At 40.5% G+C, this 121,896-nt stretch overlaps 1 protein-coding gene across 1 annotated transcript; it reads left to right on the top strand.

Moving 5' to 3' along the window:
- Positions 1 to 3,713: 3,713 nt before the first annotated feature.
- TWSG1 (twisted gastrulation BMP signaling modulator 1) lies at positions 3,714 to 73,154 on the top strand (the record flags this gene model as incomplete). The annotated part of the gene is made up of 4 exons (XM_084252251.1): positions 3,714 to 4,086; positions 32,761 to 32,860; positions 69,833 to 70,099; positions 72,973 to 73,154. Exons 1-4 carry the CDS (start codon positions 3,964 to 3,966, stop codon positions 73,152 to 73,154), a joined length of 672 nt encoding a protein of 223 aa, XP_084108377.1. The 5' UTR covers positions 3,714 to 3,963.
- Positions 73,155 to 121,896: the final 48,742 nt, after the last annotated feature.

The following is a 121,896-nucleotide window of genomic DNA, read 5'->3' as shown; positions in this document are numbered from 1 at the left end:
TGCACCACGCAAGGACCAACAGCATTGTTCCCTTTCCTTTCCTCCTACTTTTCTAATTATCCATCCAGCTTACATTTTAGAGTTCCCCAAGGCAAACTCTTACTTTATTCTCTTTCTTGACCTCATCCATTTGCATGAATTTTAATGTCATTGACAAGGTAATTACTCCTAATTTTTATTTTTTTAATTATTTTTTAAAAAGATTTATTTATTTATACAAGAACTGGGATACAGTCAGAGGCGCGGGAGGGTGAGAGAATTCACCAGAGACAGAGCAGAGATCAGAACAGGCAGATGGGCCAAAGGAACTATTGAGGGGAGCAGCTGGCAAAACGGGAGAGGTCTGCTGCGCTATGTGGGATTCTCGCCGGCCCGCTGGTATTGAACCCGCGCTGCAGAGGCTGCGGACAGCTTCATAGCGTGGCGCTCAACCCGCTGCGCCACCGGGGAGGCCCTACTCCTAATTTTTAAATCACTAGCAATAACTTTGTCTCTGAGCAACAAACACCATTATCTATCAACCTGATTGACTTTTTTTTTTTTAAAGATTTATTTATTTGTTTGTTTATACATATAAGCACTGGGTACAGTCAGAAGCGCGGGAGGGTGAGAGAATTCACCAGAGCCAGAGCAGGGAGCAGAGCAGGCAGAAGGACCGAAGTACACTGCTGAGGGGAGCAGCGGGCGGCAGGAGGGGTCTGCGCACCATGTGGGACCCTCCTCTGGTGGCCGGGGAGCAGCCGGGGATGGAACCGGCGCTGCGGAGGCTGCGGGCAGCTACACAACCCAGCGCTCAACCGCTGCGCCACCGGGGAGGCCCCTGATTGACATTTTTAATTGTATGCCTAACAGACATCTCAAACTTGATGTGACCCATACTCTTGGTTTCTCTCTCCAAACCCCTTTTTCTCCAGTTCACTAAATGGCACCACCCATAGTTTGAATGAGAGACCAGAGACATCCCTGATCCATCCTCTTCCTCATTCTCACATCTTCCCGCATCTGTTGATATTTTGTCACCAAGCCTTATGGTTTCTATCCATCTCCACTGCTTAACTGGACTCCTGCTCCAGCCTTGCCTACGACAGACCTAGTGGACCCTCTTTCCTTCCATTTCCAATGTTATGCACAGTGCCAGGCAGTCCCTGAGGGTGAAGAGAATTTTAGTGAACAGCTGATGAAAGTTCAGCAGACTCTACTACTGCGGATCCTTAGTCAGTAGACCTGACATAGATCTGGAAACCTGCATTTTGCATAGATCCTGCCTCACGTCAAAGAGCAAGGGTTCAGGTGTCTGCTCAGCTGCTTAACAGGCTCGCTTGTTCAGGCGCCGCAGCCTCAGTGCTGCATCGCTGCAATGCCCTCACCGGGCTGCAGCAGCTGTCAGGCACCTCCTGCACGGCGTGTCCTCACCCTGTGACTGCACATGAGGGGTCTTGAATCACCAGTGCGCGTTGACCTGAAAGCTCTTCAGAAAGAACCCAGAGAATGGGCCTGACCGGAGGGTCTGCTGGAGCCTGTGGCAGGAGGACAAAGGGAGCGGAGCTGGGGCGGGGGGAGGCTGAGCAGAAGCGCGCGTGGGCGACGGGGTGGGTGTGCCGCTGGGGCTGGGGCGGGGGTGCGGCTGGTGGGCGTGACCGGAGGGTGACCCGGGGTGCGGCCTCCACGCCGGGCAGGCGAGGCCGCAGCTCGAGGTGGGCGGGGGCGGGCCGGGCCGGGCCGGGCGGGGGCGGTGGGCAGGCCTCGGCCGGGGAGGGCGGGGGCGGGGCCTGGTCGGGGTCGGGGCCGCCTGTGCTCCCAGCGGGCCGGGCCGAGACCTGGCGGGGGCGGGCCCTCGGCGGGGGCGGAGCCGGGCCGGGGCGGGGGCTGCTCGCGGGCGGGGGGCGTGTGCTGACGCGAGCGCCGGGGGAGTGAGAGACGCCTCCCGGCGGGAGCTGCGGCGGCCGGGACCCCAGCGAGGGCGGAGGGAGAGCGGGGAGTCGGGAGCCGGGAGGAGGCCGCGGGCGGGCCTGTGTCTTTAAGGCGCCCGGGGCTCGCGGGCGCTGCTCGGAGGGGCGGCCGGGGGCGCGGCCTGCCTCCTCGCACAGCCTCGCGGCGCGCCCGGGGCTCCGCGGACCCGCCGGGGAACGAACGGGAGGCGGCGCCGCGGCTCACGGTGAGCGGGACCAGGCGGGGGCAGCCTCGGCGGCCGGGGAGGGGCCGGGCCCGAGCTGGGGCCTCTTGAAAGCCGAGGCCGCGGCCCCCGCGGACTTCGCGGGCCGGGAGAGCCGCGCTGCCCGCGGGAGGCCAGGGCCCCGCCCACGCGGGAGCGACGTGGGGGCCGCCGCGGGTGGGTGCTGGGCGCGGGCCCCAGGCGGGGGCGGCGGGGGGCGGCGAGCGGGCGGCACCTCCGTGGGGCGAAGACCCGCCCGGTGCCGCCGGCGCCTCCGCCTCCCGGCCGGGCGGCGCGGACTCCCCGGCGCGGCACAAAGGCTGCTGCTGGCGCTGCCCTCCCGGCGCCCGCGGGGGCCCGGCCCGGAGAGCCGCGCGGCGGGACGCAGGGGTCTGTCAGGCTCCTCAGTCAGGAGGGACGCGCTTTCGGTCGTTTTGTTACCTGAGTTGTGCTTGCCCGTCTTAACTCAAGTGCTTTTTCCAGTTAGATTTCGGGAGCGGGATGGTTTATTAAATATGTCAGGAAACAGCCGTAAGACTTGAAGAAAATCCCCCCTTTTAGTTGTGGTAGGATGAAAACCAGTCTGGCAAATTTGGCTTTCAAGTGCCGCTTTTGGCCTCCACATACTGGTGGCTTCAGAAATCAACTGAATTGGTATTTGTTGTTCAATAAATGGGAAAACTGGGTTGCTCACAGTCTTTAGGGAATAGTTTGTGGGCCTCAGAGACAATCATCAGGGCTTTCTTTTTCAAAATTGAGTCATGCCTATTATAAAGCCTTTTATTCTCACCTGCTTTATTGTACTTCGTAATATTCATATTGTGCTTAATAAAACTTTACGGTAATCATAAAGGCCCATAAACCCAGTTTTCATCCCTCTACATCAGTAGTCGTTTATTTAAATTAATTCTCTTTTGGGGGTATTTTTTAACCCCAAGCAATTTATCTTCTCTTTTTTGAAAGTGTAATAACCATGTTGGTTGTTTAACCACTGTCAGAATTTCTGCTGGTCTTTTTTCCTTTTTCTTTTTGAACTGCCGTATTAGCAACTTTGAATTTATTGTATCAATAGACTTAGAATAATATCTCCAGATTTTAGTAAGTTACCCAAAGTTATTAATGTAATTATTTGCTGCCCCCCCCTTTTTTGGTAAAATTTTTAAAGAATGACTGTCCACTCCTTTCTTTGAGGTACTTTATTCTAGCTAATTAAGTTAAATGACAAAATAAGATAATCATAATCACTAGAATAATTTGCATTTTATATATTTGTATTAATTCTAACAATTAAAATTTTGTTAACTTCTTGAATTATAATATAATATTGCTTATTTTTATATGGGTTAAAAGTTGAATTATGGCTTAAAAGTAAAGTTGAATAGTGGCAGTGTAGTATTGAAACTAGTTACTTGTTTGATATACTCTCAGGTTACTGAGGGTTTATATACATGAATATACATATATAAAGAACATATTATGTTCTAATATGTAGTATTTATAAGTGAATTGTGTGTATTTTCACTTTAACTCGTATAGCCCCATTTTTGGGTGGTTGGAGGATTTCATTCTAGATCTTGGAAGATGACTAATGAGACAAATATATAGGATTGTAGTTTTTTAAAAAATGTTTAATCTTCCATTAGAATGATCATTAGATGATCATTCGAAAGTCTTTTAAACACAGTGAGTCTTCATTTACTTGTTCTTTATTTTTCTATTTGTTTTTATTCTAACATTTGCCTTTAAAGTTTTTTTTTTTCTTTTCCCTTTTTGTTTGTTTAGCTTCCTGGGAGTTGCATTTTTGAAGAAACATGAAGTCATACTCTGTTATTATGCTTACTCTAGCCATCCTCGTGTTCCTGACTTGGGTCCCTGTGTCACTGAGTTGTAACAAAGCACTTTGTGCTAGTGATGTGAGCAAATGCCTCATTCAGGTAGGACTAAGTGTACTTTTTATTAATATTAATATATTTAGTAGAGCAAATATAGAACACACACATATAGAGAAAGCATATATGTAATATAGTGTAAAGCTTGAATATTAGGTCTGGGCTTGAGGTACTGAACCACATGATGCACTGGTTTGGAGTTTTGCCCCCACAAATTGTTTGCATACAAGCAGGTTCTAATTCAAGAAGTTCAGTACCAAAATAATATCCTGCTTTATAAACATGCCATCACAAAGTGATGAGCACTCAGATAATTTGAAGGACTCTCTTGTATAAGCTAGTTTACATAGCAAAGAGGGTTCATTACTATATTTAGAAAAAAAGTTAGCTAAGTGGTGAATGAATTGTATCATAAGTATAATATGGTAGTTGTCTATTCTGTGTAACAAATTACTCCCAAAAGTAGCAACTTAGTGCAGTAAACATTATTTCACACAGAAAACTTTTCTATTTTTAAAAAAAGTTTTATTGCAGTAACATTGGTTTACAGCATTATGTACATTTCTCTTGTACATTATAATTCAACATATGTCTACATCATAATCACTACTAGAAGTCTAGTTTCCATCCATCACCATACAGTTGACCTTTGTGTTTCACCCACCCTCATTCCTTACTCTTCAGTTCTCCGCTAATCTGTTCTAAGGGTCCATTTTTTTATTTTGTGAGAGTTGGGAATCTGGGAGCAGTTGAGCTGGGTGCTTCTGGCTCAAATCTATATCCAGATTGCAGTCAAGTTATTGATTGGGACAAGGGAATCTGTGTTCAAGATACTTGACAATTATTTTTTTCAGTCATAAACGCCAGATCAATGATGTAGCTACTGCCCTGCCCTCATATTTCTGAGGAGGAAAGTAAAGTAACTTGACTAGATTCATATAGTTAATCAGTGGCTATGAAACGTTGTCTGTGTTTGACTGAAATGTATAAGCCTTTCTACTAAACATACAGGTTATTACGCCCTATAAAGTTGTGTTAATTAGTGGTGAACCTCATGTATTATATAGTGTTTCTCTCTTCCCATCCTGTTAGATCATTAGCAGTCTTGTGCCTTTTGTGTGTCTGTCTTTATTAAGCTCCCTTCTAGTTATTGACTGTTGGCCAAGAACTTCACAGTAACCAAACATACTAGAATTCTCTGTGAAGTATGAGTCAGCTATTTCTTGATTAATCCTGACATGAGAGTAATTATGTATATATACTGGACATGGTCATGATTTTTATAGTTCAGAGGTATTTTGTGCTTATTTGTGACATTTTGGTCCTTCATTAATCACTGAAATTCTAGGAGGTGCGACCTTTATGTTAGTGTAGTTTGCCACCATCTCTTATTTTGTATTTCAGCGCAAAAATTTGACGAGATTTGGTTGGTTGATTAGTTTTTAATTTTTTTTTCTATAGATGTTTTCAGTATAAATAGAAGAGAGCAGAGTATAATGAACTACTCATCAGCAGTTACAACAATTGTTACCTCATCATTACTCCCCTGCTGTCCACCCGAGCTCTGTTTTAATTTCAAGAAAATTCCTGCTGGGCCTCCTTGGTGGCTGGGGTTAAGTCTCAGCGCTATCACCTCCACAGTCTGAGTCAATCCCTGTCCAGGGATCTAACCCCCATACCGGGTAGCAGTCCTCTCCTATCTTGCTCACTGCTCTCCCCTTAGCAGTATATTTCAGTAGATCTGCCTGTTTTGCTCCTCACTCTATCTCTGGTGAATCCTTTTCCCCCACCACACCTTGCCTATACCTGAGTTCTTCTATGTATAAATAAATAATTCTAAAAAGAAAAAAAATTCCTGCTACTGCTTAATCAAAGTTTGATTATCTGTGCCCTAGGTTAAAGATAAGAACTCTTTAAAACATAGTTATTAGCAATTTTAAAATTAACTAATTTTTTAATATTGTCTAATTTTATATATGGGAGTTTTGGTGTGGCACATCTGCTTAGCCTTGAGCTTCCTGAAAGTTTGATGATTTTCATATGAAGTCCATCTTTGGGCTATGATCATATGGGAAGCTGTGCTACTTCCCAGATTGTTTTAGTGTAGCTTCATTATTCATTATTACAAATAAAGTCTTTTACCAGATGCTATATTCATGTTTATGTGGAAATTCACTTAAATTCCAAATGGTTTTTGATTCTCTAAATCTATAATTTCCATTAGTTCAAATAATTAAAAATTGGATTTATTTAAAGTATCTTACTGTCTAAGGGAGAATTTAAAAGAGAAAACTTTGGTTAATAATTGTTCTTTGTTTCACTTTTTAGTTAAAAATATTTTAAAGACTGACAAAACACTTGGAGAAAAAAGTATAAAAATTGTAACGTCAAGTGAATCACCTGTTAAATGATTATTCTAGTAAACTCATTGAAAAGAAGCTGGGACTTCTTTTTAGCCATTAATTCTCTGATGCTAATATTTTTCACATTCCTGTTATTCTTTCAATAGGAATCATCAAATCTTTTCCTAGAGTAGTAGAGACAACTCTTTTGGTACAAAGTAGCATAGTATTTGAGGATAAAAATATCAATGGCTCAAGTATTGAGGATTTTCCTGTTTGCTTATTCACAAATGCTTATCGGACGTGGAAGTAAAGTGTGATTAGTTCCACCATTTGACTAGTTTTATGGACTCCAGAACCCCAACCGATTACTGCACATTCTTAGCTGTACTTTCCTTGTGTTTCTTTTGCTATGGTTAGGTAGCAAACCATCCCAAAAATCAGTGACTGAAAATAACATTTATTTTGCTCATGAATTTTCATTCTATTTGGGGCTCAGTGGGATAGCTTGTCTCTTCACCACACATTGACTGCATTGGGGCTGGTCTGGGTTGGGGAGGGCGGGGAGTTTGAAGGCTGGGATAGAATTAGCTAAAGCAATGTTATTCACTAGAACTTTCTCTGATGATAAAAATGGTCTCTATTTTCTCTGTCCAGTATAGTAGAAATTGTACGCAGGGCTATGGTGCACTTGAAATACTACTGATGTGATCAAGAAACAGCTTTCTAAATCTTATTAAATTTTAATTACTTTAAGTTTAAACAATTACATGTCACTCATGGCTACCATATTGGACATCACAAATCCGAAGACTCACCAATAGGTCTACCACCTGAACTTGGAAGTTTCTTCAGTTCGTTCATATTCTCTTTCTATATTCTCTTTCTCTATCCTCTGCTCCCCCTCTCTCCTTTTTCTCTCCCTCTCCTCTCTTCTCCTCTCTTGTCCTCTCCCCCCCTCCTTCTTTCTTTCTGTGGTCTCTTCATATTGACCTTTCCTGCATGCTACCTTAAGACTAGATGGGTTTCGGGCCTCCCCGGTGGCGCAGAGGTTGAGCGCTGGGTTGTGAAGCTGCCCGCAGACTCTGCGGTGCTGGTTCGATCCCCGGCTGCTCCCCGGCCACCGGAGGAGGGTCCCACATGGCGCACAGACCTCTCCTGCCGCCCACTGCTCCCCTCAGCAGTGTACTTTGGTCCTTCTGCCTGCTCTGCACCCCGCTCTGGCTCTGGTGAATTCTCTCACCCTCCCACGCTTCTGACTGTACCCAGTGCATGTATAAACAAAACAAACAAATAAACAAACAAACAAATAAATAAATAACATGCCTCTATAAAAAAAAATAAATCTTTAAAAAAAAAAAAAGACTAGATGGGTTTCTTGTATGTTGGCTCAGGGCTTCCTTCTTATTCTGTATTCTGGGAAATTTCCTTGACTTTACCTTTGAACCCTTTCTATTAAATTTTAAAATTTTGGTGATAAATGTCAGGACCTCTTGTTTTAAGCTTATTAATTTTTCATATTAACACTTGTTTTGGATGCCCATTTTCTTTCTTTCTTTTTTTAAGATTTATGCATGCATGCAAGAACTGGGGTGTAGGCCAGAGGTGTGGGCATGGGGGGGAGGGTGAGAGGATTCACCAGAGAGAGTGGGGAGCAGAACAGGCAGATGTACTGAAATACACTGCTGAGGGAAGCAGCGGGCAAGATAGGAGAGGTCTGCTGCACGATGTGAGTTAGCTCCCTGGCTCGACTGGGGTCGAAGTCATGCAGTAGTGGCTGGTAGTAGTTTGATAGCACTGTCTTTAACCCCTGTGCCACCAGGGGGGCCCCTGGATGCCCATTTTCTTAGATATTTCTGCGAATACTTATTGGAAGTTTTATAGGTAGAGGCACAGATGTGTTTTCCCCCTGTTCCATTACCTAGATTCTTTCTTTCTTCCAAGACTTTTTTTTTAATTTATGTTTCTTTCATGTGACAGCCTTTCCTCAAATGTATAACATTCCTTAAGAGATGTTATCATTAACAATGAGGCAATAATAACCTGGTTACAGATGTATGCATGTGAGCAGGGAAACCCTTGATAGAGTGTATCTAACCTCTGCTCTAAGGCTGATCTTTTTCCTGAAGAGAAGATTGTGGTTTGCTTGTTTTGACTGGTTGATTTTCTTGTTGTGGTGGTGGTGGGTGGTGGTGGGTGGTGGATACATGGCTGGTTTTTGTCTTTTTGTTGTAGTGTTGTTACAGGACAGGGAGAGGGGAAGCCCAAACCCCGCAAACCTGCCTATTCTAAATGGGTTCTGCCATCCGCCACATCAACACAAAACATATGAGACTTTAATGGGAAGGAACTTTAATAAAACTAGGAAACAATACAGGAAAGGCAAAGAATCTAGTTTCTAAATGAAGCACCCAAAGTTACCCATCCCCTCATGGGTCCCATCCATAGGGGATCGGCCCAGAGCAAGGCCCCAAAGCCTGCCACAAGTCTAAAGCATCTTCCAGTGGGGGCCCACAGAAAAGGGTCAGAAACAACCAGACAAGCCCGGAAGGAAAAGATCAAAATCAAGATAAAAGCTGCCATTGTCACCTCCCCACAGGTCTCACCCACATCTGTGTCACCCAGTCCGCGACCAAAAGACAAGCACAGTTTCTTCATGTGTCTCTAGGCTCCATGTGCCTCCTCCAGGTCTCCTTCTGGCTCCATCCTGCTTCCTTTCTCAGTCTCCTGCAGCTTCTTCTCTCTCTGCTCAGCTCCACCCTCCCTTGGGTGGGGCAGGAAACCTGGAACCTCCCCCTTTCCTGGGGACCACCCTGTTACAGTGTGGTAGGCGACCAGATTGATTCAGATGGAAACTTGAACTTGAAAGTCCTTTTTTTAGTCTCATTCTCTTCAGTTGGCTAAGGACTTCGGGAGATTCCCCAGAATTACATTAAAAAAATATATATGTGGGCCTCCCCGGTGGCGCAGCGGTTGAGCGATGGGTTACGAAGCTGCCCGCAGCCTCTGCAGCGCCGGTTCGATCCCCGGCTGCTCCCCGGCCACCTGAGGAGGGTCCCACATGGTGCGCAGACCTCTCCTGCCGCCCGCTGCTCCCCTCAGCAGTGTACTTCGGTCCTTCTGCCTGCTCTGCTCCCCGCTCTGGCTCTGGTGAATTCTCTCACCCTCTCGCGCTTCTGACTGTACCCAGTGCACGTGTAAACAGAACAAAAAAACAAAACAAATAAATAAAGAAATAAAACATGCCTCTATAAAAAAAAAAAAAATATATATGTACTGTTTTCTGGAGGAAAAGTCCTAAGTTTTTAAGAGGTTCTCCAAGTGGTTGATAATCCGGAAGACATTAAGACTTGGTGGGCTTTGCTTTCCATTACACATACTAATTTGTCATTAAAACTCTGCTTTTACATTCAACAAAACAGAAGAGTCATTCACATTTTATTTATTTTTTTAAAGAATTATTTCTTTATTGTAAGATTTTTATTTATTTTTGCATAGAAGAATTGGGGTATAGGCCAGGGGTGTAGGGAGTGAGAGGATTCACCAGAGACAGAGTGGGGAGCCAAACAGGCAGATCCACTGAAATACACTGCTAAAGGGAGCGGTGGGCCAAACTGGAGAGGTACACGGCACTATGTGGGTTAGCTCCCTGGTTGGGATTGAACTCAGGGTGCTTTGCCGCTGGAGGGCTAAGAGGGTAGTAGCCCTGAGACTTATTCACTAGGCTACCAGGGAGGCCACTATTGACATTTTATATAACAATAATATCCTTTCTTTTTATACTTATAAAAGAACATGTATAGAAATGAAGGGGGGACATACTTTTTAAAAGGCAATCCTATAGAAGTTTCAAGAAAACTGCTACTCTCTCTTTGGGGGAATTTAGATTTCTTTTGTTATTTGGTTTGAACATCTATAGTATTGAAATGATGTACTAAGAGGACAAGTTGGAACATTTGTTTATATTGAGCCATCTCTGTACTTGTGAAATAACTAAGTATTAGAAAAGTGTTCTCTGGAAGCTCATAGTTATGTAAATATTTTTTACCAGCATGGTCTCAAGGCAGCACAGTCATTCCTACCACTACTACAAGCTGCTATGAGTAAGGGTGGTCCCTATATAAATGTTTATTTTGTGTTTCTGACAGGAAAAAAAGTCTAACTTCAAACATAAAGTAAAATTGCTGCCTTGGTGTACTCCTTGCTCATATAATAAGTGATTTAGATGTCCAATTTCAGGAAGCAAAAATCAGTAACAAAGGAGTTTGCTTTTAACAAGATTGTTACTTGTTTTTTTCCTGCATTTGTGAAAAGAACTTTTAAAATTTGGATCAGTACTCATCTCTCCGAGAAATCTCAAGATCCACTTTGTACTAAGAATTGAAAAACCAGGGTCTCCCTGGTGGCGCAAGGGGTTAAGTCTCAGCAATCCACAGCTACTGCAGCAGGAGTTCAGTCCCCCCCAGCCAGGGAGCTAACCCACATGGCACAGTAGACCTCTCCTGTCTTGCCGGCTGCTCCCCTCAGCAGTGTATTTCAGTAGATCTGCCTGTTCTGCTCCCCACTCTGTCTCTGGAGAATCTTCTTACCCTCCGGCACCTCTGGCCTACACTCCAGCTCTTGTATGCACAAATAAATGAATCCTTAAAAAAAAAAAAAATAGAAAAACCTTTTATTTGTGGGTACTTTTGGCTAATTTTATGGTCATATTTAGGATGAGGTAGGCTTTCTATTTCATGAAAATATTTGAACCTAGGTTTCTGGATCATTAATCTCTGAATCATTAATGTATCATTTTAGCACTTACCTGGGTATCTGAATGTTTATTTAGCATTTTATGTGCTAAATATATAGTCTTTCTCTAAAAAATCAATTTAACTATTAAATCTTAGATGATCTGAAATTAGTATTTCAAAATAGGTTATTTCTTACAATTATAGTTTAAAAGTGTATTTTGTCTTAAGTTAGAAATAGAATTAACTCAGGGCCTCCCCAGTGGCGCAGTGGTTGAGCGCTGGGTTGCGAAGCTGCCCATAGCCTCTGCAGCGCCAGTTGGATCCCCGGCCACCAGAGGAGGGTCCCACATGGCGCGCAGACCTCTCCTGCCGCCCGCTGCTCCCCTCAGCAGTGTACTTCGGTCCTTCTGCCTGTTCTGCTCCCTGCTCTGGCTCTGGTGAATTCTCTCACCCTCCCGCGCTTCTGACTGTACCCAATGCTTGTATAAATAAATAAATAAATCTTAAAAAAAAATAGAATTAACTCAGCTAACTTCAGGGCTTTATTAATCATGGTAATCTAAAAATAAACTTCTCTTCCTTTTTTCCTTAATGGTGCTAACTAAATTTTACATAAGTCTCTTTCTACAGTTACCTTGATTGTAACTGTACTGGTGATATTTTGATTTATGGTGTACAGTGTTTCCTCTTCCCTTTTATGACATTGTTTTCTTGTAGTGTTTTTTCATCTTCATTCTGCTTCCCGGCTCTTAAAAGTTGTGGCTCTACTCAGGTCCTGTTTTACTTCAGTTAATTCTCATGAAAATCTTTGAAATTAATGTCCGAAAGTAATGAGATAGGCTTGATGTAATTTTTAAGTAAGTAGGATTTAACTTTTGTTGTTAGATTTTTGTAAGAAATGGGTGACATTTGATATACTTTGGTAGTTGGTGTATTGGTTGATTTGCTTAACCATGGATAAATTCTGTTTTCATTACTGTTTCACTTAAGTATGTTATTTTCAGGACAAACGTTTATGAATCAGCTAGAATATAAAGAACAACATGAGTTTGGTTGGTATTTCTGAGTTTGAAAGTGTGTCTGATTTCTTCCTTAAAGAGTATTAATATGTCAAGATAGATGTGTTATAACCTAATTATAATTATGTTTATCCTTTGAAATAAAGCCTAATTGTTCGAAGATGTTTCATTTTATTTATTTGTTTTAAAATACCTATGATACCAAAGTAGTATCAGTATAGGTACAATTTTTTTGTTGATTACTGATGTTTACACAATATGCATTAAAACTTATATAGCTTTGTTCTTATAGTACCAACAAAATAGGTTTATTGAGAAACAGCAACAAAAAGGCAATTTGCAAAGTACAGTCGCATGTTCTGCACCCCTCACTTCTTAGAATAAAAACCAGAACAAACTTACATGGATTTCATAGGGGTTGTAATCACAGGGTTAATTGGAGGAAACTGGGAGTTTGATGTTTGCTGCCTTCTCATTCATTTGTTTATGGCATTCTCCCATTGGCTGAACTGTTGGTGGGCAAAGAAAAACCTCTTTTCCCTGGGGATAAAAACAACCTCATTGCCCACTGGAAATGCAGGGCATGTTGGGCCCTGTAGTTTACTGGTTGCATTTGAGTGAGATCTCATTTAAATAGGGATTTTCTGTATTAATTTGCACACTCACTGGTTTTATAAGTAAGAATTTACTTTAATATTGAAGAACCTCAGTTTGTGCTTTTTAAAACTTTCTTTAATTGCGCAAACATTAAACTGGATCTTAAGAAATTATACTACCCAAATAAATTAAAAACATTTGCCACTATAGAACTATTTTATACTCAAAATTCATAACATACAGAAAAGTAAAAAAAAGGAAAGTAAATCATTCATACTCCTATTATTGATACACAGATTACTCTTAATGTTTTGATACAGTCCTTTTTTTATCTATTTTACCCAGTCTTTTTATTCTGGTTAGATGATTTCTAGCAATTTTCTATTATATAATCACTTTGGTATTCTGCATTTTTCATTTACATTGCTTTATGAGGCAGCTTTGTTAAAATGTGTATATTAGTTTAGAGTTTAGTTTTAGCTGGAAAGTAAAATAGTAAGATATGTTTTAAGTTGAAAGAAGTATCTTCTTCACTGCTTTCATTAGTACCAGACTGAACTTATATAATGTCTTATATTTTTCAGTTCAGGTTTATTAAAATAATTTATGGAGATAACATAGTTTACTGGTCTTTCAAAGATGAAATAAGGTATTACCTGATCTTCTGCAGCATTTTGTGATTCAGATTTATTGAGATGTAATTCACATATAATACATCTCAATCAAGGTGTATAGTTCTGTATTTTTTTTTATGAAGATGCATTCATGTAATTATCTCCAAAGTCAAAATAGGAAATACTTTCATCACTCTAAAAAGTTCCCTCATGCCCTTTTATAGTCAAAACTAACCTCCTCCCTAATTTTGGTGCCCAGTAAGCAACCACTGCTTTAGTTTTTGTCCTCATAGTTTGCCTTTCCAGACTGTCTTAACGTTATATAATGCATTTGCGATTCATCTGTGCTGTTGTGTGTATCAGGTACTTCTCTCCCTAATATTGCAGAATAGTATTCTGTTGTATGGATATATGCATTCACTTGTGAATGGATATTGGGTTGTTTCTAGTTTCTGATGATTATGAATAAAATTGATATTTACTTCCACATATATGTTTTTGTGTGAACATATTTTCATTTCTTTTGTGTAAACAAGTACTAGGAGTGGAATGGTTGATCACGAAAGCATTTTGATAGTCATTATTTCATTTGGATGCCAAAGTCTGTAAGGGCAATTCCATCCCTGTTAATGACCAAGAAACTGAGACTTGATGTTATTTGCTGCAGCTTATGGGATAGAACTTGAAACCAGATTTTCTAAGTCCAAGTCATTTGCTTTCTGCGAGACTGTAATGTTTTCAGTGTTTCCTTGTTTTAACAACAGTGCTAACAGATCTTTCAGATCTTGGCAACAGTTAGGGAATGGAAATATTTATCAGTAAGTGAGCCTTAAAATATAAATAAGGTTCTTTCTCAAGTTACTAGTTTCCAACTGGCCTGGAAAATTGGAAGTTCCTAAAATAAATTTTAATTCTCAAAGTCTAGCCTTAGTTTTAGATGAATAATTAACAGAACCTCCTGTTTATTCTGAATAGAGGATTGACACTTCACCAAAACTTTAGTTGGAAAATGCTGGAAGATGTTGAGACACATAAAGAACTATATTATGACATACTGATAAGGGAAAATAATGTGACAGAGGCTTGAGGAACCATTCCAACTCTTTCTAGTCCTGTGGTCCAGGTGCACAGCCTGGACACAGATGTTCTTATTCTTCCTGGCTCTAGAACAGAGAGATGAAATGACAAGCTCCTCCCCAAGCAGTGACCCTGCCAGGCAAAACCATGTCCTGGAACACAACTCTAAATGGTTATTTCCAGAATCTTCATGAGGCAGGTTAAATTGCCTTGGGGAGAACATCATCTGCTGTAGTCAATAGTAATTGCCTTCTGTGGATGCCTGCCCTGCTGGGGACTGCTCTGCTCCCTTCACCAGACCTCACTGGCTTCTCTCTGGAGGGGAAAAAGTAGAAGGCCTCTCTTTGGGCTTTGCAAACTTTCTGTTTCACTAATTGAGGTGAACAAGTATACATTCTATGAAATTTTTTTATGGTAATTGCATATTTAAGTATTTCTTTTAGGGAACAAAATTTTTTTTTAACTCCAAAAATGTAGAGTAGTTCAAGGTCTAGTCAACATTATTTTATTATTTAAAAGTTTTTTTTCCATAAAACATAAAGTGGTATAAAATTTTTAACACCACAAGGTTCCATTTCATTTTTTTCAATCTTTAAAGATTTTTTCTACTATGAAACAGATCAGACATATACCACAAAAGTTTAGAAGTATAATACCTTGTACCATTAGCTAGAATTTCCAAATTTACACTGGATTTATCCATCTGTATTGTTGCTGCTCTCTCCAAAGTGTTGTAAAACAATTTCCAGACTTCTTATCATAACCTTATCTATGTCCAAATACATCTATGAAAAATATGATCTCTTATATAGCCACAATTACCATATTTACATCTAACAAAATTAACAATTTCAGTTGCTTGGTATCATCTGGCATTGTCATTATCATTCATCATATCAGTATGAAATTGTTTTGAATAGTCTAGTGTTTTTTTTTTAATCATCTTGTCACTTTCCCTTCTCCCTCCCTCTTAACCTCAGAATCCTTATGATGTTTATTGATATCTACTGGTTTTTTAAAAAAAGATTTATTTTTGCACAGAAGAACTGAGGTATAGGCAGAGGTACAGGGGCAGGAGGTAAGAAGATTGACCAGAGACAGAGTGGGGAGCAGAACAGGCAGATTTACTGAAATCCACTGCCGGGAGAGCAGTGGGCAAGACAGGAGAGGTCTGCTGAGCCATACATAGGTTAGCTCCTTGGCCTGGGACCTTGATAGCGCTGAGACTTAACCCCTAGGCTACTAGGGAGGCCCCTGATGTCTACTGGTTATTGAAAGTGTTTTATATTATTTTATGAAGTGTCTTATGTTAAGCAAAATTTTTATCATTCTGATCTGCTTTGCTACACATGATTCTCTCAAGTTCCCACCGTTTTGTTGAATATGGCTGCATTTCATCCTTTCTTATGGTTATATAGTACTTGATGGTGGCGTTATACCACATTTTCTTGATTTAGTTGTCCATTCATAGATATTTAGGCTGCTTCCATGTCCTAACTGTTGCAGATAATGCTGCTATAAACGTTGTAGAACATGTGGTTTTTTTGTATTGATGGTTTCATATTTTTTGGCTATATGCTCAAGAGTGAGATTTCTGGGTCATATGGTGTTTCCATTTTATTTTTTAAGATAAATCCTGATTACTTTCTATAATGGTTGCACCAGTTTGCATTTCTGTCAACGGTGTAATAGGGCTCCTCTTTCTTGTCATCCTCTCTAGTACTTGTTGGAGGTCTTTTTAGTATGTGCTATTCTCCTAGGCATGAAATGGTATATTGTTGTGGTTTTAACCTACACATCTCTAATTAGAAGTGACAATGAACATTTTTTATGTCTTTTGGCCATCTGGATAGTGAGTTATCTGTTCATATATGCTGCCCATTTATTAGTTTGTTAATTTTTTTATTGTTGAATTGTATGAATTTTTTATATGACTTTGATATTAATTTCTTATCAGTCACATATTGTGTAAATACTTTCTCCCATTCTTTTTTTTTTCTTTTTTTAAAGATTTATTTATTTGTGCATATAAGAACTGGGGTACAGGCCAGAGGGGGTGTGTGTGTGAGAGGATTCACCAGAGACATAGTGGGGAACAGAACAGGCAGACTGACTGAAATACACTGCTGAGGGGAGCAGCAGGCGAGACAGGAGAGGTCTGCTGCGCCATGTGGGTCATCTCCCTGCCCGGGGATTGAACTTGTGCTGTGGTGGCTGCGCATAGCTCCATAGTTTGTGTCTTCATCCCTTGTGCCACCAGGGAGGCCCCTCAGTAGGGTTTCTTATTAATCATCTGGTGTTTTCTTTTGTGTACAGAAAGTTTTTAATTTGAGATAATCGCTATTTGTGTTTTAGTTCCCTTGCCATGGGGTTTGAGTCACCAAAATACCTTTTAACTTTGAGCTCATGGAATGTATTGCCAATGTTTTCTTCTTTGTATTTTATTGTTGCCGGTCATATATCTAAATATTTAATACATTTGGAATTTATTTTGTGTAAGTGGTTAGCAGATTTAGTACTGTTGATTTTGGGGTTTTTTTTGTTTTTTTGTTTTTTTTTTAAAGATTGATTTATTTATTTATACAAGCACTGGGTACAGTCAGAAGCGCGGGAGGGTGAGAGAATTCACCAGAGCCAGAGCGGGGAACAGAACAGGCAGACTGATGAAATACACTGCTGACGGGAGAAGCAAGCACGGCAGGAGAGGTCTGCGCCCCATGTGGGATGGGACCCTCACCTGCAGCCGAGGATCAAACCGGCGCTGCAGAGCCTAAGGGCAGCTTCGCAGCCCAGTGCTCAACTCCTGTGCCACCGGGGAGGCCCTAGTTCTGTTGTTTTATAGTGAAGTTTGAAGTCAGGTAATGTGATAACTCCATTTCTCCCCTTTTTTTCTCAGTGTTCCTTTTGTAATTCCAGACCTTTTGTGTTTCTGTATAAATTTCAGTATTTTTCAATTTCTTACATTTTGGTTGGGATTTTGTTGATTTATATGTCATTTTGGAGAGGACCATCATTTTGACTATATTGATTCTTCCCATCCATGAACATGGGGTAGCCTTCTATCTTCATGTCGCTAAGTCCTTTAAATAACGTCTTATAAATTTCGTTGTATTGTTCTTTTACCTCCTTAGTTAGATTGATTCCAAGGAATTTAATTTTTTGAAACAAATATAAATGGACTATTTTCTTAATTTTTTCCTTTTGTTTGTTTGTATATAAAAAGGTGTGGATTTTTGTATATTGATTTTGTAACCTGCTACTTTGCTGTACTCTTCTGTTTTTCCTAATAACTTCTTGATGGAGTCTTTAAGATTTTCTGTATAAATATTATATCATCTGCAAATAGTGATATTTTCACCTTTTCTTTTCCTGTTTGGATTCCCTTTATTTCCTGTGTCTGATAATTCTGGTCAAAACCTCTAATACTAAGTTAAATAGAAGTGACAGGGGCATCTTTGTCTTATGCTGGATCTTATGGGAAAAGATTAGTTTTCATCATTGAGTATTATAGAGGTTGTTGATTTGTGCTACATGACTTTTACTATATTGAAGTAGGTCCTTCTATTCCCGTTTTGTGTAGGATTTTTATCATAAATGGATGCTAAGTCTTATGAAATGCTTTCTCTGCATCTATTAATAAAAGCAGTGATTTTTACCTTTCCTTTTGTTGATATAATGCATTACATTGATTTGTATATATGGAACTATTGTTGCATCCCTGGGATGCCTCCCACTTGATCATGGTATATCATCCTTGTGACAATATATGTTGAATTTGATTTGCTTGCATTTTGTTCAAGATTTTTATGTTGGTATTCATCAGAGATATTGGTCTATAATTTTCATGTGCTGTCCTTGTCTGGTTTTGATATTATGGTAATATTGGCATTGTAAAATGTATTAGGGAGCAGTACTTCTTATATTTTTAAAAACAATTTGGACAAGATGGGCATTGATTCTTAGGGAGTTTGATAAATTTACTTGTAAATCTTGCCCTTGGCTTTTGTTTTTTAGAAGATTTTTTTATTGCTGTTTAAATTTCTGTGCTTGTGATTGGTTTATTCAGCTAATCTGTTTCTTCCTGAAAGACTATATTGATCTAGAATTTACGTATTTCCTCAGGTTGTCAAATACATTAGCATATAGTTGTTCATAGTAAATTCTTAAGATTCTTTTTATGTCTGTTCTGTGTGGTGATTTTTTCTGTTTAATTTGCGATTCTGTTCATTAATGATTTCTCTCGTTTTTTTTTATTAGCCTAGCTAGAGTTTTATTATGTATTTTATCTTCTCAAAGAACCAGCTCTTAGTTTCATTGATTTTTTTTGTATGTTCTTTGTGATCTCTATTTCTATTTCATTGATTTTGTCTCTTATTTTTTTTTTAAATATTTTGAATTTTTTTTTCATTTATTTATTTGTTTGTTTGTTTTTGTTTATACATGCACTGGGTACAGTCAGAAGCACGGGAGGGCGAGAGAATTCACCAGAGCCAGATCGGGGAGCAGAGCAGGCAGAAGGACCTAAGTACACTGCTGAGGGGAGCAGCGGGCGGCAGGAGAGGTCTGCGCGCCATGTGGGACCCTCCTCCGGTGGCCGGGGAGGGGCCGGGGATCGAACCAGCGCCTCAGAGGCCGCGGGCAGCTTCGCAACCCAGCGCTCAACCGCTGCGCCACCGGGGAGGCCCCATGTCTCTTATTTTTATGCTATCCTTCCGGTGGCCCCATGTCTCTTATTTTTATGCTATCCTTCCTTCTACTAACTTTGAGTCTTGTTCCTCTTTTTCAGTTGCTTTAGGTGTAGTATTAGATTGTTTATTTAAGATTTTTCTTTCTTTTTAATGTGGGCCTATATTGTAATTATCTTTTCCCTTAAGACTACTTTTGTTAGGGCTCATGGATTCTGGTAGCTTGTGTCATCATTTTTGTTCATCTCAGGAATTTTTTTTTTTTTTTTAATGGAGGCATGTTTTATTTATTTATTTGTTTGTTTGTTTATACAAGCACTGGGTACAGTCAGAAGCGCGGGAGGGTGAGAGAATTCACCAGAGCCAGAGCGGGGAGCAGAGCAGGCAGAAGGACCGAAGTACACTGCTGAGGGGAGCAGCGGGCAGCAGGAGCGGTCTGCGGGCCATGCGGGACCCTCCTGTGGTGGCCGGGGAGCAGCCGGGGATCGAACCGGCGCTGCAGAGGCTGCGGGCAGCTTCGCAATCCAGCGCTCAACCGCTGCGCCACCGGGGAGGCCCCATCTCAGGAATTTTTTAAATTCTACTTTGACTTCCACTTTTATCCGATAGCTATTAAGCAGTGTGATATTTAGTCTTCGTGTATTCATGTATTTTTTTTTCTTGTTATAACCTTATTGTCAGAGATAATGCCGGGTATAGTTTTGACCTTTGTAGTTTTTTTGACATTTAATCTATGTCCCAACATGTGCTCTATTCTTGAAAATATTCCATATGTACTTGAAAAAAATGTGCAAGTAGTGTTCTTTGGAGATGTCTGTTAGACATATGTGGTCTAGCCCCTCATTTAAAGCTATTGTTTCCTTATTCTTTTTCCTCTAGGTTGTTCTCTTTTGTGTGTTTTCTACGAACAAGTTCATTAATTCTTTCTATTGCTTCTGTTTGTCTGCTCTTTTTGGCCCCTCAATTGTATTTTTTTTTTAAAGACTGTTCTTTCACTTTTGATTATTTATTTATACATACAAGAACTGGGGTGTAGACCAGAGGTGTGGGGGGAGGGTGAGAGGATTCACCAGAGACAGAGCGGGGAACCAGAACAGGTGGATCCACTGAAATACACTGCTGAGGGGAGCAGTGGGCAAAACAGGAGAGGTCTGCTGCGCCATATGGGCTGGCTCCCTGGCTAGGAATTGAACTCAGGTCACAGCAGTGATAGCATTGTGATAACGCTGAGACTTAACCCCTGTGCCACCAGGGAGTCCCCTCCCTCAATTGTATTTTTTCATTTTATTATTTTTTAAAATTTTTTAAAAAATTGTATATTTCTTACATCATTGTTCATTTTTAAACAATATTTGCTTCCCCCCACCCCTTCAGGTGTAGCCCCCATAGAATTTCCTTCACCAGTGCATCTGTGCACCATCACCACCGTCCCCTGTGCTCTTCCCTTCCTCCCTCTGATCCCTCTTCCTCCTCCTCCCCTGCAGGATATCTCTGATTTGTAATTGTCTGTTTTTGCTTTGTTGTGTTTTGAATTGTTATTATTTTTGTATACTGATGTCTTATTTGGTTTCCCTATATTCCTGCTATAAGTGAAACCATCTGATATTTTTCTTTTTCCTTCTGCCTTATTTCACTGAGCATTATTCCTTCTAGCTCCATCCACGTTGCTGCAAATGGCATGAGTTTATCTTTTTTGATTGCTGAATAATATTCCATTGTGTATATATGCCACATCTTCTTGATCGAGTCCTCTATTTTGGGGCATTTGGGTTGTTTCCAGGTTTTACCTATTGTAAATAATGCTGCAGTAAGCATAGGGGTACAGGTGTTCTTTTGAATCAATGTTTTTGTGTCCTTTGGGTAGCTCCCTAGGAGTGGAATTGCCAGGTCTTATGGTAGCTCCATTTTTTTTTTAAATAATAAATTTTATTTTTATATTCCCCATACATTTGCAACCCCCCCATTCTGACCCCAAACCCTCCCCTCCCGCCCCCCACTCCCCAAAAACTGTCTCTGGTTCATAGTTTTTTGTTGATTTTGATTTTCACTTTCTTATAGTTATTCATTTTCCTGGTCCCTTATTTAAGTTCTCTAGATTCCTGCTATGAGTGAGACCATCCGGTATTTTTCTTTTTCTTTCTGGCTTATTTCGCTGAGCATGATCCCTTCCAGCACCATCCATGTTGCTGCAAATTGCATGTGTTTATCTTTTTTGAATGCTGAGTAATATTCCATGGTATATATGTACCACATCTTCTTGATCCAGTCATCTATTTTTGGGCATTTGGGCTGTTTCCAAAGCTTAGGTAGCTCCATTTTAAGTAGACTGAGGAAACTCCAGACAACTTTCCATAGTGGTTGGACCAGTTTGCACTCCCACCAGCAATGTAGGCGAGTTCCTTTTTCTCCACATCCTCACCTACTTTTGTTGTTGCTTGTTTTTTTTTGATATGTGCCATTCTTATTGGTGTAAGGTGGTATCTCATTGTGGTTTTGATTTGCATTTCCCTGATTATAAGTGATGTTGGACATTTTTTCATATGCCGGTTGGCCATTTGCATTTCCTCTTTGGAGAAATGTCTTTTAAGTTCTTCTGCCCATTTCTTGACTGGATTGTTTACTTTGTTTTTGTTGAGTCTTGTGAGCTCTTTGTAGATCTTTATGATCAGTCCCTTATCAGTTGTATGGAGTGCAGAAAGTTTTTCCCAATCAGTAGGGTGTCTCTTTGTTTTGGTTAATGTCTCTTTTGATGTACAGAATCTTTTCAGTTTGATGTAATCGCAAGTGTTTATCTTTTCCTTGCTTTGGGTGATGAGTCTTCAAAGATGTTACTGAGATGTATGTCTTGTAGTGTGTTACCTATATTATCTCCTATATATTTTATGGTTTCAGGTCTTATGTCCAGTTTTTTTTAATCCATTTTGAGTTGATTTTTGCGCACAGTGAGAGGTAGTGGTCTAGTTTCATTCTTTTGCAGGTGGTCCAGTTTTCCCAGCACCATTTATTGAACAAACTGTCCATGTTCCATCACATATTCTTTGCTCCTTTGTCAAAGATTAGTTGTCCATATTACTTTTATTTCTGGGCTCTCTATCCATCAATTGTACTTTTTAAATCAGCTCTATTTTCTTAGTTCCTTTACCTCTTTATTCTGTTGCCTTTTTATATCCTTTGTTATTTATTTATTTTGAGTTCCGTAAGTGTTGGTACAACTTTTACTTGAACACCTCCTAAGTCACTTTCTGCATTTCTGCTGGATTGAGTTTCCTCTAAGGGGGCTTTTGTTTGTTTTTGTTGCAGCATTTGTGTTTTGTTCTTCTGTCTCCAATTTTGTATTTTTATAGGTTGTAATAGGGATAGACTTCAGACTTGTCATTGCACTTGTTGAATAAATCTGAAGACTGGTACTAGTGAAAGATAGTAGGTATAAAAGAGGGCCAGGGCAGTAGGGCACCAAAGGATTCTTCAAGTAAACTCAAGGGTTCAGTTTTCCTATTGTGCTATGGGTACCTGAATAATGTACTGAAGATTTATAGCGATCCTCTTCTGTAGGCCAACTCCTCTGGCTTACGGTCTTTTATAGTCTCATGTTGGCTTCAACTCTAGGCTAATTTTAAGCCCTAGGTGCAGCACTGGAGATGAATTGTAGTTGAGACTGGGTCACAGACAGGGTTTGTTCTGTTTTCCAGCACGGTCTTATCCTGGAATATTTGCTTGTTTTGTTAACAGAGGCTTCAGGCATTCCTTTGTTTTGGTTTTAGCTCTGGATATGGGATGACAGTTGTTTTGAATGTCCCAGTCAGAGATTAGAGTAGTAATCTTCTTTATAAGGAGATCTAGGTGTGCTTTACCTGCTTTTCCCTGCCAATTTAGGCTCTAGTTGTTCTATATTGAAAGACTCAAACTGAAGCTAGCAGTCCTCATTTTGCACCTCCACCTCCACCTCTGCATCTCTCCAACAGCATAACCTCTGTCCTGGCTGCTACGTCATACACCTCCTTATCCAGTGTAGTCCTGGGTCTCAGGAGCCCCTGATGCTGGCATGTGTCTGAGTCACAGCTGTATGGTGCCTGCACAACAGCTGCCCCTCCCTCTTGTGGGTTGTACTGTTCTGTTATCATTATAAAGAGAGTTCACTTCCAAGTTTTTCCTATTCCTTTGCACTGGACTCTTGTTTCTAGTATGTGCTGTGTTCATCTGTTTTACCCTGGGAGCAAGGGGAAGGCTGTTTTTTTACTCCATTATATTTGTGAGTATATAGAAGAGGCGTGCCCAGTGTCTTCAGTCTGCCACCATCTTACCAGACTCTCTCCTAAAACTTTCATCCTGCCAGATTTTCATTTTATATAAACTTTTAAATCAATTTGCCAGATTCTTTCTAAATACTCATCCTGGTTAATAGTGGACACCCTAAACATAAATTTCAGTTTTCTATTTAGTACAAAAAGTTTTGTGCTTTTTCCATCATTAAATTATTGAACAATGTGATCAGCAAATTTTAAAAACATCTAGCATAGCATTTCACACAGACAACAGATACCTTATTCCATAAAACCAGACTCTAGCAATGCAAAAGCAGAAATGACAGAAACAAACGACTCAGAAGTCCTGATGTTAAAGCTCCTGTCATGTGACTCAAATGAGTCACTTAATCTAGTCCCTTTCAGCCATTTGTATAAGGAATAACACCATACTTTCTCTGAGATTTTCAGAGTAGGGAAGCAGCTAATATACTCATTAACTGACTGAAACAGTGAAAGAATTACGTATTAAATTACAACTCACTGGTTTTGCAACTTTTAGCAATGATACTTACTTTACCTTTACAAACAGTGATTAAACTTGGGCAATAGCACTTCTAATTGATTTCAGGTACTGAGAGTGAAAGATATAATAAGGCCTTTGATTGGCAACCTAGAAGATAACCTAAGTTGAATTATGGGTTCATTCTCTCTAAGAAAATAATCATTATAATTATTGAAATGCTAAATTAATGAGAAATAAGCTTTTTATTTCTCACTCTAATATTTAAAAGCAGGAATATCTAACCAAAACTGGAGTCAAATCTTAATCACTTACCAATTGCATGATGTGCAAACTTCATCACTTTATTTGAAAAAATGAAGATAGTAACTACCTTGATAGGGACTTTATGAGATTGAAGGTAATGCATATAAAACATAGCATAACTAAAACTCACTTAGGAACTCTGGGGAAGTGGTCATAGTAAATAACTGGAGCATTGACTCAGTCTTTATTTTGGACTTCTGTGAACTTCATGTTTGGTTGTGCTCACATGTTCCATTCAACTGAGTAGTTCTCAAATTCAGTCACAGTTTAGTAAAATATATAAATAGCCACTCCAAACAGAAAATTCCACACCTCAACTCAACCATATTTTCTATTTAGAAGTTCAGACTTTGAAATAATGATCAGGTGAAAGATGATAATGATGTTTTTGATGGTGATGATAAAAGATGAGAAAGTGACTAAGGTCTGAAAAGAACCAAGAATTTAAGGCTTGTCCTGAATTTTGGTACATAGAATTTATTGTTGTTATGCAGCTTTTAAATTATGTAGATAGACTTTTCCAATAGGAAAAGGATAATTTTTTTTTTTAATCAAGAGAACATATAATCATTTTGTTAGAAATGCATAGGAATTTACCAAGCTTGGAGGAATTTGGCTGTTTTTTTCTTCTAGTAGATATTTTTCAATATTTAATTTTTTTTTTCAAGCCATTCATGTTATCTTGTATTCACTATTTAGCAAAGCCTTTCTGGTTATAGAAGATTTGTTTGTGTCCTTATGACTAAAACAAATAAAGGTAGATTTATTTTTTAGTGTCCTGAATTAAAGATTGTGCTTACTTTAAGTGGAATATCACTTAAATGTTTTTCTTGATTCATCTCAGAGAGTTACATTTTGGTTTTTTTCCTTTTGTATTTCCAATACTTAGGCTCAAAGTACTTTAGAAATGTTTTTCACAGAAACATTCATCTTAGCAACAGTTCGTTTGATGTCAAAAAAATTAAAGCATACATTTCAAATATGTTTATGACCAAATGTTATTCATAATACGATTTTGGAAGACATGAAAAGTGAACAAAAAAGAGTGACTTATTTGATGTGCTACACATGGCTGTTACTCCATAATTATTTACATGTAGAAATGTATTGTTTCCATTTTTTTAGTAACTTACAAACAATAGTCATAAAGCAAATATTTCCATATAGTTTTGCTCTATTGATTTGCATTGATGTTTTTGAAATCCTATATGTTGTCTATTAAATTTGCCTGTATAGTATTTTTCTCCTGAAAAGTGAAGAGTTAAGTATGTTTATGAGAATTGTATAGTCACTATGAATACCTACTAAAAAGTTGGCTTGAAGATCTCATTCTTATTTCCCAGTTTTTTTTAATAAGAAATCTACATAAGTTATCAGGAATATAGGTTATTTGATATTTTGAGACTTAGTTACTATGTAAAATTTCATAAATTATATGGCTATTTTATTAATACAAATTTTCACTCTTTTCTGTAGTAAGAGAAAAGAAGAGAAAATATTAACTATCATATTATTACTTGACATTGAGCCACTTTTCACAGTAATTTTTACTGTTAAAATCTTAACCTGAATTTTATCTTTTTAATAATAATACAGTAATAAAGCTTTTCATTAAATCATTTCCCCTGAGGAAAAAAATAATAACAAAAAAATTAACAAGCAGCTATAAATTAGAGACATTCTGCAGGGGGCGGGTAGGGAAGAACACAAAGGACTGTGGTCAGGGTGCATGGGTGAACTAGTGGTGGAATTCTATGGGGACTACACCTGAGAGGAGAAAGCAAACATTGTACAAAAATGAACAATGATGTAAAATATGTATAAATAAATAAATTATATTTTAAAAAATCATTTCCCCTGAGTCTTGGCTTCCTGAAGGTTTTCACTTTATATTCTACAGGTAAATTAAAAATCACTAAGCATATTATGCTATTCTATCACATTGAAATGTAAAAGTATAGCACAGACATTTATTAAGAGGATATGAAATCCATTTAATCTTGAGGGCTCCATAATCTAGGTAATTTCAAGCAGTTTTTTAATAGTCTCAGTTTTCACCTTCCATTACTCAACAGTAATTTTACCATTCTACCCATCCTTTCATTCCAGTTTAAATTCTTCACAAATACCTGACAGTGAAAGTCATAATGAATGCTTTAAAAACTTAGAATTTTTCTAATGGAAGCTATTTAAATTTATACTCATTTAAAAATTATTTAGCACTTAACATATAGTAATTAACAAGTTACATTTAGATGCTGCAATAGATAGGAAAAAGGTGAGGCTTATTCATTGAATAAATTAGTTAACTTTTTAAATTTATTTCTCCTGAATTAAGTAGATGGTGTAAATATAAGCAACTAAGACAGTTGAGGATTTTTTTTTTTTATAAATTTTATTGTTATATTCCCCATACAATTGCAGCCCCCCCATTCTGATCCCAATCCCTCCCCTCCCGCCCCCGCCCCCCTAAAAGTGTCTCTGGTTCATAGTTTTTTGTTGATTTTGATTTTCACTTTCTTATATTCATTTTCCTGGTCCCTTATTTAAGTTTTCTAGATTCCTGCTATGAGTGAGACCATCCGGTATTTTTCTTTTTCTTTTTGGCTTATTTCGCTGAGCATGATCCCTTCCAGCGCCATCCATGTTGCTGCAAATTGCATGTGTTTATCTTTTTTGAATGCTGAGTAATATTCCATGGTATATATGTACCACATCTTCTTGATCCAGTCATCTATTTTTGGGCATTTGGGTTGTTTCCAAAGCTTAGCTATTGTAAACAGTGCTGCTATAAACATAGGGGTGCACGTGTTCTTTGGAATTGATGTTTCAGTGTCCTTTGGGTAAATACCTAGGAGTGGAATTGCTGGATCATATGGAAGCTCTATGTTTAGTAGGTCCAGAAATCTCCACACAGCTTTCCACAGTGGTTGGACCAGTTTGCACTCCCACCAACAGTGCAGAAGAGTTCCTTGAGGATTTTTTTTTAAAAGATTTATTTTTTTATTTATGCAAGCACTGGGTACAGTCAGAAGCGCGGGAGGGTGAGAGGATTCACCAGAGCCAGAGCTGGGAACAGAGCAGGCAGACCAACGAAATACACTGCTGAGGGGAGCAGCGGGTGTGGCAGGAGAGGTCTGTCACTCTATGTGGGACCCTTGCTGGTGGCCAGGGATTGAACCGGCGCTGCAGAGGCTGCGGGCAGCTTTGCAGCCCAGCGCTCAACCGCTGTGTCACCAGGGATATTTTCTATGTATAATATAAATTAAAATTTAAAAGAACATAATTTTTATGACTAAATGGCAACTTTTACAAAGCTAAAAAGACCAAAAAAAAAAAAAATCAATATCCTTAACTCTTACAGTGGTTTTAAAAATGTAAACTATTCTCTCACTTTAAATGCACACAGAAATTAAAGATAAGCTTTATCACCATACTGTTATCTAAGACAGGACAGATAGGCCTTTTTAATGAAGAAACAATTAAAAAAATACAGCTTTGACAACCTTGTTTTTCTAGATTTCCAAATAAGTTTGAGCTTCTTTGAATCAGGCGTAAGGTAAGGAGGAATATATCCCTTGTCCTCTTAAGGTCTTCTTGGTATGGTCAAGCAAAATAATTAACATTAAACAAATTAGTAAGAGAAAAATAACAAATTTAATTCATACATATGACAAATTTATGCGGCTATAAATTCTAGAGTAAATGAGGCAGACTTATATTCTTGAACTAGTGAATCAATTAGAGGCCTGAGGCTGCAAAGAGAGGAGTGTCTCATCTAACAAGGAAAGGATAACATATATGACAAAAGCAGGTGTTTTAGATATTTGCCCTGCCATAAGATAGGTTTCTTAATAAAAAAAGATTGTTTCTGAAAATTACTCTTCATGTGGGTAATCTTGTTCTTCAACATAATGGTAATCAGTGGTTTCTCTTGAAGCACACAGGCCATCTATTGACCACATTTCAAGGAGACACATTTTAGAAAAAGTCCACCCTGGGCATCTTGGAAAAAGCCTATCTGAGCATTTTATAGATGGGTTATTCTTCACAAATAGCACTAATTTTACAGTGAAGCATCTCTACTTCTCAGGAAGCCTTTATCATTTTAGTCCCTCTTTTCCTTACTGGCCTAGGAAACTTACCTAAAGCCTATACAATACTACATGAATATGGCCTGACTATACAGAGTTCCACACCACCAAAACATCATAGCTTATATATATATAAGGTCACAGATAGACATTGACATAAAACTAATCAATTAGTTAGAAAATAGCACAACTGTAGTTTCTTTAAAATGTTATATAATAACTAGAGAATGTTTGGAGAAGAAAAAGGCAAGAAATTAAGTATTAGTGTTGCAAAAAGTCATGTCACTAGACTGATTAAACTGACACCAATAGTCTAGAAATATAATAATTTAATAAGGGTAAATGTTATATGCTCTGTTTAAGTTTTTTAAATATGTACAGTCTTCAAAAAGAATCAGATACCTCAGAATTGACCTAAGGAGGACATATACAAGAACTATAAGTCCTTTGACTATTGTTAAAGGACTTACTTAGATAGTGACATAAGGAGGTAGAGGGATAACCTGTGCTCATGGATGGGGTGAATCAATATAATCAAAATTATTATCCTGTCTAATACAATATAGAAACGTAACACAATACCCATACACCATCCATGTACACCAATAATATTTTTCAAAGAAATTGAACAAAAAAAATGAAATTCATATGAATAACAAAAGACCTTGAAAATTAAAAGCAGTCCTGAGAAAAAAGAAGAGAAATGGAGGTATCCTTTACCTGACTTCAAAATTTACTATAAAGCAACAGTATTAAAAACAGTAAAACAGAGGAATGGCTCAGTGGAACAGAATTGAAAGCCTAGAAGTTCTAGGTACATATCAATATCTATGTAATCTATGGTAAAGCAACCGTGACCATATAGTGGGAAAAAGAGTCTTTAATAAAAAGGTGCAGAGAGAACTGGAAAGCCACACATGGAAGAATGAAGTTGGACCTCTCTCTAACACCATACATAAATATAAATTCCAAATGGAATAGAGATTTAGGCATAATGCCTGCAACAGTAAAATAAGTAGAAGAAAATATTGGTGATCCATTCCATGGATCAACAATAAAGGTATTTGTTGAGACTTGACCTGTATAGCAAGGGAAAAAATTGGAATTACCACCAGTTAAAAAACTTTTATAAAGAGAAAAATACAAGGAAATTGAAAAGACATCCTACTGAGTAGGAGAAAATATTCACATAATATATAGTCAATAAGGGGTTAATAACCAAAATACGTTAAAAGCTTATACAATTTAACTATAGAAAAACAACCCAGTAACATATGGGCAGCAGATATGAACAGACAGTTCATCAAAGAGAATATCCAGATGGCTAATAGATATATTAAAAAAATTCATCACTTCTAGTAAGAGAGATGCAGGTTAAAACCACAGTGAGATATAATCTCACTCTAGTGAGAATGGCACATATAAAAGAAATCCTGGAGAGGATGTAAAGGAAGAGGAACCTTATTACATTGCTGGGGGGAATGTAAGCTGGTATGTCCATTATGGAAAATGATTTGGATTCATCTTAAAAATATCAAAATGGGACCTCTCCGGTGGCGCAGCGGTTGAGCGCTGGGTTGCGAAGCTGCCCGCAGCCTTTGCAGCACTGGTTCAATCCCCTGCTGCTCCCCGGCCACTGGAGGAGGGTCCCGCATGGCGTGCGTACCTCTCCTGCTGCCCGCTGCTCCCCTCAGCAGTGTACTTTGGTCCTTCTGCCTGCTCTGCTCCCTGCTCTGGCTCTGGTGAATTCTCTCACCCTTCCGCACTTCTGACTGTGCCCAGTGCTTGTATAAATAAATAAATAAAAGATTTAAAAAAAAAAAAATGGAAATACCACATGACCCAGCAATCCTACTCTTAGGCATCTACCCAACAACATGAGTCATTAATACAGAAATCTATGTGCGGCCTCCCCTTGTGGCGCAGTGGTTGATTGCTGGGCTGTGAAGCTGCCTGCAGCCTCTGCAGTGCTGGTTCCATCCCTGGCCACGGGCGAGGGTCCCACATAGCACAACAGACCTCTCCTGCCGCCCGCTGCTCCCCTCAGCAGTGTACTTCGGTCCTTCTGCCTGCTCTGCTCCCTGCTCTGGCTCTGGTGAATTCTCTCACCCTCCCGCGCTTCTGACTGTACCCAGTGCTTGTATAAATAAATAAATAAATAAATAAATAAATAAATAAATAAATAAATAAATAAATAAATAAATAAATAAATAAACAAACAAACAAACAAATCTTTTTTTAAAAAAAAAAAACATCTATGTGGTCTGCAGTATTTACCACAGCACTTTTTACAATAGCTTGGACATGGAAGGAATCTAAATGCTCATCAATAGGTAGTTGGATCAAGAATGTGAGATAGTCACACAACAAAATACTACTTAGCCATAAGGAAAGAAGAAATACAGCCATTTACAGCCAAATGAAAGGAATTTGAGGGTGTTATGTATAGTAAAGCAAGTAGGAATGACAAGTACTGAATATTTACATAACTAATGATTTGCAAAATACTTACAAAAACTAGTGGATGTTACTGTGGAGAGCTGTGTGGAGATTTGTGGACCTACTAAACATAGAGCTTCCATATGATCCAGCAATTCCACTCCTAGGTATTTACCCAAAGGACACAGAAACATCAATTCCAAAGAACACCTGCACCCCTATGTTTATAGCAGCATTGTTTACAATAGCTAAGCTTTGGAAACAACCCAAATGCCCAAAAATAGATGACTGGATCAAGAAGATGTGGTACATATATACCATGGAATATTACTCAGCATTCAAAAAAGATAAACACATGCAATTTGCAGCAACATGGATGGCGCTGGAAGGGATCATGCTCAGCGAAATAAGCCAGAAAGAAAAAGAAAAATACCGGATGGTCTCACTCATAGCAGGAATCTAGAAAACTTAAATAAGGGACCAGGAAAAAGAATAACTATAAGAAAGAAAATATCAAAATCAACAAACAACTATGAACCAGAGACACTTTTAGGGGGGCGGAGGCGGGAGGGGAGGGATTGGGGTCAGAATGGGGGGGGCTGTAATTGTATGGGGAATATAAAAATAAAATTTATTATTAAAAAAAAAACGTGGATGTTAATAAACATGGATCTCTGAAATTAAGAAGGAGGGGGAAGGAGACAAGGACAAGAGGATAAATGTGATGATGGTGGGGAACAAAAGTTAAATGAAAAGTACATATGGTATCTCATAAACCAGGGAAAGCCCAACAGACAAATGGTAACTACAGAATTTCCCCTTAAACTGGGTTTGTTAAGGAGTGACTGACTGACTGGTGGCAAGGGAAGGGGCAGAGGCGAAGGCCAAAAGAATTACCTTTAAATTTCATGTATGAAGTAAGCTCTGTTAATTAGCTTTTCAGAGTAAGAAACTGCCCCAGTGTTTAGTAGCTAAAAACATAACCATTTATTTAGCTCTTGCTTCTGTGAGTTAGTTGACAATTTGGGCCTATATCAGCTGGGTGGTTTTTCTGCACTCATTCCTGTGTCTTATCAGCTCGTGGGGAGTTGGAGCTTGTGAGCTAGAATAGCTTCAGATGGATCAACTTGTTCACGTCTTCTCCCAGGCTTCACCCTGCAGCCTGGCCAAGTTCTAAGGCTTCTTAAGGCTAGACTCAAAACTAACTTTATATCACTCCCTCTGAATTCTGTTGACAAGTCAAATCTCAAGATCACCTACATTTAATGGGTCTGGATATCGGGTCTGTCCCTATATTAGAGGAACTGCAAAGTTACATTACTAAGATGGGGAATAATTGCTTTCTTTGTAAACAGTCTGCCAAGTACATTGTTTTAATAATTGTAGGTCTAGGGCCTCCCTGGTGGTACAGGCAGTTGAGTGCTGCACTATGAAGCTATCCGCAGCCTCTGCAGCGCCCACAGGCTGGCAAGAATCCCACATGGCGAAGCAGACCTCTCTTGTCTTGCCTGCTGCTCCCCTTAGCAGTGTATTTCTTCAGTCTGCCTGTTCTGCTCCCCAATCTGTCCCCTGTGACTCCTCTCACCCTCCCGCGCATCTGGCCTGTACGCCAATTTTGTATAAAAATAAATAAAAATCTAAAAAAAAAATTTAGGTCTATAAAAGTAGCAGTTTTTAAGTGATGTTTTCATTCACAGTTTACATATTGAGAAACCTCAGCTCCCACTAAGTTGACTATTTACTTTTGTTAATTTGGACAATAATAACTACAAAGATTTTGTTCTACTGAATTATTTGTCAAGACATAGGTAAAATTATGGGTTATAATGTAAACTGTTTTCTTTGTTTCAAAATTAGACAAAAACATCTAAAATGTTCACTGTGTCCCAAAAAAAGTATAAATTTGACATAACAATGTTCTACAAATAGTTAGATGTTGAATACAAAATTTTGTTAAATAAATTACTAAAAATAAAATATTGTGGAGATTTAATTTTAAATATAGCTATTTGGAATTTTAAGCTTGAACCTTTGTCTTATTTCTAGGAGCTCTGCCAGTGCCGACCTGGAGAGGGAAATTGTTCCTGCTGCAAGGAATGTATGCTGTGTCTTGGCACCCTTTGGGATGAGTGCTGTGATTGTGTTGGTATGTTGACATGCAGTAAAAACTTCTTAGTATTTCTTACCACCTACCACAGAATCCTTGACTTTAAGAGACTTTAATGAATATAGATGTATTTTATGACTAGACTAGTATGTGTATAAGACATAGTGGATATATAGAACATTATATATGCTGTGTTTGCTTATATTTGAAGAGTATTTACATACATATTTTTTACTTTTATAGAAAAAGACATAGAAAAAAATTTAAAGGATAGGGAAGTAGGAATAGAGGAACAATGGGGGGAAAGTTTACTTTTTATTTAAAATTTTTATATATTGTTAAAATGCTTTTTTTAAGGTTTTTTTTTTAAATTTATTTATGAATACAAGAACTGGGGTATAGGCCAGAGGTGCGGAGGGTGGGAGGATTCACCAGAGATAGAGTGGGGAGCAGAAAAGGTGGCTCTACTGAAATACACTGCTGAGGGGAGCAGTGGGCCAGACAGGAAAAGTTTGCTTCCCCACGTGGGTAAACTCCCTGGTTGGGGGATTGACCTCAGCTTGCAGTGGCTGGCAATAGCTTGATCATGCTGAAACTTTAATCCCTGCACCACCAGGGAGGCCCTGTTAAAATATTTTTATAGGAAGCATATATTAAGATTATAAGTAAAAAAATAGGCACTTAGCATCTTGATAAATAAGATTATTTTCCTTCTTTATATAAGACTTCTGAAGGAATGCAGGCTATTATTTTCCCCCACCCCTCTCTTAGTTCTTCTCAGGCTCCTTGAGCAACCAAATTAACATCAGATTAGTAGGGGAAAAATAACAAATTTAATGACATACATATGGAGAATGAGTAGATAGAACAAACTGAAGGCTTTTATCCTAGGCTAATGAATGGGATAGGGGGCTGGGGCATCAAGAAAGGTGGGGGTTCTCACATGATAAGGAAAGAGTGTCAGGACAAAATGAGATTTTGTAGATGTTTGCCCTGCCATAGATAGGTTTCTCCAATAAAAGCTATTTCTGGAGATGATCCTAAATTTAAGGGTAGTGTAGGACAGGAATGACCACTGAGCAGGTTTTCTGATCTCATGAAGACTGGGTAAAGGAGGAGTCAGAGTCCTCAGTGGTTTTTTGCAGGCTTTTACTGGGATTTACCCGGTACACAGCAGGCAAGGGTGCTGGGGGGCCGGGAGGCTGGCAGTCCTCCCAGCCCCCAGCAAATTCTCACTCCATCTGGGCTCTCTGGCATTCTCTCTACTTTTCTTCTCTCAACTTCGGTTCGTTCTTGGCTTCCCCGTGACACCGCCCTTAAAAGCCCAGTCCCCGTGACACCGCCCTTAAAAGCCCAGTCTCAGCCCAGGTGAATCCCATCTTCCTATGCCCACACCCTACTCCAGGTGCCTGCCATCAGGCATGCATTCAGGACAGCAGATCCGTCATCTTTCCTAGTGGCGGGAGGGCAGAAAAGCCTGATGCATTTTACCTTACCCTACAGGTAGTCTTAATTCTTTAAGGTAAAGGAAACAGTTTCTCTTGAAACCCACAGAGCAATAATTATGGACCCATGTCACTTTTTTTTTTTAAGATTTATTCATTTACACAAGAACCAGGGTACAGGTCAGATGTGCAGGAGGATGAGAGGATTCACCAGGGGCAGAGTGGGGAACAGAACAGTCAGACTGGCGAAATACACTGCTGAGAGGAGCAGTGGGCGAGATAGGAGAGGTCTGCCGCGCCATGTGGGACCCTCACTGGCCAGCCGAATTGAACCACCACTGCAGAGGCTGCTGACGGCGTCACAGCGTGGCGCTCAACTGCCTGTGCCACCAGGGGAGGCCCCCCATGTCACAATTTTAAATTGCTGCTTATTCAGAAGTCTCTAAAGTTGTCATAAAAACAAATTTGAGGATTACATTATGAGTATATTTTTTTAAAGATTTATTTTTTTATTTATGCATACAAGAACTGGGGTGTAGGCCAGAGGTACAGGGGGTGAGAGGATTCACTTGAGACTCAGAGTGTGGAGCAGAACAGGCGGATCCACTGAAATACAGCACTGAGGGGAGCAGTGGGTAAGATAAGAGTGGTCTGTTGAGCCATGTGGGTCAGCTATGAGGGGTGGAACCCATACCACTGTGGCTGCTGATAGTTTGATAGCGCTGACTTTAACCCCTGTGGGGACTGATCTCATCAGTCAAGAAATATTTTGTGAAAACAATGGCTAAATGCTTATATAGCATCTCTTATGTTCCAAGCATTTTCCATATAAATGCATTCATCTGTTTTTATAGATGAGGAAACTGAGACCAAAAAGTTTGCATGTCCATACTCTGTGGCTCATTATATTACACAGATTCTTGAGTGTTATTCAGCATCTTGTGTAGATGAAGGTGTGGATAGTGTCATTTGAAAATCAAAGCATTGTAGATTTCATTTGTAGCCATTATAACTCTTAAGCTACTAAATGCTATTGACTTTAATAACTATTTATAACTTGATTTTTCATGATCTTCATAAAGATAATTGGTATTAGACACAAAGCTGTATTCCGTGAACACAAATTTTTCTTTGAATTTAACTAGACCCTCTTAAAATAGTGTATTTAGACTGCATTGTTGTGACTCTTCCTAAAATTGCCTCTGCCCAGCTATGCTTGGCATTATGCACCGACTCTGCATTGAAAGGCATTGTATAACAGTGACAATTCATGAGAGGACAGATGTGTTGAGATTTTATGTTTGTGAAAGTAGGGCACGGGTTTTAAAAGATTAAGGAAAGCTACTCTAGACAATGGCATGTCTCTATTTCTTAGTGGCTTTAGTTGCCTCAGCAATCTTTTTTCCTATCACTGCATCTTCTACAAATTTTTCTTTAAATTTGTAGTTTGAAAATAATAGGATCTTCAATTTCAGAAAAAGACAGTTGTTGTATTAATTTGATTTATTTTTAAAACTATATTTACCTGCTGGAAATTCTGATTTACTCCGTGTATAAATGCTGAGGTAACTAAGAGCCAGAGATGAAAACTTTCATCCACTCTGATAGCTCTTTCAAAACGAGATCTCTGATTACATGTTCTGAATCCCATTGCTTGCTTTTCCTGGGTAGCTGTAGGGCATTTTCTGCCTTAAGATCTCTACAGTGGCTTCAGTCTTTTAACCATTTGTTCTTCTAATGTAGCTGCTCTTAAATTTTTTAAAATCTAGGCCCTCTTTGTACTCTAAAATATTAAATCTTTTGATCTGATCCAGCATCACATAGCTATGAAATGGGGCAGGGGGGAAGGGGAAGAAGAGTATTTTAATAGCTTTTTCAGATAATTGTGTATGTTCTTTTTTCCTACTACATCAGTAAACAAGTGGTGATTTCTTAAAAGTTAGTTACAAAGCAGAATCTTAAACCAGATTCTGAAACCTTCTTCATACTCTGTTACATGTAAAACTCATTTGTCTATCTTGAATTTTAAATGACTTTTACCCATGCAAAATTTGGTAACATATCTTGCCTTGGTCACTTGAAAATTAAGAGTTCACTAAGTTATACCGATATTACAAACATTGACACATTCATTACACAATATTTTTTAAAAAACACTTTAGTTAATTCTACCACCATCATCAGAAAAGCATGTTAAGTGTTGGTAAACTATCAAGTCATGGTAGAAGGTATAAGTTTTAAAAATTCTAATTTTTACTTGAAAAATTGCATTTTATTGTCAACAGCAAATACCATGAGTGTATTTTTTTCTTTGACTAAATGTATAGATTTTCTGAAAAGATCTGGTAGACTCAAGGATTCTGCAGTTCACACCTTGAGAATTACTCATCTTGGTCATGTCTTTTTTGACCTAATTTACCATCAACTGACTCCCTCCACTTTCTTTCATAAGTATTTTAAAATTGCTTTTGACAAAGGTTTGTCCCATTTTTATATTTCTAACCCTTTATTATTTTCCTCACCACCATCTCATACCCATTTCACCTTTTCTCCCTCTTCCCTCCTTCTTAACCTCAGAAAACTTACTTTGTGTATTAGTGTCTGCTAGTTTTTTTTAAAGATTTATTTATTAATGCATATAAGAGCTGGGGTGCAGGCCAGAGATGTGGGGGATGAGAGGATTCACCAGAGACAGAGTGGGGAGCAGAACAGGCAGATGTACTGAAAAACACTGCTGAGGGGAGCAGTGGGAGAGTCAGGAGAAGTCTGCTGCACCATGTGGGTTGCTTCCTGGCCAGGGATCGAACTCATGCTTCAGTGGCTGCGGATAGCTTCATAGGTTGCATCTATTTTTTTTTTTTTAAGATTTATTTATTTATAAAAGAACCAGGGTACAGGCCAGATGCGCGGGAGGGCGAGAGGATTCACCAGAGACAGAGTGGGGAACAGAACAGGCAGAGCAACTGAAATGCATTGCTGGCCGGCAGGTGAGACTCCCACATAGGTTGCATCTTAATAATCCCTTGCACCACCAGGGAGGCCCAGTGTCTGCCAGTTTTTATAAATATTTTGCTTTGTTGAATCATCACTATGTAAGTGTCCAGTATTTGTGCCTGTAGTTCAGACTTCTTTGCTATGTATAATTCCCTCAAATAACTCTCCATTTTGCTATAAAATGGCAACTTTTTATTTTTCTCAGTGGCTGAATAGTACTCCATTGTGTGGATATACTACATTATCTTGATCTTATCAACTGTCAGTGGGCACTTAAGATGATATATGTCCTAGTTTTTGTAAATTGTGCTCCACTAAACATTGTAGAGTATAATTTTTTGAGTTGATGATTTCTTGATGTGAGATTACTGGGTCATATGGTTATTTCCACTTTCAGTTTTTTAAAGGTAAATCTAGGTCATTTTGCAAAATGGCCAGACAGACAAATTTACATTCTTACCAACAGACTAATAGGGTTCTTTCGCTGCATCTTCTCCAACACTTAATTGTGGTCTTTTTTAATATGTGCCATTCTCACAGGTATGGTTTTTAAGATTTATTTTTATTTATTTACGCATACAAGAACTGGGGTACAAGCCAGCGGTATAGAGGGTGAGAGGATTCACCAGAGACATAGTGGGGAGCAGAACAGGCAAACGGACTGAAATACACTGCTAGGAGAGCAGCAGGAGAGACAGGAGAGGTCTGCTGCTCCATGTCAGTTAGCTCCTGGGCTGGCCAAGGGATCAAACTCGTGCTTTAGAGGCTGCGGATACCTTAACAGAGCTGTGCTTAACTCCTTGCACCACCAGGGAGGCCCACAGATACGGTTTTGACCTGCATCTTCCTCATTAAAAGTGATGATGAATTTTTGCTACGTGTTTGTCTTCTGGATAGCCTCTTTAGATGAATTGTCTGTTCATATCTACTGCCTATTGGTTAACTAGAGCTTTTTCAATTGTTAAGTTGTATAAGTTTTTAAAAAACATATATTGGATATTAACCCCTTGTCAGTTATGTATGTGTAATTATTTTTTCCCACTCAGTGGGATGTCTTTTTAATCTATATTTTGTATTTTCTCATATCCTTATATTTTCTTCCTCTTTCTCTGTGTAAAAGCTTTTAATTTGAAGTGATCCCAATTGTTTCTTTTTGCTTTATTTTTCTTGTTTTTGGGGTCAAGTCTCTAAAAACATCTTTATTGTTGATACCATGAAACATATCGCCAATGTTTTCTTCCATATATTTATTGTTGCAGGTCTTATACATTAATCTTTAATGCATCTCGAATTTGCTTTTGTGAATGGAGTTAGAGAGTGATCCAACTACATTATTTGATATGATGTATTGCATTGATTGATGTATGTATATTAAACCATACTTGTTTCCTTGCGATAAATCCCACTTGATCATAATACATAATCCTTGTAATGTATTGTCAAATTCAATTGCTAATATTTTGTTGAAGATTTTTGGATTCTTATTCATGAGGGATATTGGGCTATAGTTTTCTTACACTACCTTTACCTGATTTCAGTATTACAGTGATACTGGCATCATAAAATGTATTCAGGAGTATTTCTTCTTGAATTTTTAGAAATAATTTGAACAAGATGGGTATAATTTCTTCTTTAAAGGTTTGATAGCACTCATTTATAAAGCCTTGTGGCCCTGGCTGTAAATAAATTTTCTACGCATTTCTCTTTCTTTTCTCCTTTTCCTATATGGTGTCTTGTCCTGGGGCTCCTGTTAATGAGATGCAGGTGCTTCAGCTTTGGTTCGTGTCTGGGTTGGTGTCTGGGTTTGGGCCCTCTTTGGGGATACAGCACACAACCTCAGGCTACCAATCATAGCCTCTTCTTTGAGGAGGCACAGCTAATTCAAACTAGCTCTCTCTGCTGGGGCTACAACTGTTCTAGACTGCAAACCTTGGACTAAAGCTAATAATCATCACCCTGTACTTTACTACTATAATTCTTTAATATTGCACCTACTCTGCTGCACACCAACTCTGCGGACCCCCTTCTCTGGTGCAGTGCTGGGTCTCCAAAGATCCTGATGTGCCCCTGAGTCAACAACAGCAGAGGGACTCTGTGCAGTAGCCACCTCTCCCACTAGTGGGTTGCACTGCCCTGGTTTCACAGCAAACACAGTTTAATTACAGTTTTTCTACACCTTTCTACTGCACTTGCCCCTGATACATATGGTAGTCACCATTTATCTTTCAGGGGTTGTTGACTGTTCTGTTGTAATTTAGTTCTGAATATGTAAAGGAGGCAAGTCTAGTATCTTTAGTCTGCTACCATCTGCTGGATTCCTGTGAGTGTATTCTTTCTTTCTTTTTTAAATATACTCTTCCAGGTACCTGACCAGTGTCTTTTTACAGATATGTAAATAAAGCACTTATTTGTTCATCATTTTCTTTTATTTATTTATTTTTCCCCACCATTATCTCTTGTATCCCCTTGTCCCTTCCTCTCCCCACTTCCCTGTTAACTCCAGAGTCCCCAGAATGTTAATTGATGTCCACTGGCTTTTGAAAGTATTTTATATCAAGTTGTCTGCTGTGTAAATATCCAGTACTTGTTTGTATCATTCTAACTTTGTTATGCCTAATTCTCTCAAATTCCCCCCATTTTGTTGAAAATGACTGCATTTCATACTTTCTTGTGGTTATGTAATATTCCATGATGTGGACTGTAGGTTAAGGAAAAAATGTCAGGCTTTTCTGCCCTCCCGCCATCAGGATAGATGATGGATCCTTGCAGTCCTGAATGCATGCCTGATGGCGGGCACCTGGTGTAGGCATAGGTAGATGAGATCCACCTGGGCTAAGACTGTGCTTTTTAAGGGTGCCGTGACGGGGACATCAGTAGAAGCCAAGAACGAAGAGAAGCCAAAAGAGAAGCCAAGAGAGGAGCAAAGAAGCAGCAGCAGAGATCACCAGAGAGCCCAGATAGAGTGAAGACTTTCTGGGGGCTGGGAGGCCTGCCAGCCTCCTGGCCAGCCCCCAGCATCCTTGCCTGCTATGTACCTGGTAATCTAAATAAAAAGCCTGCAAAAGCCACTGAGGACTCTGACTCTTCCTTTACCCGGTCTGCATGGGATCCTAGAAAACCTGCCAGTGCCCTGTTCCTGCCCTTACAATTGGCATAAGTCGGCAAGATGATCCATGCAGACAAGTATTGGAGCCCTCCGAAGACCTGGAGGGACTAAGGAGTAACAGACTGTGTTTGCCTGTAACGATGCTGGAGGCGCCATGGCGGCACAGAAGGTGGACACAGTCCGGGAGCTGTGGCACGAGACCTCAGCTGGAGGTGTAGACGCCCGAGAGGACCAGCCAACGACCCCTGAGGCAGCAAGAATCGTCGGGAAGAGGGGGCCACGATTTGGAGCTCGCCAATGCTGATAGCAGGGAGAGGCCTGATGGACTTGGACTGACAATCCCACCAGAAGGCAGAGGATCTTGGCAGGTTATGTTTTTTTGGGAATCTGGGGGTGGCCAGTGGGCCTTGATGGCCAAAAGCAGCCTGTGTATACCCAGCAGCAAGGTGGAGGAGAAAAGCCAACTGAGAAGGCAAAAGCTGGTGCTGATGCTAAGTGAGAAGCCCTGAGCAGCTGTCAAGCAGCCTGAGTATGCTGAAGACCAGTGAGTCTCTTAAAATCACCTGTGGGTGATGCTCTGCTCGTTGTTGAGTGAGAGTGAGGAGCTGAGGAACCCGTCCTTGGGGGACGGGTGTGGAACGTAGCTTGGGGTGGAGCCCAAGCCTAATGTAGAGTTGGATCCACAACCCATGTGCTTGTGCAGTGGGTTGGCCTGAGTGCAGGGGTCTGCGAGTCACATTGGTGGCTATGAAAGCAGAGTGTTGGAGTGACTGTAGACAGAAACCCTGAGGGCTGGCAATCACCCCCAACAGTATGGAATCGCCAATCCCAGAGTGAGTGCATCCTGGGGGTGGATGCTGTGTGTGGCTTGTAGCGAGACTACAGCCAGACTACAGCCAGAGAAGGCCAGGAAGCCTGACGGCTCCTGGTGTGTTACAGTAGATGCCATGAGTGGTTCCCCTCCCTTGTATGAGCACTGCCTTCGGCAGCAGATTTGGTGGCTCATCTGCTGGTACTAATAATTGTCTTTTGCCACTAGGTTGGGGCCCTGCCTGGACTTATTTGTGTTCTGCTGTATTTTGTTGTGATGTATTTGCTTTTGTGGGCCATGGCTGCATTGTTTATGTTTGTTAAGGAAAATTGTATTATGAAGACTATATGGCAGAAAACCCTGAGGGGGTGGACTGTAGGGTAAGGAAAAAATGTCAGGCTTTTCTGCCCTCCCGCCATCAGGATAGATGATGAATCCTTGCGGTCCTGAATACATGACTGATGGCAGGCACCTGGTATAGGGTGTAGGCATAGGTAGATGAGATCCACCTGGGCTAAGACTGTGCTTCTAAGGGCGGCATCACGGGGACGCCAGTAGAAGCCAAGAACGAAGAGAAGCCGAGAGAGAGAAGCAAAGAAGCAGCAGCAGAGATCACCAGAGAGCCCAGATAGTGTGAAGACTTTCTGGGGGAGGCCTGCCAGCCTCCCGGTCCCTCCCCAGCATCCCTGCCTGCTGTGTACCTGGTAATCTAAATAAAAAGCCCGCAAAAGCCACTGAGGACTCTGACTCTTCCTTTACCTGGTCTGCATGGGATCCTAGAAAACCTGCTCAATGCCTTGTTCCTGCCCTTACATGGACATACCATATTTTCTTGATCCAGTCATCTGTCTATAGATATTTAGGCTGTTTTCATGCCCTAGCTGTTGTAAATAATGCTGCTATAAACATAGGGGATTTTGTGTTAATGGTTTCATATTCTGTGGATATATACCAACAGTGTGATAGTTGGGTCATAAGGTATTTCCATTTTTAGTTTTTAAAGTAGGTCCACATTGTTTTCCTTAATGGTTGTACCAGTTTGCATTCCCATCAACTCTGTAATAGAGTTCTTTTTCTCTACATTGTCTCCAACATTTGTTGGTGGTGTTTTGAATATGTGGTATTTTCACTGGTGGCAATAAAATATATAGCAGAAAACTATGTGTGAATTATATCTCATTGTGGTTTTATTTTTTTATTTTTTTTAAGATTTATTTATTTATTTATTTATTTATACAAGCACTGGGTACAGTCAGAAGCACAGGAGGGTGAGAGAATTCACCAGAGCCAGAGGGGAGAGCAGAGCAGGAAGACTGACGAAATACACTGCTGAGGGGAGCAGCGGGCAGCAGGAGAGGTCTGCGTGCCATGTGGGACCCTCGCCGGGCGGCCGGGAATCAAACCGGTGCTGCAGAGGCTGCGGGCAGCTTCGCAACCCAGCGCTCAACCGCTGCACCACCGGGGAGGCCCTCATTGTGGTTTTAACCTGCATTTCTCTTATTAGGAGCTATGATGAACATTTTTTCATGTCTTTTGGTCTTTTGGATATCTTCTGGTGAATTGACTGTTCATAGGTGCTGCCCATTTATATATTGGATTATTTGTATTTTTATTGTTGAATTGTATTCTCATATATGTTGGGTATTAATGCTGTATCAGTTATAATTTTGTAAATATTTTTTCCAATTCAGTAGGGAGTTTTTAATTGTCTTGTGTTTTCTTGCTTTATATAGAAACTTTCAGCTTGAGGGAATCTCAATTGTTCTTTTTAATTCTCTGCCATAGGGGTCAAGTCACCAAAAATATTTATTATTGATATCCTGGAACATATTGGCAATATTTTCTTCTATATATTTTATTGCCTCAAGTCTTGTTTCTGAATTTTTAGCCCATTTGGAAATTTGTTGGTTGTATGGAGTTAGAGCAGTCTTTTATGTGTGACTTTCCAATTTTTCCAACAACATTTATTAAAGAGACTGCCCTTTCTGCATTTTTTTGATTATAGCCTTTTTATCATAGATTAGGTGCTGATATGTATGTGGATGCACTTCTGGACTTTCCCTTTTTGCTGATCTAGCCATCTATTTTGTGCCAATATCATAGTGTTTTCAGTACTGTTTCTTTATGGTAAAGTTTCAAAGCAGGTAACATGATACCTCCACATCTCTCCTTTATTCTCAAAATTTCTTTTGTAATTCGAGACCTTTTGTCATTATTTTATGTTTAAATTTCCAAGAAAAATATTGCTGTTATTTTGATGGAGGTTTCATGAAATCATTTTAAGCTGGATATTCATTTTGATTCTATTGATTCCTCCCTCCATGAGTTTGGGTTACCCTTCCACCTCTTTATTTCACTGTCGAAATCTTTTAATAACATCTTGTAATATTCTTTGTATAGGTTTTTTACTTCCTTAGGTTGACCCACGGTATTTAATTATTTTGTTTTTCATTTTTATTGAAGTAGCATTGGTTTACAACACTGTGCATGTTCCAGAAGTTTAGGATCACACCCTTCAAATGTATGTCACCCCACCATCCCCACAACCAAGGCCCTCTGTAGTCTTACACCAAACCTTTTGAGCTACCTTCACACTTTCCTCTTCACTTTCCCCCTCTAACCTTAAGTCTATAGAAAGATTTCTGGGATTTGTTATTTGGTTGGTTTTGATTGACCCTTTGTCTTGTTTCTTTATATTCCATATATTAGTGAAACTTCGTGATGTTTCTTTTTCCTTCAGTCTTATTTCACTTAGCAATATCCCCTCCATCCATGTTGTCACAGATAACGAGAGTTCATCTTTTTTTTTAATCACCTGGTAGTATTTGTTTAGGTATATAGACTACATCTTTTTAAACCACTCCTCTGTCCTTAGGCACTTAGGTTGTTTTTGTAACTCCACTATTGTAAATAGTGCTGCAGTGAATGTAGGAGTGCATATGTATGTCTCCAGGTATACACCTAAAAATGGAATTACTGAACCATATAGTAGATCTGTTTCAAAATTTTGAAAAACCTCCACACTTTTCTATAAGGATCAAACCAGCTTGCATTCCCACCAACAGTATATGTAAGTTCCTTTTTCTCCACACCTTCATCAGCACTTTTCTGGATTCATTATGATTTTCATTTGCATTTCTCTGATGATAAATGATTTGAACATTTTTTCAATGTGCCTGTTGGCCGTCTTCGGAGATGACTTCTTTTTTTAAATTTTATTTATATCTTACATCAGTCTTCCTTTTTGTACAATGTATGCTTTCTCCTCTCAGGTGTAGTCCTTGTAAAATTCCCACCACCAATTCACCCGTGCACCATCACCATAGTCCCTTGTGCTCTTCCCTCCCTTGTTTTGATCCCTCTACCTCCCCTCCCCTGCAGAAAGTCTCTGATTTATAGTTGCCTGTTAATTTTTTTTTATTTATTATAATAATTGTTTTTCTCTGATCCCTTATTTGGTTCCCCTACATTCCTCCTGTAAGTGAAACCATCTGCTATTTTTCTTCTTTTTTTTTTCCTGGCTTATTTCACTGAACATAATTCCTTCCAGCTCCATCCATGTTGCTGCCAGTGTTTATCTTTTTTTTTGATAGCTGAGTAACTTTCCATTATGTGTATGTACCATATCTTCTTGATCCAGTCTTCTACTTTTAGGCCTTTGGGTTGTTTCCATATCTTACCTATTGTAAATAGTGCTGCAGTAAACAGGAGTGCAGGTAACCTTTTGAATGAATGTCTTTGTGTCCTTTGGGTAGATTCTTAGGAGTGGAATTGCTGGGTCATATGGAAGCTCTAGTTTTAATAGTTTGAGGAACCTCCACACAGCTTTCCATAGTGGTTGGACCAGTTTGCACTCCCACTAGCAGTGTAGGAGAGTTCCTTTTTCTCCACATCCTTGCCTACATTTGTTGTTGCCTGTTTTTTAATATGTGCCATTCTCACTGGTGTTAGATGGTATCTCATTGTGGTTTTGATTTGTATTTCCCTGATTATAAGGGGTGTTGAACATATTTTCATATACCTGTTGGCTATTTACATTTCCTCTTTGGTGAAGTGTCTTTTTAGCTCTTCTGCCTTTTTTTGATTTTTTTTTAAGATTTATTTATTTATTTATAGCAGCACTGGGTACGGTCAGAAGTGCGGGAGGGTGAGAGAATTCACTAGAGCCAGAGCGGGCAGACTGACAAGCGGATGTGGCAGGAGAGGTCTGCGCACCATGTGGGACCCTCGCCCAGTGGCCGGGGATCAAACCTGCGCTGCAGAGTTCTGCAGGCAGCTTCACAGCCCAGGGCTCAACTGCTGTGTCACCAGAGAGGCCCTTCTGCCCATTTTTTCACTGGATTGTTTACTTTGTTTTTGTTGAGTTGTGTGAGCTCTTTGTAGATCTTTGTGATCAGTCCCTTAACAGTTGTATTGTGTGGAAAAATTTTCTCACAATAAGTAGGGTATCTCTGCGTCTTGGTTAATATCTCTTTTGCTGTACAGAAGCTTTTTAGTTTGATGTAATCCCAGGTGTTCATCTTTTCCTTGACTTTCTTTGCTTTGGGGGATGTGTCTTTAAAGATATTACTGAGATGTATGTCGTGTAGTGTTTTGCCTGTATTTTATGGTTTCAGGTCTTTTGTTCAGTTCTTTTATCCTTTTGAATTGGTTTTGTGCATGGTGTGAGGTAGTAATCTAGCTTCATTGTTTTTGCATGTATCAGTCCAGTTTCACAGCACCATTTATTGAACAAACTGTCCTTGTTCTGTTGCATACTGCTTTAGAGAAATATGTTTATCTTTTCTGACCAATTTTTGATTGTCTTTATTTTATTTTTGTTGAGCTGTATGAATTCTTTAGAGATCTTGGTTGCAAATGTTTTCTCCCACTCAGTAGGATGTCTTTCTGTTTTTTCTTTTGCTGTGCACAAACTTTTTAGTTTCATTTAGTCCCATTTGTTTATATTCACTTTTGTTTCTCTTGCAGCTGGAGATGAATACAGAAAGACTTCATTGAAGTCAATGTCATGGTGTGTTTGCCTGTGTTTTCCATTGTTTTGTCTTCTATCCATATCTTTAATCCATTTTGAGTTATTTTTATAGAAGGTGTGGTCTAGTTTCATTCCTTTTTTTAAGATTTATTTATTTATGTATACAAGAACTGAGGTACAGGACAGAGGTGTGGGAGGTGAGAGGATTCACCAAAGACAAGAGTGGGCAACAGAACAGGTGGATTGACTGAAATACATAGCTGAGGGGAGCAACAGGCGAGTTAGGAGGTCTGTGGGTCAGCTCCCTGGCCAGGGATCGAACTCACGTGGCTGTGGATAGCTTCATAGTGCTGTGTCTTAACCCTTTGCGCCACCAGGGAGACTCCTAGTTTCATTCTTGTGCATGCGGCTGTCCAGTTTTTTCAACACCAGTTGTTGAGGAGACATTCCTTTCTCCAGTGTATACGCTTTTCTCCTTTGTTGTAGATTAACTGACCATGTAAATGTGTGGGTTTATTTCTGGGCTCTCAAATTTGTTCCATTGGTCTATGTGTCTGTTTTTATTCTAGTTCCATACTGTTTTGGCTACTACTGCTTTGTATAGGTTGAAGTCTGGGACAGTGATACCACCACTCTTCTTTTTTTGGTCAGGATTGCTTTGGTTATTTGGGGTCTTTTGTGTTCCCATATGAATTTCAGTAATGTTTATTTTATTTCTTAGAAAAATGCTATTGGAGCCTTAATAGTGAGTGCCTCCATATTTTTATATTGCTTTGGGTAAGATAATCATTTTGACAATGCTAATTCTTCCAATCTATGAACATGGAATATCTTTCCATTTCATTGTCTTCTATATCTTTTAGTATCACCTTATAGTTTTCATTGTATAGGGCCTTCATCTCCTTGTTAAAGGAGATGCAAACTCTTGTTTGCATGGAAACACAGCTGATTTTTTAAATTGACTTTGTAACTTACCACTTTACAGTTTTGATTTATTATATTAATTATTTTTAGTGGCATCTTTAGGATTTTCTATGTATATAATCATATCATTTGCAAATAGTGATAGTTTTACTTCTTCCTTCCCAATTTAAATTCCTTTTATATCTTTTCTAATTGCTCTAGCTAGGACTTCCAATGCTATGTTGAATAGTAGAGGTGAAAGTGGGCAGCCTTCTCTTAGACTGGATCTTAGAGGAAAAGCTTTCAGTCTCTCTCCATTGAGAATGATGTTAGCTTGGAGCTTGTCATACATAGTCTCTCTTATGTTGAGGTATGTCACATTTATCTCCAGATTTTTGAGGGTTAATATAAATGTATGTTCAATTTTATCAAATGCTTTCTCTGCATCTATAAATATAATATGGATTTTATCTTTCCTTTTGTTGATGTGCTGAATTATGTTGACCAATTTTTAGCTGTTGATCCATCAGTAATAAATCCTACTTGGTTGTGATATATGATCCTGTTGATGTATTATTGAGTTTGATTTGCGAAGATTTTCTTCAGTATTTTTGCATCTGTGGTATCAGGGATATTGGTCTTTATTTTTCTTTTTCTGTGATGTTCTTGGTTGCTTTTGGTATCAGAGTAATGTTGACCTCTTGTGTATGTTTGGAGGCATTCTCCTCAATTTTTGGGAAAAGTTTGACAAGTATAGCTTTTGTTATATGTTTGAAAGTTTGGTAAAACTACTGAAACCATCTTGACTTGGGCTTTGGTTTTTTGAGAGACTTTAATTACTGTTTTAATTTACATACTTGTAGTGAGTCTGTCCAGGTTTTTTATATCTTCCTGATTCAGTCGCAGATGGTTGTAAGTTTCTAAGAATTAATCCATTTCATCTATGTTATTCAATTTACGGGCATGCAAATGTTCATAATAAACTCTCTCTGATCCCTGTATTTCTAAAATGTCTTGTCTGTTGTAATTTCTCTTTTTTCTTCTTTTTATTTTTTAAAGATAATAGCTTCTTTTCCTTTTTTTTTTTTTTTTTAACAGATTTGTTTATTTATACAAGCACTGGGTACAGTCAGAAGCACGGGAGGGTGAGAGAATTCACCAGAGCCAGAGCAGGGAGCAGAACAGACAGACTGACGAAATACACTGCTGAGGGGAGCAGCGGGCGGCAGGAGAGGTCTGTGCGCAATGTGGGACCCTAACCTGGTGGCCGAGGATCAAACCGGCACTGCAGAGGCTGCGGGCAGCTTCGTAACCCAGCATTCAACCGCTGCACCACCAGGGAGGCCCATTTTCTCTTTTTTCACTTCCAATTCTATATATTCTCCCTTTTATTCGTAGTGAGCCAAGCCTCAGGATTATCTGTTGCTTTTTTTTTCTCAAAGAATAGCTTTTGGCTTTACCAATCTTTTGGACTGTGCTGCTTGGTGTTGGTGTTAAAAATTCTTTTAGTTTCTGCTTTATAGTGAAGCTCCTTACTCTTCCATCTTGACTGTTAATCTTGCTGGTTGAAAAAGGATTCTGTACTTGAAGTCTTTTTCTATAAGTACCTTCCTGGCCTTTCTTGCTTGTAATGTTTGTCTTGAAAAATCTGCTGAGAGTCTGTTTAGCGTTCCTTTATAGGTTACCTCCTTTTCTTGCTTTTTTAATATTTTGTCCTTATTGGTTTTCAATAGCTTTATAATAATGTGTCTTGGTGTGTGTCTGTCTGGTATTATTTTGTTTGGAACTCTTTGGGCCTCTTGGATCACAACATCTATTTCATTTCCCATTAATAAATTGAGATGATTTTCAATAATTACATCTTTAAATACATTTTCTCTGCCTTTCTCTTCCTCTCTTTCTGGGTCTCTCTACAGAAATTATTTCCCTTTAAGTTGCCCCCAAAGTGCTCTTCACTATTTTCATTTTTTTAATTTTTTTCCGATATTGTTTTATTTGTGTGTTCTCCAACATTGTGTTTTAGAGTACCTCTATTGTATTTTTTAAATCAGCTATAATGTTTCTCAGGTCTGTTATTTCTAATTGTAGCTATCTAATATTTTCTTTATTCTGTTGTTTTCTACTTTTGTTTTTTTGAGATCCATTAGTGTTGTTAGAACTTCTCGAACTCCTCTTCAGTCATGTTCTGCAATTCTTATGGGCTGGAGCTCCTCTGAGGGTTTTTTTGATTTTTGCTCCAGCATTTGTGTTAGGGTCTCCTGTCTCATTTAAAAAAAAAAATAATAATAATTAAAAAAAATTTTAATATTTATTCATGCATACAAGAACAGGGTACAGGTCAAATGCACAGGAGGATACAAGGATTCACCAGAGATGGAGTGGGAAACAGAACAGGCAGCCTGACTGAAATACACTGCTGAGGGGAGCAGCGGGCGAGACAGGAGAGGTCGACCACGCCTATTTTAAAATTTTTATGGGTTGTAAAAATATTTTCAAACTTTTGTATTTGCACTTGTTGCCATAGTCTGAGGGCTGGTGGCTGGTACTAGCACTACCAGGGGTAGTAGGTATAAAAGAGGACCAGGTCAGTAGGACACCTGTAAGGAGCAGGAACGGCACAGTGTAGGATCTCTATGATCCAAGCAGACGGGTGAAGGAGAGAGAGTCCTGGAGCCCTCGGTGGCTTTTACAGGCTTTTATTGGGATTTACCAGGCACATGGCAGGCAGGGGTGCTAGGGGGCCAGGAGGCTGGCAGGCCTCCCAGCCCCCAGCAAGTCTTCACTGTCGGGGCTCTCTGGCGTTTTCTCGTGTTCTCTCTGCTCTCGTTCATTCTGCTCTATGCTTTTCTTGTGGTTCTTCTTTTCATTCTGCTGTGGCGTCCCCATGACGCTGCCCTTGGGTGTATCCCATCTACATATGCTCACATCCAGGTGGCATGCATTCAGGATCGCAAGGATCCATCATCAGTCCTAATGGGAGGACAGAAAAGCCTGATATTTTTTTATTTACCCTACAACACCACAGTAAGTTCAGAAATTTGAACTTCCTACCTTGTTGTGGGTGCCAGAGTTGTATGGTAGTGTAACAGGGTGGTCCCCAGGAAAGGGGGAGGTTCCCTGCCCCACCCAAGGGAGGGTGGAGCTGAGCAGGAAGAAGAGAAGCAGCAGAAGAGACTGAGGAAGGAAGGAGCAGGATGGAGCCAGGAGACCTGGAGGAGGCGCATGGAGCCTAGAGACACGTGAAGAAACTGCGATTGTCTTTTGGTCGTGGACTGGGTGACATAGATGTGGGTGAGACCCATGGGGAGGTGACAATGGCAGCTTTTATCTTGATTTTGATTTTGCTCTTTTCCTTCCGGGTTTGTCTGGTTGTTTCTGACCCTTTTCTGAGGGTCCCCACTGGAAGATGCCTTAGACTTGTGGCAGGCTTTGGGGCCTTGTTTTGGGCCAATCCCATTTGGATGGACTTTTACCCACAAGGGGACAGGTAACTTTGGGTGCTTCATTTAGAAACTAGACTCTTTGCCTTACCTGTATTGTTTCCTAGTTTTATTAAAGTTCCTTTCCATTAAAGTATCATATGTTTTGTGTTGATGTGGCGGATGGCAGAACCCATTTAGAGTAGGCAGGTTTGTGGGGTTTGGGCTGCCCCTCTCCCTGACCTATAACAGATTTGGCACCCAGCGTGATTTAGGACAGAGCCATCCGTGGTTAGTCAGCCCCATGGTGATATCCTCCACTAGGACAACTCCTGTTTTAATATCTGATAGTCTTGTCTCTCACCACTTCTACTCTAGGTTATTTTTAAGCAAGATGCAGTGATGAGCACAGATTGTAGTTGATATGGGTCACAAAGTGGGAGTGTTCTCTTTCTCTTCCAACACAGAGCCTTACTTATCCTGGGATATTTGCTTTTTTATGGACAGATGCTTGACATTTTGTTTGTTCAAGTGTTTCTTTGTTGTGGTCTTAACGCTGAGCAGGGGACTGGGGGTGCCAAGTGTTCTGAATATCTCAGCCTGAGTGTCTAGTCGTAGCTTAGTTTGTGAGGAGACCCATGTGTTCTGACCTGCTTCTTCCCGCTGATTGAGGCTCCATCTGTTCTTTATTAGGAGACTCAGCCTTAAACCAGTAATCCTCGCTCTGCACCCCACCCCCTGTAACTACCCTGGCTAACAGTCATGCACCTACTTGTCCAGTATAGTGCTGGGTCTCAGGAGTCCCCATATTGCTGTGTGCCTCAGTCAATATCTGTAGAGGGCTCTGCACAGCTGCTGTTCCTCCCTCTTTGAATTGTACTGCCAAATTATCACGATAAACAAAGTTGACAAAGTTTTCCTGCTCGTGGAGCCAGACCATTGGCCTAGTATATGCCTTCTTCTTCCATTTTTCCCTCAGGTTTTTTGACTTTGTTTCACTAAGTTTAGTTGTGAGTATTTGGAGGAGGTGAACAAGTATTTTCTTTGTACTTTTCAGTTCATCAGACAGAATATTAAAAAGGCATGTGTTCAAACATCTGCACTTAATGAAGCTAATAATTGTTACTGCTTGTAGCGGCAGGAATGGCCACTGAGCAGGTTTTCTGATTCAGCAGACTGGGTAAAGGAGGAATCAGAGTCCTTAGTGGCTTTTGCAGGTCTTTTATTGGGGTTCACCAGGCATATGGCAGGCAGGGGTGCTGGGGGGCCGGGAGGCTGGCAGGCCTTCCAACCCCCAGCAAGTCTTCACTCTATCCGGGCTCTCCGGCCTTCTTTGCTTCTTTCTCTGCTCCTGCTGCTTTTTTCTTGGCTTCTCTTTCGGCTTCTGCTTGCGTTTCCATGACGCCACCCTTATAGGTCCAGTCTTAGCCCATGTGAATCTCATCTACATATGCCCACACCCTATTCCAGGTGCCCGCCATCAGGCATGCATTCAGGACCGCAGGGTTTCGTCATCTATCCTGATGGCAGGAGGGCAGAAAAGCCTGATACCTTTTACCTTAACCTACACTGCTTTACTAGGCATTACTTTAATACCTGTGGCATTAAATTTTTTAAATTTTAAAGAGAACTGGGGACTCCCTGGTGGCACAAGGAGTTAAGCGTCAGCTCTATAAAGCAATCTGCAACTACTGCAGCATGAGTTCGATTCCCTGCCAGGGAGGTGACCCACATGGCGCAGCAGATCTTTCCTGTCTCGCCCTCTACTCCCCTCAGCAGTGTATTTCTGTCAGTCCACCTGTTCTGCTCCCCACTCTGTCTCTGGTGAATCCTCTCACCCCTCCCCCACCTCTGGCCTACACCCCAGTTCATGTATGCTGTAAAGGGCAGAACTGGACATGGTGCAGGTTTTCTGATCCCATGCAGACCGGGTAAAGGAGGAGTCAGAGTCCTCAGTGGCTTTTTGCAGGTCTTTTATTGGGGTTCACCAGGCATACGGCAGGCAGGGGTGCTGGCTGGGAGGCTGGCAGCCTCCCAGCCCCCAGCAAGTCTTCACTCTATCTGGGCTCTCTGGCGTTTGTTCTGCTGCTTCTCGGCTTCTCTTTCGGCTTCTGCTGCTGCTGGTGTCCCCGTGATGCTGCCCTTAAAAGCACAGTCTTAGCCCAGGTGAATCCCATCTACCTATGCCCACACCCTACTCCAGGTGCCCGCCATCAGGCATGCATTCAGGACCGCAAGGATCCATCATCTGTCCTGATTGTGGGAGTGCAGAAAAGCCTGACATTTTTCCTTACCCTACATATGCATAAATAAATCAATCTTAAAAAATTTTTAAAAAAACTACTAATGAGTTGAAATTATGTAAGAGGTGGCTGAAGCCAAAAGACTGTTAGAGGTGGTGCCCCCTGGAGGGGGGTTGCTGGTGAGGATAGATAGCCCCAAGGAAAATGCTAAAAGTGGAGTAGAGCCATGAATAAGTGATATAAGTGACTGCAGAAGAGGGTGTGAGGGGAGTCTTCATGATTCAGTCTTCGTGATTCAGGGTTTCAGGATTTAGCATGGGGCGGTCAGTGGATTTGGGCCTCTACCGCGCCTACCTTCTAGAAGGTTGTTGTGGGTCTGAAGGTAGAGGCCTCCAGCAGCCAACATCAGAGAAAAAAAGTTTAAAGGCTTTGCAAGTAGACGAGCAGCTAAAACTGCGGTTTTTCTGCTATTCGGCCTGAGGGAAAAGGCGAAGACCTGGGAGCTAGGTGTCTTACTGAGCTGTGGTCTGAGTGTGGTCGTCATTTGACCATTTTAGCTGCTGTTTTGATAGGCAAAGTTTGGAGACTTTGCAAGTAGCCAAGCCACTGTAACTGTTTTTCAGTTTTGCTGCTGTTGTGGCCTGGCGGAGAAGGAGACGACTCGGAGCCAGGCATCTTGCTGAGATGCATTGAGTGTGGCCGCCTGTCGGGTTATTCCATTGCCGCTGTTTTGAGTATCGCTGTTTGGAGCTGGGGCTTCTTGACAGCTCATAGAGCATCCCCTTTTGTATCTTCTGTTGTCTTTGTAAGTCGGAACCTGGCCTATAGCCTGGCTGCCGCGTGTCCACAGTGGCAGGAAGACGCCATCTTAGACATGTGGCCTATTGTTTGGGAGAGGAACTCTGCGTTCTCCATGACAGGAAGACACCATTTTAACTGTTTTTGTGCAGGACTGAGAAACACTGGACATGGCTTTGGGTGAGGTAAAGACCATTATTGGCCTCAGTAACTCTGTTTTTCCCTAGTTTGTTAAATAAATCCCTTTGTTGTTTTCTGAGCCTGTGTAGTCTAGCAATTGTACGCGGGGTTAAGGAACTCAGACAGTGACCAGTAAACTATTTGGGTAGTGTCTTTGGCCCATTTAGTGCCCCTTGCTGCCCTGTATCAAAAGCATCGTGTTGAATTTTAGGACAATATAGAAAAGAAGGACCTCCAGTATCTACTATTAGTAGAATGTATTTTTCTTTAAAATAAAATTTTAAAATGAAAATTACTATTGGGCCTCCCGCATGCCGCAGCAGGTTGAGTGCAGTGCTGTGAAGCTGTCCGTAGCCTCTGCAACACGGGTTCAATCCCCGGCTGGCCAGCAAGATGCCCACATGGCTCAGCAGACCTTTCCTGTCTCGCCTGCTGCTCCCCTCAGCAGTGTATTTCCGTCTGTCTGCCTGTTCTGCTCCCTGCTCTGTCTCTGATGAGTCCTTTCACCCTCTCGTGCCTCTGACCTATACCCCAGTTCTTGTATAAAAATAAATAAATCTTTAAAAAAAAAAAGAAAATTACTATTCAGACATTACAGGAAGTTATATATAAAATGAAATATCTCCCTTCCTATACCCCCATTCCTCTCCCTAAAGTTGTGTATCTCATACATATTTCCCGTAAAGTGGCACTTACTTTTCATACTATTTATTGTATAGAACATCAGATTCTTAAATATCTTTAGAATAACTTTATTTTTACTTAAATCATAAGACATCTTTTTAAAATATATATACACATATATTTCACTTAGAGAAAATTCTAATATGAATCATACATCTTATCACTTTGTATTCTCCTTTAGTCAGTACTGGAAAGTTCTCACTTTTGGCAGAGTTCACAAAAGTATCTCCAACAAACTCTAGAAATCAGTAACTTTAGTTAACAAACAACTGCATAAAAAGATTGCTGTGACCTACTTAATACAAAATGTGTTTTAAGTACAATGGCTAAAAATCCAAATTTGAAGAAAAAAAGATCGATCAGTGTTGAAACAGGGCCATAGGGGAGGCTATAGCCATCCATGTACAGTGACTGGGTAGAGGACAGATGGCTGTGAGTTCTTCACCAGTGCACACAATTGCAAGACCACTCAGGCCCAGAGAACAACCACAACGGGGTTTATTTAACAAACGGGAAACAGAGACCTGAAGGCAACATGCAGCCAGCTATCTCACCCCAGTTAGTGTTCATAGTGTCCAGAGGTCCTAAACAAAAGCTGCTCACCTAAGATGGCCTGTCCCATCAATGAAGGCCTGGAGCTTGCGGCCACAGTCCAACTCTCTGTAGCTGGAGGTGCTCACGGGCAGGGCCACCTAGATGACGCTGTAGTAGCCCACAGCAGCAGTCTGAAAGCCAGGATGGACAGCACCAGATGTTGGACCAGAGAGCAACGAAGGCAACAAACAGCACCAGGAGATGCTGCCAGACAATCAGTAGCTCTTGGAGGTGACCCAGGCATGGAGTGTCTGTCTCCTATAACAGTGTTGGACAGCACTGGCTAGTAGTGCCAGCCACTACCAGTCACTAGCGTTATAGCTCTTTGTGAGTTGTTGGCCCACACCTACAACAAATAGCACTTTGAGACACTAGGCCTAAGGCCTGGTGCTCCTTTCAGAGGATGTCAGAGGCAGGCCGGAGGTAAAGTTCTTGACCTCTGCAAAGTTCTTCAGCTTCTCTGTGAAGCTTTTTGGCTGCTCTTCTTCCTTCAGAGGTTGGTTGCTGGATGCTTCTAAGAGCAACCAGTCCAAGCAAGTAAGTCAGTGTGTCCAAGTGAGCAAGTCTCAGAGAGTATGGTATAATAGGGTGGTCCCCAGGGAAAGGGGAGGTTCCAGGTACCCTGCCTGACCCAAGGAAGGGTAGAGCTCACCAGGGGAGAAGAAACTGGAGAGGAGACTGGAGAAGAAAGAAGAAGGATGGAGCAGAAGAAGCACGTGTAGCAGAGAGACATGAAGAAGCTGCACTTGCTTTTTGGTCCTGCACTGGTTGAAACAGATGTGGGTGAGAGACCTGTGGGGAAGTTAACAATGGCAGCTTTGATTTTGATTTTGCTCTTTTCCTTCTACACGTGCTGGGTCCCTTGTGACCCTTTTCTATGGGTCCTCCGCAGGAAAAGGGGAGGTTCCAGTTTCCTACTCTACCCTTCTTTGGGACCACCCTGTTACAGTAGGAGTGCAGGAGCCCAGTCTGAACAAGTCTGAGGGTCCAGGAGTGCAGGAGCCTGAGCAAGTCTAGCCTGAGTGAGGCAGTTCCAAGAAATCCCAAGCTGGCTTCTGTCCTCCCTTATTTCCTCTTTCAGGGTCTTCCATCTCCCAGTCTGATTGAACCAGTGTCAATACTATGGCTGATTGGACCTTTTACCATTCACCTCCTAGCTCACATCTGATCAGTCCATTCCATGATCCAGGCACCAAATCCATGGGTCTCTCTACTACCTGCAGCTGGAGGTAGCCACAGCATTGGAGCTGGCCCTGTGGGGCCCCAGGGGCTGTATGCCCTGGGGTGGCATAGTAAGGGAATTGCTTCTGTCTGCTATCACTACTGGCCTTTGCCAGCAGCCTGTGCCCCAGTAGTGCCACTTGCACTTGCACCACAAGCAGTGCTTTAGGGCCAAGTGACAGAACCCCGAGGCTGAGGGTTGTGGGGAGTATCCCTGGTTTCAGTATGGCTATATGTTAATTTAAAAAGAGGAAGGGTAGAGGGCCTCCCCTGTGGCGCAGCAGTTGAGTGCTGGGCTGCAAAGCTGCCCGCAGCCTCTGCAGCGACGGTTCAATCCCTGGCCGCTGGTTGAGGGTCCCACATGGCGCGTAGACCTCTCCTGCCGCCCACTGCTCCCCTCAGCAGTGTATTTCGTCAGTCTGCCTGTTCTGCTCTCCCCGCTCTGGCCCTGGTGAATTCTCTCACCCTCCCAATCTTCTGACTGTACCCAGTGCTTGTATAAATAAATAAATGAATGAATGAATAAATGAATCTAAAAAAAAAATAAAAAAAAAAAAAAAGAGAAAGGGTAGAGATGAGTAAAGAGAGGTTGGACAGACCTTGGAGGCTGTGGAAAGGATTATATCCTAAGTGTAATGGAGATATAAAGTGATGATCTCTGATTTATATTTTTAAGTGATCATTCTGGCTAATATGTTGAAGATGGACATTAGGATACAAAAAAAAGATACAGAGGGATCAGTTAGGAGGTAGTTGAGGTAGTTCACACAAAGCCACTAGAACTAGGATTGGGCTAGGATTTTTGATAGTGGAAATGGTATAACTCAGATTCAGGAGATGTTTTGGAGGAAAATTGTCAGGGTTTGATTTAAACTGGATGTAGGGTATGAGGAAAGAGAACAATTAAGGATTGACCTATGTAAAAGGAAAAATTAAGGATTGACTGAGGATTGAATGATTTAAAAATCATGAGTAAGAAGGTGGAGAAACAAAAGGCCAGGAATCATCAATGCAAGTATTAAAATTGTCAGTGGTGGTTCTAGTGGTGGAAATGAGGTGGTGATACAGGTATTAATTTTTTTTTTAACTTTTTTTTTTTTATAGAGGCATGTTTTTATTTATTTATTATATTTGTTTGTTTGTTTTGTTTATACATGCGCTGGGTACAGTCAGAAGCGCGGGAGGGTGAGAGAATTCACCAGAGCCAGAGTGGGGAGCAGAGCAGGCAGAAGGACCGAAGTACACTGCTGAGGGGAGCAGCGGGTGGCAGGAGAGGTCTGCGCACCATGTGGGATCCTCCTCCGGTGGCCGGGGAGCAGCCGGGGATCGAACCGGCGCCGCAGAGGCCGCAGGCAGCTTCGCAACCCAGCGCTCAACCGCTGCGCCACCGGGGAGGCCCGATACAGGTATTAATTTAAGAAATGACTGAGTATTCAAAAATGATAGCCAGTAGGAAGGACATGAGATATTAAAATCAAAAGCATGCATTTTAAAGGAGCTGGCATTTCTGTAAGAGACCAGAGATAGAATTTAAAATCCATCAAATATGATGGTTCCATGTCCAGTCAAAATGTGATGGGCTTGGTCTACGGTAATAATAGCAAAGGAGATGACGAGATATGGCCTCATTGGAAAATAATTAGAAGGTTAAATTTGACCAGATGTGGTGGCAGTTTAGAAATGGATATTGAGGAGAGATGGTAGCCAAAAATAGCCTCTAAATTTCCAACTTGTCTAACTGGATAAATTGTGATAAGGAACCATGATAGCCGCTGACTTAAGGACAAACAAAGTATGTTAGGGAAGATGATTGGAACAGTAGGGTTTGAGGTATCTGTAAGGTTCTTTAGTGGAGATGTCCTGTAGAAATTTGGATACAAATATCTGGGGGTTTTGAGGGAGAGATAGAAGGAAGAAAGGAAAGAAAGTAGAAAGAGGGAAAATGAAAGATAACTAGATAATAATTCATCATATTTTCAAACTCATTAAAGTAAATGTGACTTCTGGTTTAATATAACCTAAATTCATACATTTTCTTTTCTTTCATTTAAGTCTCCAATATAAGGAATTAATTAACACAACTGAAAATAAACTCTAACAACAAAGAGAAAGGAAGGAATTATAATTGGAGAAATATCTAAAAGGAAAAATGAAGAAGCTTGCTATTTAGTGAATAGATTGGAAGAAACATCAAAATAATTTACAGACAAGGAGGTTTATGGTGGGATTAGAAATGACCTTCCCAACTAAATTCCTAAAGAGTGTCAGGCTCAGCTTTATCACTTGTAGTACATAGTGTGTAGTAGGAAATAGATCTGAAAACAGCAAGGTTATTTGAAGACCTGTATATAGAACAAATGCATGATTTGATACCCTATACTCTTCCTTCTTCAGAAAAAGTTCCAAATAATTTAGGAAAAAATGGGAGAGATTCTCTGTAGAGAAATTGATGGAATTAAGTGGAAAGAACTAAGGTCACTAGTCTGTTATTGGTATCCCAGAGGCAAAGGCTCCACATTCAGGCATTGAACAGGAGGTATCTTCAGTCTAATAACCACACATGCAAGAAAAACAAAACAAGTACCTTTAAAGAAAGTACCTGTAAAAATCACAGACCAACTGATCATGGAAGAAATCTTTAGGAGATAAATCTTTAAGAAAATTGATTTATTATCTTTTAGAGAAATTAGAGAGAATATTATATCAATATTATAAAAAGCAGTGAATGGACAAATTTAAAATTTGATTATAAAGTGGATAAATTAAGAGGGGTTGAAAACAGAATGTCATAAAATATAAATAGACAGATGGAAAGTTAAGAAATAGACACTCAGAAAAGAATGAAAAATAGGAAGAATTTATAAGAAAATATTAGAAGCAAATTTCCCAAAGCTGAGAAAACATGAATCCTTAGATTGAAAGCATCTACAAAATGCTGAGCAAGATTAATGAAAAAAGACCCACATCTAGACACCTCCTAGTTTAATTTTTTAATTGCCAAATTAAAGAATGTTCTGAAAGCTGTGAGAAAACAATAAAATTCATGTACAGGGAATGAGAATCACACTGTTGTCAGTCTTTTCTCATCAGCCACTGGGTCAGTAACTTAAGTGGTCTGTGGAGAAAATTATTTTGACCTGACAAATGATTGATCAAGAATGTGTGGATACAGAGCCTCCCCGGTGGCGCAGCGGTTGAGTGCTGGGCTGCGAAACTGCCCCCAGCCTCTGCAGTGCCGGTTCTGGTGAGGGTCCCACATGGCGCGCAGACCTCTCCTGCCGCCTGCTGCTCCCCTCAGCAGTGTACTTCGGTCCTTCTGCCTGCTCTGCTCCCCGCTCTGGCTCTGGTGAATTCTCTCACCCTCCCTCCAGTGCTTGTATAAATTAAAAAAAAAAGAAAAAAGAAAAAAAAGAATGCGTGGATACAAAATTAAAAAAAAAAAAAGTTTAGACAAGCAAGAACTCAAAGTGCACTTTTCATATCATGTTTGAATGATGTAATAGAGTATCAAACAAAATAGGAAAGAAGACCAAGTTAAAGAAAAAATTTGTCGAAGGAAGTGATAGCTTTAACTGGGAATTAAAGATGATCATAGGGTGATAACTACACTAGAAGCTGTCACCTTTTATTTCATGTGAGTCGGCCAGATAAGGCCACAGAGGAAACAAAGAAGAGATTCAGGAAACCATTCATTGTATTCACAGATTTCAAAGATGGAGTCGCTGTATTCTATGAAGAGTCATGAGGTAAACACCTATGGTCAAGAGGCAAAAGTCAGTCCAGGCCAGAGCCTTCAAATGGGTAAAGGCAAGGCAAAGAAGAACAAACAGTTTAGGTAGTGTGAATAATTCCAGTGACCTCTGGGGTATGGGTGTTGTCTCCATTTGCCTGATACCTGGCTGTGGGTTGATTAAGGCAGAGGACTCTTCGGCGATACACCATTCTGGGGCATCCTAGCAGAATAAATGTGGTAGGGCTCTGGATTACTGAGCTTGCATATCAAGTCATGCTCTTCCCTGAGCCCTTGGCTCTCATCCAGGAATACTCTCCCCAATTAGAAAGGTTTTTACAAGATCTCTAAGCATCATAATATATATGAAAAATATTAAATATAAATAGTACAGAGACCTAGGAGCTGTAGGGGCACGGGAAAAATTCTCCCAGCCCTCTGGGTCTTAAAGAGTTGGTCAGCCAAACAAATTAACATCCAACAAATTAGTAGAAGAAAAAGAGCAATTTTATTTTTTTTATTTTTTAAAATAATAAATTTTATTTTTATATTCCCCCATACAATTGCAAACGCCCCATTCTGACCCCAATCCTTCCCCTCCCGCCCCCCCACCCCCCAAAAAGTGTCTCTGGTTCATAGTTTTTTGTTGATTTTGATTTTCACTTTCTTATATTCATTTTCCTGGTCCCTTATTTAAGTTTTCTAGATTCCTGCTATGAGTGAGACCATCCGGTATTTTTCTTTTTCTTTTTGGCTTATTTCGCTGAGCATGATCCCTTCCAGCACAATCCATGTTGCTGCAAATTGCATATGTTTATCTTTTTTGAATGCTGAGTAATATTCCATGGTATATATGTACCACATCTTCTTGATCCAGTCATCTATTTTTGGGCATTTGGGTTGTTTCCAAAGCTTAGCTATTGTAAACAGTGCTGCTATAAACATAGGGGTGCAGGTGTTCTTTGGAATTGATGTTTCTGTGTCCTTTGGGTAAATACCTAGGAGTGGAATTGCTGGATCATATGGAAGCTCTATGTTTAGTAGGTCCAGAAATCTCCACACAGCTCTCCATAGTGGTTGGACCAGTTTGCACTCCCACCAACAGTGCAGAAGAGTTCCTTTTTCTCCACACCCTCGCCAACATTTGTTGTTGCTAGTTTTTTTAATATGTGCCATTCTCACTGGTGTGAGATGGTATCTCATGGTAGTTTTGATTTGCATTTCCCTGATTGCAAGTGATGTTGAACATTTTTTCATATGCCTGTTGGCCTTTCGCATTTCCTCTTCAGAGAAGTTTCTTTTTAGCTCTTCTGCCCATTTTTTGACTGGATTATTTTCTTTGTTGTTGTTGAGTCTCATCAGCTCTTTGCAGATTTTTGTGATCAGTCCTTTATCATTAGTGTTGGGTGCAAAAATGTTCTCCCAGTTGGTGGGGTTTCTCTTTGTTTTTGTTATTGTCTCTTTTGCTGTACAGAAGCTAAAAGAGCAATTTTAATTACATACATATGAAGAATTTATGTGGCTGTGAATTTTTGAGTAGTAAGATAAACAGGGTTTTTATCCTGTGCTAAGGAATGGGATGAGGCCTGGGGCATTAAGGAGAGAAAAGGAGCTTTCACACAACAAGGAGAGGGTGACTCATATGATAAACAGATGCTCTGTGTTCCATTTTAAGATAGGTTTCTCCAATAAAAAGATTATTTCTATAAAACACCCTAAATATGGGAGGTATTTTGGTAGTATATATTCATTCTCTAAGATAATTGTACCGGTTTCTCTTGAAGCCACAGGGTCTCCATTGACCTTAGCTCCACTGATTTTTTTTAAAGTTTTATTTATTTATGCATACAAGTACTGGGGTACAGGCCAGAGGTGTGGGGGGTGAGAGGATTCACCAGAGATGGAGTGGGGAACAGAACAGGCAGACTGAAGTACATTGCTGAGGGGAGCAGCAAGCGAGTCAGGAGAGGTCTGCTGTGCCATGTGGGTAGCTCCCTGGCTGGTGGGGGATCCTAACTCATTGCAGAGGCTGCGGATAGCCTCATAGGTTGCGTCTTAACCCCCTGCACCACCAGGAAAGCCCAGCTCCACTGATCTTAGACAAGGTAACACATATTGGGAAAAGCCTGCTCTGAACATTGTGGGAAAAGGCTGTCTAAACATTTAGAGGGAAGCCTGTCCTTCAGAGTTAACTAGTTCTCACTGAACTAATAAGTGAGGGCACTAGCAGCGTCTCTCTAAGAAGAAACCCTGTTTCATATATTATCGGGGCTATTATTGAGAAGCAGAATAAAATTTCACTGTATTCTGGAAGCTTATCTGTGGTTCACAAGAAAAATATATGCCTTGTGCCCCACAGCAGCTCATGTAGCTGTGCTGTGGTCTCCCTCATTGTGCAGCTCTGGCTGTGGAACCGCCTCACTGATGGCTACTGGCAGGTCCAGGAGGTGTTGCCTCACACATGGCATTTTCGAGGGCAGAAGAGCTCACTTAGATGTCCAAGGAGTGGCTATAACCCTTTGTGAAATGCACGAAAGCCTGACACCTGAAGAAAGAAACAAGAATACTCTGGATTTCAGCTGTCTCCCAGGAACACTGCCTGAATCACCCAGTGTTCACTGGCAATTCAGTTAAATGCAAGGTGGAGCTCAATGGAAAATGCTTGTGGACCTCGCCACAAACCTAAATTTTAGAAATCTTTGGCTGCTTTGGCCAAAAGGAGAGAGGAAGAATTTGCTGCTGTCTTGAGGACATGGAAGGAACCCTAGTATTTTCCAGAGTGGCACAGTACTTCTGAGGGAGGCCACACTGCTTGTCCTGTGCAGCCGTGCCTCACAAAAAAGCATTCCTCTGATGAGGCTTGCTAACATCGGTGCCAAAGTTAAAAAAGAAAAAATTCTAAGAAAATCTTAAGCATAGAAATCCTAAGAAAAAGCAAAAGCTAAGAAGAAAATATTAAACTATAAAGGAATTAAATATGGAAAATAAAGTCTACTATAAAAATGTTTACATATATCCAGAAGTGGAGTGAATAGCCTAATGAATTTCCTGTATACCCATCACCTAGTTTCAACAGTTATCAAGAATATGCCAAGTTTGCTTCATCTATACTTTTCCCTTATTCTGTCTTTGCAGAAGTATTTACAAGCAAATTATAGAAGCAAATAATTTTGCCACTGCATTCATGCATCAACATCAATCTCTTAAGTAAATATTGACATTTACTTTTTCAATCATCATGCTACATGACACCTAACAAAATTAAGAGAATTTCTTGGTACAATCTAGAATCCATTATTCAATTGTATTTGAAAAGTGTTTTTATAATTGATTTGAAAAATTTATCTAAACACCGTCCTTGTAGTGCATCTGCTGTTATATCCTTTAGTCCTCCTTTAATCCAGAATGTCTCCCCATCTTTTGTTCAAATACCATTTGATATGTTAAAGAAACAGTATCAGTTGACCTATAGAATATCCCACATAGAAAATTTGACTTTACTTCCTTGAGGTATCATTTAACTTGTTCCTCCAGCCCTCTGTATTTACAATAATTTGAGGCCAGTTGTAAAAGTTTGATTAGAGTCAGGCTTACTATCTTTGGCAAGAAGACCTCGGTAATAGTGTATGAAATGTAGCATGGTTTTCAATGTTTTATGGTGTTAAAGGAAAATTTCATTTTATCTTGAAATTAGATTGGATGAGGAAATCCAATCATACTATCTGTTCTGCTATGAATGGTATTCATAGGGTTATTTTAAAGTAACTGCTGTTTACTAGTTTTTAATTTTTGGAATCAATGTTTAGTAAGATAATATTCATTGTAGTTACAAAGTTTGTTGATGCAAAAGTAAGGAGAAGTTAGATGAAGATTTGCAATATTCGTATCTGCAAATGAGGGACGCAAGTGATATAGAATAAAATAAAATAAAAAACTTAAGATTACAAATAATAACAGTAGAAAACACAACAAAGCAAAAGCAGACAATTATAAATCAGAGACATACTGCAGGGGAGGAGGAGGGAGAGGGATCAGGGAGGAAGGAAGGAGCACAGGGGACTGTGGTGATAGTGCATGGGTGCACTGGTGAAGGAAATTCTGTGGGGACCACACCTGAGGGGATGGAGAGAAGCAAATATTGTTTAAAAGTGAACAATGATGTAAAAACTAAAAAATTTAAAATAATCATTTTTTATAACAGACAAAACCTGGAATCAAGCCCAATGGTCATCAAATGGTGGATGAATCAACACTATGCTACATCCATACAGAGGAATACTACTGAGCAACAAAGAGAAATGGATGAATTTTAAAATATCATCCTGAATGAAAGAAACCAAAAAAAATTACTATGCACTGTGTAATTTAACTTAAATTTATGAAACTAGAGGAAAGGCAAAACCAGAGAGGCAGAGAATAAGTGTTTGAACTGAGGAGGAACAAGTAATTAACATATTTTAAGTGATAAAATTATTCTAAAATTGGCTTGTGGTGTTTGTACAACTATATGAATTTCCTTAAACAACTACTTGCTCTTTTAAAATGGGTAAATTTCAAACTGCATGTGTTTATTTAATTTTTTTTGATTGCTGATTACTATTCCATGGTGTATATGTACCACATCTTCTTGATCCAGTCATCTATTTTTGGATATTTGGGTTGTTTCCATAGCTTAGCTATTGTAGATAGTGCTGCTATAAACATAGGGGTGCAGCTGCCCTTTTGTATTAATGTTTCTGTGTCATTTGGGTAAATAGGAGTGGAATTGCTGGATCATATGGAAGCTCTATGTTTAGTAGGTCAAGAAATTTCCACATAGCTCTCCATAGTGGTTGGACCAGTTTGCACTCCCACCAGCAATGCAGGAGAGTTCCTTTTTAGCTAGAAGGGATCATGCTCAGCGAAATAAGTCAGAAAGTAAAAGAAAAATACCAGATGGTCTCACTAATAGCAGGAATTTAGAAAACCTAAATAAGGGACCAAGAAAAAAACTAATTAATACAAAGTAAAAATGAAAATCAACAAGCAACTATAAACCAGAGACACACTATGTGGGGGGGTGGGGAGAGGAAGGACTAGGGTCAAAATAAGGGGGGGTGCAATTGTATGGGGAATATAACCAAAATGAAAATGCATACACTGTGCAAACATGAAAAATGATTAAGAATTATATAAAATAAAATATTAAAAAATAAAATAAAGTGGCTAATTTCATAGCATGTAAATAATCATTCAGTAAAATTGTTTAAAATTAAAAAAACTTAAAATTACAAAGGAAGGGCCTCCCCGGTGGCGCAGCGGTTGAGCGCTGGGTTGCGAAGCTGCCCTCAGCCTCTGCAGTGCCGGTTTGATCCCCAGCTGCTCCCTGGCCACTGGAGGAGGGTCCCACATGGCGCGCAGACCTCTCCTGCCGCCCGCTGCTCCCCTTAGCAGTATACTTCGTCAGTCTGCCTGTTCTGCTCCCTGCTCTGGCTCTGGTGAATTTTCTTACCCTCCCGCGCTTCTGACTGTACCCAGTGCTTGTATAAATAAATAAAGAAATAAATCTTTAAAAAAAAAAAGATTACAAAGGAAACAAATTGTATTAGAATAGTAAAATTATTAGAAATATGGGAGATACATGGAATTAATATTAGTGTACTTAATCTTCCACATAAGAAGATTAATAGGTAATATAAAAAGATGGTTTTACTGCTACTTGTAAGCTTTCTGTTTTTACTTGTATTCTTGTGGTAACTGCTAGAGAAACTTGTGAACAGGCTTTTAAGGTATCTGGGGAGTGGAATGGGGTGGAGGAATGCAAAGGAATATTGCTTTTCACTGTAAGTTCTGGAATATTTGCTATTGTTTAACCATGCATATTCATTAAGAAAGTAATAACTTTTTTCTTCTTAGTCTTAATTTCTACCTCAAAATGTGGCTGCATGGAGTAAACTCTATTTTAACATATCCTTAGTTTTCAAATATCTGACAGATACTTATATTTAGTAGTTGTAGATCAGGAGCACAACATTAGTGAATTTTGGCTTGCTGAAAGAAATAATACCAAAATTCTATACACTTAAGGGATTTGAAATGCTTGCCTTTTAATTGTTCCCATTTGTTTCGCAGTGTTTGGCCTTTTCTAATTGTCATTTGCAGAACCACTTTCTTTAACTTATTTAGTATAATTAGTATTTAAATTTTGATGTAGAATGTTGTAAAGTAACAAAGTATGTCAAGAAAATGATTATGGGAAGGGATGAGAGCTCCCAAAATAACTTCTATAATCAACTAAAGAACAATTTTCTTTTTTTTTTTTTTTTTTTTTTTTTTTTTTTTTAAAGATTTATTTATTTATTTGTTTGTTTGTCTGTTCATACATACAAGCAGTGGGTACAGTCAGAAGCGCGGGAGGGTGAGAGAATTCACCAGAGCCAGAGCGGGGAGCAGAGCAGGCAGAAGGACCGAAGTACACTGCCGAGGGGAGCAGCGGGCGGCAGGAGAGGTCCGCGCGCCATGTGGGACCCTCCCCCGGTGGCCGGGAAGCAGCCGGGGATCGAACCGGCGCCGCAGAGGCTGCGCGCAGCTTCGCAACCCAGCACTCAACCGCTGCGCCACCGGGGAGGCCCAAGAACAATTTTCTTAACAAGATAAACCTCAGGATAATGGTGAGGTACATCACAGAAAAGTTTTACAATTGAATTTAAACTCTGGGAGGTTATTAACTTTCCATAATTCCCACATATCACTGGAAGAGCAGATTCTGTAGGTCACAATGCTGAAAGTATGCAGAATTTGATGAGTGCTTAAGGCAGGAACAAAGGGTCAAATTCAGCATTGCTTAAGAAGGGTATCTTGAGATGATCTCTTTGAATATAATCCTAATTCAAAAGAGAAGATAGATGAAAACTTCATAATGATACCATGACAAAATATTCCCTAGCAAGCATTTACTTCATTTGCTGGTTTGTGACTTAAACAACGAACATTTATTTCACACAGTTCTGAAGGCTAAGTTCAACATCAAGGCACTGACATACTCTGTCTGGCGAGGACTTCTGCCTGTTTCATAGATAACAGTATTCTCACTGTGTTCTCACATGGTGGAAAAGGAAAGAAAGCTCTCTGGGGTATCTTCATTTAAGACCATGAATCCCTTTCATAAGGGCTCTACCCTAAGGACCTAATCACCTAATCATATGTACGCACACATACAAATATATGTATTTGTAGTGAAATCTTAATTGTAAGCACTGAAGTTTCTTTAAAGTCTTTGTAGATGTTGAGTTTAGCTCTTCTAACCTTTGGACTCAGGTCTTTATCTTTCCATTTCTCATTATAGAATCTGGCAGAAAAATATATTTATTTGTATAATGCAAGTGTTCTAAGTATTTTATGCTTTTCAGTGCCATAAAAGATTATTTATGAAATGAAGTTATTAGAAAGAGCAGTGGATATGAAATCAGACTCAATCATAATCTTTGATATAATCCTAGATGTAACACTGGACCAATCATTTAACTATCTGGGCCTGTTCCTTCTCTTATGAATAAAGTCTTATGAATCTCATCATTCAGTCTGTGACTGCCACACAATCTAAATCATTAAAGTTCAGACATATTAAAGGTTTTGCAGAGCATGCATAGCCTTGTTATACTCAGCACTTGCCATATTCTTTAAACTAACAAAATGTGGAAAACTCATAAGGTGGTTTTTCTTGAGATAATTATTTCCTTCTTCCTAAACTCATATTTACAAAATATAAATATATAAATTTGGTTTAACTTTTCAAATTTTTAATCTAGGGAAAAAGAAAAACTCCATATTTGATCTAATAAATGCTAAACAAAAATGAAACATAATTAGCTTTTAAAAGTATAATGTTTTACCCCCAAAGTTATGGAAATCCAAATGGTTCTATTTCAGTTATTATTGCTAGTAAACAACATACCCCAAAACATAGTGGCTTAAAGCAGTAACAATCTTATTAGTTCATGAACCTATATTTGGAACAGGGTTCTGTGAGGGTATCTTCTTTCTGTTCCATGTGGTGTCAGCTAGTACAGATCAAAAGGTGGGACTGAAACATTTTCTCCACTCTCCCCTTTGTAGCAAAATCCCTTGAAAACATTTTCTATAGACATTATCTCTGATTCTCCTCTGCCATTTTTTCCTTTTAAAAATTCTTTTAATAATTCATTTTGAAATAATTTTAAATGTAGAGAATATTTTCCAGAAGTATAAAAAGACTCTTGTGTCCCTTCACCCAGACTCCCCAGTTGGTAACATTTTGTCAAGTGTATTCCATTGCTCAGTATCCCTTCCTCTAGCCCTCTGCCTACTGTACACACACACACACACACACCCATGATTATTCATCTTTTTTTTTTGAATGTTTAGAAAACAGGCTTTACAAATAATGTCCCATCATTACATATACTCCAGTCTGTATTTTCCAGCAACAGGGATTTTTTCCTATGTAACTAGCATACAACTCTCCAAGTCAGGAACACACAGTGGCACAACACAGCCACCCATTCAACAAACCGCATTCATATTTCACCATCTGTCTCAACAGTGCATCTTGTTCCTTGTTCTTCCAAAATTCCATCTAGAAATAAATAATGTATTTTGTTGTCATTTTTCTTTAGACTCATCCAATCTGAAACAGTCCCTTAGTCTTTTCCTTGATAGTTTTAATGAGTACAGATCTTATATAGGATGACCCTCATCCTTGATCTACCTGATGTTGACTGATGACCACACATAAATCATGCATTATTGGTACCAGCATCACTGAAATGAAGCTATGCTGTATATCAGGTGATGTAGAACATCTCCCTCTTCCATCAATGACCACGCTGATTACCTGGTCACATTAGATCTGCCAGATGCCAGGTTTTCCACATTACAATCATCATTAACTCCATTGTAATTGAGTGGTATTTTTTAGAGTTTTCCAAGAGTCCATCAGTATGTTTATCATCAAACCTCTCCCCACCAGCATTGAGACTCCCATCTGAAACAAACACCTATAAGATGGTTTCCAAATGGTAATTTTCTATTTCTTTCATTCCTTCTATATTTATTAGTTGACACTTTACTGAAATGAAGCATTTACTTTTCTCCATTTATTTAGTAACTTGTTTATAAGGATTCATCAGTTTCCATTTTTATTCACAGAATGATAGTCCATTATTTTTTTTTTAAAGATTTTATTTATTTATGCATACAAGAGCTAGAGTACAGACCTGAGATGTGGGGGGTAAGAGGATTCACCAGAGACAGAGCAGGGAACAGAACAGGCAGACTGATGAAATACACTGCTGAGGGGAGCAGCGGGCGAGACATGAGAGGTCTGCTGCGCCATGTGGGTTGCTCCCTGGCCGGCCGGGGATCAAACTCATGCTGCAGAGGCTGCAGATTGCTTCATAGTGCAGTGCTTTACCCCTTGCGCCACCAGGGAGGCCCCATTATTATTATTACTTATTGTTAAAATTGTTGATTTGGCCAGTGGTACCCTGTTTTTTGACATTTTAGTATTCATTGAGCACTTTCTTACTTTCTGACTAAATAAAATAAATAATAAACAAACAAACAAACAAATAAATAAAATGTTCCAGGTTCATTTTATACTTTCCCTGGCCTCTCCGTGGAATCAGTCCTTTCTCCAAGAAGCTCTGGTTCCTCTCCGTGAAGATAGGTATTTAAAAAACAAGAGCTGGGCACTCAGTGTGCTTGGTACTGTTGGATTGACGTCACTTTTAGTACTTCTCAGCAAAAAAAAAATCTTGGAAAATATCTATAGATAATGTTAGAAGTTATATAACTTTAGTATGTTGGTGCTTTGATTACAGGGCAATAGCAATATCTTCTTATGAAATTCTAGTCAGTGAGATAAACTTTTTCTCTTTGCCCTTCTTCTCCAGGTATGTGTAATCCTCGAAACTATAGTGACACACCTCCGACTTCAAAGAGTACAGTGGAGGAGCTTCATGAGCCAATCCCTTCTCTCTTCCGGGCACTCACAGAAGGAGATACTCAGTTGAACTGGAACATTGTTTCCTTTCCTGTTGCAGAAGAACTCTCACATCATGAGAATCTGGTTTCATTTTTAGAAACTGTGAACCAGCCACACCACCAAAATGTGTCTGTTCCCAGCAATAATGTTCATGCACCTTATTCCAGTGATAAAGGTAACTCCCAACAAATGACTCTTTTCTGTTCTGCCCTCTCACTTTCTAGGTAATCAGTGACATATATTAAGATTATCTTTTAGAGCAGTTGTTTGGCTTTGAGTTTGTATAGTCTTAAATTAATTATGGACTTTAATATCCTCAGTCTCTGAGTAGGGAAGGAGACATGTCAAGCATCTTGTCACAACTCCTTATATCCCCTCTTGGGATAGAGGCTCTGTTGTAAGATAGATAACCCATTCTTAATTTTGATTTGTATTAGGCTTTAATTTTTATTTTCATTGCTGATTACCTAATATTGTTAATCATCAAGTAACACTCAGAGTGTCCTATGAAGTCAAGTTTTTATAGTATCATTGGTACCACAAGTGATGGCAAACTCATCAGCTAAATCTCTTTAAGAGCAAGTTAATATTGGGCCTCCCCTGTGGCGCGGCGGTTGAGCGCTGGGTTGCGAAGCTGCCCGCAGCCTCAGCGGCACCGGTTCAATCCCCGGCTGCTCCCCGGCCACCGGAGGAGGGTCCCACATGGTGCGCAGACCTCTCCTGCCACCCGCTGCTCCCCTCAGCAGTGTACTTTGGTCCTTCTGCCTGCTCTGTTCTCCGCTCTGGCTCTGGTGAATTCTCTCACCCTCCCGTGCTTCTGACTGTACCCAGTGCATGTATAAACAAAACAAACAAACAAACAAACAAATAAATAAATAAACATGCCTCTATTAAAAAAAAAAAAAAAAAAAAGAGCAAGTTAATATTGGGCCTCCCCGGTGGCGCAGTGGTTGAATGCTGGGCTGTGAAGCTGCCCGCAGCCTCTGCAGCGCCGGTTCGATCCCCAGATGCCAGTGAGGGTCCCACATGGCGCACAGACCTCTCTTGCTGCGCCCGCTGCTCCCCTCAGCAGTGTACTTTGTCAGTCTGCCTGTTCTGCTCCCCACTCTGGCTCTGGTGAATTCTCTCACCCTCCCACGCTTCTGACTGTACCCAGTGCTTGTATAAATGAATGAATGAATGAATGAATCTTAAAAAAAAAGAGCAAGTTAATATTTCAGAAATCTAATTTCAAGGTATAAACCAACCTCAGCTAGTTCTCTGCAAATGAATGTTATTGTTCAGAACTAAATGAGAGAATGACTTGTACAACTCTGAAAAACACAGTAAAGAACATTTAATAGTGAAGATAGGTCATACCATAATTTGGAATGTAAAAGGCATGTAACTTTTATAAACTCTGCGATATTTTCAAATAAAAAGCTCCACACAATTTTATTGCGGAAGAATATGATAATTACGGAAATTGCAGTTATTTCTTAAAATATGAGATGAATTATACATTAATTTATACTTTTATTCGACTTTTCCTTGTGCCCTACATTAAAACCTTGCCTGCCTAAAATAGTGTGAACTCTTTATCAATACTGAAAACAGCTTTTAGTTAATGATAAACAGAGTAAGAATTCTTATTTCCTTTTAGGTTAAAGCTCTTTATAAGACAAATTTTAGATTTTGGAAAGCCTCCGAAATACATTGACTTTGTCTATATAAGATGTTTTGTACCATTTCCCCTATTATTAAATTGCAAATATGCAACATGTACCTAATAATTATTCATGAAATTTGCTCAAAGATTATTTAAATTCATGAAATAAATGGTAGGATACTAATATCTGGAAATATCAACTATCCTCTAAGATAGAGCTAAAATTTCTACTCCATGACACTTTCTCTGGTGCCCCTTCCTCTAGGTAGGGCTATCCATTCTTACCCCTTCTCCCTGCATTTGTAGTTTGATTTGTATCTGCTTTTAACATAGAGGTCTACCTTTTCTTTTAACTTAATTCCCTGGACTCACTAATTACTCTTTGGGTCTCTAATGGTTGGTTCACAGTAGATATTCAATAAATACTTGTTGAATAAATAAATGAAGTGGATTTGGTAGGTGCCAATCACAGATTCAGATGCTCCCCTATTTAATGCCAACCCTTCTTGTCTACCTGGTCTAGTGCTCTGCCTATTTCCCTCTTTAACCAGATCACATTTTAGTATACCCAGTGGTGGTTCTGCTGTTTCCTGATACTAACCACCCACTGCAGTCAGACTAACTTCCACTCCATCCCCCATGTACACTGAACCCATTTCCATGACTTTCCTTATATAATCTTGTAAATACAAGTCCAGCTTTATTTCCCTTTAAGCCTTCCCTTATGCAGATCCCTAATGATTTATCAACCCCTTAAATGCCCTGTATATTAGTAACTTAGCCTTTTAATCATATATTCAATGGTTTTTATTGTCCTTTATTTCATATACTGTGTCGTTCTAACTAGTTGTTATATGAGGTTAACCAACAGGAGCACTAAAATTGAAACAATTAAAAGTGATCAGAGGACTAGAAATGCTATTAATTATAATAAGACTATGTTCTAATGATAAGACTATGTTCTATGTTGAGCTTTGTGCTCAACTTTGCTAGCCACTTTGTATCGTTTGAATTACTTGTTTTATTTTATTATAAATTCTCAGTATAACTTTAGAATAGTATTTTTCAAACTTCTCCTCATAGGAATGAAGTGTAACTTTAAAGAGCACAGCTTTAAGCATAACAAGTGTTGTTAAATCCAGTAATCTAGCTTTTTCAGATCAAAGCCTAAAATCTAATAAATTTACTAAGAAAGCTCTTTCCCTTCTTGAGCTGGAGTAGACTTTGGCTTCCTTCTCAACACAATTGACAAATATTTCCTTTTTTTCCTATTTCTCATCCATTGTCTTGTGCAGATTAGCAATTAGTAAACCAAAATAAACAACTGTTAATGATTTTTAACTAGGCATTAAAGCATTTCCTCTTTCTTGCTCTGAAATCTTAATTTTTTATTTTTTTAGAACACATGTGTACTGTGGTTTATTTTGATGACTGCATGTCCATACACCAGTGTAAAATATCCTGTGAGTCCATGGGGGCATCCAAGTACCGGTGGTTCCATAACGCCTGCTGCGAGTGCATTGGTCCAGAATGTATCGACTACGGTAGCAAAACTGTCAAATGCATGAACTGCATGTTTTAAAGAAGGAAAAGAACATGCAAATAAAAGCTATTTAGTTAAAAAGAAAGGTATAGGAAGCTATTCAGTGAGGTCTACTGGTTCCATCACAATGCCAACAGGTTGAGAAGACGTAAAGCATTTGAACTGAGTTCTTTTGACAAACTCATGACAAATCTAATAATGTATTAAATTATGATTATAACTACTCTTATTCATTTTACTGCCTGCTAGTAATAAGCCTTAAAAACATGTACATCTTTGGTCACATGAGAACTAAGTGCATAGAGAATTCTTGGAAAGGGCTGATGTTTCTAACATAAAGTCTGATGTCATTTTCTTCTAGTGTTCCAAAAGTTTTGTTTTGAAAGTGTTAGAACATGTTAATGTAATTTATGATTTCTTTATGTGCTTCTCCCAGGACACTGATTTTTTTATTATATGCCTTTCTTCACTGTGCCTTGTATTGTTCATCTGTTCTGTAATTAGGGTAGATATTCAAATATATCATCATGAGAACTCATATAAATCATCAAAAGCTAAATTTCAAACCTTCTTATCTTGGTTTTATAAAGTAAATGCTCACTATATTTTACAATTTAAAATTTGCATAGTAGAATTCATCCTATAGTACACATGCTGACAGAGCTTTAAGAAAAGCTTCTCTTTCTCTTCCATCCCATTGCCCAAAGTGCTGATGTCAGTAGTGATGAAGAATTGTTACTGAGAATTTCCGGGATACCTGAGACTGGGTTAAGTACATTGCTATGGTACATAATTACTAAGTTAAAGCATTTCTCTGAAGAGCTCTAGGAATGGGAATTGACTGCCGTCTCACTCCACTTAAAGCACCAGGGAAACAAACCTGTCCCCTTCTCTGGAAATGTTGAAGCTGAAAGATGAAGTTGTGTCCACTAGACAAGAGCATGAGCTCCATAGGCCTTAGTACAGGCAGAGCCATGTTCCTCCGTGGACAAATGATTAGAGGGGGTAAAGAATAATACTTGGCAGTATGAACAGTAAAGGTTGAAAATGCTGGCAATCCCAGTGGGAAACTAACTTAAAACTACATTGTTTTGTTATTTTGTATCAAGTGTTATTATTAAACAAGAATAATCATGTAGTAGAAGGCTAAGAATATGAAACAAAAATCTCTGTTCAAGATAATGTAAACTCCAAATACACCACAGATTATTTTGTCAGCTTTTTATATAATGTTTCAATAAAAATAAATTTAAGTTCTGTGTTCTTCATAGTAATAAAATTCCAATCTTCAAGCATGAATCTAAAACATTTATATTAGAGACTTAAATTTATAAAATTATTAATTTCTCTAGTGCATATTTGAATTGAAAGGAACATTGTAGGAGTACCTCTTATATCTAAATATTGTAGTATATAAAAATAATGATCTTAGATATCTTGTATTCAATATATGAACAGTAGTTGGCTATAAGATCATATGTAATATTGTGATTAACTATCATAAAATTTAAAGCTTTATACTTTTTGTTCTTTCCAGTAACTAATGAATGCTCAAGGTAATTTAACCTTTTAAAAGTTAAAATTTATGTCATTGGGCCCCCCTGGTGGCGCAGCGGTTGAGCGCTGGGTTGCGAAGTTGCCCGCAGCCTCTGCAGCACTGGTTCGATCCCCGGCTGCTCCCCGGGCACCGGCGAGGGTCCCATATGGCGCGCAGACCTCTCCTGCCACCAGCTGCTCCCCTTAGCAGTGTGCCCTGGTCCCTCTGCCTGCTCTGCTCCCCGCTCTGGCTCTGGTGAATTCTCTCACCTTCCCACGCTTCTGACTGTACCCAGTGCTTGTATAAATAAATAAATAAATCTTTTAAAAAACAAAAAAAAATTATGTCATGGATACAGTTTTTTATTAGGAAAACATTGAGATAAACTTTCCTACTTTTACTTAAAATGCCTCTTTAAAAAGTGCCTTGAAAACATTTTAGCTCCCCTTCTTCATTAGTAACTATAAACTTTGAAGATTTTTTGAGTTTAAGAAAGGATCGTTTTGGGCCTCCCGGTGGCGCAGTGGTTGAGCGCTGGGCTGCGAAGCTGCTCGCAGCCTCCATGGCGCGGGTTCGATCCCCGGCTGCTCCCCGGCCACCAGAGGAGGGTCCCACATGGCGCGCAGACCTCTCCTGCCGCCCGCTGCTCCCCTCAGCAGTGTACTTCGGTCCTTCTGCCTGCTCTGCTCTCCACTCAGGCTCTGGTGAATGCTCTCACCCCCCTCCCCCCACCGCGCTTCTGACTGTACCCAGTGCTTGTATAAATAAATAAATAAATAAATCTTTAAAAAAAAAAAAAAAAAGGATCGTTTTAAAGGAATCAGCATCAGTTGCTTTGTTTCACTATTGCTGTTTTTCAAAATAGTTTCATACCTATAAATAGAAGAATGCTGTTATTTTTATTGATAACAGGCTTAATAAGTTCCCTTAAATATGTCAACATTCTTTAATTGCATTTATCATCTTTTTTTAGGTCGTCATTATTAAATGTAAAAAATAATATCTTGTACTTTATCACCCCTTCAGGAGGAGGGTAATTTCTTGAACCATATAGTGTTTTAACTGATTTTCCTTACCTCTCTCTCTTCCAGTGGAAATTATCCCTAAATGTAGTGGTCTTTTAAATTCAAATTTTGCTGGATTTTTCCTTATGAAGGGGTTGATAGAAAGAATTCCCCTAAGAGGTTCCACTTCCAGTTCTATAATGTCTTTCAGGTTTGAGTAACAATATTTTCCTAAATTAAAAGTCTAACATTTGGGGAATCAGTAGCCCCACTAACATTTAGGCTTTATTAGCTATGTAAACACAATTCACTTTTATATTTAAGCTCTGGTAAAAATTCTTTTTAAAATAAATTGCTACCCTTTTATAACTATATCAAAAAAAACACTAAATTTTAAATCAGTAGTTATTACAAAGCCGTATGTAAAAGTTTCTTTCCTATCAAAAGACATGTCCTTACTAACAGATTTTTCTGTCTTCCCCCATATCATCTAATTTTTCTGAAACTACTCACAGTAGTGCTACCAAATCAAATAATTCCAATAAAATTTAGTATTTACATAGAATGTTATAAAAGAGAGGCCCTTCATTTAGACTATGCTTTCTAATGTTTCAGAAAACAAAAGTAATTGAATACTTGAATAGTTACTTATAAACCAAATTTGCATCAGAAAGAAGAAAACAAACTAAAACTATTGGAAAATGAGGTAAATATAAATAAACCACATATTTAAATTTTTATAATGAAAGTCTCTGAAGATTTTTTAGAAATCTTTTCTGCATTCCCAGGAGTCTATGTTCATTGTATTTTATATGGTCTACAACATATATAATTATGTGTATTTTCCTTTGGTTGTCCCAATTTAAAAAAAATGTTTTAATAAAAAACTGAAATGATGTGTCATGTTTTCTGTTAATTTTAGCATAGAACATGAAAATTAGTTTGACATTTCTGTCTTCTGAAGCTAATCAGACAAGCAAGTCCCTTCTCTTTGAATGTCCCTACAGTTTCCTCTCTGCTTTCCCTGTGCTTCATGCGAATAAGGGGGATCTTTAAAATGAGATACTTAACCATTCTCCTTGCTCTGTGGAACTTACCATGCCAATCAGCCTCACAAGAACTATTTGATGGTTAGGCGTTGTAGGAATATTAAGGTAGGAAAATAATATCCCCAACTCATGCACTCCTATGTTCATAGCAACATTATCATAATAGCAAAGTCATGCCCAATGACAGATGATTGGATAAATTGTGGTATACTCAATGGGATACTACTCAGCTATTAAAAATGCAAGCTTTTGGTCCAAAATGGATGGATCTTGAGGTGATTATGAAAAGGGGCAGAAAAGGGGCACTTAACAGGCCCCGGACACAACCTGAATAGTTTTCCGATCACTGAGTTCCTTCCCGAGCCCACAGTTGTAAGACTACTTAGGCTCAGGAAACAACAGCAAAGGGATTTATTTAACAAGCCAGGAAAAAAGAGTTACTGTGGCCAAAAATGGCCTTTACCGTAGCCAAAGCCAGTGTTACTCAGTCCTGCACAAAAGCAGTTAAAATGGCGTCTTCCCGCCACTGAGAACACAGTTTCCTCTCCCTAACAATAGGCCATGTGTCTAAGATGGCATCTTCCTGCCACTGGACACATGGCAGCCAGACTATAAACCAGGTTCCCACTCACGAAGACAGCAGAAAACACAACAGGATGCTCCGTGAGCTGTTGGGATGCCTCAGCAAAGCACAAGTAACACTCATTAGTGGTCGAACAACCCAACAAACCGCTACACTCACGCATCAGCAAGACGCCTGGCTCAGGGTCTCCCGTCTTCTCTGCCAGGCCACAGCTCAGTGAGACACCTGGTTCCCGGGTCTCCTGTCTTCTTTGCCAGGTCGCATCCGCCTGGCAAAAGAGCGGCGCGGTGGTGGCCCAAATCCGCTAACCCCAAATGCTGAATTACCAAGACTGTCTCACCTCTAAAACACTAAATCCCGACAAAGACTTTTCTCTCTCAGCCCCCTTCTGCAGTTAGCTTCACCCCATTTTTAGCATTTTCCTCAGGGCTATCTATCTTTACCAGCAACCTCCTCCAGGGGGCACCACCTGTAACAGTCTATAGCTCTAGCCACCCATTGCCACCTGTTGCAATTATGTTAAGTAAATATTGCTGCAATAAGCACAGGGGTACAGGTGGTCTTTTGAATCAATGTTTCTGTGCCCTTTGGGTAGATCCCTAGGAGTGGAATTGCCGGGTCATATGGTAGCTCCATTTTTAGTAGACTGAGGAACCTCCAGATAGCTTTCCACAGTGGTTGGACCAATTTGCAATGTAGACCACAATGGTTGGTCCACAATGGTTGGCCCACCAGCAATGTAGGCGAGTTCCTTTTTCTCCACATCCTCACCAACATTTGTTGTTGCTTTTTTTTTTTTTAATATGTGCCATTCTTACTGGTGTAAGGTGGTATCGCAATGTGGTTTTGATTTGCATTTCCCTGATTATAAGGGATGTTGAACATATTTTCAGATGCCTGTTAGCCATTTGCATTTCCTCTTTGGAGAAATGTCTCTTAAGTTCTTCTGCCCATTTCTTGACTGGATTGTTTATTTTGTTTTTGTTGAGTCATGTGAGTTCTTCATATATATTTGTGATCAGTCCCTTATCAGTTGAATAGGTAAAATCTGGAAACAACCCAAATGCTCAAAAATAGACGACTCAATCAAGAAGATGTGGTACATATACACAATGGAATATTATTTAGCAATCAAAAAAGATAAACTCATGCCATTTGCAGCAACGTGTATGGAGCTAGAAGGAATTGTGCTCAGTGAAATAAACCAGAAGGAAAAAGAAAAATATCGGATGGTTTCACTTATAGCAGGAATATAGGGGAACCAAATAGGACATCAGTATATAAAAAAAAAAAAAGAGTACAAAACATAACAAAGCAAAAACAGACAATTATAAATCAGAGCCATCCTGCAGGGGAGGAGGCAGGAGAGGGATCAGAGGGAGGGAGGAGCACAGGGGACTGAGGTGATGGTGCACGGGTGCTTTGGTGAAGGAAACTATGAGGACTACACCTGAAGGGGGTGGGGGGAAGAAATAGTGTTTAAAAATGAACAATGATGAAAAAAATAAAAAATAATAATAAAAAAACAATTATGTAAGTAAAATAACTGAGACTGAAAGACAGTTACCAGATGGTTTTGCTCATCCATGTAATATAAATAGCCAAAAAAAAAAAAAACCTAACAAAGTACAGCAAGAATAATTCTTAGATGCTTTGAAAAATATTCGGGTTACCAAAGGGGATGAAGGGAGTAGGATAATCGCACGAGGTCTTTGGTGGAGGGTGAGTGAATCATGTGCACAGTACAGAGGTGTGAAATTGTGCTCCAAAAATTATACGGATATGTAAACTGCTGACAAAAGCAAAGACTATGGGAAAGTAAACACAAGATAATCTCAGCAAATGGAAAGTCCCATGAAATTAATAAACCTGACAATATGGTAGAGAGCAACTAGGGTGTAGTGCCACTTTTTCAAATGAAAGGAATTAAAAAAAAAAAAACAACTGAGGGGAGGAGTTTGAGCCAAGACTTAAAAGTTAAGTCATTGAAATGGAATTATATTTCAGTTTGGGGACGATGAGTATTTTTATGGTATTAAATTCTTCCCAACTAAAAAAGAAATTCCCAGCTCTTCCATGATGATTCACACAGCCTGGTATTATAATTGAGAGCCACAGGCTGTACACTCATGGGAGACTATTCAGATTCTACCTTTTGATGGCCCGTGTAGATATGGGGAACATCTAAGAGGACAGGGTGCCAGCCTAAGTAACTTAATGGAATGATAAGCATCTGGGAAATTTGGGAGATAGATCCAAGGGAAGAGAGTACATTGAAATGAGGAAATTTGTTCTTTTGCTGAAGGTGTTCCTGCGGCAGTTAGTCATGTGGAGCTATAAGGCAGAGATCTGGAAATGCAGAGTTGGGAGGGACTCTTGACATGTGAGCAAACAGCAGAGAGGCTGTTCCACACCCAACACCTTTTGAGTTCACTTTGCCAGGCAAACAACTCCCTTAGCTTGTGGTTGTTGGCAATTATGGCTCTTAGACCTTTAAGATAGTCCTAAATGAAAAATAAATTCCCTTGGTATCCTTTAATTTTGAAGTCTGTGTTTGAAGGCTGGATCAGGAACAATTCTAAGGTCTGGTTGTTGAGATGAGAATTCTCAGTGCAGAAGCAAAGAGAAAAAGATTTCTGCTCTCCCACAGTTGTGCTGTGACTCACAGGATGTTGCCTGGAATAGTGCAGAGCCCCCACCAGTCAGGGAGGCACTCCCCCATTTGATTAAAGGCAGCTCCTGAAGTTAGACGTGGTGACCCAGAAATAGCTTTACAACAAACATGATAGCGTTTCCTGCCATTCTGATTTACCTGCTGCTTACTGTAGCCAGAGTGAAGGTTCTGAAACTTGTGAAACACATGTCCAGCTAATTACTACCTGAACCCCAGTTCAACTTCAGAGCAAATAACAAGGCCTTTGTGCTCTTTAGCCTCAGAGGGTTATTAATTACCCTGTAGGAAGTAGGAGTAACACTGACAACCTGCCTTTTGTTTTCCAGAAGCCTCACCTGCTTCTTGAGGGGATTGAGCTGGCGGGAGGGATGAGAATTAGTGCCTTTGAGGTGCTGAGAGAAGGCAGGGAAGAGTCTTGGTCTCCCTGCCCCAGGCCTTACATAGACTGGGGTTCTAGGACTGGCCCTGCGGCTCAGGGAGGCCTGACTACACAGTCGACAGTGGGCTCTTTCTAGTTTCCAACATGAATACGTGTTACAGAACCCCCAACCCAAAAATGTGGATCTTTGGTCCTCTGGAGAAAGAATTCACCAGAGGGCACTAGGAATAGCTGACCATGCAAGCCTTTATTAGAATAGATTCATACATGAGGGAATCGGTGCCAGAAAGGAGAATTTAGCCTGTTCCTCACAGGGAGTTAGAAGATATTCAAAAGGTAGGTCTATGAGGCAGAAAGGAGAACAGCCTCTGGCTTGGGCTATGTCGGGGCGTGCGCAGATGGGTTACATTCCAACTGCATGTGGGCGCTCAGCCTTTTCCTTCCAGGAAATTGTGAAAAAAAATTATTAGTCAGAATCTAACATTTTTGTCTATCGTGGTGTCTCAGAATGAGTGTGGTGGTTGAATTGCTTCTATAGGTCTAGCCAGTCTGTTATTTAGCCCACCTGTTCAAACAGGACTTGGAACAATTCTTATCCTACTAGCTTAAAATTCCTTTTACCTGGGCTGTCTGATTGGCACCCAGCCCTCACTGTCCTGAGCCTTCCAAATGTGCCACTAGGATCTCATGAGATTCAAGATAGATGACAGAGCCCCCCTCATGACAAACATTGGATGGGGAGGGGTGTAGTGGCAGGAGGACACGGAGCAGGATCTCCATGGTGACCCGAGCAGACGGGTGAAGGAGGAGTCCTGGAGCCCTCGTTGAATTTTCAGGCTTTTATTGAGTTTACCAGGTACATGGCAGGCAGGGGTGCAGGCCTCCCGGCCCCCAGCGAATCTTCACTCTTTCTGTGCTCTTCGGCATTCTCTCATGGCCTCTGCCACGCTGCTGGCTTTCCTCTTCTGGTATTTCGTTTGCTCTGCTGGCCTCCCGCACCATCGCAGCTCCGGTGAATCCCATCTGCGCATGCCCACACCCTACTCCAGGTGCCCGCCGACAGGCATGCGTTCAGGACGCCAGGGATTCACCATCAATCCTAAGGCAGGAGGGCAGAAAAGTCTGACAACTATTTACCCTACAAGGGAGTTCAGTCAGATTTTTTTTAATTTAAAGGAAATAATGAAATGTGAGGATTTGCATCTCCAGGTGTGTGAAATGGCACTTTTATTCCCCAGCCTCCTTAACATGCAACCTCAGCTTTGTTACATGCCACACTGTGTTCCTCACTCCTCTCGCTGCTGGCTTTGCCTTCCCTAAAACACTCCAAGTTCTTTCCACTCTTGGAGTTTTGCATGAGTTGTGTCCTCTACTGTATCTGCTTTTTATGCAGATTTTGGTTTTATGCAGAGCTTCACCACCCCAGTCACCCAATCCTGTTACTTTGTGTTACTTTCTTAACAGCAGGTAACTCTTCAAAAAGTATTTATTGTTAAGTGCTTATCATCTGTTCTCCTCTACTAATGCACGAAACCCATGAAGAGAGGTATAAGGTAAGTGATTATCAGGCTTTTCTGCCGTCCCAGCATTAGGATGGATCTGCGGCCCCGAATGCATGCCTGATGGCGGGCACCTGGAGTAGGGTGTGGGCATAGGTAGGTGGGTACACCTGGCCTGAGACTGGCTTATAAAGGCAGCGTCACGGGGAACGGAACCAGCAGAAGAAAGAGAAGGAGACCAGAGAGAACTCTGGGGAGCCAAGGAAGAGAAAATTCGCGAGGCTGGGCAGCCCGCCAGCCTCCTGCCCCGCCCCCGCCTGCCGTGCACCTGGTAAAATCGCAATAAAACCCTGAAAAAGCCACCGAGGGCTCCCGACTCTCCTTTACCTATTTGCTCCAATCGTGGAGATCCTGAACTGTGCCCTTCCTGCCACTACAGGAGGGAATCTTGCTTTATTTGTTTATCAATATTTATCAACTGCCTGAAACGCAGTTCTAGTACCCAAAGTGTCTGGCACATTACAGGCACAAACTGTTTTATGGATGAGCGGATTGTTGAGGTAACATTTACTATGGTTAAAAACAGCCCCCACTCCTTGCCCAGCTGGCGAGTTTGGGAGGCGATAATAGATAAAGCAATCGATAAGGTTGCCACGGAAATCAGGCCGGAAGACAGACCACCCCACCGTGACTGGAAAAACCAGGCCAGCTCCAGGAATGTAGAGCAGAACCAGGACACATTTCTGTGTCAAAGGCCAGCACCTGAGACCAGACATCTCAGCAGAAAACTGCTGCAAACTGGCGCCTCCATTAGAAAGCCTGCGAAAGTGCGTAAAGAGCCGCAAAGCCTTCCCATGCAGACCCATTCCCACTCGGCCCCTGCTCCCTTGCAGGATGGTTCAATAAATCTGCCTTTTCTGTTCTCCACGCTCTCCGGTGAATTCTCCCACCCCCATGCCTCTGGCCTCACCCCAGCATTACACCACAGCCTACCCTGCTACACTTCTGCTTTAAACAGCCAGGCCCACCTCAGACCTCTTCACCTCGCAATCCACACTGCGGTTCCATGGAGCTGCACCCACACCCTCGGAAATGTTTCCTCAGTATAGGACCCTTTGGCCCCTGTGCCCACCCCTCATCCCTTCCACTGAAGGACCCAGCTTGGCCTTTATTTTTTTTTAATTTTTAATTATTTTAAACAAGATTTGCTTCCACCCCCTCAGGTGTAGTCCCCTTAGAGTTTCCTTCCCCAAGGCACCTGTGCACCATCACCTCAGTCCCCTGTGCTCCTCCCTCCCTCCTTCTGATCCCTCTCCCGCCTTCTCCCCTGCAGGATGTCTCTGATTTATAATTGTCTGGTTTTGCTCTGTTGTGTTTTGTACTGTTACTATTTTTTTTTTTTTTTTACACTGATGTCTTATTTGGTTCCCCTATATTCCTGCTGTAAGTGAAACCATCCGATATTTTTTTTTCCTTCTGGCTTATTTCACTGAGCATAATTCCTTCTAGCTCCACCCATGTTACTGCAAATGGCATGAGTTTATCTTTTTTGATTGCTGAATAGTATCCCATTGTGTATATGTACCACATCTTCTTGATCTAGTCATCAGCTTGGCCTTTAACCACAGGGAATCTCTCAGCAGCATCTCAACAGGAGTTGCAACCAGGTGCTGTGAATTGACAGACTGGTGTCCACCTGGTGTCCAGGATTTGAGTGAGCCATTTGTGTCACAAGTGTAGGTTAAGGTCTTTCTAGATTGCTGGGCATCTTGGGGAACTTCTCTAGCAACCTAGCAAGGAGACCATATGCATGTTGTTGATGTGAATTTTTTGGTCCTTGAGGGCAATTTTTGTTTGCAGAAAAGACTATTCAGAAAGTAATATTTACTTAAAATTAATGTTTCATGTTTGAGTTACAAAATCAAATGTCTAATTCTTCCATAGATTTTTAAAAAGTTTACAAATATTTCTGTTTTTCAATCTTAACAAATCTATATAAGTATATATATATATATATTTACACTCACAGCACCCTCATTCAATGTTTGCTGAGTACTTAAACGACTAATAAATAAACTTACTAGTGAAGCAACCCTGTTGAAAGTTCCAGTTCTGCACATAAACTTAGGAATATTTCAACTTAAAGTCAAGTGTAATTCAATTTCTCAATTATGCACTTTAAATTGGATTTATGAGGTCATATTCTAGTAAGCCAAATCCTCTACAACATTGAAATATACCAATTCTTAACACAAAAATACTAATAATATGGTTTTAACCCTCTTATCCTAGATTTTCTAAATCATTCCAAGGTTGCAAAACAGGTTCCTATTAAGCAAGGCAGTTAACTGTGGTTTCCTATGACCTCAGTAAATGGATTTCAGAGAACTTAAAGACCAATAGAAGCCAGATTAGAGAACAAGATGAGCTGATATTTAACCAGACATACCCCCCCACAAAGCATGATTAAAACATTGTCATTAGTGATTGTCATTCTCCAGCCCCTCCCCACAACCCCTGAGCTGGTGAAGCTGACAGTGCCAGCCTCTTAACCACAGGGTTGGTCCCTCTGCAACCAGCCTCCCTCTTTAGGGCCTTCCAAGAGTCACCTCATTAATAAAAATGGCTGAAAGTAGCTTGTTATGAATAGCAAAGATACTGTCATCCTGTTACTATTTAGGAAATTCAAGGATTTTAAGACCAAATATATATATTTCTTATTATAAATCACAATGTCATATCCCTCCTTTGTGATGTTATTGTCATACACATTACCTTCTATGCCCACCGACACAGATTTTTTAAAAAAAGATTTATTTATTGGGGCCTCCCTGGTGGTGCAGGCAGTTGAGTGCTGCGCTGTGAAGCTGTCCGCAGCCTCTGCAGTGCTGGTTCGATCCCTGCCGGCCTCGGAGCAGCCCACATGGTGAGCAGACCTCTCCCGTCTCACCCCGCTGCTCCCCTCAGCAGTGCATTTCATCAGTCTGCCTGTTCTGTTCCCCTCTCTGTCTCTGGTGAATCCTCTCACCCTCCCGTGCATCTGGCCTATACCCCTGCTCTTGTATAAAAATATATATATATATTTATTTATGCATACAAGAACCAGAGTACAGGCCAGCGATGTGTGTGTGTGTGTGTGTGTGTGTGTGTGTGTGTGTGTGTGTGTAAGAGGATTCACCAGAGACAGAGTGGGGAACAGAACAGGCAAAGTGACTGAAATACACTGCTGAGGGGAGCAGCGGGCGAGTCAGGAGAGGTCTGCTGTGCCATGTGGGTAGCTCCCTGGCCAGGGATCAAACTCATGCTGTAGTGGCTGCAGAGAGCTTCATAGGTTGTGTCTTAACCCCTTGGCCACAGGGAGGCCCCTAACACAGAGTTTTGATTATTTCTTTATGCAGCTGTATTTTAAATCAGACAGAAGGAAAAAAAGTTACAAGTGAAAAAATACATAGTGCTATTTTTTCATATTTGCCCCTGGTTTCCTGGTAGTCTATTTCTTCCTGTGGATCCAAGTCACCGTCTAATATCCTTTCATTTCAGCCTAAAGCTCCCTTCAGTATTTCTTACAGAGCAGGTTAAGTTACAAATAGCAGAAACCCAATTTTCCAGTTCAAGCAAATAAAAAAATGGGGGAGTCACAAACCAGAAAAGCTTCGAGATACCATGGCTTCAGGCCTGGCCACATACAGGAACTATCTCTTAATTCTTGCAGCTCACTGGCACTCGGTGCTGGGCTGGTGCTGCCCTGGGACCCTTCCCACCGGTCCAGCTCACTCCTCCCATTGGTAGTGCCAGCAGGGTGTGCAGAGCACTCCGTTTTTGGGGGTACAGGAGGAGCTTGATTCTTCTTTTGCTTTTAACTTCTAATATAGTGAGATACATTTGGTAAAGATAGCATTAAAAAACAAGTTGTTGGGCCTCCCCGGTGGCGCAGCGGTTGAGCGCTGGCTTGGGAAGCTGCGCGTGGCCTCTTCAGCGCCGGTTCGATCCCCGGCTGCTCCCCAGCCACCGGAGGCGGGTCCCGCATGGCGCGCAGACCTCTCCTGCGGCCCGCTGCTCCCCTCAGCAGTGTACTTCGGTCCTTCTGCCTGTTCTGCTCCCCGCTCTGGCTCTGGTGAATTCTCTCACCCTCCCGCGCTTCTGACTGTACCCAGTGCTTGTATAAATAAATAAATAAATAAATAAATAAATCTTTAAAAAAAAAAAAAAAGACAAGTCTTCATTTAAAAAAAAAAAACAAGTTGTTGTATCTAAACTAGCTAAAGAATTGTTTTAGTCATGCTCTCAAAGACTATTGTGAATTGCTAGCTGCCTCTTTTATTTGCCTTATCTCGGTAAATGTTTGGTTGTGACAGCAGAAGAGATGACTTTGATCATGGCAGGTGTTGCCAGCTGATATGCTATCGTTTTCTAGTAAAGTGTGTGATCTGGCCTTCCCCCTCACACTTCCAATAAATTGTGTTGCAATATTGCCTATCAAATCTATATATGTAGCTGTTCTAAGACCACCCTATCTATTCAACACTATGTAGACCATTACGTAGCTAAGATTTATATAATAATGTAAATCTTTTTAAAGATTTATTTATTTATGCATACAAGCGCTGGAGTACAGACCAGAGGAGTGGAGGTTGAGAGGATTCACCAGAGATAGAGTGGGGAACAGAACAGGCAGATCAACAGAAGCACACTGCTGAGGGGAGCAGTGGGGGAGACAGGACAGGTCTGCTGCACCATGTGGGTTGCTCCCTGGCTGGCCGGGGATCAAACTCGCACTGCAGAGACTGCGGACAGCTTCACAGGCTGCATCTTAATCCCTTGTGCCACCAGGGAGGCCCTAATAATATAAATCTTATATATATTTTATAATATAAAAATGAGAGTATAGTATTGGTCAAAATCAAATTGTCAAACCAGAGAGTTATTTTATCTTTTATGCAAAAATTGCCTTATGGTCAGTTAATTTTGCAGGAAAATGCACAGGCAAAGAACTCACCCAGGCAAAGAACTCACCCAAACACACACAGATAAAGGCTCAACACTGGTGCAGGGCATCCCTTACAGCACAAGTCTACGGTGATTGGATATAAGTCCTTCGCCCAGTGGGGAGGTAGTGGGTTTCCAAAGAGGGTGCAAAACTTACCCTAAAAAGGGCTTTGGGTGAAGTGCAAATGAAATCTAAAGGTCTCCCCTAGGTCTGCTTCAGGAAGTTTCAGCTTTATTAAGTTGTTTTCCTGACAAAACTACTCCTATGCAAGACTTTAGAAGGCTGAAAATCCACGTGTGCAAATATTTAAACCCCTGTTTCATTGGAGGCCCAGCAATTAATTTTTTTTCTTGCCTGGACATGTTAAAAATTCTTACTAAGGTAAATCAGTCAAGAAGTATTCCTTTAGCTGAAGTATGAAAAGAACTTCTGTGAGGGCCAATTCGAATCTCAAGTATGTGGTATATTTACTGAGGATAAAAATATAGATTTTGAATTATAATAAAGGGAATTATAAACATCCCTCTACAACTTATTGTTCAGTTGCTACATATTGTTGTATTGTTGTTTTAAGCTTATTCATTAATCATAAAGGGGTAATAATTTGTTATGCTATTTTATTTCCTTTATCCAGATATATTATAGGCACTAAAAATGGGCAGCCAAAAAATTAAGAACTTCATCAGATCCAATGCTTCAGCTGCAGAGAACCCAGGGGGGAGAAGATACTTATTTTTAAGTCCTCAGTGCAGAGTACAAGCAACTGTGCTGAATGTTCCTTCCATTTGATGTGAGCCTAATTGCGTATTCATGGCCTTTGGATAAAGTCCAAGATCGTGTTCTGTATTTTCTTAGCTATTTTGGATTTGCCTCTTGCTTCAGCAATCCCTCCCTCCGCTGATGGTGGCTGAAATTATCTCCTGGATACTGCTAGTATATTCTTCAGGGTTTTTTGTGTTGTGTGTTTTTTTTTTTAAGAGACTAAATTGGATATTGCTAATTAAAATTTTAAAACTCATGCCTATTGGTATTTGGGGAATAAAGTGCACACTGGCAGAATAGATACCTAAACTTGTTATAGGGTACAGACAATAGTTGACAGGAACCAGAGCTTCTGAACATTTTAGCTGTGGGGCAGTTCCATTGGGGTGATCTCTCAGTGTTTATTAGTTGGATGGCAAAGGCAGTGGACAATCAGAAAGGCAGTTTGGTACCCACAGAGAGTTATCATAGATAAAGATTTGGCCAGAGTAGCATTCAGATGTATTTAATAACAATGGTTAAGCTTGTATGTCTAATTCACTGCTGGGTGGACTATTTCAGCTTATGTTTTACACTTTTGGAGTATAAGTTTGTGCCATCCTAAACCCTAGATTGTTGAGATATTCTTTCTGGGAAGATTTTGTTCATTTCTGCAGCTTCTCCAAGGGGCTTACCCAGAAACACTTTTTGTGAATATCTTGACTTACATGAATACGCATGAATAGGTCATAGATATTTGAACTCCAGCAAAGCCTGAAGGCACACTCATGATCATGAAATCTTAGGGACACATCTGCCCCCCACAGAGCATGACCAACATAGCCAGCTATTCTCTCGTCCTCTGTTTTCCTGTTACCACAGGGAGAATTTTTTCCAATCCATACTTTTGCCAAGGTTGTGCCCTTTCAAGAGTCTTATCTTTCTGGATGGTGGGAGAGAACTCCCAATGTAGAACCCCAATGTTGTGTGGGTCCACGCGTCACCTTCTTATTGCCCTGTGAAAGCTCAAGTCTATTGGTTCCTGGGATCAGCTAACATCCCCACATTAGAAGTTTGAATGTTTATTTTTCAAAAATGTATATATTAGGAGCACCATGAATTCCAAAAAGGATTGCAACAAGAATTCAAATGTGCAATAGACATTAACTGGGGTAACTTCCCAGTCACAGTTGATTGATCCTGGGATCAAGACACCTGCTCTAAGCTCCATCTCTAGCTCAAGAACATGAACCTTGAAGACAATGATCCAGAAACCCAGTCACACTAGTGACACCTCTGTGGAGAGAAGCTCAACCAGTGAAGTCTCTGGAGTTGACCTAATGTCTTTACCAATTTTATTTTTCGAGCTGCCAGTTGAGTGCTTTTTATTGCTTAAGGATCTACTTCTGGGCCTCTCTGGTGGCCTAAAGGTAAGTCTCAGTGCTATCACCACTATGGCCTGAGTTCAATCCCCAACCAGGAAGTTAACCCACATGGCGAAGCAGACCTTTCCTGTGTCTACTGCTGCTCCCCTCAGCAGTATGTTTTAGTAGATCTGCCTGTTCTGCTCCCCACTCTGTCTCTGATGAATACTCTCAAACCTCTCCGTCTGCCCCACATCTCTGGCCTACACCCCAGTTCTTCTACACAAAAAATAAACAAAAAATTTTAAAAAGAATTATTTCTGTTTCTTGCATCAAAGGAATATCAACTGATACTAAGTTGTTTACAAAATGCATTTAAAATCATGGTAGGGATATTGAAACATGTTATCAATGACTAAGTAATTAAATTATGTGGTTCTGGTATATTGACAGGCTATAGTGCAGATTAGTCCAAGATCAGTATAAGATCAAAGATGTTTTTGCATCTTTGGGGAATTGCTAATAACCGAATAGCTAATAACTGTCAGTTAATTCTGCTATATAATAACTGTAGACATTAATTATAAACAACAGACATTAATTCTCTCACAGGGTGCCAGCATGGTCAGAACTGGGGTGTAGGTCAGAGGTGGGGAGAGTGAGAGGATTCACCAGAGACAGAATGGGGAGCAGAACAGGCAGACTGACTGAAATACACTGCTGAGGGGAGCAGCGGGCAAGACAGGAGAGGTCTGCTGTGCCGTGTGTGGGTTAGCTCCCTGAGACTTAAGCACTAGGCCACCAGGGAGACCCAGTCAACAATTTTCATCTATGAAACTGACATTAATCAAAAAGTCATATAGAGGAGGCTGTGGGAAACTAGTCATACAGTGTGGGGATGCAGCTTCTATGACCTTTATAGGGATGGGGGGGTGAACTTGGTGCATAAGCACTGGCCTATCTATTTCATGTCTAGGAGTTTATTCTACAGATTCTGAACACAAATATAGTACAAGGACATCCAGTCAGCTTTGTTGTGCAAAATATTGGACCTAAGTGTCTAACTAAACTAAATCATGGTATACTCTTATAATGGAATACTATGTAGAATGACAGATAATTTCTTTTTTTTTAAGATTTATTTTTATACAAGAACTGGGGTACAGATCAGAGGCATGAGAGGGTGAGAGGATTCACCAGAGACAGAGCGGGGAGCAGAACAGGCAGACGGACTGAAATACACTGCTGAGGGGAGCAGAGGGTGAGACAGGAGAGGTCTGCCATGCCATGTGGGTATCTCCCTGGCCAGCCAGGAAGTGAACCTGTGCTGCAGAGGCTGTGGACAGCTTCACAGCGCTGTGCTCAACCCACTGTACCACCAGGGAGGCTCAGATAATTTCTAAGATACATTTTCAATGGAAAAAAAATCTGTGAAACTATTTGTAATGGTCTAGATTTTATTTGAAACTCAGAAAAATTTACATGCATTATACATTTTATGTACTCTATAAATGTAGCAACAGATGCAAGCCATTGGTTAATGTGTATGCAAATAAAATATCTGAAAGGAAATAAAATGCTTGTCTACAAGTAAAATATCTGAAAGTATTCCCAAGAACGTGGAAACATTGCGTGCTAGGTAAGGAGTAGGAGAGTTACATGGTACACTTTTTTATATCTTTTATATCTTTGAGCCATAAGAAAGTATTACTTATTCAAAACACAAATAGCTAAAATTTGAATTATTTTGGAAGAGATATACCAATTTTAAAGTCCATTAAGTTACACAAAAATCTAGGAAAAATTAGATCTGTAGAGAAGAAGTAAATAAGAGGTCAACAAAAATTTAAATTTGGATTACTTTCCATGACATTAGGGTGAAAACCACTTCCAAGAGCACACTGTACCTGGCTTCAAAGTAGCTCACTGGCCGAAGCCACCATAAAATTAAGGTGTTTAGCCTCCTGTCTCCTCTGTTGGTTCTCGACAAAGCCTTCGAGGGCCTTGAGGAAGGAGGTGTATTCCTGGTGCTCCAGGGCTGCGCTGAGCTCCACCAACTTGTCCGCAGAAATGGCGTCCGCCCGCTGGCCCACAGTTTGTGCCACCCAGCCTGTGCAGGGAATCCGTGTTGATGGTGTCATTTGTGTCCTTCCCCTCAGACTGCCCTGGGGACTGAACGCTCACGTCCCTGAGGAAGAAAATGTCTCTCTCTCTTCCTGTCCAAACCCATCATCTGGATAGTGACAATCGAGCACAAGGGCCTCGTGCCATCATTTTGTCACTTCAACCCCGATATTGGGAGTGTTGGTCAATTCAGGCTCCTTCTCTCCAAACTTCTGCTCTCGGGACCGCTCCTCCATGAGAAACGTGGCTGGGATGCTATTGTGAGGAAGTTAAAAGTAGCTTTTCTCCAGCAACTTTCTGCACTTCATCTCCAGCTCCCAATCGCAGGCATCTTGGGGAGGGACTTAAGCTTCTGTATTCTTCTTTTCCTCCTTATCGTCATCATTCAGAAATTCATCCAAATTTTTCCCTTGTGTGCAGCACCCTCAGGCACACAGCCCTCAAAGCGCCACAAGGCCCCAAAAGTCCCCACGCCAACCCTAAGTGCTGGGTGAGCCGCCACCAGAGGGTCCTGGTCACCACCAGCCAGGCCCACAGCGGCGAGGCGGGCGCCGTTGCAGACCAGCCAGGGCTGGGCCCGGGGCCTGGGTGGCCGGAGCCGCCTGGCGCATGCGCCGTGTTGCGCATGCACGAGATGAGTTAGGTTTCGATTTACTGTTTCGCCTTCTGAGAAACCCCTGCGTCTTCCTGTAGATCACGTGGGACTGGGAGGTCCGATGGGAGGAGCCACGAGGGTATAAGAAGGGAACCACGGGAGCGCGTGGGGAGAGACTGCGTAGAGGATAAGGAGGGGAGACTTCGAGAAGGAGACTGCGGAAGGGATACTGCGTGGAGACTTGGAGAGAGGATACTGCGAGAGGAGCAGGGAGAAGGCCCGGGAAGGTAGAAAGACAGGGAAAAGAAAGACATGGAAAAGTAAGAGAAGGAAAAGGAAAACTAAAGAAGCAACCGCTAGCGGCAAGTCGTCTCAAGCCCTCATTTCAACCGTCAGCCCTTCTCTTTTCGCGCCTCCGAATCCCGCAGGCTGGGACACTGGGCATGCAGCTCTTCAGAGACAGCATCCTAATCGCTGACAAGGGCAGAAGTGATAACATCAGAATTTGAAAAAACAGAAACAAATATTTTTCCTTTACAAAATTTCACTTTTGCAGCTCCTTGGCTATGAGTACCTACAAATGGGTTTCTGTGCGCAACCAGTGCCACAGTCTCTGGTAAAAAATTTAACATAAGATGTGACCAAAATGCGTGTCCCTGGAGGTCTTGACCTTAATGAAAACTACACCATTGCTTTAGTCCTGTTCTTGGTAGGCAAGAACTCAAGTCTCAAATTTTAATAGTTTTCAAATAGGATCTTAGATCTGAAAGGTAAGGTTTAGGACAGATAGTCTTACGGTTTGGGCTGTGTGGACTTCTACCACTGAGGGATTTACTTCAAGGGTATCATTTCAGTCCATAGATTTCAGTGAAATAGCTGCATTCCTATATCCTTACACTATTCAAAACCAATAAAAGTACCAGAAGAGAGTCCAAACCTTGATTCTTAAATTCCACGAGAATGATTTTTAAGAAGAATGTATTCCCAACCACGTGGAACATGCCAGCCAGCCGCTCACATCTGTTGCTCCGTTTATCATCTGGGAAAACACCGCCTTTATTGGCTTTTCTACGCCCCCTCGTCCTCCTCCATTACGTTCTTGAGTTGGAATTTCCTAGGTCTTGCCAGTTTTATAAAGAGCTCAGTTCACTTGGCAAGACCCAGAGCACCTAGGGGGGAGGAGGAAGCACAGGTATAATCATTTTATAGTCAGGTTACTAAAGTAAACCTTGTGTGTCTGAGAGTTTACAGCTCTCCCTTTTACACAGACCACATTTCCTTCAGGAGACGTTTTCACGCAAGAGCAAGACTCAGAACAAAGAGGTGACCCCAGTGGCAGGATGCCCAGTGTGCTCCAGCTCCGGGCTCCAGCATTGGGCCTGACCTCTCAAAATAACACATTTTCTTACTGATTAGGAATCTTGAATGAAATTCAAGAGGTGCAGGTTTTCAGCAGTCCTGGAGATGAAATTCAAACTGAGCCTCTGCCTTTCCAGGCATTTCTGCATGTGGACCACCAACACCTGTGCTCTTCAAAGACTCTCCCCATTTTTTCTCTCTCTTTGATTTCTGGATAAAAAGAAAAATCACATCCACTGAAAGTGGGGGAAAAGAGAAAATGTTTGCATTTAGTACTTAATTTCCAGATAAAATGGATTCATAACACATTGAAAAAGCAACCATACACAACTCAGTCATTTTCAAGTGTGGTTATTTCTGCTGGGAGGCAGGAGCTCTGAGTGGACAGGGCTGAGAGTCAGGGCTCAGGGTTCATCTCTGGATGTGTGAAGTTCTTGAGACAGCAGTGGAAAGCTCCCATCCCTGCACATTCTGACAGATGTGGGGTGCATGAGGGCACACCTACTGGATGTAGAATCAAGTAGCAAGACTACACTGAGTCTCTGTTCTTAGGACCATAAAACCCAAGCAATACAATGTTTTAGTCCTTTTTTTGGCTACACAAATGTACCCATAAAATTTTTCTTATGAAACAGAATCAGACTGAAATGTTATTTTTCCCTTGGCAGTAAAGGCATACTTCGCATACTTTGCTTTATTGCATTTTGAGGATACCCTGTTTTTACGAAACAAAGGTTTGGGGCAACCGTTCACTGGGCAAGTTTATAGGGACCATTTTTTAACAGCATGTGCTCACTGTGTGTCTCTGTGCCACTTTAATTAAGATATTGTATGGGTTTTTAAAAAATTTATTTAGTTATGTATACAAGAGCTGGGGTGAAGGCCGGAGATGTAGCAGGTGAGAGGATTCACCAGAGACAGAGTGTGGAGCAGAACAGGCGGATTGACTGAAACACACTGCTGAGGGGAAAGAAGGTGAGACAGGAGAGGTCTGCTGCACCATGTGATTAGCTCCCTGGCCAGGAATTGAACTTGTGCTGCAGAGGCTGTCGATGGCTTCATAGTGCTGCATCTTAACCCTTGTGCTACCAGGGAGGAGCTGTGTGGTTTTGTTTTGGTTTTGGGGACATCATGCTGTTGCACGTTTAATAGACAGCAATATAGTGTAAACATAACTTTTATATGCAATGCGAAACAAAAAAATTCACGTGGCTCACTTGATTGTAGCAGCCTGAAACCAAACTCAGTGTCTCCAAGGTGTGCGTGTCTGTTGCAAGAATTCTCTTAAATATCACTAAAACTATTCAGAATTTCCTTGTGAATTACCTAAACTTTTGAATGGCTCTCATCACAATGCAAAACCCAATTTGCTGCCATCCCACATTCCACTTAAAAATGATGCTCAGCCACAGAAACCCATGTAGGTGAGTGAAGCCCTTTTCAGAACTGCCTTCCTTCGAGTCCCACCAGCTCTAGCACTTGGGTATTTCCAGCCTCCCTAACAGCCTCCCTGGTGTGTTCTAGCAACAGTTCTCACTTTCTCAGTCCAAAAGCAATTTTTCAATAGCAGAAACATATTGGAACTGTCAGAAGAACAAGGAATGAGCCACAAAAAAGTAGGAAGCATAACTTACAGTTCTATTTGTTCTGTGACATTTTAAAAACAGCAAATCTGTCATCAAGATAAAAAAAGAGAAGCCAAAACTCTGAGCACTCTGGCAGAACTCAAGTGAAGACGACCCTACACTTGAACCATCCCAGAGAGCTATCAGGAAAATGGGCCTTCAGACAACACTTAGTCACCTTCTGCCTACGACTTTCACGATCTTATAGCTTTATTTTCTTTTTTTTTTTTTAAGATTTATTTATGCATGTAAGAGCTGGGATACAGGCCAGAGGTTTGGGGGGTGAGAGGATTCACCAGAGACTAAGTGGGGAACAGAACAGGCAGATTGACCGAAGCACACTGCTGAGGGGAACAGCGGGTGAGACAGGAGAGGTCTGCTGTGCCATATGGGCTGCAACCTGGCCGGCCCAGGATCGAACTCGTGCCGCAGAGGCCGCGGACTGCCCCATAGGTTGTGTCTCAACCCCTTGCACCACAAGGGAAGCCCGATCTTACAGCTTTATTTTTTTTTTTAAAGATTTATTTTTATTTATTTATACAAGCACTGGGCACAGTCAGAAGCACGGAAGGGTGAGCGAATTCACCAGAGCCAGAGCGGGGAGCAGAGCAGGCAGACTGAAGTACACTGCTGAGGGGAGCAGCGGGCGGCAGGAGAGGTCTGCGCGCCATGTGGGACCCTCCTTCGATGGCCGGGGAGCAGCCGGGGATTGAACCGGCGCAGGAGAGGCTGTGGGCAGCTTCGCAACCCAGCGCTCAACCGCCGCGCCTCCGGGAGGCCCAGCCGATCTTACAGCTTTAAACATCTGCTCCTAAAACAATGTTTGCTTAGCAGCTGTATCCAGGGGTGCACTCTTATCACTCAGACTTGGATCTTAGGACTCACACACAGGAAGCCCAAGGCCCTTTGGGGCCCCAGAAGAGGCCTGTGTGTCCCTCAAGCCCTCCAGGGCCTCTCCTTGTGATCTTTGTTGAGCTGGGAGAAACTGGCTTGGTGGCTCTTTCGTGGGGTCCCTGAAGGGGCTGGTTCACTTCCTGAGAGGTCCTCCCGGGAGCACTCTGGGGTGTACACTGTGAACAGGGCGTGTCCAGGAAATGCCTGTTGGCCTGTGGCCATTCACTGTTGGCAGCTCAGGGGCTGCCTACCTTGGCCTCGCCTAAGGACCCCACCTGCTGAGGTGCAGTTTCTCCATTATTCCCACTTCATGCTTGGTTGTAAGGCTTCGCTGGAAGCACTTAATGCCACAATACTTGACAGGTGGTAACACCATGTTTGTTCCCTTCCCTTCTCCCATTATGATATGTCTAGAGTTATCCAGTGATTGGAAAAAATTAAGTGCTCAGAAGGCTGTAAAGGTGGCTTTGTTCTGTGGCAACCCCTCTTATGGCAGGAAAAAGAATACACTTGTCACAGTGTTCATACCTGGAGTTATCTGTCAGCCACTGCCCTGGTGGTCACTTGGGGTAGACAACTGTCTAAACCCACCTGGCTCAACATGTTAACACCAGTGCAGTTGGTTGTATGTTTATTATTGCTTTATTATGGCTTCCTTTAAATAAAAAAGCCAAACCAGAGCACAATGCCATATCCTGCACTATGACATTAGGAGAGGGTGCGAATAAACTGGCCTTTCCTTCATGGTCTCTGAGTTGGACCTGGGGCATCACCTCTCTGCCCTCTCCAATTTCCACCACCTCTCACCTGGCCGAGGTGCGTCTTGCCAGGTGGTCCTTTTGCCTTTCATCTTGGCACTTTGAGTCCACTCTACTCATGGCCACTTGAATGGCCTTTGTAAAATGTAAGTATTTTGATATGACTTCTTGCTTAAAATCCTCACTCTCATCTGTTAGAGGGTAAAGCCCACAATCTTCACCGTGCCTAACACTTCCTCTGTGAGAGAGCTCTGCCTACTCTTCTGGCTTCCCCGCCAGAAATACCCTTTCCAAAATTGCTAAATTAAATTTGGTGTTAAGACCAACACATGTTGTGCTTCTGGTCTTCAAAGCAGTGGTCAAGTTTATATATTCTAATTCAGCAGGACATGAACATGGTTTGTTCATGAATCAGCTGTGATGTGATGGAGCACTGGGCTGCATTCCAGGCCACCAGTGAAGTCCTCACTGCCTCTTACAGACAGGTGGTTGGGCTTGTCCCTGAGGAAGTCTGAATCTTATTTGCTTTTACCTAAAATTAAGATGGCAAATACCTGCCTTACAAGAGAAGAAACACATGAACTGTTGGATGTAAGGGAGTTTTGTGAACTCTTCAGCACAGCACAAAGTCTGTAGATGGCCTGGGAGCAGAGAGCAGAGGAAGGAGCAGAGTCCATTGTGGGACTTAGCAATGTTTTATTAGATGGGTTCTGTTCGAGATTGTTGTGAATCCTGGGAAGAATTTTCTATGGCCAGAATTTTCTATGGCAAAACACACTACTGGCTGTTCTGTCAAATACCTTAAAGATTTCTCCTCCGAGGGCAAACTTAAAAAGCATGCAACATCTGCCCCCCATTATGGGTATTGACAGCTGTAACATGGGCATGGCCTGCTCCAACATGCACAGGCTGCGTGAGAACTGTGGGGACACGGTGGACACAGCAGACACAGTGCCTACGCCGAGAGCTGCGTTCTGTCCCTTCTCGGTCACTGGCTTGACCTTCATGTCTCCAACTTCTCACCTCCTGAGCTTGATTAAATCACTCCCAAGGCCTCTTCTGGTTCTTACATTCTTTGTATGGTCAAGATAGAGTGGTGCAAAATGGGTGCCTTTAAAACCGGGTTTTGCAGAACATGCATCTTTAGGTCTCTCTAGGATCAATTATACCATAAATATCACTTGATGTGGTCAGTACACAGCCCAACATGGCCATTATCACCAAAGGCTTCACCTATGAAATAAACAAGGATAGCTCCATTCACCTACTCAGACTCTGGTTTCTTGGAAATAGCCTTTATGTGGGATTAAGCAGTGAGTGCCTCTGGGGAGGGAGGCTTAACTGGAGGGGACAGGGAATTATGAATTCTTTCTAACTGCTTTAAATGTTATGCTCTCTGTTTAGCTACTCTTTAAAATAATCACTTATTTACTGATGAAATGTTATGGTATCTGGAACTTGCTTTCAAATACTCTAGTTGTATGGGGGTAGAGAGGAAGATGAAATTGGATCAGTATGTACTGTTTATTGTTCAAGCAGGCTCATGGCTACATGGGGTTCCTTATTTTGTTCTGTCTACTTCTGCATATGTTTGGAGTGTCCACAATGAACTAATTAAAAAATAGGCATTTTAATTTGTTAAAAAGTACACTTAAGACCGGGCATGCTGGGAGTGCGTCCCCGCATCGCCACTTTAGAACAGGGACATTTCTTCAGTAAAGACTGCTTGAAACCAGCAGAAGACTCCTGGAGGAGCCAGAGGTGAGCTGGGAAGTTCGCCCACACCAGGCCCCTTCTGGCCTGCAGTCCGAGCCCAGAGGGAGAGCAGACACCCAAGACCGGGCCAGACCAGGCATGCAGAGGAGTGCAAACCCGCATCACCTTTTTAGAACAGGGACATGTCTTCAGTAAAGCCTGATTGAAATTGGCAGATGGCTCCTGGGGGAGCCAGAGGTGAGCTGGGAAGTTCACCCAAGATACCGGCCAGTAACAGCAACACAGTGTCCAAATGCATACGGCAAATTAGAAAACAGACAGTAGGGACTAGAAAAACCACATGCAAACCAGCAACTCCTCAGGAAAAAAGCACACCACAAAAAGAAAACCATCCCCCAGATTGCAATGACAGTAACTTGGAAGAACTTCTGACCCTTCCAGAAAGAGAATTTAAAATTGCCATGATTAAAAAACTGACAGAAGTCATAAAGGAAAACAATGATAAGGGAAAAATAATTAACGATCAGAAGAATGAAACTGAGTCCCTAAAGAGGGAAGTAAAAGAAATGCAGGAGATCAAAGAATTAATGGAAGAGCTAAAGAACTCTGGGAAAAGCAATGAAAGCAGAATAGATGAAATGGAAGAATGAATAAGTACTCTTGAAGACACAGAAATAAAAAGAACCAAAACAGAAAAGGAAAGAGAAGTATGAAGGAAAAAGACCAAAGAAAGACTTTGGGAACTATCTGACTCCATGAGGAAAGGAAATATAAGAGTTATAGGAATCCCAGAAGGAGAGGAGAGAGATGTAGGAACAGAGAAAATATTCAAGGAGATAATTGAAGAGAACTTCCCAAACGTGAAGAAGGAGCTGAAAATTGATATACAAGAAGCAAGAAGAACACCAAACTTCCACGACGAAAGGAAAAATACAGCAAGACACATAATAGTAAAGCTCCCAAGAATCCAGGACAAGGAAAAAATAATGAAGCTCACAAGAGGGAAGAAACAGATAACATTCAAAGGAAAACCAATCAGATTGACATCAGACTTCTACGAAGAAACACTACAGGCAAGGAGAGAGTGGAGGGACATAGTCAACAGACTCCAAGAAAACAGATGCCAACCAAGAATACTCTATTCTGCAAAGCTCTCCTTCCTCTATGAAGAAAGAATAAGGACCTTCCCAGACAAACAGAAACTCTGGAATTTCATTACGACTAAACCCCCACTCCAAAAAATACTACAAGGAATCCTAAAGCCAGAACCCCAGAGGGATGAATAACAACGAAAGAAGGCAAGGAAAAAAAAAAGATATTAAAAGAATAAATAAATAAAATCAAAGGAAAGACAAACACAATGGCAAATACAGATACTAACATATCAATATTAACTCTAAATGTAAATGGATTAACTCTCCAATAAAAAGACACAGAGTCGTAGGCTGGATTAAGAAACAAAACCCAACCTTTTGCTGTCTCCAGGAAACATATTTAGCTACAAAAGATAAAAATAGACATAAAGTTAAAGGATGGAAAACAATCCTACAAGCAAATGGACCAAAAAAGAAAGCAGGAACAGCTATACTTATATCAGATAAAACAGATTTCAAACTCAAAAAGATAAAAAGGGATCCCAACGGTCACTACATTATGATCAAGGGGACAATACTTCAAGAAGAAATAACACTCATTAACATATATTCACCAAACGAAGGAGCACCAAAATATATCAGACAACTATTGTCATCTCTGAAAACAGACATCAGAGAAAACACATACGTAGTGGGAGACTTCAACACACCACTATCAACAATGGATAGATCAACGAGACAAAAAATAAGTAAAGACACTAAAGCTCTAAATAAGGATCTAGAGTGCCTGGGCTTAACAGACATCTATAGAACACTAAACCCAAAAAAACCTGAGTACACATTCTTCTCAAGGCACACAGATCATTCTCCAGGATCAATCACATACTGGGACACAAGACAAACAGCAACAGATACACCAAGATTGAAATCATTCCAACCATCTTTTCTGACCATGAAGGCATCAAATTAGAAATAAACCATAAAAAGAAGGCAAGGAACCCTCCTGCCTCATGAAGATTGAAAACCACACTTCTGGAAGACCACTGGACTAATGAGGAGATCCAAGAAGAAATTAAAAAATTCTTTGAATTGAATGACAAGGAGGACACCAATTTCCTAAATGTATGGGATGTAGCAAAAGCAGTAATAAGAGGAAAATATATAGCAATAGAGGTTCACATCAAGAAACAAGAAAGAACTCAAAGAAACAACCTAATCTTGAAGCTCAAAGATCTAGAAAAAGAAAAAACAAAAAAAACCCAAAACCAGTAGAAGAAAAGAAATAATAAAAACCAAAGCAGAAATAAATGAAATCAAAACTAGAAAAACAATCCAAAAGATCAATGAAACCAAGAGCTGGTTCTTCGAAAAAATAAATAAAATAGAAACCCCCCTAGCCAGACTCACAAAGGAAAAAAAGGGAGAAAACACAAATAAACAGGATCATAAATGAAAGAGGACAAATCACAACGGACACAGCAGAAATCAAAAGAATAATCAGTAACTACTATGAACAGTTCTATGGAAACAAGTTCAACAATCTAGAGGAGATGGACAAATTCCTACAACTCTACCTTCACCCAAAGCTACATAAAGAAGAAATAGAACACCTAAACAGACCAATCACAAGCAGCGAAATTGAAATGGTAATCAAAAATCTCCCCAAAAACAAAAGTCCAGGACCTGATGGATTTACAAATGAATTCTACCAAACATTCAGAGACGAATTAGTGCCTATCCTTCACAAACTCTTTCTGCTATCCTTGATAGTTACATATTCTAAAATGAAAGTGACATTTTAGATTTGTGTTTTGGAAATGGAATATTTTTAATTTGTGAAAGAAATACAAAGATTAATAAGTCTTTTGATGCCTAGAAGACATGTTTATAGTTGTATGAAGATAACATTCTACAAAGAGAATAGGAACTACAGGTTATGTTTGAGAATAACCATTATATATATAGAGAGAGATCTATAAATGAAGAATAGTTTATTTGCCTATATTATTGGAATTTAATTTAGCCTGAAGGAGAATTAAAAATTTACTTTTTTATTAAGTCTAAGATGAAGAAGGGAAAACTGAATTTTTTACTTAAATTTACTTAAATTTTTTACTTAAAGACTTACTAAGAAGTCACTATAACACAAAACAACACTTTGGATTAAATATAATTACTTGTAAGCTCATCATTCTACAGCAAAGTATTCATTTTTAAATAAATGCATTTTATAATTATAACTATTCTAGTTAGAATGCGTTATGTCTCATTGTAGGATGAATTTGCATTTCCCTAAGGATGCAACTAAAGATGTTCATCATTTTTTTCTTATATTTTTCACCCATTCATTTATATCCTTCACCAAGTGATTTTTGTTAAAATATCTAAAATCTTTTGCTAATTTTTTAGTTTAATTATGTGACTTTTAAAAATACTAAGTTGTAAAAGTTCTTTATGTATCACGGATATTAAGACCTTCATCAGATGTATACTTTGCAAATATTTTTCCTAATGTGATGTGTCATTTCATTTTCTTATTAGTGACTTTTGATGTGCATAAGCTCAATTTTCTCTCATGGACTGTGCTTTTGTTATTCTACCTAAGAACACTTTACTTATTCAAGATCATGAAAACTCAATCCTATATTTGCTTCTACAAGTTTCAGGCTTAAGCTTAGGCTTATGAACTATTTTGACTCAATTTCTGTGTGTATCGTGAGATAAGGGGGTCCAAAACTCTTTTTTGGCAGATATCCAATTGTTCGGATCCCATTTATTGGGGAAAAAAATGTCCTTTTTCTTTTCAATTGTCTTGGTATCTATGTCAAAAAATCAGTAGCTCATAAATGTAAAAATTTATTTTTGGACTAGTAATTTGGTTTCATTGTTCTATTGGTTCATCCTTTATGAATATCATATTGTCTTATTTATAGTGATATTTTTTAAGTTCTAAAATCAGATGTATCAGTTCTCCAAATTTTTCCTTTTTCCACCTAGTTTGGCTATTGTAGGTCATCTGTATTTTCAATATTAAGGCCAACTTGACATTTTCTACCAGTCACGCTGAAACTGATAAGGATCACAATGAATTTATGGAAAAACTTGGGAGAACAGCCAGCCCTGTTGACAATACTCAGGGCTCTTTTTAGATTTTCTTTACTATTAGCAATGTTTTATAGATTTCAGTTTATAAATCTCCCGCTTCCTTTTGTTAAATTTGTTCTAACTAGATTCTTTTTGATACTATTGTGAATGGAAATGTCCTCTTAATTTCAACTTGTGATTGCTGACATACAGAAATATAATTGATTTTGTACACTGAACTTCTGTCTTGTGACTGCTCAACTTGTTTATAAGTTCTAGTAGTAACATGTGTCTGCTGTCTTTGGGATTTTCTACATAAAGTATATAATCTGTGAACAGGGCAGTTAAGGATACCTTTATTTCATTTTCTTTCTAATTGTCTTGGCTAGAATCTCCAGTAAACACTGAATATAAGTGCTGAAAAGAAAGCATGTCCTTATCTAACTACTAATCCCAGGGGCAACACATCAGTCTTTCTCCATTAAGAATATTAGTCATGGGCCTCCCTGGTGGAGCAGGGGAAATGCAAATGGCCAACAGGCATATGAAAAAATGTTCAACATCACTTGTAATCAGGGAAATGCAAATCAAAACTACCATGAGATACCATCTTACACCAGTGAGAATGGCACATATTAAAAAAACTAGCAACAACAAATGTTGGCGAGGTTGTAGAGACAAAGGAACTCTCCTGCACTGTTGGTGGGAGTGCAAACTGGTCCAACCACTATGGAGAGCTGTGTGGAGATTTCTGGACCTACTAAACATAGAGTTTCCATATGATCCAGCAATTCCACTCCTAGGTATTTACCCAAAGGACACAGAAACATCAATTCCAAAGAGCACCTGCACCCCTATGTTTATATCAGCACTATTTACAATAGCTAAGCTTTGGAAACAACCCAAATGCCCAAAAATAGATGACTGGATCAAGAAGATGTGGTACATATATACCATGGAATATTACTCAGCATTCAAAAAAGACAAACACATGCAATTTGCAGCAACATGGATGGAGCTGGAAGGGATCATGCTCAGCGAAATAAGCCAGAAAGAAAAAGAAAAATACCGGATGGTCTCACTCATAGCAGGAATCTAGAAAACCTAAATAAGGAACCAGGAAAAAGAATAACTATAAGAAAGAAAATATCAAAACCAACAAACAACTATGAACCAGAGACACTCAATGGGGGTTGAGGGCAGGGAAAGGAGGGATTGGGGTCAAAATAAGGGGGTTGTAATTGTATGGGGAATATAAAAATAAAATTTAAATTAAAAAAAAGATGCAACCTATGAAGCAATCCGCAGCCACTGCAGCATGAGTTCCATTTTCAGCTGACTAGGGAGAAACGTACATGTAGGGACAGACCTCTCCTGTCTCACCCGCTGCTTCCTTCAGCAGTGTACTTCAGTCCATCTGCCTGTTCTGTTCCCTGCTCTGTCTCTGGTGAATCCTCTCGCCACCCCCGCAACTCCGCATCTCTGTCCTACCCTAATTCTTGTATAAAAAATAAATAAATCTTTAAAAAAAAGTATTAGTGGGCCTCCCCGGTGGCGCAGCAGTTGAGCGCTGGGTTGCAAAGCTGCCAGCAGCTTCTGGCAGCCGGTTTGATCCCCGGCTGCTCCCCAGCCACGGGAGGAGGGTCCCACATGGCGCGCAGACCTCTCCAGCGGCCTGCTGCTCCCCTCAGCAGTGTACCCCGGTCCTTCTGCCTACTCTGCTCCCCGCTCTGGCTCTGGTGAATTCTCTCACCCTCCCGCACTTCTGACTGTACCCAGTGCTTGTATAAATTAATAAATAACTCTTAAAAAAAAAAAAGAATATTTTTTTAAAAAATAAAAAAATAAAAAAATATTAGTCATGTGTTTTTTAAAGATGCCATTTATCAGGTTAAGGAATGTCCCTGAAATTAGTAGTTTTAATGTTTTTATCAAGAAAAAGTATGGGATTTTGTCTTTTGCCTTTTCTGCATCTATTTAGAATATCTTGTGGTCTTTACCACCTTTATTCTAGTAATGTGATATAGTAAATGGATTGGTTTTCAAATTTTAAACTATCCTTGAATTCCTGAGATGCATATCATTTGGTCACAGGTAACCCTGTATTGTGCTCCTAGATTCAGTTTGCTGGTGTTTTGTTTAGGGTTTTTGTATCCATGAACATAAAAGATATTTTTCCATAGTTTTCTTGCAAGACCAAGTTTTGGTCTTGTTTGGTCATGGAATCAGGGTAATACTGGTCTTACAGAATAAGTAGGGAAGTTTTCACTCTTCTATTTTTTGAGAAGTATTTGTGAAGGATTGCTTTCTTTGTTTGCTAAACAACCCTTTTAAAACTATTAAACTGTACACTATAAAAGGGTGAATTTTATGATATATGAAGGGATTGATATGAGTCTATAATCCATGAAAGGGCTCAATCTATTTCTGGTTTACCTTTAGTCCTAGGGTGCAGCACTGCTGAGTTTACCAAGTAATCCCTACCATGGCAGTCCTTCAACTCCAGTCTCTATCTTTCTGCTCCCATGGATCTCTGTAAAGCATCATTCTCATTCTATCAATCACTAATCCCCCTAGAAACAGCAAACACCCTTTTCGATGGCCCCGCACTTCAGGCTCACTTTCTTGGATTTCTCTCATCCTCATCCAACTAGATCTTATACTGGTAACTCTGAGCAGTTTAAAGAGCTTGTTAGTACTTCAATAGCTTCAAGCAGATTTTGTTGTTGTTAATAATTTGTCCAGCTTTCCTCTAGCTACCTTCAGAAGGAATGATGGTGTGAGTTACCTAGTTAATTATTTTTGGATACTTGAATCATACATTTTTTAAAGTTATAAAACAATTACAATTTTACAATTTTGCCAATAATATTTCTAATTTGAAAATATAAAATCTTTCAGAATGCTATAACCAAATCTTAAAACAATTCCTCTATACCTGAGAAAAATATGTGCTAACCATTTTGGGCTTAAATTGTGTTATATAAATTTCAATGTTGTTATAATTAATTTCACTATTTATGATGGCTCATTTTTACTCTTAAAAATACTCTCACCACCTATTTATAATTTGTCTCTAACAGCTCCTATATAATAGATAAATACACTACAATTTTTATTTTAAAGATGCCATTCATTCGTTCATTAAAAAAAATTAGAAATTTCTCTTAAATTCAAACAACTAGATTTTGCAATCTTACCTGATTTTCCACTGTGGCAATCTGTACCAAACTCTGATTCAGAAATTGAAACATATTTCGGTATCTGATGTCCACAATTTATGGAATAAAACAGATAAATACATATGATAAAATAAAGAATTTTTTTACTTAAGTAGAATTGGAATATCTGCTTAATTTTTAACCAAGATCTCAATTGCAAAATATACAAATATTATAGTCTCTCTCTACTTAATAAGATTGTCCTAGAAAGTATCTGTGTTAACATATTTTGAAAGTCAGAGGTCAGAGGTAAATACTAATTACTACCAAAGCAGAAATAAGAATAAACATATGAACTGGGCACTAGATAGATATAGACATTAAAATCTATAAAGACTAAATTCATCATTGTATTATACATTTATTGACATTTTATGATAAATAGAATAGCACTACATTTCACTTAAGTTGGAAAATGAATAATAGCAGTGAAATGAGAAAGTTTATTTAGAATAAAAACTACAAGATAAATAAAGATGGGCCTCCCCGGTGGCACAGCGGTTGAGCAATGGGTTGCGAAGCTACCCGCAGCCTCTGCAGCGCCGGTTCGATCCCCGGCCGCCGGGGAGGGTCCCACATGGCGCGCAGACCTCTCCTGCCGCCCGCTGCTCCCCTCAGCAGTGTACTTTGTCCATCTGCCTGTTCTGTTCCCCGCTCTGGCTCTGGTGAATTCTCTCACCCTCCCGCGCTTCTGACTGTACCCAGTGCTTGTATAAATAAATAAATCTTTCAAAAAAAAATCTACTTAAATAAAAAAAAGATAAAGATGATTGTCTTATCCCATTATCTAGTGATAATATAAACAAAATAACTGATATTTTGTTGAACCTACATTTTGAAACAAATAATAAACATTTAGGTAACTTACTTGTTACATAAGTTACTATCAGAATTTTTAAGTTGCTGATAAAAATCTGGTGAATCGAGCGCACTGCCCAGAGATTTGTGTAAAGTAGCTCTTGGCTTATTAAGAAAATCAGCAGTATCCGAAAATTCTGTAGGTGATCGGTTAGAGAACCAGCAGACACCAGTCTATAACTGGGAGAATTCACAGGACTTCGGTTGGAAAAAGCACCTTAAAAAATTAAGAGAAGGGGCCTCTCCGGTGGCGGTGGCGCAGCGGTTGAGAGCTGGGTTGCTAAGCTTCCCGCAGTCTCTGCAGCACCGGTTTGATCCTGGACGCCGGGCAAGGGTCCCACATGACGCGCAGACCTCTCCTGCAGCCCGCTGCTCCCCTCAGCAGTGTACTTCGGTCCTTCTGCCTGCTCTGCTCCCGGCTCTGGCTCTGGTGAATTCTCTCACCCTCCCGCGCTTCAGACTGTACCCAGTGCTTGTATAAGTAAATAAATCTTTAAAAAAAAAATTAAGAGAAGAGACAAATATGAATTTATGTATTTGTGTATTTATATAGAACATTTTCCTCCTGTAAAGAAAGCAAATTGTTCACAATTAAATGATAAAATAGATTTCTAGTTGGAGCTATTTTCATTTAGGAATTTAAGCAGAATACTGACCATATTTGTCATCATCAGTGGCTGGAATAAATACCCTGTAGGAGGAGGATGGCATATGACAGGTAAACATTAAGAGCTTAACTAAAATGTACATACTATATGGCACAAATTCCTAATTCATATTAAATTTTATTTTTCACATTTTGTGTCCCTACCAGTTTGATTAGTCACATGATTACTAATGTGAATAATTCATGAATTTAAATGAATATTTTTTAATAGTTTCAATACAATAAAATCCATCTTTATTGAAAAACCAAAGTTCCCAAAAGCATTAAGCTAGTTGGGCATATGATAAAACTGTATAACACAACTGCAGATTCCTTTAAAAAATATATCCAAATCTACCCAGCTCATTCATTCATTCAACACATATTTGAGAGCCTAATATATACTGGAAAATGTGCTGGATTTTACAAAAAAGAAAAAGATATCATCTTTCCAACTCAATAAACCTAGAGTCTAGTGGAGAATAGAACTAAATGCTAAACTAAGGTGAGGGGGGAGTCAAAGTGTGGATCAGAAGAAAAGCAAATAACAGTTAGTAAGAACTTACAATAAGTAAATATTAGCATAATGGCAAACACTTAAGAGACAGGTGTTATTGTTAATTTTATATCTCCACCTAACTAGGCTGTGGTATCCAGTTGTTTGGTCAAATACCAGTTTAGATGTTACTGTGCGTGTATTTTTCAGATGTGAGTTAACAGTAGACTGAGTAAAGCTGATTTACTTCTCTAATGAGGATTGGCCTTATCCAATTAGTTGAAGGTTTTAAGAGAAAATATGATGTCCTCTGAAAAGGAAAATATTTGCCTCCAGACTGTCTTCCAAATCTAAACTCAAACATCAACTACTGTTACGAATTAGAGCCTGGAAACATTCCCTGAAAATTTCAGACCTTGTGAGTCAACTGCTTGAAATAATTCTGTCAAATTAATTCATCTTTCTAACTCCCTCCCCTGTCGGTGTCTATTTGTCTGTCTGTGTGCATGTATATGCATACGCACATCTGATAAATTTTGTTTCTCTGGAAAACCCTGGCTAACACAATGTGTTATTTTATTTAATCCTCACAATTAACCCAATGATTAGTAGCATTTTCATTTAATGTGTGACGAAAAAAAAAATACAAGAAACTTGAGTTAGTTAACACCGATACCATACTCTTTCTAGGGCGGACACTGCTGTTTAATCAGATTGATTTCTATAAATTCATATGTTGGGGTTGACAGGATTTTATAAATATTCAAGTCAAATGTTTTATGTTTCAGAAGAGGAAAAGGGAAGCTAAAAATGAGCTGTGGTCTGCTCGTCAAAGTCATAATGGTAATTAGTTACAAACTAGAGGCAAAAATTCTAATTTTCAGCAATATGTATATTATTTATATAATATAAAGCTACACACACACACACAGTCTTGACAAACAGGCTGAGAAGGATAAAGGTAAATAATCTTGGGGTAGAAATTTAATTAATACTGAAAAATTTTGAGGAGAGAGAAAAATTGTAGGAAAAAGCCAATAACCCTTAAGAAAGACTTTCTACAGGGCCCTCCCCAGTGGCTTAGAGGTTGAGCGCTGGGTTGCAAAGAGTGCCGGTTGGAAACCCAGCTTCAGGGCGGAGGTCCCACATGGCATGCAGACCTCTCCTGCCGCCCGCTGCTCCCCTCAGCAGTGTACTTCATCAGTCTGCCTGCTTTGCTCTCCCTTCTGGCTCTGGTGAATTCTCTCACCCTCCCGCGCTTCTGACTGTACCCAGTGCTTGTATAAATAAATAAATAAATAAATAAATAAATAAATAAATAAATAAATAAATAAATAAATCTTTTTTTTTTTTAAAGAAAGACTTTCTACAGTATAGATTGATTATTTTATTTTAAACCTATTTTTACTTGTGAAATTTAATTAACATGCACATAGAAAAGTTACAGCAGGAATGCTCATCATTCAAGTTAAGACATAAAACAGAAGTTCTCTCCCATTTCATTAAAGGAAATTCTTGTTTTTATTTTATTTTATATATTTTTACATCATTTTTCATTTTTGCACTTCATATTTTTGCACTTCATGCATTTTCATCTTGATTATATTCCCCATATAATTCCCACCCCCCTTATTTTGACCTTATTCCCTCCTCCTCTCCCTCCTCCCCCTCAATGTATCTCTGGTTTATAGTTGCTTGTTGATTTTGATTTTTACTGTATTTTAAGTAGTCTTTTTCCTGGTCCCTTATTTATGTTTTCTAAATTCCTGCTATGAATGAGACCATCCGGTATTTTTCTTTTTCTTTCTGATTTATTTCCCTGAGCATGATCCCTTCCAGCTCCATCCATATTGCTGCAAATTGCATGAGTTTAACAAAACAAGGGGGGTGGGAACTGTGTGGGGACTATAACCAACATGAAAATGCATAAAATGAAAATGTGCAAAATGAAAATGTGCAAAAATGAAAAATGATGTAAAAAATATATAAAATTTAAAAAAATTTTTAAAAAAGAGCACATGAAAAAATAAAACTTCAGGGGCCCCCCTGGTGGTGCAGGGGGTTGAGACAAAGCACTGTGCGGCTATCCATAGCCACTGCAGCACGAGTTTGATCCCTGGGCAGGGAGGTGACCCACATGGCACTGCAGACTTCTCCTGTCTCACCCGCTGCACCCCTCAGTGTATTTCACTGGATCTGCCTGTTCTGCTCCCCACTCTGTCTTTGGTGAATCCTCTCACCTTCCTGCATCTCTGGCCTGCACCCCAGCTCTTGTATGCATAAATAAATAAATCTTAAAAAAATAAAAATAAAACCAGTTAACATGAAAAAGATTGAGATTCCTTATAAAAATCTATATTGTCAGTTTTCTTGGAGAAATATGAATTTCTATCAATATTTTTTTTTAAGATTTATTTATACAAGCACTGGGGTACAGTCAGAAGCACGGGAGGGTGCGAGGATTCACCAGAGCCAGAGCAGGGAGCAGAGCAGGTAGACTGACAAAGTACACTGCTTAGGGGAGCAGCAGGAGCAGCAGGAGAGGTCTGCGCGCCATGTGGGAACCTCGCTGTGGCCAGGGATCCAACCGGCACTGCAGAGGCTGTGGGCAGCTTCGCAATCCAGTGCTCAATTGCTGCGCCACAGGGGAGGCCCGAATTTCTATCAATATTAAACTGGCATTTTAAGTAACAAAATATTGGAGTTGAATTCTGGCTTTTTACATCATAGATATGCATGCACTACACCAAGTACATATCATTATTTACAATTTTTATCTGTCTTATAGTAGTAGGTATTTAAATATGTGACCCTGCCCTTTAAATGTTTGAAGAAAACTCTCCCTTGGCTTCCCCTGTCTATCTTTACTACTGCAGACTAAATATTCTAGTTCTTTATATGATTTGGTTCTTAACACTCTCTGGATCTCTTTTATTTATTTATTTATTTTTATAACTCCTTTATTTTTTAATAAAGATTTGTTTTTATTTATTTATTTATTCAAACACTGGGTACAGTCAGAAGCGCGGGAGGGTGAGAGAATTCACCAGAGCCAGAGCAGGGAGCAGAGCAGGCAGAAGGACGCAAGTACACTGCTGAGGGGAGCAGCGGGCGGGAGGAGAGGTCTGCGCGCCATGTGGGACCCTCCTCCGGTGGCCGGGGAGCAGCCGGGGATCGAACTGGCGCTGTGGAGGCTGCGGGCAGCTTTGCAACCCAGCACTCAACCGCTGAGCCACCGGGGAGGCCCTCTCTGGATCTCTTTTAATTTACCACCATGTTCCTTTAAAAACATTTCATCTTGTGACAGGATGGTGCCCAGGAGGGGTTAAGTTCCCCTTTCCCTGCCCTGTAACAATCTGTCTATTTCAGAATGGAGTGGATGCAGACAGTGTATTTTTAGAATACGTTGTAAGCCACTCTCTGCCTTTTTTTTTTTTTTTAAACTGGAAAAGCAGTTTTGTAGGTAACCGGCAATAGCTCCCAGGACTTGGTATCATTAGAGTTCCTATTAAACCAGCCCTTCTGTATTTACACTTTACTGAAATCAGTTATTTGAACTTAACAGCATATTTTACTCTTCTTAGATTGCATCTTTTTAATGGTGGATTTTTCATTTCTTTTGGAGTCTTTCTGTATGTTCATTCAGACTGATTATATTGAAACAGCTTTTAGGGAAAACAGACTGAGACAAAGCCTTGACAACCAGATCCCTACTTGACAAACTTCCCAGTGAAATTAATTGTGAATGTTCTCTTTAACAATTTTCCTTTAAAAAACAGGAAACCCTTTAGTAGGTTGAGGAATCTCCACACAGCTCTCCACAGTGGTTGGACCAGTTTGCACTCCCACCAACAGTGCAGGAGAGTTCCTTTTTCTCCACATCCTCGCCAACATTTGTTGTTGCTCGTTTTTTTAATATGTGCCATTCTCACTGGTGTGAGATGGTATCTCATGGTAGTTTTGATTTGCATTTCCCTGATTACAAGTGATGTTGCACATTTTTTCATATGCCTGTTGGCTATTTGCATTTCCTCTTTGGAGAAGTTTCTTTTTAGCTCTTCTGCCCATTTTTTGACTGGATTATTTTCTTTGTTTTTGTTGAGTCTCATCAGTTCTTTGTAGATTTTTGTGATCAGTCCTTTATCATTAGTGTTGTGTTGTGTGTAAAAATTTTATCCCAGTCAGTGGGGATTCTCCTCGTTTTGGTTATTGTCTCTTTTGCTGTGCAGAAGCTCTTTAACTTGATGTAGTCCCAGCTGTTTATCTTTGCTTTCACTATCACTGCTTTGGGTGACGCGTCTGTAAAGATGTCTTTGAGGTGCATGTCATGTAGTGTTTCACCTATATTTCCTTCTATATATTTTATGGTTTCAGGTCTTATGTCTAGTTCTTTAATCCATTTTGAATTGGTTTTTGTGCATGGTGTGAGGTAGTAGTCAAGCTTTATTCTTTTGAATGTAGTGACCCAGTTTTCCCAGCACCATTTGCTGAACAAACTTTCTTTTCTCTATTGCATATTCTTTGCTCCTTTGTCAAAGATTAGTTGACCATAAATCTATGGGTTTATTTCTGGGTTTTCTATTTGGTTCCATTGGCTTGTGTGTCTGTTCTTGTTCCAATACCATGGAGCTTTGATTAGATAGAGCTTCCATATGATTCAGCAGTTCCATTCCTAGGTATTTACCCAAAGGACACAGAAACATTAATTCCAAAGGGCACCTGCACCTCTATGTTTATAGCAGCACTATTTACAATAGCTAAGCTTTAGAAACAACACAAATGCCCAAAAATAGATGACTGGATCAAGAAGATGTGGTACATATACACAATGGAATATTACTCAGCATTCAAAAAAAGATAAACTCATGCAATTTGCAGCAACATGGATGGCGCTGGAAGGGATCATGCTCAGCGAAATAAGCCAGAAAGAAAAAGAAAAATACCGGATGGTCTCACTCATAGCAGGAGTTTAGAAAACCTAAATAAGGGACCAGGAAAAAGAATAACTATAATAAAGAAAAAATCAAAATCAACAAACTATAAACCAGAGACATACTATGGGGGGAGGGGAGGGTTGGAGGGCAGGGAGAGGAGAGATTGGGGTCAAAATAAGGGGGATGCAATTGTATGAGGAATATAACCAGATGAAAATGCATACATTGTGCAAAAATGAAAAATGATGTAAGAAATACATTTAAAAAAAAAACAAAGAACAGGAAACCCTCGATACTGAATGCTGGCCTCTGTTTCCCTTAGCCAATATAAGGAAACAGTTTAATTTGCTGACAAATTGAAGAGGGCTGCAGTCTCATGTCTGAAAGACCATGGCCCTGCTCTTCCGCAGAGGATAGGAGTATTTGTCCAGAGTTACAAGGGAGTAAAGAGGGAGAGGGCAAGGGTCAGCATGTTCATGCTTGCAAACAAGTGTTTGGAGCTTTCGGTTGACACCAGCTTGCTTTCGCTGTCACCTGGTGGTCAGCAATTCAGGTGTTATCTTCCTAGTGATGCTCTTTCCCTAGGGGTGTAAGAAAACAATGTTAAGCCTGGATGGAGGGTGCACTGGTGAAGGAAATTCTATGGGGACTACATCGGGGGCTGGGGAGGGTGGAAGCAAACATTGTTTAAAAATGAACACTGATGTAAAAAAAATACATAAAGAAAAAGAAAAAAAAAAGCCTAGAAGGTAAATAAAGGAAATGGGAGAACGTATCTGGTGGGATAGAGACAAGTCCTTCATTGCTGTGTCACCAACTAGGAATTTTTACTAGGTGAGAAGCTTCTTGAGGAGAATTAAAGTGAGTAAGGGACCCTGCACTTGGGGACCATTTCCAAACTAAAATTGGTAATAACAGAATTTGTTGCTATTCTATAAAGATATAGTTGAAAATTGTAGACTGATAGTATATGACAATAGTGCTAGCCTTTCTATTAACGCTAATTTTATCCTTTCTTGGAATTCCTTGAGATGTTCTATTATATTATTACATTCAACTATAAATAATGACAGTTTTGTTTCTTTATTTATAATTATTATGGCTTTTATTTATTTTTCTTAATACTCTGGTGAGAACCCCCAATAGAGCGCTAATGAAAAGTGATAGCATTCTTGTCTGCTTAAAGGAACAATTCTAACATTTCATCATTAAATGACCCTTACTCTACTTTGTTTTGTTTGTACCCCAAAATTTAAATTCTTTTTATTCTAGGTTTGCCTCTTTATCTTCCTCCCTCATTTCCCTTCCAGTTTTCTTTCTCTTTTAAATGATGGAAGGGTGATATCATTTATTACATCTACTGAGATTGTCATCCTTTCCCCCTCATTTAATTGGCTAATGTTTAATTACTTTCATCAATTTCCAATGGTAGTTCACCCTTGCATTCCTTGGATAAAACCAACTTGCAGATTTGATCTAGGAATTTTGCTTCTGAGTTAGGAATGAGATTGGTCTGTAATTTTTTCTTATACTCAGGTTCAATATCAAAATAATAGCTTGTAGATTGGGTGAGATGGTATTCCTTCCTTGTATATAATCAGGAATATTTTGTATAAAATGGATATATTCAGTTCCTTGAGTTTGTATAATTTTCTAGTAAAAGTATCTTGACCTGGTTGGATTTTTTGTGGGTAGATTTTTAACCACTGATATAATTTCTTTGTTGTTTATAATTTTACTTTGGTTTTCTAACTTTTTGAGTGATTTTTGGTAATTTGTGTTTTTCTGGGAGTTTTCCCAGAAAACTAAGTTTTTGAATTTATTAGAATAAAATTGTTGAACAGCTTTTGTCATCCTAATCTATACCTTTCTCATTCCTAGTACCGATATTTGAGCTTTTTTTATGCTTAAACAATTACACCAGTTTTGTCTTAGTTTTGTTGGTCCATGGGTTTGTCGAGATTTTTGTTTTGTCTTTTATTTCCTTATTTCCTTATTCTGTTTTCCTACGTCCTTATAATATATAAAAATAAATATGTACATATGTATAGCAAATATACCTATGTATGTATACATAAAATGTACCTATGTATGTGTACATAAAATACACAACAGAAGCTTGTTTCTCACAGTTCAGGCCCTTGGAAGCCTTAGGTCAGGTGCTAGCCAGGTCAGTTTTTTTTCAAAGATTTATTAATTTATTTATGCATAGAAGAGCTGGGGTGTAGGCCAGAGGTGAGGGGGTATAGGAGAGAGGGGGGAGAGAATACACCAGAGACAAAGTGAGGAGCACAACAGGTGGGTGTAATGAAATACAGTGCTAAGGGGAGTAGCGGGCAAGACAGGAGACGTCTGCTGCGCCATATGTGGGTTAGCTCCCTGGCTGGGGATTGAACTCAGGTTGTAGTGATGATAGAGACTTAATTTCTAGGCCACCAGGGAGGCCACACAGTTTTTGTCTTTCTCTGACTTAACTTGGCATAGGTTTCCTTTTTTTTAAATGTCTGAACAGTATTCCATTGGCTGTATATACTGTGTTTTATTTATCAATGCATCTAGCAAATGACAGTTTGTTTCCATGCATTGGCTATTGAGAATAATGCTTCAGTGAACATAAGAATATACATATCTTTTTGAGTTGGTGTTTCTGTCTTCAAATAAATGCCCAGCAACGGAATTGCTGGGTCATATAGTAGTTAATATTTAAGTTTTTGAGGAACCTTCATATTTTCCACAGTGGCCCATACCAGTTTACATTCCTACCAATAGTAAACATAGGTTCTCTTTTCTCTACATCCTTGTCAAAACTTATTTCTTGTGTTTTTGATAACAGACATTCTAATGTGTCAAATAATATCTCATTGTGGTTCATTCCCAGTTGATTAGTCATGCTGAGCACCTTTTCATGTACCTATTAACCATCTACATGCCTTTGGAAAAAATGTCTGTTCAGATTCCCTGCTCATTTTAAACTCACATTTATTTTCATATTTATTTTTACTAATGTCAGTATCATAATATTTTTCCTAAATGATACAAGACCCTTAAGTAGCTTAATTCCTCTGTTAATTTTTTTTCTCTTAATATTTTTAAGAATGGTTAACAGGTCAATATCAGTATTATACCACCTGAGAGCTTTTAAGAAATTCTCACCCTTAAGGGGACCTACTTTTTAAAAACCGGACTCTTGCAATCTACACAAGATCTAGTAAACACAATATGCATTTTAACCAGATCACCAAATTATTCATATGCACATTATAGCAAACTTTAGAAGCACTGCATTAACAATTTCGTTAAGATAAATTTACTGATGGGAAAAGCTCAGTTTATCTAAAAATGTATTTTACCCTCATTTTCTGTAGTTGTACTGATTAACTGAGAGTGGACAGTTTTTTCCCCCCTCTCAGAACTTAAAAGATAATGTAGTATCTTCTGGCTTCCATTGTTGATAATAAGTTTATTATCAGTCTTATAGTCAGTCCTTCCTGGTGATGTTTTATTATTTCTTACTGCTTGCTCACTTTTTGCCACTCCATATTTCCTTAAATATTTCATACCTAGTTTTATTGTCTTTGAAAATGCAGTGCAGCATCTATATATTTCTGCTATTCTCACTTATGATTGTTCCTCATATTTGGTGCTTTCTATCAGTCAGGCTCCTTCAGAGAGAGGATCAATAGCATTTAAGGTGAGATATATATACACCCCTCACTCTCCATCCACATACAAAATCTCCTTCTTCTTTGGTATACCCTATCTCAGTGAATGATCATGACAGTTGTATAAGTCAAAAATCTGAAAGTCACCAACACCTCTTTCTTACCACCATACCCAATTATTCTCCAGTACAAATTGATTCTAACGATTAAATATGGAGTCCAGTCTCTTTCCTGTTGCTTTACAGTCTATCCTAGGTATTTTCAATCTCTAGTAAGTCATATAAACACACCTTTTGGCAGCAGCTCTTTCTTTAAGGCTGAAAAACCAGTGGGGTTTCCCTCTGTCCATGGCTGTGGCCCCTGGCTCTGACTTCATAAAGAGCCACTGTGATGGCAACCATGGAGCCTACATAAGCCCTGCCCGGACTGCGGCTGTGTCCTTAGGAGCCAGGAAGCTTTGGGGTAATGACCTGTGGACTTGGACAGAGAGAGAGAGAGAGTGTGTGTTTTGGTGTATTTGGTTTTCTTTTGGTTTATTTATTTTTTTACTTATTTAGTTATTTGTTTTAGCTATTTATTTATTTTATTTTTATTTGTTTTTTCTTATTTTCCTTTGTTTATATTTTTCTATTTTTCCTTTTATTTCTTTGTTTTTTATTTTCCTTTATTGTTTTATTATTTGCTTATATTTTTGTTTTTGTCTTTATTCTTTTAATTTTTTATTTCAATTTTTTTTAATTAATTTATTTTTATACAAGAACCGGGGTACAGGCCAGATGTGCGGGAGGGTGATGGGATTCACCGAAGACAGAGCAGGGAGCAGAACAGGCAGACTGAAGAAACACATCGCTGAGGGGAGCAGTGGACGCGCAGGAGAGGTCTGCGCGCCATGTGGGATTCTTGCCCGCCAGCCGGATGGAACCCGCGCTGCAGAGGCTGCGAACAGCTTCACAGCGCAGCGCTGAACCCCTGCCCCACCAGGGAGGCCCTCAGTTTTTAGTTTTTTGGTTTTCCTTTTTTGTGTGCTCGCTTCCATTTTCCCTTCTGTTGTCATTTCATTGTTCTTTTTCCCCTTTGTTATTTGTCTGTTTTTTTTTGTTTTGTTCTTAGTTTCTAATTGTTGTTTGTTCTCCTGTTGTTTGTTCTATTTGTCTTTGTTGTTGTTCTATGTTTTAGTCTTATATTTAGTGGTTAGTTTGTAATTCGTTTGTTTTTATCATATTTTTACATTTTTATCTCATTTGTAATTTTTTTGTTTGTGTATTTTCATTTATTTTTTGTGTGGTTAGTATTGCTAGTAAGGCTAGTGAAGTTAGTATTGCTGGTAGAGTTAAGTGAGCACTGTAAGTAACTGAGCTTAGTGAATACTAGTAATATTAGAGTACTATTAATATTAGATTTTTTTAAATAGAGGCATGTTTTATTTATTTATTTGTTTGTTCGCTTTTGTTTATACATGCACTGGGTACAGTCAGAAGCGCGGGAGGGTGAGAGAATTCACCAGAGCCAGAGCGGGGAGCAGAGCAGGCAGAAGGACCGAAGTACATTGCTGAGGGGAGCAGCGGGCTGCAGGAGAGGTCTGCGCACCATGTGGGACCCTCCTCTGGTGGCCGGGGAGCAGCCGGGGATCGAACCGGCGCGGCAGAGGCCGCGGGCAGCTTCGCAACCCAGCGCTCAACCGCTGCGCCACCAGGGAGACTCCCTTAATGTTAGATTAATAGTACATTTGTTAGTATCGTAGGCGAGTTAGTTGTTAGCAAGGTAGCAAGGGCTGTGAGCACAGTCAGGGCTGTGAGCGTAGTCAGCACAGTCCAAGTCCACATTCGCTATGCTTAAGCGTCTCACTCTCCAGGGACGTCAAGTAAAAACCCACCTGGTGCTCGGGACACTGGGGGAGGGCGCCCATGCCCAGGTGAGGCTGGCACTGCACGCGCTCACAAGCACGAAGGTGGCGATCAAAACCCCCCGGGAGGCCAAGCTGCGCAACCTCCGGCTCCTGGCGGGTGAGGTGGGGTGCCTGAAGGCGCTTCACCACCCGTGCATGGTTGAGCTGTTCCAGGTGGTGGGCACCAGGGAGGAGCTGCAGCTGGTAATGGAGTATGTGGAGGGGGGCGACCTGCAGGACTATCTGAGCAAGTGGGGGCGCCTCACTGAGAATGAGGCCTGCCAGATATTCAGGCAGATCATCTTGGCCCAAAGGCATCGCCCACTGGGATGTGAAGCCCAAGAGCATTGTGCTTGTGGGAGAGAAGCACATAAAGCTGGCGGACATCGGGCTCAGCGTGCGCTGCCTCAACCACACGCTGAGCACCTACTGCAGCTGCGCAGAGTACAGGGCCCTGGAGCTCTCCCTCCACCAGCGGTATATCAGTCCAGGGTGGACGCGTGGGGCCTGGGAGTCGTCTTCTAGCAGATGGTCACCAGCACGTTGCCCTTCAGGGGGACCAGTGTCGGGGAGATCAGGGAGCGCGTCCTGAGCGGGTTCCTGTACCTGCCATTCTACCTTTCGGTGCAGTGCCGCGCCACCTGCTCAACAAAATGCTGGCACTGGACTCCCGGAAACGCAGCACCCTAGAAAGTCTCAAGCAGCACCCCTGGGTGGAAATGAGTAAGGGACTCCTGACCTTCGGCGAGGCAATCCTCAGCCACCAGGACCCGGCCATAATGAGAACCATGGAATGCCTTGGGTACCAGAGAGAGGTAATCTGCAGGGCCTTAGAACAGAAAAATACCATGATGTCCTGGGAACATACCTGATCCTCCGCTCCAGGAAAGAGGAGGTGGACTATGAGGAGAAACGGTAAGTCACCTTCTGGGAGCCCTTCCCTCACACTGTGCCCCAGGGTGACCGGGGTTCCGAGGAGTGCCTGAGCTTTCCGGGAATACTCAAAGGCCTGCAACACCAGGTTGCGCCCAGGAGCACACCACCACCTCCAGGCCAGGCCCCTGCTGGAGGATTCCCTGGAAAACAACACCACCTACGTGCCAGGCCCCCTGCTGGAGGACACCCTGGAGAACAGCAGACCCTCAGCGCTAGGCCCGGTGCTGGAGGATGCCTGGGAGGAGAGCAGCACCTCCGTGCCAGGCCCCCAGCTGGAGGACATCCCGGAAAATAGCACCACCAATGTGACAGGCCCCCAGCCAGAGGGGGATGAGGAATGCAGGACCAACACCACCAATCCAGCCCCACAGCCCTCCAGCACCACCCTAGGACCTCCCCCAAGACGTGGCTGGCACCTCCAGCACCATAACAATGCAGGGGCCCAATTAGGAGGAACCAGCCAGGTAAAAAATGGCAGCCAAGGTGAGAGGGCCAGAGCTTGGAGGGTCCTAAATGCCATCTTGACATTTTGCTGCTGCTGCCCACCAATCGGACCCCACAACAGAGACAAGAACATCTAGCGCCACACCCCGCAGAAGTCCCCCGGTCCCACAAAATGCAGCCGCCCAGTGGCCATGGTAAACAGCAGCACACTAGGGGAGGGCAAGACTCTGGAGAGGGCTCAGGGGCTGGGCCCAGTCAGGAGCAGCATGAGACTCACAGGACTGCAGCACAAAAGTCTGGGCAGCACCGATGTCCCTGGAGCACAGATGTCCCTGGAGCAGAGCAGGTGAAGGCCCAGGGGGGCAATGGAACTGGTAAAGCACCTGGAGGGGAGCAGAGCAGGTGAAGGGGGGGCGCTGAGGGGTTGGGGAGAGCTGGGCAGGTGAAGGCCCTGGGAAGGGTGTGGGGCTGTGTGGGCAGAGCCTCCAGAGACCCCAGGGCCAGAGGTGGGGAATCCGGGGCCTCTCTTCCCCATCTTAGGCTCTGTGACATCAGGGCCACCCCGCCCCCTTGCTGGGAGAGGCCTGCTGTCGACCCCTGGGCACACGGATGGTGCAGAAACTGAAGGAGCTCTTTCGTCTGAGTGGCATTGTCATTGACTGACAGCCACAGTAGCAAGTCCCCCTGGATTTGGCCCTTTTAAAACTGAAATTCCAGGTTGGAGAATCACTCACCTGCCAGCTAGTGGCAGCTCCTAGGGCCTCCTGGTTTCCTTCTGAGCCTTGTAAAATCAGGAGACAGTCAGAAATGGATTGTTCTGTTAACATGTCTATCCCATGAAACATTAAATCATTGTTTGACACCGACTGCATTTGCTTCTCATCTATGAATGCACCCATACTTCCAACACATGAGTTATCAGGTACCTGTATTTGCTTGAAAATTTCAGAAAGCATTTAGAAAAGTTTACAAAAGTCAGATGGGTCACATGGTGATACCACGGTGACATAAGATAGTGAAACAGACCTACCAATGAGTATGTCATTAGCTATTTGCGCTGAGGTCTTACTATGCCTAATCCTCCATACTACTTTTTAAAAATTATGTTTGTTGTGAGACTATTGGTTTACAATACTGTATATGTTTCACAGCACAGGGTCACACCTCCACAACACATTATCACACCACACCCACCACCAAGGCACCAATAATCCTCTACCATAGTCCATTGACATTCCCTCCCTTTCTGGAAGCCTCAGTTCTGCAAGTCAGAGTTCAAGGATTTGTTCTGGATAATTTTTGTCTGTTTTGTTTATGTTCTTTGCTTATATTTCTTTATATGCCACATGAGTAAAATCATCCAGTATTTGTCTTTCTCATTTTGATCTATTTTGCTTAGCATAATCTCCATTTCCATCCAGAAGAGATGGAATGCTTTATGAATGTGCATGTCCTCCTTATGCAGGGGACATACTAATCTCTGTGCATCATTCCAATTTGTGCTACCTAAAGTGAGCACTATAGTATGTTATTTGTATGATCCTCATAAAATGTGAACATCACTTCTGGATTAAAATTCTTTCAATTGTTCCCCATTTCCTTTAAGAATGAAAATTAAGTGGCGTGTGATTTATTTTTAAGATTTATTTATTCATGCATACAAGAACCAGGGTATAGGCCAAATGTACGGGAGGGTGAGAGGATTCACCAGAGACAGAGAGGGGAGCAGAACAGGCAGATTGACCGAAATACACTGCTGAGGGGAGCAGCTGGTGAGACAGGAAAGATCTGCTGCACCACGTGGGTAGCTCCCTGGCCAGGGATAGAACCCACACTGCAGAGGCTGCCGACAGCTTCACAGGGCTGTGCTCAACCGCCTGTACCACTAGGGAGGCCCATGTGATACTTTCTGTATAAGTCCTTCATTCACCATTGCTCTCTACCATTTCCTCCTGTTCTCTGTTCCAGTCACTGCTAATCTCGTTTGACTCCTTCAGTGTGGAGAGTGTGGCATCTCTCTCATCCCCTGGTCTCTACACACACTGATCTTCTCCCTCCCCATGCAGTCATCTCCGAGCTACTTCATAATCCTCCAGTTCTCAGCATAAAAGTCACCTGCCTCTAAGAAGCTGTTCATCCTTGCTCTACATGCCAATTGCTCTCTCAAACACCCTCGAGAGTCAATCAGATTAGTCTGGAAACTGAAGAAACCAGAGTTAGCACTGTCCATTTTTTTGTGTGTACAAAGTTGTATAAGATGATGCATCTATGAGTTGATGCAATCTAGAAAGAGGGTAAATTTCTGACTAAGCAATGGCAGAAATAATCTTTTAGTCCTACAATATATTTAAGGGTAATGACTTAAAACAGCAAATTCATGATGAAAATTATTGTAATAGGGCCTCCCCTGGTGGCGCAGCGGTTGAGCGCTGGGCTGTGAAGCTGCCCACAGCCTCTGCAGCGCCCGGTTTGATCCCCAGCCACCAGGAGGGTTCCACATGGCGCAACAGACCTCTCCTGTCGTGCCCACTGCTCCCCTTAGCAGTTTATTTTGATCAGTCTGCCTGTTCTGCTCCCCTCTCTGTCTCTGGTGAATTCTCTCACCCTCTCATGCTTCTGACTGTACCCAGTGC

Source organism: Talpa europaea, assembly GCF_964194135.1.
Source record: "Talpa europaea genome assembly, chromosome: 13".
NCBI classification, from domain to species: domain Eukaryota; kingdom Metazoa; phylum Chordata; class Mammalia; order Eulipotyphla; family Talpidae; genus Talpa; species Talpa europaea.
This window is presented reverse-complemented; position numbering and strand designations above follow the sequence as displayed.